Source organism: Nicotiana tomentosiformis, chromosome 3, assembly GCF_000390325.3.
Source record: "Nicotiana tomentosiformis chromosome 3, ASM39032v3, whole genome shotgun sequence".
Lineage (NCBI taxonomy): Eukaryota > Viridiplantae > Streptophyta > Magnoliopsida > Solanales > Solanaceae > Nicotiana > Nicotiana tomentosiformis.
In genome coordinates, this window is record NC_090814.1 from 2,856,218 (window position 1) to 3,000,396 (window position 144,179).

Consider the following 144,179-nt stretch of genomic DNA (forward strand, 5'->3'; position numbering starts at 1 on the left):
GCGTTGCCCGCACCTGTGCACTTCCCACATGCACCAGCGGCCTCGCACCTGCGACTCTTCCTTCCACAGGTGCAGAAATAGCAGAAGCAGTAGCTCCAGCTGCAAATTCCAACTTTGACAAATCCGTTAACCACCCGAAATCACCCCGAGGCTCTCGGGACCTCAACCAAAAATAGCAACAAGTCATATATCAACATACAAACTTGGTCGAACCTTCGAATCACTCAAAACAACATCCAAACACCAAATTACCCTCACATTCAAGCCTAAGTACTTCTAAATTTCCAAATTCTGCAACCGATGCCGAAACCAACCAAACCACGTCCGAATGACCTCAAGTTTTTCACACACGTCACGAATGACACTACGAACCTATTCCAACTTCCAAAATTCCGTTCTGACCCCGATATCTCAATTAACTCTGAAACCACTCCGGTCCCGAACCAAATAACCCGATCCGGTCCCGAACCAACTAACCTGATATAACATAATATAGCTGAATAACACAAAAAGAAGTAGAAATAGAGAAAATGGGGCTATAACTCTCGAAACGACCGGCCGGGTCATTACATAGGTGATGGGCGTGTGGGCGTGCACTATAGAAATTATGACATAATTGTTTCTGTGGAATTTTAAAGTTAAATAATCTTGGCATTTTCCATGCGGTTTTATGTGTTAAAGAAATTGAACTAAAAAGCATATTAAAAATTATGTTGAGGTTATATGCCAATATTATTGGGACCCACAAAGGTCATATTGCTGTGAATTATTGTGTTAAATTGTAAATTCATACTGAGTCATATTCATTTCATTACATATCATATCTCAGTTTCTGTTGTTATTTATTGATACATCATATCATCATTTTTGGGCTATTTTTTATAATATTGTGAACCCAAGAGACTGGAGAGATTGATGAGTGAGTGAGGCCGACGGCCTGATTTGTGAGGATATTATGGGATCGGGCTGCACGCCGCAACATGTTGCGTATTTATGGGATCGGGTTGCATGCCGTAGCATGTTTGATATCGGTCGAGGGCCTGATTGTGAGGATGAGTGTGGATCGGGGCTGCCCGCCTGTAGCATACTTTATTATTATAGCACGTGAGTTATCCTTGCAGCACGCGAGTTGTCCGTGCAGATTATAGCGCTTGGGCTAAAGGAGCCCCTCCGGAGTCTGTACACACCCCCAGTGAGCGCAGGTACCTGCTGAGTGCGACTGCCGAGTGCTGAGTGACTGGGAGGCATGAGTGATTGTGAGGTATGCCCGAGTGGCAAAGAGTGATTGTGAGGTATGCCCGAGTGGCACGAGTGACTGTGAGGTTTGCCTGAGGGGCTGTATATGAGTGATGTTCTGCCCGAGGGGCTGTTTATGATTTTATCACTGAGTTGCATCGCATTGGCATGCACACATGACATACAGGCATAGAGATGTATTTTTTCTCATGTTGTACAACATCACATCATTCATGATTTCTCACACATTTTGACAGATGGGCATAGTGATGCATTTGTTTTACACGGGTTATCCGGAAGGAAAATGAAACATATTATTTATTATTGAAAAGATTTTTAGAGAAATTTATTGTTTTCAAACTATTCATATTATTGGCAACTTCGGCAAACGATTTGGGTTTTCACTGATGTATTTGAAAGAAAGAACTACTATTTTTTTTTTGAAATCATTATTTGGCTGAGTATTTTATCCCTGAGTTACTTCTGGTATTATTTGCTTTATACTGTTATGAATTGTTGTGGACTATTGGTTTTGGACCCGGCCTTGGTGGAAGCTCGTCACTACTTTCAACTTACGGCTAGGTTTGTTACTTACTCAGTACATGGGGTCGGTTGTACTGATACTACACTTCTGCACATTGCGTGCAGATATTGTCTGTTGTTGTTATTGTTGTGCTCGATGGTTGCGAGATTTGAAGATGTACTTGCGTTCCTGTTGTAGCTGCATCTTGTTCAGGGTAGCCTTAGATTTATAAAAGCTCTGTTTATGTATTATTCAAACAAACTATGTATTTATTTCATTTCCGCTTTGTATACTCTATTCTTAGAAGTTCATGATTTGTACTACCAGTTCTTGGGGGATGTATAAGATCAAGATGTTTATTCCCTTAAATTACTTTAATAATTGTTATTGGAATTGGATAATTGAAAGTTGGCTTACCTAGAGGGTTCGGTTAGGTGCCATCACGACTAGTTGGATTTTGGGTCGTGACAAGGTGGTATCAGAGCTCTAGGTTCATAGGTTCGGCAAGTCATGAGCAAGTGTCTAGTAGAGTCTTGCGGATCGGTATGATGACGTCCATACTTATCTTCGAGAGGCTACAGGGCATTTAGGATATATACTTCCCATCTTTCTTTCCTTATCGTGCGAGATTGATTCAGCTTGAGACATAAACTATTTGAATTCCTTTCACGTATTCGTATGCACACATGAGTGCTCAGTATCAGCTGTGCATCGCCGGCTTGTGATTCCATGAAAGATGTTGGAGATGTGCATTCTATGTTTTGGTGATGGGCCAGTCTGGAGGACTTGAGGCCATGGTTAGACCGCAGCTTAAGCTCGGTAGCTTGAGTTGTAACTTGTACAATTAGACTCATATGTCCAGTAGTGTCCCTATGAGTAGAATTTTGTGGCTTGATGAACGGTTGAATAGCTATATGATGAGCATGATGTGACTACAAAATGTGTCCAGATGAGTTTGTTGGGATGTGAAAAGGACTATTGGGTGCTTAATTTCTGTCTAGATGCGACTTATAGTCTCGTGTTATGAGTGTGTTGAAGGATCTTTCACGTTGTTAAATTGTGGGACAAATTAAATTCTCATGTCTTGTTAATAAGTTTGGACTCAGAAAGATTAACTGATTGCATAATAATTGTGGTTGCGAAAGGGTATAACAAGATGCTAATTTGAGGCTGAGCAGGTGGGTTATCTCCTGCAGAGTAATCTACGTAGGTGTGTTCCTTATAATGTTGAGTGGAGAGTTTCTTTTCTACCAGCGGAGGGTATGTGTTGAGATTTGAATTTGAATCTGGTTGAGAAAGTTGAATTGACTGTCAAGAGAAATAAACGCATGCTTAGCGGATGATTGAGGTATTTTATGGTTGGTGTTGCATGAGCTTGAGAAAAAATTTCGTTGAACTCATTGTAGTATCATGGAAGTAATACGGTATGGGTGTTGTGATTTATTGAATGAAATAATTTATGGCTTTGAGCCAAGTGGGGGAGCCTGCTGCAGACGGCTTAATTTCATGGTTATATATTAAATTTTAGCTTTGGTCTGAGGCATACTTGTGGGTTAGCTATGACTTGCAGAAGTTGAGATCGAGGATAACTCGAATAATGAAATTCATGATTAAGGATTATATTGCACGTATGAGTAAATGAAATTTGCAGGATGAGTGAGTTATTATTGGTGAATGATGTAGTGCGCACGGAGTATGAATTTGATATGTGGTGTTAAAGTAGAGTTACTTCTTTGAGTGTTGTGGTGCTAATGGGGCACGTGTCTTTTGGCCCATTTGGGCGGTGCAATTAGATTTGAGCAAAGTGGGTGACTCCCGAGAAAATTTCAGTGGGTTTGAAAAGTATATATAGCAATTGAGAATGTTTCCAGACTTGTGTATGGATAAAATCCGAGATTTGCGTTTGATGGTGCCTGGACTTGCAAAAATTCTATATGACTATGGATTCTACATTTTTGTGTAAGGAAGGTAAGAAGAACAATTTCAAATTCACATAAGGTATTCTCAGATTGAGTGTTATAGTTGTGGTATTTTTGAAGGTGCTTAAGAAGAATACAATTGCTTATGGGCTTTAGGGCATTGTGGTTCTATGCTAAGGTTTGTAGAGTAAGTTGTAGTTAAAGATCATGGTATTTTAGCAAGAAGAAGTATCAATTTGAAGACAAATTCGGAAGGGACTCGGAGAAAATAGGACAACTAGGTAGTAGGTTGAATCAGTATGGTAATGGTTAAGATTGTTTCTTTGGGTGCATATGATGTGGGGGTTTTCTACAGGTGCTTTGTGGCAATACACCTGGACTTGGCGACCTGTGTGGCTTGGTTGAGTTAGAGGAATTTAGTTTTAAGGGCTTGATTATATCCAAATGGATTCCAAAGTATTCTTGATGGTTTCTACCGGTGTGGAGAACATGTTGTGTATTGTGATTTCCTCCTGAAAAGAAGCAAGAGAAAGGTTTCTAACTAAAATGGTATGTAAATTATTGCTGACTCAAAGTTGATAATAAGATTCTTGTGCTTTTCACATGATGGCAAGATAGATGTTATGTGTTGTACGAAAGCTAGATTTTCATGTACAAGGTGGCAGTACAGTTTTGAAGAGAAGGTAACGAATGTTGGACAACATGGACAGTTTCAAATAACTAGATGAATACTATTACTACTTGGTGTTGTATGAGAAAGGGGCGGACTTCAGAAGGCGAATAGTATTTTGACTTATGGATGTATAAATTAGTATTGCGGTACTCACATGGTTGATAGACTGCTGATATTCAAATTTTGTCAAGTGGTACGGAAGAACTTTCAAAGTATTTCTCGTGGGATGATCGTGTATGAGAGAGGTGTTAGGCATTCGGGCGGTGGAGATGGAATCAAATATGGTGATTCGCGTGTTCTATGGATTTGGAGATTGGGAGTCCCCATGAGCAGATTGTTTCATGGTTGTGGATTATGAAGTTGTGGCCAGAGCTAGCCGAATGATGAAATGTATTATGATTCAGTCATTATGGATTTTCGGAGGGATTTTTATCTATTTGTGGGTAACCCGAGTTGATTTGGGGGTCCATAGGCAGGCCCAATTAAGATGTGTATTCTACACCGAGCCGGAATAGTTGGCTCCATACTACTATTATTGAGGGATGTGTCATTCGGTTGATGTTGAACTTATTCGTGTTCTCAAAAGATCTGTGAGTTACTCGTTTATGCTATGAGGAATTGTGATTCATTGGTTATGTACACAGATGGTGCGGGTTTATTTGAACTTTATAGCGGAGTTTGAGTGTGATGAGTACTTGGTGTATTGCATGATCGATAACGTAATGGTTATGTCCTTTCAGGTTTTGTGTGGTATTTTTGTCATTTGCCTCTCTGTCGTTATTAATTCGGAGCAGGGTGGCTCGGAGTATATAACATGAACCTCGTGTTAGAATCGGGTGATGGTTCTACGGTGTATGATGAATTTTTAGCATTTTGTTGTGGAGGTACTTGTTAATCTGGCGGGGCAGTTCTCTCATTTGAGTCATTTTCCATGACTAGGTACATTTGAATTGTTGCGTATTGGTGCACGGATGGCACGGGTTGTGGATCTGAGTTATATTAGTGAGCCATGTCTATGGAACAGTTGTGTTTAGTAATATAAGGTCATTGGACCTAGAATGGGTATTATCAGGTTTGATTTCGGTATATTCGAGAGTATAATATTGAAAGTCAGCTCAGAAAGGGATTATGGTTCTGGTTGAGGCGAGAGGGCTCTGTGACTTGTTGATCTGGTAAGTGGCCATGAAATTTCACGTGTTTCTTTTATTATCAACAGTGTACGAAGGTTTTGGGATGAGGTTTGGTTCGATATGGGTTTAATACTAGTATGCGGTTGGTTTTGAAGTAGTCACTGCGATCAGGAATGGTGCTACGAGCATGCGAGTTATGTAATATGTTGGTTGATTATATCCGTGGTTATAGTTATAGCTCGATGCAACTTGTTCGAACTTATACGGTGTGTAAATGTGAGATTTGTATCTTGAAAGAAATTCTAAAGGTTGGAAATTAAACTCCCAGGGTTTATAGGCTAAGGTTAAATTAATGATTTTCAGTTGTATTGTGTAGTCAAGCCTGTGTGGAATAGGGTGACGTGGGTTCACCCCCGATTACGTGTGTGGTAAGATGGAACAGTGATTTGATGGCTTGGAAACAACTCTTGGCACGTTCGAGGACGAACATATGTTTAAGTGTGGGAGAATGTAACGACCCGGCCGGTCGTTTTGAGTATTACAATCTTGTTTCCCCCTTTACTTCTCAAATTGTACTTTACAGTTGTTGTGTGAATTGCCGGGGTAATTTGTTCGGGTCCAGTGAGGTTTTTGAAGGAATTGGAACACTTAGTTTCAAGGTTTAAAGCTTAAGTTAAAATAGTGACCGGATGCGAACTTATGTATAAACGGCCTAGGATTCGAATTTTGATGATTCCAATAGCTCCGTATGGTAATTTTGGACTTAGGGGCATATCCGAAAAATTATTTGGAGGTCCGTAGTGGAATTTGGCTTGAATTGCCGAATGTTGAATTTTAGGGAAGTTTGACCGGGAGGTTGACTTTTTGATATCGAGGTCGAAATTTGATTCTGGAAATTTGAATAGGTCTGTAATATGAAATGTAACTTGTGTGCAAAATTTGAGGTCAACTGCCCCAGTGATTTCTGCATCTGCGGACAATATTTGCGCATCTGCGCATCCGCTTGTGCGAGAAAAATGTTGCATTTGCAGACTCCACTCGCCTGCCCAGTTTCCGCTTCTGCGCGCATCCGTCCGCATCTGCGCTCGCGCAGGTGCGGAATTTTCCCTTGCACCTGCGACCAATGCCTCACAGCCCTCTGCCCGCATCTGCGCTCCTTCTCGCGCAGGTGCGATTCCGCACCTGCGAATCATCTTCCGCACCTGTGCACCTCGCTTCAGCGCACCCTTGCTCGCACGAGCTCTCACCTGCGACTACTTTTCCGCAGGTGCGATTACACCAGAAGGCTTCAGTTCCAGCAGTCTTTCAAATTCAAAAATTAATCCGTTAACCATCCGAAACTCACCCTCGGCCCTCGGGTCCCCGTCCGAACATACCAACAAGTTCCATAACATAACACGGACCTACTCGAGTCCTCAAATCATACCTAACAACCTCAAAAATATGAACTACACACGGATTCAAGCCTAATAAATTTCTAAATTTTCAAATTCTACAAACGATGCCGAAACCTATCAAATCCCGTACACAGATACTCACTGATGCCTGGGCTGGTAAGAAGTACCTGAATCTGCACAAAAAGATGTGCAGAAACGTAATATGTGTACACCACAGCGGTACCCAGTAAGTGCCAAGTCTAACCTCGGTAGAGTAGTGACGGGGTCAGGTCAGGCCCTACTAGAAAATTTATACTATATTAAAAGTACGAATGCTCTTAGCGAAATGTCGTTCGTCTTTTTTACCCCTTTAAAATAGAGTTCACATTAGACAAAATAGTCATTTAATTATTCTCCTATCTAATATTTAGGTGTTTGAATCAAATCAAATTTATTATTTTTAAATCTTTTCTTATCTGAATTAAGTAAGAAGTCCTTATATTTAGGACTTTAAAATAATTAAAATTTTACCTATATTGTTTCCAAGGCAATACCTTAATTTACTGTAATGCATATTTCCGTCAACTAGATGAAAAGGACTTTTTTTGGCAAAAAACAATGTTTATTAGAGAATTTGACTTTAAGAAATAAGAATTAGCTTTGAAATTCGTCTCATAGCTAATAAGATCCATCACAAACCTATAGCTAAATTCTACTCAGCAATGAATATTTGCCTTTTAGCTACATAATTTATTTGTCATTTTTTTTATTTCTTTAGTTGCCCGGTCTAAAATACATATTACTTAGACAATTATTTTCATCCGAAGTTAAAATGAAATAAGGATAAATAATAAATTACTAAGCTATCAAAATTATGTTTGCTGACTAAATAGGATCAATATTCGTCATTTTCAAAAGCTCATATTTTTTAAATTTTTATTTTATAATTCAAATATATTATTTAATAATATTTATATAATTTATAATGTTTATACCCATTGATATAGGGTACACGCGCAAAGCGCGTATCCTAAGACTAGTAATAATAAATGGCATGGTAAAATGTTTCACAATATAATAAAATAAAATAAAAATAAAAATGAATCAAGTAGTAGGTCACCATTTAATTACACAAATAATGGCAAATAATACCTCGTGGAACAAAACAAAATTTCTTTTCAACTTTAAGAAAAATCACAACAAAATCAAAGGCAACTACGGCCATAAATCAACATCAATAAGGGCACTCCCGAGGTACCGCCTCGTAGTCCCAAATCATAAATAAATTCACAATATCTCATTTCCTTATCTTATCGCGGGAGCCTTCACAATTTATTTTAAAGAAAATATTTTTTTTCCGAAATAGCATCCCGCGCTTTAGCCATCCTTATCACACCGCATGACTTCTAGTAGTTTTCCCTACTAGCCACGCGTATCAAGACACCCTTATCTCACCGCATACGTTTCAATACCCAGACTTTATACCACCGCATGCGTATCAATATCACAATATATCATAATTTGTACCTCAAGTGCTCAAATAATTTAACTTGCCAAAATAATTCAACAACAATATTTTTCCACAATAAAGAGCTCACGGCTAATGCCAAAATAAATCATCAATAATATTTTTCCACAATAAAGAGCTCATAGCTCCATCACAATAAGTACGAAAATCTTACAAAAATATTCAGGAATAAATAATTCAGCAAAATAATATTTCAAAATCTTTAATACGTTGCTTCAATACCAAATTTAAAATGTCAAATACTTCATATTAATAATATTTATTTTAAAGAAAATCAACCTTCAAATAATGCACAGAATAAAAGAAACCAAGTTCCAACTAAACATGTAAAACAATTAGCAAAAAAAAGGCCAAGCAAATTTAAAGTATATAAATCAAATCAATGATGGAGAATATAACAAGATTTAATAATTTAATTAATATGCAACAATGATCTACACAATTTAAAAACATAATCCTTCACAAAAACCCGTGTACACACTCGTCACCTCGTGTACACGACTTTCATCACATTACAATTAATACCAATCCTAGGAGAAATTTCCCCCACACAAGGTTAGATAAGTCACTTACCTCGACTTGCTCCAATTTAACCAAGTAGTATGCTTTTTCCTCGATTTTCCGACTCAGATCGACTCGAATCTAGTCATAATTAATTTGATACAGTCAACAAAAATTATAGGAATCAATTTCATAAGAAAATACTATATTTTTCAATAAAATCCGAAATTAGCTCAAAAATTGCATGTGGGGCCCACGTCTCGGAATCCGGCAAAATTTATAAAATCCGACAACCCATTCAATTACGAGTCCAACAATACCAGTTTCACTCAAATCCGACACCGAATCGATACCGAAATCTCGAAAATTCGTTTATATGAGATTCAAAAATTTCTCAAATTTCAATCTCAAAACACTAATTAAATGATGAAAACAATGATATATTTGTGTATATAGACCAAATACGAGTTAGAATCACTTACCCCAATGTCTTTTCTTGAAAATCTATCAAAAATCGCTTCTGCTCAAGCTCCAGTTTGTTAAAAATTGTGAATGGAACGAATCCCCTCTTTTATAAATCTGTCCAGGCAGCCTTTGGAACTGGGCCTCGATCGTGGCTTCGATCACAGGCTCGAGCCTGGACCTCGGTCATGGCCTCGATTATGGCATCGAGCATGGTCCTTCGATCCTGTCATCAAGCCTGGGCCTTCGATCATGACATCGATCATGGCATCGAGCCTGGGCCTTCAATCACTGGTCTCGGTCATAGCCCTCGAGCCTACCCTCGAGCCTGGGCCTTCAATCACTGGTCTCGGTCATAGCCCTCGAGCCTACCCTCGAGCCTGCCTTCAATCATGGCCCTCGATTTCTAGGCATTTGCAACAGCTGTTTAAGTCCCATTTTTTATCCGTTAACCATCCGAAACTCACCTGAGGCCCTCGGGACCTCAACCAAATACACCAGCAAGTCCTAAAATATCATACGAACTTATTTGAAACCTCAAATCACATCAAACAATGCTAAAATCAAGAATCATGCTCCAATTCAAGCTTAATGAAACTTAGAATTTCCAACTTCTACATTCAAGGTCGAAACCTATCAAATCAAGTCCGGTTGACATCAAATTTTGCACACAAGTCATAAATGACATAACGGAGATATAAAAATTTTCGGAACTGAATTCCGACTCCGATATCAAAAAGTCAACTCTCTGGTCAAACTTCCAAACTTAAATTCTTATTTTAGCCATTTCAAGCTTAATTTCACTACAGACTTCCGAATAAAATTCCGATCACGCTCTTAAGTCCAAAATTACCATACGGAGCTGTTGGATTCATCAAAATTCTATTCTGGGGTCATTTGCACATAATTCGACATCCGGTCACTATTTGAACTTAAGCTTTTAAAACCTTTAATTTTTCATCAAAATTTCATATCTCGAGCTAGGGACCTCGGAATTTGATTCCCGGCATACGCCCAAGTCCCAAATCACGATACGGACCTACAGAAACTGTCAAAATACTGATCCGAGTCCGTTTTCTCAAAATATTGACCAAAATCAACTCAGTTGAATTTTAAAGCTCTAATTCACATTTTAATTAATTTTTCACATAAAAACTTTCCATAAAATTTTACGGACTGGGCACGTAAGTCGAAAAATAATAAATAGTACTTTTCGAGGTCTTAGAATATAGAATTAATTATTAACTCTAAAGATGACATTTTGGGTCATCACAAATTAGCAGTAATTACACAGTTTAGCATGTTTATGTGGCCAAGTAATTACCTGGTCAGCATGGAATTGTGTGTAATTGGAGAGGTATAATTACACTCTCCAATTCTAAAGGGGAGGTAAGAATTGGTGGTAATTATACTGTGTAATTACAAGGTTATTTTTTAATTTATTTCTTTTTTTTTATTTTCCATTATTTTAATTTATTTTTATTTTATTTTTACTCTTAACTTATTTTTTAATTTTAAAATATATTTTCTTTGTATATTATTTATCTTTTATTTCTCTACGTCTACTTCTTGTGATTCCATGTAATTGTTCATATATTTTATTTCTTATTTATTTTATTTTCTTCATTTTGCGTAACTCTGTTATTATTCTAGTTTTTGAAACTACACCTCCTAATATTAGAAATAATGAATCATTAACAAACATGGAATATAATGAGTGATGTATTCTTAAGTTGTTTTGGGACTTATTTTTATTATGGTGGAATTTGACATATGTTAAAATGTATTTTTTTGTGAGATTTTGAAATTATGTTATATTTATGGTTCTAATTCACTTATTTTAGTAGTATTGGCTTGTTATTTCAGACAAGAGTGGGTTACTCTGGTGATGAGCACCCTCCACTTCCAACCAAGAGGTTGTGAGTTCGAGTCACCCCAAGAGCAAGGTGGGGAGTTCTTGGAGACAGAGCCGAGGGTCTATTGGAAATAACCTCTCTACCCCAGGGTAGGGGTAAGGTCTGCGTACACACTATCCTTCCCAAACCCCACTAGTGGGATTATATTTGATTGTTGTTGTTGTTGTTGTTGTTTGGCTTGTTATTTCACATTGCAAGATGTTTATTTTTTAGTTAGAATTGATATATTAGTTTTGTCAAACATTTGCATAATGTCATGACATTATATTTATAAATGTTAATTTATTTTATCAAACATGCATTCCATGATGTTCTTACAAAATATATGTTTTTAGTTTTTATAATTAATTAAACTAGATATTATTAATTTAAAATATATATATCAATTATTTTTATAATATAAGTTATAAATATATGATTACTAATTAGTGTATATTCAAGAAAAAATATGCATCTTAGATACCAAATCCAATATCATTTATACTTATAAAAATATATTTATAGGCATATATTTATTATATTAACTTTTAAGTCTTGATAATTACTTCATTTAAAATTTAATCTAACTGTGTAATTACACTTGTGCAACCAAATAGCACGCTTGTAATTACATTGTAATTATGTTATGACAAACAAATAGGTCGTCTTAATTACTAGGTTGTGTAATTACGAGGCTGTGTAATTACTACTATAGTAATTACAACAATTCCAATTAAGGGGTGACTTTTCAAACATACCCTTAAAGTCACTTTAACCGGTGCATTTACTATGAGCGACTTATAAATCGAGTTTACTAATTTAGTGACTATAAATCGCATTAGTATTTGTGACTTATAGATCGGATTAGTGTTTGCGGCTTATACATACTTACAAATAGAATTTAGTGTTCGTTGGGCTTATTTTAAGTGACTTTTAAGCATAAGCCATAAGTTAGGAATTCTAACTTTTGGCTTTTGGCTTTTTTGGATTATTTTAGCTTAAAAACAAATGCTTAAAAGCACTTTTTACTTTATTCAAATACTACAAAATGACTTAAAAGATATTTTGGCTTAAAAGTATTTAAAATAAGTCAATCCACTTATTCTTTGCGACTTATAGTAGGCATTTGGACATAAGAATTATAAAATTCGAAAAAATGGTAAAAAATATTTTTAATTGAAAATGATATTTGAAATTTAGAGTTGTGTTTGAATATAAATTTCAATTTGGGTTGTTTTTAAAGTTTTGTGAGTGATTTGAGTGAAAATTTTAAAAAATAATTTTTTGCCGTTTTTCAAAATTTTTAAAATGTATATTTAAGTAAAAATTAAAAATTTTATAAATAAACGCTGATTTCGAAAAAAGTGAAATTTTTTCGGAAAAATCTTCCACCAAACGCGCTCATAAATCCCGTTTATTATTTGCTTCTGATAATCGCGGTTGCTATTTTCGATTTATAAATCGTATTTGCTCTCCCATTTGCGGTTTCTGCCTTTTAATAGCCGTTTGGTTTCTGTTATCCTAAAAATCACTGTGTTTTTACAAGACTGTTCGCTGCCTTCCAAGATCTAACTTTGTAGTTGGTAACAATTAAAATTCTCAATTACACCAATTCCTATGTCGAGCAGAGAAACCTCAACTGCAGGTAACTGCGATCGGCTGTACACGGCCTTAACTGGTTGCCACCGGCGGTTCGCGGCGGACAGGGAAAGGGAAATAGCATGCCGCCACATAAACCGGTCATTGGCAGAGTGTATGGTGGCAGTCATATGTCCAACCGAATCGGACGCCGTGCGCAGCCTCTGCTCCAGTGGCGGCACCGCCCTCAAACGCCGACAGTGTCGGGAGGCCCAGCTGTCTCTTTCCGTCTGCCTCGCATCCCATCAGGACCTTTCCTGAATTGACAAGAGAAATCACAAGGCTTTTTTATTTCTCTTTTTTATTTTATTATTTTGTGGGGTTTCCATTGTAATTTTCCATTTTTCGTATATCTTAGACACAAATTGTCTTACATAAATATCTGATGATGTTAAATAATTGAAAAGAAAAAGAGATTAACATCGCTGGAGCAAAAAAAAAATTCCACTTTCTAATAATGCAAAAAATAAAATAAATTTAAGTTCTGTGAGTGATTCAATTTGAGCTATTTTTTTCAGAAAAAATATTTGCACAATATTATATATAAATAATCAAACAAGACATATAATTGTTATAAGAAAAATCAAATTATGGTGGATGTCTACTCTTCCTCCATGATCTTCTCAAATGCTTAATGACATATTCAATGACATATTTTTCTTCACTTTTTATGCCTATATAAAGGCTCTTGTAATAGATAGGAAAATACACACAATTGAAGAAGAAAATCTCTTCCTTCTCTCTATCTCCATTTCTTGTTCATGTTTTACTAAATTGCTTTTATTTCATAACAACATGTCTTGTTCATGTTTTACCAAGTTGCTTTTATTTTATAACACGTTATCAGCACGAATTGCTCATTTCATAATCTTCTATGTCAAGACTATGTAAGTTATAAGCAGGCAATGAGATCAAGTACAATGAAAAATATCTTGGATGATAATACAAAGATAAGTTTTACATCCATCTAAACCCATTCATATTTTCATATCTTTGCATTAACTTTATGTGCAGTGTTTAGTAAAAATATTTTTTTCAATTGTATCCAGTGAAATAAAGAACTGGAAAGGTATGTCTTTATTTGCTACATCTCTTATAGGACAAAGATAATATTCTAACGTATATATATGTTCTGACCTTTTACATACTATGATAGATAATTATTAAGGTAATTTAGTAATAATATTTTTACCATCACATGATGTATTTCATTGACAGCAAAATTATCAAATATGTAGGCGATTTTACAGTACCTTGCAAATTTGGCATTCGAATATACAATCAATATAAACTCATTATAGTTATAATTTATAATAGTCACAGTTATGCATTAAGCCTTAAATATTTTTGCTGGAAACATAAGGCTCATTCCTCCGTATTGGATTTTTTTGGTGAAGTTCTTATAGTCTTTGAAATATAAGTGGTTATAGGTTATCTGCACCTTTCCCCTAATTAATTTATTAAAATGTAAAAGTGATTGTATCATTTGAAAACAAAATGGCATATATCCTATCTAGCATTTTTGTTGCAGAGGAACTGTTTCAAGATTGAAATAGTTATATATGTCTTCTTGAAAGTTAATTTACTTATGCCTATAATTATGAAGTAATAATATTTTAAAGGCTCGAGTGCGAGTCCTAGTGAATTTTGGCCCATTATGCCAAAGTTTGAGGGTAAGACAATGGGTTCAAGTCCCAACGCACTATGTTGATGAAAAGATGTTGGATTCAAGTTCCAACGCATTATGGCCTAGCATGCCTTTATATGGGTAAGGCATTGGGTTTGAGTCCTAATGCACCATATTGATAATAATAATAACTAAAGAAAAAATAATGTAATTTTCATGAAAAAGCATGAAGCTTGTCCCACTTGATTTGCTCCATTCTTGAAGTGAATATGATAGCAGTGCATGATAAGTCTAAATAAAGACAAGTGGTTGACCAATGAATGTGGGCGTGCGAAAGGCCAAAATAATAATAGTTATCACTATGGTAATTATAAAAAGGGAGAAATTCTTTGAAGAGAATGTGACTTGTGATAAACATTGCGATTGCATACTCATTCCTGAAAGTGAATGTGAAAGTATATATATGATAAAGATTATGCATAATAATGTACTTGTGCATAGTTGGATAAATACTACAACTCACCTCTAAGGGAGGTTTGAGACAAAGAAAGATAATGAATATTATTGTGTAGTTACATAAATATATCATTGATCGCATGCATATGATACGCCAAAATATATTTTTTCATGCCTTATGAAAGTTATTAAAAGCAAAATTAAAGCAAAAAAAATTTATTTTGCTTGTGATGATTTTGAACATTACAATTATTATGATATGATTCTCTTTGTGAATGAGACATTCATTATATGGATGGTGTAACAAAAGATCTTGTAGTACAAAAACAGTTAAGAACTCTGAAAGAACTAATTTGTTACTACCCGGATGAATGAAATTATTCATAACATTAATATTGTAGTAAGTCTCAAAAGAAATATTTTGATTTACAAATATATTAGCCAAAGTGGTTGGCATATTAAGACTATAAATGAAAAGAAGATTGAATATCTTTATATTACTATAATCATACCGGGTAAATATGAAAGGTTACATGACTTTTCTTTTATTTGTACTACACAAGTATAAGCATGATGATGCAATCACAAGTCACAAGTAAACTAGAGGTTTACTGAAATAAATATTAGTTGGCATGACCGGTTGACCATCTCGGTTCAATTATGATGCGAAAAAATTAATTGAGAATTACATTGGCATATATTGAAGAAATATAAGATTCTTCAAGAATTCTCTTGTGCTGCTTATTCCCATGATATACCAGTTAAGGTTAGGGATTGAATCCCTTGATTTCTGGAATGAATAAAAGGTGATAAATATATGGGCCCAGTCACCTTCCATGTGGACCGTTTACTATTATATGATTTTCATAGATGCATCTATTTTATGGTCACATGTGCATTTGTTATCAACTTGTAGTTTGGCTTTTGCAAGATTGATTGCTCAAATTATTAGAGCACAGTTCCAGAATATAAATTATGATGATTTATCTTGATAATACTGGTTTAAATCCAAGTTGGTTTAGTAGAAATTGTATGCCTCCAATTATATCTAAACCATTGGTTATGAGAACAAAATTGCCAAAATAAAATTTGGTATTTGATGTATTATTTAATATACAACAGCACTTGTAAGCATCTAGCCAAGTTATGATAAGTTCTCCCTATCACAATCGGTTCAGGGTCAGGAACCAAATAATTTCCATCTACAAATATGAATGTGCTATATGATTTAATTGTTCCACCACAGTGCACAAAGATGGATCCCCAAATAAGGCTAGGGATATGTGTTGGTGATCCCAACAATAGGGGGAGAAAATGTGCAGCTGAAAAAGTAATGCATGTAATGAATTATTATGAGTACATCGAGATCCTCGTACGAGAAAATGTGAACTTGAAGTTCAAGTGATAATTCATTTGCAAAATATTGTCGGGCGTATTTGCTGACCCAAAGCTAAATGTCATATTCAGCTGCTAATGCTCCAAATAAAATAAAGTCCATAATGAATAGAGTCCATGGCATGCATAAAGCATAATAGACTAATCGGTTCCAAAGATAAAACTCCTTGAAGAAGGAGAGGAGCAAATGTTCAAGATGGTCATAATAAGGAGGCAAGTGCTCTAGAAGAGCACCACGACATAACACTTCATAAGACCTCATGGGAGAGGCTCAGGTACCTGAAAATAATAAGATAAAGAGATCTCAATAAGTTATGTCTTTATTGAATAATAGTAGAACCGATATAAAATGATCGTCGACGATATTGTTAATATAATGTAGCGCTCAATATTATTAATATTGACGAGGATCTTGAGCTCAAATCTGTCATGAAATTTGGACAGATAAATAATTGGCCAAATGAAAAATACGCAATGAAAATTGATTTCACATGAAAAATATGAAGTTGGACGGATAGTCCCAACACCTGAAAGTATAAAGCCAGTTGAGGTATAAATGTGTTCTTGTGCGGAAAAAAAGAAGGTCAAGTCGATAGACATAAAGACGACTTGTGTCACAAGAAGATTTGCAAATATCCTGGCATTGATTATATAGAGACATGTTCTCCTGTGGTGGATGTCGCCATTTCAGGTTTTAATCTGGCAATACAAGAAAAACGTGATATGCGTATAATGGAAATCATTGAAGGATTTAAATTGTTCTGAAGCATATTAAGGTTTCCAAGTAATTTATTAAATAAAGCTTCAAAAATTCTTATACGGATTGAAACAATTAGGGCACATGTGGTATAATCGCCTGAGTGAGTACCTGTTGAAAGAAGGGTACAAGAATGATTCAATTTGTCCTTGTGTCTTTATAAAAAGATCTGGATCTAAATTTGTTATAATCACCGTGTATGTTGATGATTTAAATATCATTGGAACTCCTAGGGAGCTTCCTAAAGCAGTAGAGCTTCCTAAAGTAGTAGACTATCTAAAGAAAGAATTTGTAATGAAATCTTGGAAAGACAAAATTTTGTCTTGGTCTACAAATTGAGTATATGAAAGATGAAATTTTTGTCCATCAATCAACATACACTAAAATGATTTTAAAGCGATTTTATATGGATAAAGCACATCCATTCCGACCTCATGAAAATAATGAAGAGCTTCTTGGTCCCGACGTACCATATCTTAGTGCAATTGGTGCACTAATATATCTTTCTAACATTACAAGGTCTGACATAACTTTTTCAGTTAATGTCTTAACAAGATATAGCTCTGCTCCTACAAGGAGACATTGGAATGGAATCAAACACATATTGCGGTATCTAAAAGGGACTATCGGTATGGGATTATTTTATGAAAATGATTACAGTCCCGATCTTGTTGGTTATGCCGATGCTGGGTATTTATATGACCCACAAAAGGTTCGATCTCAAACAGGCTATGTGTTTACATATGGAGGCACTGTCATATCTTGGAGATCGACTAAGCAATCAATCGTGACTACTTCATCTAATCATGATGAGATAATTGCTATTCATGAAGCAAGTCGAGAATGTGTATGGTTGAGGTCTATAATACACCTTATTCGAGACAAATATGGTTTGAAGTGTGACAAACCACCCACAATTTTGTATGAAGACAATGCAGCATGCATATCCCAGTTGAAGGGAGGATTCATAAAATGGGATAGGACAAAGCACATTTCACCAAAGTTATTTTTTACACATGATCTTCAAAAGAATGGTGATATCAATGTGCAACAGATCCGTTCAAGTGATAATATGGCTGATTTGTTCACCAAATCTCTACCGACGTCAACCTTCAAGAAACTAGTGTACAAGATTGGGATGCGAAGGCTCAAGGATGTGAATTGATGCTCTCATCAGGGGGAGTTAATACGCGTTGTACTCTTTTTTCCTTACAAGGTTTTGTCCCACTGAGTTTTCCTTGCAAGGTTTTTAACGAGGCAACCAAAAGGCGTATTTCTAAATATGTGTACTCTTTTTTCCTTACTAGGATTTTTTTTTCCATAGGTTTTTTTTTTCTAATAAGGTTTTAACGAAGTACATTATCTATGGACATCCAAGGGGGAGTGTTATAAGAAAAATCAAATTATGGTGGATGTCTACTCTTCCTCCATGATCTTCTCAAATGCTTAATGACATATTCAATGACATATTTTTCTATGCTTTTTATGCCTATATAAAGGCCTTGTAATAGATAGGAAAATACACACAATTGAAAAAGAAAATCTCTTCCTTCTCTCTATCTCTATTTCTTGTTCATGTTTTACTAAATTGCTTTTATTTCATAACAACATGTCTTGTTCATGTTTTACTAAGTTGCTTTTATTTTATAACAATAATCTATTTTTTCGATTTCAATTTTGGTCTTTATCAGGGAGTTTTTGAGTTTTTTCTCCTCCTTATTATGTCTTTTCTTTGGACTAATGCGATTATTTACTCGTTATGCTCTTTTCCATTGAAAACAAAACTAAATGATGAAAGAAAACAAACAGAATAAGAAAAATGAGTGGGAGCATTAGATAGTTATTGATTAACCTTTTAAAAAGAAAAAGAAATTGAGCATATTATACATTAAATCTTCCTAATTATGGTAAGGGTATTCAACATAATTCAGTTGAACTGCTTCCTTATCTTTAGCTCTGCGTTACCATAGTCATAACTAGGCCATACAAATCGAACCGAAAAATCACACCAAATTAAAAAATTAAACTAAAATGATTAAAAAATCTGATTAGGTTTGATTTGATTTGATTTGGTATTGAGTTAATAAAAACCTAACCAAACCTACATATAAATATATTTTTATATATACTTTTAAAACTTTTTATAGAATTTTCTTTAAAAATGTCTATAAATATTTGCGATTCTTTTATGGAATATATATTTAGTTAAATATAAAGTGCTCCATATTTATTAACTTTAAATAATTGATTGTATAATCACTTTCTTATCAAGTGTCAATGAAATTCGTCAATCTCTTTGTTCTTCCATATTTATATATCAAGATTTATTAATGCTTGTATCTTTTTTGAAGTTTGAAATCTTATTTCGATAATTTAAAATTAAATAGAACATATCATTATATAAGTTCATATTTATTTTTATGTTTAATTATGGAGAGGTGCAAGAAAATGTGGAAACCAAGAAAGCAACGTATCTGAAACTAGTGGAAAGTGTAGACGAGGAGGAAAAGAGAGCGAATAGGGAGCATTATAAGTTGGTTAAGAAAGAGGCAAAGCTAGCAATTACAACGCCCAAAACAGCAACTTTTAGTCGTTTGTACGAGGAACTCGAGGGTCGAGGTGGGGATAAGAGGTTATTCAGGTTAGCCAAGGTGCGAGAAAGGAAGGTGCGTGACTTGAACCAAGTAAAGTGCATCAAGGACGAAGAAGGTAGACTTTTGTTGGATGGGGGCTTATAGATAGCAGACCTAATTCCATAGTCTTTTGAACGAGGAGGAGGACATGAACATTGTATTGGGTGATTTGGAACTCTCATGGGATCGTTGTAACTTTGGGTATTATAGGCGGATTAGAGTTGATTAAGTTGAGGGGGCTATGCGTAAGATGAGCAGGGGCAAAGCGATCGGGCCGGATGAAATCCCGGTGGAGTTTTGGAAGAGTGCGGGCAAGACAGGCTTCGAGTGACTCACTAGGTTATTTAATGTCATTTTTAGAACGAAGAAGATGCCCAAAGAGTGGAGGTGGAGCACGATGGTTCCTATATACAAGAACAAGGGTGATATCCAAAATTGCAATAACTATTGGGGTATCAAGCTGCTTAGCCATACTATGAAAGTGTGGGAGAGAGTGGTAGAACTAAGGGTGAGGAGGAGTGTGTCTATTTTCGAGAACCATTTCAAGTTTATGCTGGGGCGTTCGACTACAAAAGCTATCCACTTTGTTAGGAGATTGATGGAGCACTATAGGGAGAGAAAAAAAAAGACTTGCATATGGTGTTCATCGATTTAGAAAAGGCGTACGATAAAGTTTTGAGGGGGGGTTTGTGGAGATGTTTGGAGGCTAAAAGTGTACCTAGTGCCTACGTTAGGTTGATTAAGGACATATATGATGGAGCAAAGACCAGAGCGAGGATAGTGGGTGGGGACTTTGACAATTTTCCGGTTATGATAGGGTTGCATCAAGGGTCGGCACTCAATCATTTTTTATTTGCTCTGGTGATGGACGTACTGACACGCCACATCTAAGGGGAGGTGCCGTGGTGCATGCTATTTGCAGATGATATTGTATTGATTGACGAGATGCGAGACGGTGTGAATGCGCAATTAGAGGTGTGGAGGCAGACCCTGGAGTCTAAAGGTTTCAAGTTGAGCAGGACCAAGATAGAATACTTGGAGTATAAGTTCAGTAGCGAGACTCAAGGCAGGGAAGGAGAGGTAAGACTGGACTCGCAGGTCATCCCTATGAGAGAAAGTTTTAAGTACTTTGGGTCTATTATTCAAGGGATGAAGAGATTGATGAAGATGTCACACATCGTATTGGGGAGGGATAGATGAAATGAAGACTCGCTTCCGGTGTTTTGTGTGACGAGAAGGTGCCGCCGAAACTTAAAGGTAAGTTCTACATAGTGGTGGTCAGGACAACGATGTTGTATGTGGTTGAGTGTTGGCCAGTCAAGATCGCTCATGTTCAGAAGATGAAGGTAGCAGAGATGAAGATATTGAGATAGATGTGCGGGCACACCAGGTTAGATAGGATCAGAAATTAGGTTATTCGCGACAAAGTGGGTGTGACCCCGAGGACAAGATGCGGGAAATGCGGCTTAGGTGGTTTGGTCATGTGAGGAGGAGGAGCACGGACGCCCCGATGAGGAGATGCGAGAGGTTGACATTGGAGGGCCTATGGAGAGGTAGTGGTAGGGCAAAGAAGAGGTGGGGAGAGGTGATTAGGGAAGACATGGCGCAACTTCAGCTGACCGATGACATGACCCTTGATAGGAAGGTATGAAGGTCGATAATTAGGGTAGTATATTATGTATTCTAGAGTGTTTATAACAATAATATTGGCACGCAGTCTCGCTTTCTGTTGGTAGTAGAGTTTTTATGACTGGCCGTTGTTTTCTTTCATTGTTGATCACCTTACTATCTTGTTGTTTTTATTCTACTTTTATATAGCATTTTGATATTGTTCCTTCTTGTCTATATTTTAATTAATGTGGTGCTTATACTTTCCTGAGTCGAGGGTCTATTGGAAACAACATCTCTATCCTCACAAGGTAGGGGTAAAGTCTGCGTATACACTACCCTCTCAGATCCCATAATGTGGGATAATACTGGGTATATTGTTGTTGTTGGTGGTTAATCTTGAAAGTATACATCAACGTAAAATTATTGTTAGACGACTAAAAAATAACTATCATGTGTTATTAAAAAATTATTCCATAAGAATGTTTTATTAGATCATATATTTGTCATTTTAAAATTTTTTTACTAAACATATATTTACTTATAAAAAATTTAACAAAGTAAGATTGAATATTCACATAACAAAAAAAAACTGAAAAACCGAAAAACCCGACAAAATCGGACTGATCCAAATCAATATAATTAATTTGGTTTGATTTTGATAAAAATCGAATCAAACCGGTTCAACGCACACCCTCGACCATAATTGCAAAAGCTTTTCACTCGAAAACACACACGTCATTCTTATGCGTAACTTTGTTTGCATGATGAGACAGTTAATGCACATGATTTTGCCATAATATGGGAAAGTTTGACGATCATGCATTATAACAAGATTTAAAATTTACGAGTTCAAGGATTTAAAATTTATGAGTTCTTGTAGCGATCTTAAGTAAATATACAATAACTAATTGGATTCACAATAAAATATTTATGGATATTTAGTGAATTTTTTAATACCTATACAAAGTATGTGAAAAAGCTACTGCACTAAAACCACATGTAATAAGCTGGATCCGCCTAATTATAACTTGTGTGACTAATTCAACCGGATAAGTAGGATTAGTATATTAGAAAGTTTTGTCGGTCTATTAAGACTTGCATGCCACAATTCAAAAAATGTACTTTTCTTTGTTAGCTATTCGATTATCATAGTTCAAAAGTGGCATTTGCTAATTTCTTCCACAAAAAAAAAAAAGGTAAGGCATCTTTAGTAAAGGGAAAAATGAAAACAACTTTACTTTTAAATCATTGAAAATATAACTTATACACTTATATTTGTTAGTAAGCTAATTACTCTGCAAGCAATTCCTATGTTATTTATTACATAACAATATATTTGCTACATTTTGTCCAAAATAACACGTTAACCAAACTTATGACCAGGGGCGGCTCAATAAACATGGAAACCTAAAGCAAACGAGAGGCCTTATTTTTTTTACGACCAGAAAGATATTTTTTTGTCAATTTATGATCAACAATTTAATATTACTTTTTTACTATGAAAATATGTACTTTCTCATCTACATCACTAAATATTCTTCTAAAAATAAATTAATATATAACCTACTAGGAAATTTTGGGCCCCCCAAAATTATGAGGCACGAAGCAGCTGATTTAGTAGCTTTACTCCTTTACCCTTGGGCCGGCACTGCTTGCGATGAAAAATATGTGACTCAAATAATTCCGAGAACAGTAGAAATGGAGTACGACATTCCCGGTCACAATTTACAATTTTGAAATATTTTAAAACATTATTTTTGAAACTTTCACAAGTATAAATTTAAACCAATGTTGAAATTCACGTTGATTTAATATTTTAAAACCTTAATGTTGTTTTCTCAAAATATAATATGCTACAAAATAGAAGGAACTTTTATAATAAGTAATGAAAATTGGAAATTCCTGGCGCTATTTTCCAGTTTCCCTCATTCAAAGTGCTCTTATAAATTTCCCCCCTCCGCTTCCTTCTCCATTACACTATTCTCCATTCCCCCAATGGCTTCTTCATCCACAGCTCTCCACACAATCGACGATGACGACGTACGCTCTTTCCCTCCCTCTTTCTCTCTTTCTCTCTATGTGTGTGTGTGTGTTTCCTTTGTTTTCAACTACTAACCCTCATTCTATTTTTCTACAGGAATTTGATTGGGACTTAGCTGTGAAAGAAATCGATGGGGCTTTAGAAGCAACAGCAATTTCCAACAGACCATTTTCTTCTAATTTTGCTTCTACTTCTCATTCAAATCACCAAATTAAGGAAACCCATAAATACCCTTTTGCTCCTTCTTCTTCTAGACAATCCACACTTGATAAATTTTTCCAAAATTCCACCAAACAGGACAATCGAAATAGACTCGGAGAAAAGAACGAAAATGATTTTGAATCTTGTGGGCCCAGTAAATCATCTTATGGGCCTAGTGATGTTAAGATTGATCCAGAGGCGGCAAAAACTTGGATTTTCCCAGGTTCTTTTTTTCACTTTTTTTTTTTGTCATACTTCATCAATATCCTGTTTTAATTTATCTATTTTTACATATTAATGTTATCTAGAAGTCAAAAAATGCGAGAATTTATGATTGTTTTACTTTATGTTTCATGGATTCTTCATTTTGTTAGTGAAGTGCTACTGCCTTTTTTTCCTTCTCCTTTTCAGACCTTTTTGTTAAATTTCAATCATGCTATCTCTGTGCTCTAACATGATATTTAAGCAAATGGCCGATATTGACTAGTTATGCTGCTTGAATGAAACTTTTGCATGGATAGTCATAAGCTCTATGATATAACTGTCACTATCTTTTAGATAAAACATTGTTGTAGTTTCTTGGAATGAAGACTCATATTTGTTTAACTTTACTTTTCCTGCAGTCAATTTCGATCGTCGTGATTATCAATTTTCTATCATCCAGACTGCTCTTTTTAGCAATACCTTAGTGGCATTACCCACAGGTCTGGGGAAGACATTTATTGCTGCTGTTGTAATGTATAATTATTTCAGATGGTTTCCAGAAGGTAATGCAGTGCTACATCTATCGTATTTCTTATTCTTTTAAACTTGTTACATACTATTTCCGGTAACTACTCTCGTCATGTCTCCACATTGAAGAGCTAGTTTTTAAGAAGCACGATTAATCTCAGCTGAATCTGCTGAAATTTTGAGCTATAATAAAATGACAAGCAGGTGCTTTGAACATAGGAATTTACTCCCCCCATCCCAATAAACTCAATCTAAATTAACCTCTACATTTATGTAGAGTAAAATGTGGAATAAACTGGGAAGTTTAAATAATGGTTTAAATCGTGAAATGGTTAGTCAGTAGCGTGTCATTGGTACTTTGCTTTTCTCTTATTCTCATTGGGCGGTTCAGATGGATTTCAACCTTCTTTCCCAACCAAACTCAAAAGGGTTGTATTACATTGAGATGTCGATTCATTTCCGCCCCCAGTGAGATGGGAGGTAGTAAGCCCCTAGTCTGTTGCTGGTAGATCTAATGGGTTCCTGGACATGAAAGATCCCAGCCCGGAGAAATGCATGGTTCCCTGGCGGTTCATGGGATGGATGTTTGCATTTCTCCTCCTCCCGATCTAACACTACCTCGTTCATCCAGATGCCAAAAGAAGTTGAACAAGTGTGATATGAGTAGTTCTATAGCAGATTTAGGTCTCCATGCTTTCTCTTCCTTCTGTCCTCTTTTTCTTGATGACATCTTTTACAGTTTCAACTCTCATGCACCCTGTATAACAAAGAACAAAAAAAATTGTTTTGAAATACGTGTTAAGAACTTAACATGCAAAAGTCCCCACAGATACCAAACATCCACTGCTATATGCAGCAAAAGAGCAAGTTAATAAATTCATGATATATGAACTGATGAACCTCCAGCATTTTGATTCATAGACTTCAATTGTTAAGCTCTTACCGTTACGAATGATCATTTTGATTTAAATGGACCTCTGTCAGCAGCTAATTCTACTTGTTATATTTTGCTTTGACTTTTCATCGTATTGTTCAGAGTTCTTGTATTTTGAGTGCATATCTTATGCTAACAACTGTGAAATATTATGCAGCAACATTATTAGGCTAGATACTTCACTTTATGCATTTTCAAGTTTGTGAACAAAGGAAATTTTGTTTTGAGTTCTTAAGATGCCTGAATCCTGACGAGCCCTTCAGTTACTAATGACGGGCCTGTTTATATAAATATATATATATATATATATATATATTTTAATCCAAACCTTTGGATTAACTGTTCTGGATGGTGTCCCAATGGCAGGGAAAATTGTTTTTGCAGCTCCTTCACGCCCACTTGTTTTGCAGCAGGTGGAAGCATTACATAAGTTTGTAGATATTCCACAAGTAAGCTAGGAGTTGTATTTTGTTTTATATTATTTCTAAGTTGTTTTTCTAATCCTGTGTCCTAAAAGAGCAAATGTACTGTTATTTATATTTGAGACATTTGTTACTAAATTGATTGCAGGAGTGCACAATTGATCTGACAGGTCAAACAAATCCGTCGAGAAGAGCGAGCTTATGGAAAGAGAGACGAGTCTTCTTTGTTACTCCACAAGTGCTGGAGAAGGATATACATTCTGGTGACGATCTTCACTCTAGCACTGATACAATTTTAAAAGTGTTATATAGTTTTCGTGTTTTCAAGAGATTCAAGGTTTACCCCTTCCACATGATTTGTGCTTTCATGAGAGGAAATAGAACTTAACTGCGGTGGCCTATTTGAATTTCTGGATGTGAATGTGCATGCTAGAGGAGAGTGTCACTTATATTTGTATAATTGGATCACTTTTGGGTCGACAACCGTAATCACTCTTAATGGAAGTGTTGAAAACCTAGTCACTCTTAATGGAGGTGTTGCAAAACACGTCTAAAACTGAATCTATATAATTTGTATTTTTTGACATACTTTTGGAGGTATTTTCACGTAATAACTCTACACTTTCTGCAGATAATAGCTATTTAACTAACAAATGAATTTTGTGATTACGCCTTTCTTGTTTTGAAGAATAATCAGATGTAATTATTTACCAGAAGCTTGAGGACACTATTATATTAAGCATTCTAGGTTCGAATAAGAATTAATATAGCTTAATGCTTGGCCCAAATAGAATTATTCCGCTTAGATACTATCCAAGTATGCAAAAAGAAAAGGTAGCGGAGGTATCAGACATTGAAGCTGTCAAGCATTAATAAGTTTTTACGTTTACTTGACAATAACCACTTTGAGCATATCTCGTTTAGGTTAGATAACACACAATTCTCATATTTTTATATACCTAGACCTGTATTATTACCAGTTGTTTCTTTTGCTTCAGTTTTTTTGTTATCTTGCTGTTGTTGGTAATATGCCGTGTTACTATTGCCTTTCCATGGTTTGTGCACTATTGTTTTCATTTCAAAAAGTGATGTGACTATGCTTCACCTGAGCCGAGGGTCTATCGGAAATAACCTCTCTATCTTCACAAGGTAGGGGTAAGACTGCATACACACTATCCTCCCCAGACCCCACTTGTGGGATTGTACTGGATTGTTGTTGTTTGTGAGAATGCACGGGAGAAAAATCTCTTATTAACAATGATACAATGAGCCCTATATATAATACAACTTCTACCCCTACTACATATAAGATTAGGACATATTCTACTCCTACTACACATGGGATTGGGACATATTCTATTCCTACCACATATGGGACTAGGACTATTTACACAACTATCTAACACTCCCACTCAAGCCGATGCATACAAATCATATGTACCGAGCTTGTTACATATGAAAATATATGCAAGCTGATCATACGACATACAAGACCACTAGACTCCTCCTGAGCAATAAAACCAGGTGGTTGTTGATAAACAAAAGTTGGTCGAAAAGTTGCCGGAAAAATTTGAAAATAGTGAGACTAAGCCTAATTCCACACTACAAAATAGGTTCTAAAACACCACAAGAAAACATAAACTTTTTTGGAAATTACTGTCACGTCAGAAATCACTGTTCACGCCGGAAAAGTGCATTGATCATGCCGGAAAAAATAAAAGTTGTCCAAATTTGATGCAATTTATATGAGTAGGCTCGGAATCCCTGTATGAGTAAGTTGTTCTAAAGAAGTTTTGTCAAAAAATGGTCGGAATGGCTCACACGCGCTAAGTTACTGTAACTCGCCGGAAAATTCCAAAATTCTCGGAATCTGTAAGAAATTGTACTGGTGGACTCGGAATCACCCCACGAAACAACTGTTTTAAAGAATTTTTTGAAAATTCTGGCTATGAGACGCGCTTGCCGGAACCCTAGTTCTGGTGGCGCGTGGAGGGACTTTCTGCCGAAGCGATTGACTTGGGTTTCGTCACCTGACTTTTTTGAACAAGTTGATAGTGTTGGTTTTCGCACAACCCTTACCGATAAGGAGATAACGCAAATCAATCTTGAGTCATCAACCGGAAAGACGCACATCGACTGACTTTTCTGTTCCGATGGGACTGAGATTTCTGGGGTTTGGTCGCACAAGGGTTTCGAATCCGATGGTGGTACTGGTATATGCACAATACCACTGTAGCAGTGATGAACCATGGGAACAAGATGAAGTTGCCGGAAAATTGCACGGCGACAAGATCTTTCTTCCCGGACGTCGCTGGAATGACACACATCGATAATTTTCTTATTGAAACTCTGATACCATGTGAGAAAACACGGATTAAAAATCTCTTATTCACAATGATACAGTGAGCCCTATATATAATACGACTTCTACCCCTACTACTATGGGATTAAGACATATTCTACTCTTACTCATATGGGACTAAGACATATTCTACTCCTACCACATATGAGACTAGGACTATTTACACATAACTATCTAACATTGTTGTTGTTAGATAACGCACAAAACTTTGTTATTTGCTTCACGTTTTTTAACAGTTTAATAAGTGCTTGAATGTCCCTAGCAAAAGGGGGATGAATGACCCTAGCAAGAGAGCGATCATAAATGTAGGTCTTAGGGATTTGTTTTGGGGGGGGGGGATATTGTTTGTTTTTGGAGACAAAATGGAAAAGGTGATTGATGGTGTTATGAGGAGTATTTGGGGTGAAGGTGGGTGAAACATGATGCTATCCCATCTAGGGTATTCGCAATGGGTTACCTTTATTATGGGGTGAGAGAAAAAATTGAAGTTCTGGAGACTAAGAAAGGCGAGTTATGTGTATGAGATTTCGAAATTATTGGAATGTGGTGGAGTGGGGTTTCAGGGGAGTGTATGGTCCTAGGGAGGGCTGAAGGCAGTATTTTGCGTAGAGATACTACTATTATGGGAGAGTGGGACATTCCATGGGTGGTAGGAGGGGATCTCAATACTATCTAATAGCGGAGGGAGAGAAAGAGGGTTTACGAGGGCTATGGAGGAGTTTTTTTAGTTTATCGACAACCAATTTCTTATTTATCTTCCTTTGACAACTGCCAGATTCACTCGGTCTAGATCGGAAAACTCCTTTTCTAGATCAAGACTTGACAGATTCTTGGTGTCCACTTTTTGGGATGAGATGAATCCGAATATAATTCAGGTTTCTCTCCCTAGATTGATGTTAGACCATTCACCTATTATGCTAGATGAGGGGTGGGGGAAGGAGGGCAAGAGCTCTTTTTAGATTTGAAAATATATGGTTGAAGGCAACATACATAGGGAAAGAGTGGTAGGGTGATGGAGTAGTTATGTGGTGGTGGGGCACCCGTCTTTCCGACTTGCTAGGAAACTAAAGATGCTTAAGAGAGACATTAGGATGAGGAATAGAGAAGTTTTTGGGAAGGTAGAGGTGAAGATGAAAAAGGTCATTCACGAGGTGGGGGAGTTAGAGATGGTAGAAAGGGAGATGGAGTTGGTGAAAAGGGAAAAGGTGAGAAAGGAGTTGAACAAAGAGCAACTTCTTTGGCTATAGCTCAAAAGATTAGTTGGAGGCAAAAATCGAGAGCGTTATGGTTAGAGGAGGGGGACTTAAATACAAAATGTTTCCACAAGTTTGTTGTGGCTAATAGGAGGAGAAACTCATAGACTCGGTAGAGTTAAATGGGGTGGTGCACGAGGGTCAGGAGGTAGGTGAAGCTATTGTGGGTTTCTATGAACAATTGTTTATGGAGGAGGCAGATTAAAGGGCTATTCTAAGGGGTTTAGAGTTTAAACAAATAGGATAATAGAAAAGTGGATGGTTAGAGAAGACTATTGGGGAAGATTAGGTGAAGAAGACAGATGAAAGTTGTGTAGGGGATAAACCTCCGGGACCAAACGATTTCACTTTGGTATTTTTCTAGCAGTGTTAGCAAGAATCGCGACTTTCCAGAGCACGGGGGAGTTCGAAAAAAGTCTCAATGCCTCTTTCATTGTCATCACTTCGAAAAGAGAGGAAGCATCGGGTATAAAGGATTATAGAGCTATTGGTCTAGTAGGGAGCATCTGTAAGATTGTCTTGGATGAGACAGTATCTACTTCGCAAAATGCTTTTATGGAAGGTAGACAGATTCTAGATGCAATATTGGTGGCTAATGAACTTGTTGATTCGAGAAGAACTGAAGAAAGAAAGGGGAACTGAGGATTTTGTATAAATTGGACCTTGAGAAGGCCTATGATCATGTTAATTGAGAGTTCCTTGACTTTATTATTTTGAGGATGAGATTTGGGGCAAGATGGAAATGAATCAAGTTTTGCATTTCAACTGCCAAGTTTTCTGTCCTCGTGAATGGTAATCCATGCGGCTTCTTTGGTTGCACGAGAGGAATGAGATAGAGCGACCCACTATCGCCTATATTTTTCATTTTAATGATAGATGCATTGAGTAGAAAGGCAGATAAAGCTGTAGTAGGGGTTACTTAAGGGGCTTTTCTGCAGCGACGGGTGGTCAAAGTATTGTGAGGGTGTCTCATCTATTGTTTGCGGATGATACTTTAGTGTTCCATGATGAAGATATAGCCAGTTGTCTTATTTGAGACAAGTGCTGACATGGTTCCAAGTGGTGTCAGGCTTAAAGATCAACCTTAGAGAATGTGAGATTATTCCAGTGGGGGTGCAGAGAATATAGAGGTCCTAGCACATGTGAGGAATTGTAAGATCGGGGTTCTTCAACTACTTATTTGGGCCTACCTCTAGGTACATCTAACAAAGACCTAGCGCTTTGGAACCCAGTAATAGAAAGGGTAGACAAAAGGCTCGTAGGTTGGCAAAAGAGGTACTTATCCAAAAGGGGAAATGAATTGTTAATTAAGAGTACACTATTGGGTATTCTCACTTATTTCATGTCCCTGTTATAGGCTCTGGTTAGCGTTACTAGGAAGTTAGAAAAACTTCAGAGAGATTTTCTATGGCATGGGTCAAGCGGGGAGAGGAACTCACTTGGTTAATTGAGAGATTGTTTCTACGCTGAAGTGTTGGGTTGGACTTGGGATAAGAGTTTTCAACAAGACGTTAATGGCAAAGTGACTATGGAGATTTGGGGTTAATGCAAGATCAAGTAAGCTAGAAATTCAAGAAGTCCAAGAATCCATTCAAGATTAGGATTTTTCCCCCTTAAAAATTAGGATTTTGTATTTCTTGCTTCCTAGTAATTTACTTGTTTTAGTAGGATTAGATTTGTAGTTCTAGTCAAACTAGGATTGTTACTTGGTATCCTATTCCTACTAGAATTTTTATCCTTATTTTAGTTAGGATAGGTTTTTCTTACCCTTATTCTTATTCTAGTTTAATTAGGATTAGTTTTCCTTAACCTCATCAATTTTACTCATTGTACGGCCTATTTAAACGACTCAAAATGCTGAAAAATAATGATGGGTGATTAGTTTTTCTAAACTCTTGCTTCAAAAACGTGATTTACTTTTTATTTCATTGTTCTTCTTTTATTCAACGCTTCTTGCAATCTTGCGGGATTGAAGAACGTGTGGGTATTTTTTTTTTCATCTTACATTCTTTTAACGTGAGTTTGAAGAAAGTTTTTGCTAGTTTTGTGAAAAACTTTAGCGGGGTGTTTTTGTTTTTCTCTCTTCTTTATGCTTGAGAGGTGCAAAACCTTGAAAGTATATCAGGGATAGACAGTGTTGTAAATAGCGAGCGCTACAGTGCTAATAGCGTGTAGCGACGCGAGGCGAGACAGCATCGCTATTTTGGTCTGTTGCGTTGCGAGGAAGAAAAGGCGAGCGCCTCTGCATGTGTAGCGAGAGGCGCTGCGAGGCGTCGCTTTTTGAATAAAACGGAAGAAAAGGCAGCATTAATATTAAAACACAAAATTAGGGCTTGGGTTTCACTTTTCTCCTTCAGCGACGAGCAGCGACCTTCTTCTTCTCCTTCAGCGACCTTCGATCTTCTTCTTCTTCCATCATCAGCCATCATCACCAGGTATGTTACTTTCTTTTCTTTTCTTCTTCTCCTTTTTTCTTCTACTTTCTTCTTCCTCTATTTCAGCAGCGACTTCTTCTTCTTTTTTCTTTTTCTTCTTCTTTCTTCTTTCTTCAATCATTCAATGATCAGCTCTTTCTTCTTTCTTTCTTCATTTTTCTTCTTCTTTCTTTGCTGATTTCCAGAGGCAGTAGCCTTTTTTTTGCTCTGTTTTTCTTCTTCTTTCTTTGCTGTTAGTTTCTTCATTTTTCTTCTTCTTTCTTTGCTGTTTTCCATTGAGTCTTTAATTTTTGAATGATATATTTATTAATATATTATTGTTATTGAGTTTTTAGTTATATGTATATAATATTTTATGTTTTTGTATAAATTGTCGCTTCACATCAAAAAGGCGAGCGCTTCGCTGCGCGCCTCTCGCCTCAGTGAAGCGGGCCCTCGTCGCTATTTGTCGCCGCACGCTATTCAAAACACTGGGGATAGAGGTGGAAACTCTTTAGAGGGAGGTTATTACAGAGAAGTATCGGGTGTTGGAAGGGGGGTAGAGGACTAAAAATGTCACTTCCTTTTGGGTGCGGGTTATGAAGAAATATTATAAAGGGACGGGAAAAGTTTAATGGAAACATATCATTCGGGGTGGGTGATGGGAGGAAAATAAGTTTCTGGGATCACAAGTGGTGCGAGAGCAACACATTGAGAGTCACGTATATGAACATGTACAGTATTTCAAGCCGAAAGAAGATGCAGTCTAACGATTGTGGAGCTTACAATGGGGAGAAATGCAATGCGACTTGAGGTTTAGGAGGAACTTGCAAGATTGGGAGGTAGAGGAATATCAAAACTTGCTCATATTGCTTCACAATCAAAAAATGTCATGGGATAGACATGATGCATGGAGATGGGAGGCAGGGAAAAATAACGTTTTTTCCATTAAGTCCTATTATTAGTAGCTCTTGATGAGGAAGGAGCCAGCCTTTCCACATAATTCGGTATAGATTTCGAGAGTACCGAGAATGGTGGGTTTCTTCACTTGGCTAGCTATGAGAGGGGTGATTTTGACGGTGGAGAATTTGAGGACGAGGAAGATTACTTATGTTAGCTGGTGCTTCATGTGTAAAGAATCAGGACAAACTGTGAATCGCCTCCATTTACATTGTCTGATAACATCTTACTTGTGGTGGAAAATTTTGAGATGGTGTGGTATGGAGTGGGTGATGCCGGCCACCATAAAAGAAACAAGTTTTAGCTGGGTTTTAGAAGACGGAAGAGAAGACACAGGGGATGAGTTGTTGCTCCCCTAGCACTTATATGGATCGTATGGAAAGGGAGGAATAGGAGAAGCCTTTAATGGAGTAGAGAAAGATCTTGTACTTTTGAGGAATAGCCTTTTTTCACTTATTGCTTTTTGGTGCACTTGTGAGGTTCCTTATGTATAGATGGTCGGGTGACATTCATAGAAAACCATATCTTTTTGTGGGGTTTACTATTTTTTCAGGTATACTTCTTGTATAGGGGCACCTTCTTGCCCTTTGTGTTTTAATAAAATTATTACTTTACCAAAAAGAAAAAACTGCTTGACTTACTTGGATCTGATTATGGATTTATAGTCATTGGTTGTTCCTTCCTGATATTTTTAGTTCCATGATTATTGTGCATAGCATGTATTGTCATTGGTGTCCATCATGTAGGTGATTTCATTCTTTAGGGGCTACCAAATGAGTCAACTTCATTCTTTAGGGGTTGGGATATCTATAGTCTAGTTAATGCTTATGGTGCCTTTTCCTAGTTCACAAGTCACTGCATGCTTCATTGGCAAACTCGATTGCTATTCCGCCTTGAGTTTAAATGGAGCTTATCTTGTGTTGTTTCGGAATATAGAATATGGTGTACACAAGGGATTGTTTTTCAATGGTCGGAGTTTAATATATGATTGTAATAGCCCAATAGCTCACGCCCCAGATAGATCGAACATAGCAAATAAAATGCTATTGATGTAGCTTTTGGTTTTAGTTCTTTTAATATGTTCAAAAGTTGCTAGCACATCAACCATATGAGTTTGAATGTATTAATTTGAAGAAGTATTTAATGACTAGAGGTTGCATGCACATTGAATGTATTTCCTTTTGATTAAGAGAATTGCAAACCTCATATCTTTGAAATTCCCGTTCCTAGACCATATTGAACGTTTATGAAATTATAAATGTAAAAACGCAGGAATATGCTTCATGAGACATCTAGTTTGCTTGGTAATCGACGAGGCTCATCGCGCAAGTGGAAATTACTCTTATTGTGTAGTAGCTCGCCAGGTTTGTCATTCAGTTTGTTTTTATGTTCTAGCTTTCTGATATTATTCTTAACATGTCTGTCATACCTATTTCAACGTGACACCATTTTGTAACTTTATAAGTTGCTTTGCCACATGAGTTTAACCTGGTACCTGTTTATAGTTGTTCTCTTCTTTCAGTTGATAATGAATATATAAGCTATATAACTGGGAAATATGTTCAATATTCTCTCTGTGAGGACTATTTACTATTTAGAGTTGTTGCATGAGATACCTATTCTTCGGGAGGTGAGAGAAAGAGAAAGGCGATCACCCGCTCCCCTTTTTGATATTTCACCCTTTCACCGCATGCAAGCCTCTAAAATCTGGACAGTTTATCAACAATTTGGAATTCTGCACCTCCACAATTAATTATTACAATGATGTGGAGCAGCATGAATTCTTTTTTAATAGAAAGAGGAATTCAGAAAATCTGAAGTCCTCTATGTAACTTTTTTGCAAGTACAGTAGTTTTATTCATGAATTACACCACCAAGATGGTACTGTCTGACTAAAAAAGTATCATGGATTTGATTCCTCGAGTGTGGAGGGAATAAAGGAAATGCAGTATGATTCTATGTCGGTTGCGGAAGACATTTTATACCAAGATTTTCGATAGGGTAATCAACCATGTACTCGAAGTATAGAAACTCAAGAAGACACAGCTATAGATATTCAAGAGTATGGGACCAACAAGTTCATCACGCTCCCAAAATGTAAAATAAATTTTTGAATACATCAAACTTGTGAAGTACTGTGACAGTTGCTCTATTTGGTCGAATCTGTCACTGTGATAACTTACAGAAAGGATTTGCGGAAATAATCTAATTGCTTTTTTTGCTTTATGTAGAAGTTGAAACCCATTGTTGGTCTAGTGCCAGCTTTACATACCTAATTCAGCATTCTACCTCAGATTCTTGTTCTGCTTTTTCCCTGCTAAAGTCAAATCCCTGGCCCACTCCTTTGATTGATCACTAAATTTGGTCCATTTCTCACCGGGCAGGCTTCTCTAAGTTCCAAGTTCAAATGCTTATTTTATTTTTTCAAGCTCCATTATGATGTGCATTTTTAATCCGGTGTCCAAATATAAGGGAAACATTTAGAGGTAGTATTAGATTATCATGCCATTTCCTGTTAAACTTTCTACAAAATATGTCGAATTGCCATCTCAATTCCTCAATTTATCTTCATTTGGTTGGTGAAAATTCAACTTTTTTGATTTGTTTGTAGTTGATGGCATGTAATGTCCAAGTCAGGATATTAGCATTAACTGCAACACCTGGGTGTAAGTTACTAATTATCTGCTGGACTTTGTTGGAATTTAAACTGGTTTCATGTCTTACGTCACCCTTCTTATTGGGATCTTTATATGTCAGCTAAACGGCAGGCAGTTCAGAATGTGATCGATAACTTGCAAATATCAACACTTGAATATCGAAATGAAACTGACCCAGATGTGCTCCCGTATGTGCATGCTCGAAAGATTGAACAGATAACGGTCTAAATTTATCTCCCTTGGGCCCTTTGCTGAAGCTTTTTGCCGTAGTTTATGTTCAAAAAATTTCAAATCATGCTTTCAGGTTCCCATGGGCAAAGATGCTGATGAAGTTGGTGAACTCCTCTTGAAAGTCATATGCCCATTAGTTAATCGGCTTAATGCATATGGACTACTACTGAATAGAGACTACCGGACGGTATGGCTATTATTACTTGAAAATTCTTTAGATGTTTTCTTTTGATTATGATGTAGCTGTTTGCTACATTTTTGGAGATGTGCTCTTCTGACTAGTCAGTCAGCGAAGTTCAGGTATAGGATAGTTGTTCAATGAAGTCTGTCATTATCCTCTTTCCACGCTTTCTTCCTATTTTTGTTCTGGTTATGTTTTTCTTTCGCATTTGCATTTCTCAGTGGATTATAGTGATACAATCTATTATTGAAGAGATGCTAATGCCTCCATGTGGCTCCTATGTTGCAAGACTTAAAATTGTTTGATCTAAGGCCCGTATAGTGTATGGTTTTGATTGCATTATTTAATGAAGACTAGCTTGCAAACATGTGCTTTGGCACAGTAGCTGCGAAAGTAAAATGTCTATTTTATTTTGTTAAAGAGTTGAAAATAAAATTGTAAGTTCTAAATTTGATTTAATGTCATTAGTAATGTATAATTGCCAAAAACATTTAATTGTAAATTTCTGTCTTAAAAATCCTGATGTGGGATACACTGGTTTTGTTGTTATTGCTGTTGTTGTTGATGTTGTCGTCCTCATCACTAAATTCAAATGTTAGGGGCGTGTAAAGCTCTAGTACCAGACTGTATTAGTATAATTCTAGAGGTTTCTACTCTATACATATTAGGACCACTTTCAATCTGTGGAATAATCAGATCATTAGTAACATATAAGACAAGGGGTCCTATATACTCTTTAAGCAAAATCACGTTTACACAAAGACATTGAGAATACATTGTAGGAGCAGGGGTTAGTGTTTGGATAGTAAAATTGAACTATTGATTTGCTGGTTTATTACGTTTTCCAATTTTATGAAGATTATACAGTCTTTTATTCTTCTAGGGGCTTGACAAATCATGGTAACCATGTTCATATATACATATGGGATGAGCTCTTCTTCCATTTCAGCTATTTCATGTTACTGTTGCCACTACTAAAATTGGAAAGCACAATCACTAGGTTCTATAAATACACACTTGTTCTTTGATCTTTTATGTAAGTCTATATATATATATTTACTTGTTTCTTAAGGTTTGTTTGTCTTGTCCAATTTACAGTTAAGCCCACACCAAGTACTTGAATCACGGTCAAGATTTCGTGAAGCTCCACCTCAAAATTTACCTCAAGTGAAGTTTCAAGATATTGACGGATTACATGGAGTTCTTGTAACACTTTACCATTTACTGAAACTGCTCTCGAGCCATGGGATAAAATCTACATGTGAGATGCTTGAAGAAAAGCTGCAAACGAATAAGTGGGTTTGTTTTTACAATAGCATCCCCCCTAACAACATACCGCCCCAATGTGTTTCTTGTATAATATGACATTATTCCATCAACCAGCTGCATCCAAGATATTATCATATACGTGTCGTGCAGTTATTTTCACCAGTTTTGTACTTCTTCTACCTCTTCTTTCTGAAAGCTGAGATGGTTTAACAGAATCTCTTGTCCGTTTTCTTAATATGTACGTGTCATTTACAGGTTATTTGGACGACATATGAGCAGAAATGAAATTCTTTTGAAAGCAAAGCATTTAATGCAGCAAGTTGTATCTCATGGTGCTCCTAGTCCTAAGTTATCAAAAATGCTGGAAATACTCATCAATCATTTCAGTATGTTACACATCGCAGTGTTCTGTTTGTTTAAGTATTTGCTCATTTTAATTGTTCAATGAGCTCCCTGTTTGTCTGTACATGGATACAAAATGGCTTTGAAGCTTGTTTTAATGGGCTTTCGGTTCATATTTAGGTATCATTTTTATTAATGATATTTGATTTTCATCAATAGGTTCGAGAGTTTGGGTATGGCATTCGATATTTTTATTTCTGCAAATTGAAATAGGAAGCTTGTTGGAAGTTGTAAATTTTTCCATGTCATAGTAAGTAGTAACCGCAATAGAAAGAGGCAAAGCTAGTGACAGACATAATCAACTATTATCCTTCGAGTTTAATATTGGAGAATTATGAGCTAGTTTCTTTGTTTCTAGTGAAGCTTTTGCTACTTCTTTGGCATATTTTTCTAACTTTTCGTCGTTTAGTCCTAAGGTATTCTAAGTGGGATAGTACATTCTTCCTCCATTTCCCTCTTTCACAAAGCCAAAATTTTAACTTGTTTCTTTGTTACAGTCTTGGCTGTTCGTAAAATTGATGAACCATGTCAACAAAAGATAAACCTCCAACTTGTTTGGGGCTGAGGCGTAGTTGTTGTTTTATGTCAATAAAAGATAAACATTGTCTGCTGATAACTTTGTTCCTTGTGCGGGAGTCTTAAGGTTGCCAACACAACTAGAGAAGAAATTTCTGCCATAGATATATGCTTTTGTAATAATTCTTTAATAAAAACTGAATTTCACCTTAAAAGACGAACCATGAATGTCTTATGCACATGTTTTGGTGGAGTATCAGCTTCCGGGGTATATTTGCCCACTAGAAAATGACAAACCAAAGTCAAGTTGACTAATAGAAGTGAATATGAAGTTGCTATTGTGGATTTGAAGTTCATTTGTAGCTTATGGTGCAAACTAGAGTACAGTCAAAAATTGGCTAGCGATTTATATTTGGAATACAGTGAATAGCTATCTCACTTAACCTTTTCTGAATGGGCATTAAATTAGCAAGAGGAAATGTCATTTCAAGTGCAAATTGTCAATTGACAAAGATTGGCTTTATTCTATGCTATGGAAAGTGTGGGGTCCTTGTAATATCAGATACTAAGTAACTAATAGTTTTATAATATTATTACCAATTCGCGGACCTTATTTTTCATAGTCCTTGATATAGTCAACTGTAGTTCTAGGGCTTCTACCTCCTTAAATTTGATAGAAGATGTCGTTTTTTGTGATGCTGGAATTTATCATAATCAAGCCGGAGGTAGTTAATTATTTAAGATTTTCTTTTTCAGAATTTCTTGTTTGGACTCTGAACTTTCTCATAGTAAATATAGCGCTCCTATTTTCGTATTTTCTTTGATATTTGTCCATCTGTTGCAGATACCAATGATCCTAAAAATTCAAGGGTTATCGTTTTCTCAAATTTTAGACAAAGTGTCAGGTGAAGTCTACATCAATTCCATTCTCACACTTCAATTACCTGATTGCAGCAGTTGGATTCTTTTTACTTTTGTATTCTGAAGGCCTGATTTTGGTTGCAGTGACATATTGCTTGCTTTGAGGAGTTTACCGGAGTTTGTTAAAGCTACTGAGTTCATTGGCCAAAGCTCAGGTATCCTACCCCATACATTTCAGTGGATCAACTTCCTAGTGCGTTGGTACTCCATCTCTTTCTTCGTTAGACACTGGATATTTCCTCTTCGAAAAATGCCGTCGGACTGTTCATGTCAATAATGTTAAGAGGTGTACTGGTAATTTCTCTTTATGTGGTAGTTTGTTATTATTACCATGTTTGCTGGAATTCAAGGTTTTACATGGCAATGGCTGCTATTTTTGATGGTATCAGTTGGTCTTCTATCATAATTGCAATTTTCTAAACATCTGCTCTAAAGTACCACATATATTTATTGCCATTTTCCTGTATGCTACAAGTTACTACATGTTAGAACCACATCTTTTGGTAGGGGTGTGAGCTTTGGTGCAAGGCCCAAAACCAATATGCTTGAGCTACAGAATTTAAGAATGAGTCCTCTAAGCCTGATGATACGGCTATGCAGTTATAACTAATTCTGTTTCCCTCCCCCTCAAAACAGACAAGTAAAAGAATGACGTTATACGCTGCCGAAATGTATAATGTAGCCAAAATAAGCTATGATAAGTGTGAGCAAAACTTTAATTTCTGTGCTTTAATCTTTATGACAAAGTTTGTAGCCTCTGTTGTAAAAGGCTCACTTGAGATGCGTTTAGTGCTGAAGTTAGGTGACGCTCAGATAGGGACCGAGGTACTAAGGCAAATGCCTAATACCATGGATCGTCTTTAAGAGGGTAGCACTAGATGATAAGTATCTGGCGATGTAATTATATTAATTGTTAAAGCGTTATGAACGAACTTTTTAGTGGTTAGGTATATAAGAAATTAGAATTTAGCATCAGAAAACAAGTCGGAAAACTGCATTTTTGCATCTAAATCAAATGGTTGATAGGAGTTTACCTTATATATTTCTCTTAATTATAGTTCTTTCGATTCTTTTATCCAAGTAAATTGTTGTCTTTGTAATGAATTTTTTGTGTGCATAACACACACACATATATTCCTCATTAGGGCCTTGCTCGCAAGCCCACACTTTAAATGCACTTTACGCTTAAAGCTCCATCAAAGCCTTCGCGCTTTTCTTTGTTTTTGCCTTTGATAACTCTTGTTCCCTGTTTCTGGTGTTCATATCTCGTTTACCATGTGAAACACCTATTATCTTCAGTCCTCAGACTGGTTTCGCAATGGTAGTTCCTTCACTAAACTGGAAGAAGAATATCTTCGTATTTTTATGTTATAGTTCTAATTTATTTCTTTCATTTTTAGTTCTAAGGATCTGCAGTTCTTATAGCATTATTCCATGAACTTCGTTTGCAGGCAAAGCATCAAAAGGCCAATCGCAAAAGAATCAACAGGCTGTTTTGGAGGTAATTCTTTTGCTCTCCTCTTATTGTCACTGGACAATCGACCTTGCTTGAGTTGACTTTTTCATGTAGAAATTTCGGACTGGCGAATACAATGTCATTGTTGCAACATCAATTGGTGAAGAAGGTCTGGATATCATGGAAGTGGATCTTGTCATATGCTTTGATGCTAATATATCACCTTTGAGAATGATTCAGCGCATGGGCAGAACAGGAAGGAAACATGAAGGACGAGTTGATATCCTTTTCATCTAGCTAGGCTTTTCCTTTTCTTCTTCTTTTGAAAAATTGTTTTCTTTAAGACCAATTTTTTTCTCTGTACTTGCATATGCAGTTCCTGGCACCCAGTTTTTGTATTCATTTCAATAGATTTCCTTAATGAATTGCTACTAGTTTTAGCTCACGAAGGAAGAGAGTTAAAAGGTTACTTGCAAAAGCAAACAAGCGGCAAGGCGATTATCAAAGACATGAGAAATGGGGGAATTCGTTTTTCATTTTATTCCAGTCCGAGGATGGTACATCATATCAACAGATTTTCTCATCAGCTTCAAGGAAACTATACCTTCTTAAGTCTGTATGTTTGTCTATTGTAGATTCCACATATTTTTAAACCAAAAGTCCAGTTCCTCAAGCTATCAATTCCACAGTTTGTTCCTCGTGGAAAGAACATAAAAGATGTTCACCCTATTCAAGTGTCTGCATTCCTGAACAAATTAAGTGATGAAGAAGCAAACCTGCTTGCGAAATATTTCAAGTTTACTGGTCAGGAGACTCAGGATGCATGGAGACCATCACTTATTGCCTTCCGTCATTCTCAGCTATTTCCTTCCAAAGTGCACAGAGTGGTGCATTCATTTAGAACAGTGATGCTAATAGATGCAATGCAACATTTGCAAGAAATGTCTTTTCCTCGAGATATCAAAGCTTCTACCAATGAGGTTCTTATGCTGATATTTGCTTAACTTTATTATTTGTAGAATAACTGAAAATTGAATCACTTCTCTTCGATGGCTCAGGATGAAACTTTTGAAAATTTGTCTATGAAAGTTGAAGCCACCAAACCATGTGAAGAAATTCTGAAAGGTAACATATATACATACTCGATAGCTTCATCACCAAAATTATTCAGCATTTTGAACATTTTACTGATTGATGTTTGATAATCTCTTACTTCCCTAATGCACTGGCTCTACATTATCACTGAGTCTGACCGAAATTATATGTTTCTTTTCATTAAATGGAATTCATATTCAATGATTCAAATTAGTACAAATAATGCTGTGATATGTTAATTTGCCTTCCATATGGCGTCTTTTCAACAATTTTACACCAGTTTTACATGGTGCAGCAGATTATCTCCAGCCAATTTCAATATAACATCACTTTGTTGTCTTAGTATCCATTATATTTAATGGATAGATGGAGGTCGCTGTTGTTATTTATGCCAATAAAATAAAGAGAGATTTCTTCTACAGAAGAGCCCCCCCCCCCCCCCCCCCCCCGCCCAACCCCCACCCACCCACCCACCACACACACACACAAAAAAAAATCTGATATATGGTGCCAGTATGGAGAAGAATTGTGGTCCAATCTGCACTACTATCTGATCGATCACAATTTACATATTCCATTTAAACCTGGGGTTAATTTCAGTGTACGAAACATTGAAATTATTCAACCTATTGCATGCGTTTTATCTATTTTATCTACGAATTAACATTAACTTCCAAAAGCATTTTAAGTCTGTTTGCATATCTGGTTTTTTCAAAGCTGGTTATGATTATCCTCTTCAATCCATTTTTAAATAAAAGTATCCTCTCCAACCTACTTATAAAAAAGGATATCTTCAATCTTCTCATGGACTAGCTCGGGGAATCTTAGTAGCTTAGTTGGTTGGCTACCTGAACTTTCACCTTGTTGGTGAGAGTTCGATTTCCCACCTTGTAATCCCTCCCTATTTTCCTTTCCCCTACCCTCCATGTAATTAAAAAAAATTCTAGCTCTTCTTTTGTCCTTAATTTTTTAGAATCTGGTTCTGGTGCTATAATGATCTTTAACACATGAAATATTTCTATTAACTGTTCATTGTCCATGCATAGTGCATATCTGTAATATGTTAAGGCGATATCCAAACAGCTGAAGCTGCCATTGGTATGTTTTCATGAACAAGCTCACGTTTCTCTTTGCTGGGTGAATTAGAGGCAAGAGGGCCAAATAACACTGAAAAACTATGCTATTTTGCCCTTGATCTTGCTTCTTATAATTTTAAGAGCATTGTTTATTTTCTGACATCCTCTACATCAAACAAAAGAAAATAGAAGAGAAACAAGAATAGTCCAGAAAAAGAATTTGGATGTATGTTGTACTCATAGCTAATATTATTCAGATTCATACAGGCTGTTCTACTGAAGATGACTGTAAAACAGAACAAAAGAATGAGTCTGTACCCCTGCAAATTCCAAGTAGTAAAAAGACGCTTTTACTGGACATATTTCAAGGGGAAAGCTCTCATGCACATGCTTTCCTATTTGGCTCGGAATTTGTCAGCGTTGATGATCAGGGGAGGGTTATAGTCTCATCTGTTGCCCAACTTTTTTCAAAAGAAACTTTGGTTTCTAAATTTACAAGCACCAGATTATTTGAAAAGTTCAACCTGCCAGAAAAAGATTCCCTTCATGGTAAGGTTTCAGGGAATGAGCTGGAGGAAAAGACTGCTGGAGTAAAAGGCATTTCTGCTACTCAGACAAGTGCAGAAACAATTAATTTGGAAGCATCAAGAATCTGTGAGTCTAATGCACAGCAACAGAAGATATTTGATCTCTGCGAAAAGAATATTCAAAGTCCAGATCACAAGGTAAAACCAGAAGGTAAGAACATCAGTGAGAGTCTGGAAGTTCAAATTTGTGGGACGCCAATAGTAGCCTATGAGCCAGACAAAGAGTTTGGAGATATGGAGCTTAGTCCACGTCTAACCAACTTTAGTGATATCGAGTTTGTCCCGGAATCTCCTATAACTGATGGTCTCTTTCTTTTCCTTTAACAAAGTCTTTTATGGAACTATGCCCTTTTTTTTGACTGTATCTTTTTGTTACCTTAAAAGTTTTATCTTTTCTTTCGCAGGGGTGTCAAAGGATGAAGGTGCACAGTTCATGGTTAAAGACCTTGTTTCAACACCAAAAGAATTGTCAGAACAGAATGAAAAGACTGCGGGTGGCATTAGCACCTTTGGAAAAGATAACACAATGTCAACTCCTATACAAAACATTCAGCATAATGAACCGAGAAGTTGCAAGTACACTTGTCTAATTGCTGAAGATAATCAAACTCCTATGGCAAAATTATCAAGCAAAAGCTGTAGCGAAGACTGGCAACTTGGCTCTACAGACAACTCAGAGAGCGTTGGACAAAAACCGAAGTTTAGAAGATTGCGCAAACACGGTGATCTTCCTAGAAGAAAACCACCAGACAAGCAAAAAACTGGTACTTCCAGAAAACGAACAGCTCTTTGTGGCACTGACAGTCATACTGGTTTCAAGCATGGAAGAGCTATAGGTAACTTGGATGCTTTACTTTTCTAGCAAAAACAAAAGCATGCTTGCTGCTAATCATTCCTGGATTTTGATGGTAGAGGGTTTCAATTAGCTATCCATTTTCCTACAAATTTTTAAAGGATTTTGTATTCTATGTCGATAAAAAATTGGATATTGATATATCTGCTATTGCCATCAGGTGAGAAACGGCAGCCAAACATTGTTACAGACTTCATTGAAGAGGAAGCTGAGTAAGTTCATAATTTTTTTTTGATAAGGTAAATTGTATTAATCAAAAGGGAGAGAACTCCCGTGTACACAAAGTATACCAACGACGTAGAGAATTTACATCAGAACATGATTCTCTACAAAAGACGCCCAATCTTCTATACAAGTAGGGGCTAAGTGAGTGCACCAAAAAGCGATCAAAGATAAAAGACTATTCTTAAGATGTGAAAAAGGAGACTCAATCTCCTCAAAAGCTCTCTTATTTCTCTCCCCCCATACTACCCACATGAGAGCTAACAGAGCGAATTTCCACGTCTTTTGTTTTCTTCTTCTACGAAAACCGCCCCAGCTATATAACATTTCCTTTACAGTGCTTGGCATCACCCATTGAACACCAAAGAGATTCAGGATTGCCCTCCACAAAGCTGAGGACACAGGGCAATGCAACATAAGGTGATCAACTTCTTCTCCTGAGCTTTTACAGATGTAGCACCAACTAACAAGTGTAATTCCCCTCTTTTGGAGATTTTCAGCAGTCAAAATCACTCCCCTTGCCGCTAGCCATGCAAAAAAGCACACCATCGTGGGCGCCCTAAGAATCCAGATCGAGGAGTATGGAAAAGTGGTCTCCTCTCTCACCAACATACTCTGGTAAAAGGACTTTACGGTGAACAAAGCATCGCCACGCAAGCCCCATCTCCAAGAGTCGCAGGATGGCTGGAGCATGTCTTGCCCGTATAGCAGTGCTAACAAAACTTGAAGCTCCGCAATCTCCCAATCTTGCATGTTCCTCCTGAATGAGAGGTCCCATACTACCCCCCTTCATGCTCCTTGCGAATCTGTTGGACCATCAGTTCCTTCTGGTTTGAAACTCTGAAGACGTGGGGGAAGGAGACCCTCAAAGAATCCTCTCCACACCACCTATGATTCCAAAAGCTGATTCTCCTTCTATCTCCCACCCTGTAAGTGATGTTGCCACTGAATGGTTCCCAATTCTTCATGATACTCCTCCACATGCCACACCCGAAAGGTGTTGTGATCGCCTTGGTCCTCCAACCCCCTCCCGTTGAATCATACTTTTCTACTATGACCTCCCTCCATAGAGCATGCTCTTCTACCCCGAATCTCCACAGCCACTTTCCCATTAAAGCTCTGTTAAATACCCTAAAGATCTTTCACTCCAAGTCCACCCCACTTCTTTGGGGAAGTGACTGTTTGCCAATTCACTAGATGAAACTTTCTAGTTCCATCCGCCGCATCCCATAGAAAGTTCCTTTGAAGTTGCTTCAGTTTTTCTGTGATGCTCACCGGTGCTTGCAACAGGGATAAGTAATAGGTTGGCATACTCGATAAAGTGCTTTTGATAAGCACTTCCTTACCTCCTTTTGACAAATACCGTTTCTGCCACCCTGCTAATCTTTTTTCAACCCGCTCAATCACTGGATTCCAAACCGTAGTATCCTTATATGAAGCGCCCAAAGGGAGGCCCAGGTAAGTAGTGGGAAGGGAGCCCACCTTGCATCTGAGAACACCAGACAAGGCATCAAAATTAGTAAACTCACCTACCGGGAAAATCTCACACTTGCCGATGTTGATTTTGAGTCCTGATACTAACTGAAACCACTGCAGGACCTGCTTCAGGTAGGTCAACTGATCCATATCGGCATCACAGAAAACCAGTGTGTCATCCGCAAAAAGCAAATGTGAGACTCTTCGGGCACTGAGCACCCCAATCGGAGCTGAGAATCCTCTCAAGAAGCCTCCGCCCGCCGCGCGATCCATCATTTTGCTCAGAGCATCCATCACTAGAATGAATAACATGGGGGATAGGGGGTCACCTTGCCTGAGACCCCTGGAGCTGCCAAAGAAACCACACGGGCCACCATTAACCAGGACAGAGAATCTGACTGAGGAAATGCATAACTTTATCCATCCCCTCCATCTTTCCCCAAACCCCATCCGCATCATAATGAAGTCCAGGAACTCCTAATTGACATGGTCGAAAGCCTTCTCAAGATCTAACTTGCATAGTAAGCCGGGTTCTCTATTTTTCCTTCTGGAGTCTACAAGTTCATTTGCCACCAAGGCAGCATCCAGGATCTGCCTACCTTCCACAAACGCATTCTGGGAGGACGAGACGGTCATGTCAAGAACCTTCTTAAGTCTGTTGGAAAGCACTTTAGAAATAATCTTGTAAATGCTCCCCACGAGACTAATAGGCCTGTAGTCTCTGATACAAGATGCACCTTCTTTCTTAGGTACAATAGTAATAAAGGAAGCATTGATACTTCTCTCGAAAACACCATTCGCATGGAAGTATTCAATGGCTTCCATCAACTCTCCCTTGATGGTGTCCCAAAAGAGCTGAAAGAAAGCCAAGGAGAAACCATCAGGCCCGGGGGCCTTAGCACCAGCACAAGACGACACAGCCTCGTGCACCTCCTTCTCCTCGAAAACCCTTTCTAGCCACTCGTTGTCTCCCTCCCCTATATGGTTGAACTCTATTCCCCCCAAAGTCGGCCTCCAACTAACTTCTTCTGTATATAAGTTCTCATAAAACCCCACTATCGCCCCTTTTACTTCCTCCTCTCCCTCAATCCTCACCCCATCCACAACTAAGGACTCTATGAAGTTTCTCCTTCGATTTGCGACCGCCACCCTATGAAAAAACTTGGTATTCGAATCCCCATCCTTTAGCCAGAGCGCCCTCGATTTTTGCCGCCAACTAGTCTCCTGAGCTATTGCTAACTCGATTATTTCCCTCTTAACCTCCCCCAATCTCTCTTTCTCAGATTCGTCTAACTCCCCCGCCCCTTCCCCTCTTTCTAAATCCCCCAATTCATGCATAAGCTCCCTCATTTTAACCTCTATCCTCCCAAAAACCTCCTTATTCCACCTAATAATATTTTCCTTGAGCAATTTGAGTTTCTTCGAAAGCCGGTATGAAGGTGTCCCTGATACCCCATAGCTTGTCCACCATTCTTTCACCTTGTCACCGAATCCTGGCACCTTCAACCACATGTTTTCGAATCGGAAGGGAGCACGCAACCCTCTCCCTCTGCATCCATCTAGCAAAATAGGCAAATGATCTGAAGTCAACCTAGGTAAAGGAATTTGCACCGCATTCGGCACCAGCTCATCCCATGATGGAGATGTCAGGAATCTATCAATTCTAGACCTTGAGTTGGAATCCTCCGCCCTGGCCCAAGTAAACCTTTCCCCTGACAGAGGAAGGTCAATGAGAAGGTGATCATTGATGAAGTCAGAAAACTCCTCCATGGCCCTCGAAAACACATTATACCCTAATCTCTCCTCAATCTAATAGTGTTAAAGTCTCCCCCTAGAACCCATGGAATATCCCATTCCCCCATAATATTGGCCAGTTCCTCCCAGAAAGACACCTTGGACCCTTCCTCTACCGGCCCATACACTCCCCCAAATCCCCACTCCACCCCACTCACTCTATCTTTGACGAGAGCTGCCAAAGAGAAAACTCCCTTCCTAATCTCCTTTACCTCCAAGCTTCTATCATCCCACATAAGTAGGATGCCCCCGCACTTCCCGCTGCTGGGACCCAGTCATATTTCACCCAACTACCTCCCCAGACACTTCTCACGATCGCATCCGACAAAACTTCCATTTTGGTCTCCTGAAAACAAACTAGGTTGGCACCCCACTCCCTAACTCCCACTTTGACGATGACCCTTTTGTTTGGGTCATTCATCCCCCTCACATTCCATGAAAGGATCTTTACTTCCATAAGCGACAATAGCCCCCATTTCCCCACCTCCCCTAGCCGAGGTCCCTTTCTCTTTGTCACACACTTGCTCCCTTCTCTGATACACCACTATATCCCCTAAGTTATTTTGCTTAACACCTTTACCCAAGTCCCTCCCTGCACCATCGTAAAGAGATTGTTGCTCAATCTCCCTCAACAGTTCTAACACCCTATCTTCCTTCCCTGCAACAGATACACCTAGAAACTTCCCAAAGTTTAAGAGTTTGTCCTCCATCCAAAAAGATATATCCCCTCCTCCGGTCCTTGACGAAATTGGGCAGGCTTCTTCTGTATGTGCCCTTTCCTTGCTACTACCAGAGGAATACAAGACCATAGTATTTCTAGCACTAGGAGTTTTAACCTTCGAAAGGGTCTCACCATTTCCTTTGGGGTCAACAACCTCTGAAAATGACACTCCGCTGCTATAGGAATGTCCAGAACCATCAGTAGGGTAGCATGGCGGAAGAGAGCATGGTACCCTTGGTGGCATATTAACTGAAGATACTGGTTCGACACTAACATCAATTGGGACATGCTCACCAATCTCCCCAAAAAAGAAGAAACTTTGAGTGTGTCCTCAGCACAACTAAGCCCAGGAGCAGTTGAGTGGTTGATAGAACCGGGCCCAACAGAGGTGGGGGGCCGTGGATTAACAGCACCATCCTTTGCCGGTTCTGCCCCTGTAGCGGCGGCCATCGTAGAGGGGCACATGTCACTAGAGCTCGGTGAAGGAGTGTCACTGTGTGAAGCACCATGGCCAGAGGAAGGAGGAACCACTGTCCCCATATGCTTAGAAGCCTTATCATGCGCAGCTTGAAATAAACTGGGCCCCTTAGGATTAATTCTAATGGAATTGGAAAAAGTTGCTGGGCCCATGTGAGGAGGCCCAGGCCTATACTTGCTGAAAACATGCCCGGCCCTATGATAAGTAGAAGAGGACCGTCCCATTTTGCCTTTCCAGCCCGCATCACTGACCCATTCACGTCTTCTCTTGTTATAATTTTGTCTTCCTCCCCCAATTTCAAACCTCCCGTCTCTTCTCGATCTAACGTCTGATTTTGGCTTAATCCAGTGATCCGGTGAACCCTCCCCTCCCCTCAGAGACTGATTTTCCCTCCCTTCTCTTCTGTTTGACCTTCCCTTTTCTTCCGTCGCTATCACAGGCATAAAGATAGGGCGAAATTCAGGGCTCAACCAAACCCTATAACTCAAGTAGCCATCTTCCACCACAGTGGAGACAGGGATTCTGCCCCCTTTCCTCACCACAATCCTCACTCGCGAGAGATCGTGTAAACTGCAAGTGACATCAATAAAACCCCCACAGATTTCCCCTATCTTCTTGAATAGGTCAAGACACCAAAGATGCACCGGGAGACCCACCATGTTGACCACCAAAGTTTCGCCAGTGAAGCGAGGGTCAAGACACCCATCATGCTCCACCCATCTGTCTAGATTTAAAAAGTTCCCATCGAACCACCTGTTTCCTCTGACAAGAATTTCCGAAGCTTGAGACTTGTCAACAAAACGAAAGAGATATTGAGTGTCCCCCAATTGCGATATTTTTAGCCCATCCTTGACGTTCCATGCCTCTGCTGCCCAGTTTCTAACAGCCTCCGGAGAACCAACCCATTTGGAGAAAGACCCAATGAGACTAGATTCCAAGAAACCCTTGCGTCTGAGAGTGTGCTCCTCGGACAGCGTGAAGTGCGGCTCCTATCCTACGTCGAGCTTTCGATGGCATTTTCCCCCAAGTTCTAGGGATGGCCAAGAGACAGCTTTCATAAACGACATGTTTTCCAGTTTTCTGGATTCTAGAGAGAAAAAAGAGCTTCTCTATGTACAATCATCATATTCTAAATGCGGCTGTCCCGGAAAAGCTGGCCGGAAAAACCTCAATTGTTGGAATAACAGTATTCACAGTGGGTGGAGACAGAAGGGAGGAATGTTTCCTCGTACTGCTGTCTGAAAGAGAAAAAGAACTGGGGTTTAAAGGCCGGAAAAAGAAAAAGTCGTCGGAATTTGGTGAAACTGGCACGGGATGGCTCGGAAATGCCTCGCGAAGAGGCTGTCTGAAGGAAAAAAATTGAAAAGTCGCCTGAAAAGGCCACACGTGTCGGCGCGTGGCTGAGACTCGCCGGAAAGTCAGGCGCGTGGGGGCGCGTGAGGGCTCGGTTGCCGGAGAAATTTACTGGGGTTTGGTCGCGGGGAGCTTGGCTCTTGATGGGTGTGGTGGAAATTTAGGAAGAAGAAGAGATGGAAGAGGCTTGGCCATTTCTGCCAACAGGAAACTGTTAGGTGTTATCTGAAAAGATGACTTTAGAAGTCATAGAGTCCTAGTGGAAACTATGGGACTGTCAACAAAAAGTCTCCGTAAGTTCATAATTAGAGAACTGGAAATCTCATACTCCAATTAATTGGAGCTAGTTAGCTCACTTTGTGAAATAAACACATAGATGGATTGCATAGCCAATATGCTAATCATTGCTGGTGGTAATACTCGACCATGGTATAATCTGGTACTATAAGTTCTATTGTCTTCATTTGATTTCACCGAGGAGCATTGGAACTCAATTGAATTTGTTCTTATTCTTTCTTATTTCACTCTTTATAAGAACTGGGTACTTAGCTGTTTCGTTCTTTTTGAGTCGTGGGGGTGTGAATAACTGAAGTCTCAATTGAAATCTTGAGCTCTTTGCTCCTCTTCTTTGTTTATTGTGTCTCTACAGGGCATTCCTTTCTTTTATGTCTTATTCCTCCCTCAGTCTCATAATACTTTTCCCCGTTTTGTCTTTTTCCCTATCTGACTGTTGTCCATTCTGGAAGAGGGAGATGTAGAAGTTCCTCAAATATCAAAGGGAAAAAGTAAGTTTCTAACAACAGATCTTAAGATAAGTAGCACATAAGAATATTGAGAAGGATATTGCTCCACCTGAAAAATTGCATGAAATTCTTATTCTGTGCAGGAGATATTGTTTAGAATGAAATTGAGATATTCTTCTATCCTCAAGAATGGTACCTACTATTGATTAGCTACTATCCAAGTACTCAATATAAAGGAGTAAAAAGGAAAGTATCGTTAGCAATTTCCTGTGGTATCATCGAGATTCTGCACCTGCACCCAGTGCATGGTTTATGGGTTATGGCTATCATGCCTAGTGTCAACAAGACTGCATAAATTATGAGTTAAGGGGATACATATAGTGTCAACAAGTACTTATCTTCCATTCTTCTGACTTGCTAGAAATACTATTACGGGCAATATGGCCCTCAAATACGTAATAGCATTCTAAGTTGCTGTAAACAAATGGGAAAAGGATTATTGTGGTGAGTTATGATATGACCAGCCTTAGAGTGTAGTTTTCAGGGTGTAAGATATTAAAGCTGTAAAAGACAGAGACAGAAACTTGCAGTATGATGAAGTAAATGTGATGTTGCTCCAGAGGTAACCTCAGAAGATAACTTATGATTGGTGATAGGTTTGCACCATCATCTTTCATGAACAGACAGCCTGAGACCTCTATTTCAAGTTCATTACTGCCACCTGTCAGAAAACCTTTCCTTTTCCTTTGTGATTTATTTTGTTTTTATTTTATCATCCTAGACACATGCATTCTAGAATTAGGGGTAGAGCTTCAAACTTGTTTTTTGAGGGAATAGGGAGTGGAAACGGGGGGTCCTGATAAAGTTTCTTACACCAAATTTATGTTTGCGCAATCCTCTATTCCTCCCCTATACTTTTCCAGAATTTAGTTTCGTGCTCTGAAAGTTTTCTAAATACCAATGTGCCCTTTTACTTTACAGAAAGGAAAAGAAAGAGTAGTGTTAAAACATAAATTTTCTACACGACTAAGATGCACCAGAACATGCAACAGGGCAAGTGTTCCATCTTAGATTATGAAAAAGACTGCATAACTAATGGCGCAATTGACATGTCGAATGGCCATTGAGTTTGTTCTGCAGCCCATTGATGTGTAGAGTATCCATACTACAATTAATGGCCCAAAAACAAAATAACCATCATAGATCGGTTACTAGTCAAATTTTCATACTTATTATGAATTTCATCCGCCTCATGCACTTCTCCTGATATGCTTCTAAAATATTGGTTCGGACACAGGGTGTCTTCAGAAGTTTCAGTATCTGATGATGAGGAGGATAAGCAGGATTGCAGTTCATATGATGATAGTTTCATAGATGATAAGATAAATCCAACAGCGGCAGATAGTCAAGCCGAGGCTGGTGAAGTTGACATGATAGCAATTTACAGGTTTTTATTAAGTTTATCTCTTTATTTTCTGTTTTGTTTTACGCGTTTTCTCCCTTTTCTGGGTGATTTTAGTATTGATTCCTTTGAAAAGTTTTAGAGTGATTAAATATCCGCTCTTCATTTTTGGGAGCGAAACAGTCTTATTTTGAACTAAAATGGTGTTAACTAATCATTTTTTTTTGATGAAGAATGGTGTTAACTAATCATTAGGTTTAAACAAACAAATCAATGTAAGAATATTGCGGTACAAATGCATGATGAGACTAGGCATCTCATATGACTGACTTTCAAAATAGCTTAACTACAAGTAAATGGAAATTGAACAAGCTCAGTTGAAAGGTCAGGTTATTCAATGTATTCAGCTTACCTGCATGGCATTGAAGTGCCTGCGCTCTGTATTGGAACACAATTTCTTTTAGTCAAGTTATAAATAATTTGCAGTTCTTGCTTCAGAACTAAGAAGAGATTATAAGCACTGATGTCTTTGTGCTTAAGAACATATCAGCAACATGGACTTCAATGAAACAAAACACTTCTATATGTGAAGTTTTGAAGTGATGTGGCGACGAACTTCTTGGCTGAAATTTATAGTTTGATAACTGGTGATAAAGTACTCAAACTTCAATTTGACATTCTCTATCATCAACATTTCTAGGGGATTCTTGTAGTTCGCTAGGAATTTAATGATGCTCATAATGGTTTTGGTTCAGAACTATGAAGTGCAACAATAACAACAAACCCAATGTAATCCCACAAGTGGAGTTTCGGGAGGGTAGTGTGTATGCAGACCTTATCCCTATCTGGTGAAGGTAGAGAGGTTGTTTCCAATGGACCCTCGGCTCAAGAAAAGGGGAAAAAAGGAAGCAGTAGTAACAAACAGTAACAACAACGAAAGATAACTGAAGTGAACAAGAATAGGAAAATACAAGAATAGTACTAATACTACTGGTAAGGAAAGGATAAACTCTCGACTACCTACTAACCTTTTATCCTAATTCTCAACTTCCACACCTTCCTTTCAAGGGTCATGTATTCGGTAAGTTGAAGCAGCACTATGTGCTGCTTAATCCACCTCTTCTAAGTACTTCTTTGACGTACCTCTACCTCTCCTCAGACCCGACATGATCAACCTCTTACAACTCCTAACTGGGGCATCTATGCTTCTCCTTTTCACGTGCCCGAATCATCTCAGCCTCGATTCTCACATCTTGTCCTTCACAGGGGCCACTCCCACCTTGTCCCGAATATCTTCACTCATATTCTCATCTATCCTGGTATGCCCACACATCCATCTCAACATCCTCGTTTCTGCTACTTTCATTTTCTGGAAATAGGAGTTCTTGATAGGCCAACATTCAGTCCCATATAACATAGTCGATCTAACCACCACTTAGTAGAACTTGCCCTTGAGTCTTGGTGGCACATTTTTATCACACAGAACACCGGATGCGAGCCTCCATTTCATTCACTCGTTCCAATACGATGTGTAACATCTTCGTCAATCTCCCCGTTTCCTTGGATTACAAACCCAAGATACTTGAAACTATCTCTCTTGGGAATGATTTGTGTATCAAGCTTCACGTCCACGTCCGCTTCATGAGTCCCGTCACTGAATTTCTTCCTCTTTTTCTCCTCGTCTATGCTTTCCACTTGCTTCAAATATGCCGCTTTCTTGGCTTTCACTTTTCCTTGGACCTTCCCATTCCACCATCAGTCCCTTTTGTGTAGGGCTGTTCAAAACCGAACCGAACCGTTAATCGAACCACAAAATTGGTTTATTGGCTTATTGGTATCGGGTTATCGGGGTAATGGTGAATGGATTAAAATTTTATAATTAACTGCTTAACGGTTTGGGGACGGATTACTCAATTTCCTTATCGGATAAACCGTTAACCCGTTAAGAATTTTTATATTTGAACTTTTACCCCTATGTATATAAAGTACTACTTGAAACCCTAAATCCTTAATTTCTCAATTCAACACTGGCAGCAGTCGTCTCCCTCAACAGTCAGCTCTTCAAAGTTCAAACATGGATTTGGTCGGACATGGATTGCATGTCACATGGATTTTTCTATGAGATAAGGAGATTTGTTTGTGCATTAGTTAACTAACTTGTTTTCCTCGTAAAAATTATTTTTTCTTTCAATTGAGTTGTCAATTTTTTTTTATCCATACCACATACTTATTTACTCTCCCCTGTACTGGATATTGCATGTCACATGGATTAGGAAATATGATATAAATAAATTTGGACCTAAATTTTCGCTTATCTTTAGTTCTCTATTACTTTTTTATTGTCTATTTGATTTAGCTGATAAACAGCCAGATAATCGCTAATCCGAGACCAATCCGCCCGATGTCTTATTGATTGGCTAGCAGATTACTACATTTATAAACCGATAACCAATAAGTTGAACCGTTAAGCGCAAATATTCGCCTGATCCGCCCGATAATCACCCCTACTTTTGTGTCCACCAGACTATCCCCTCGTGACCCTAACACCTCTCTAACCGCTTCCTTAATTACTAAATTTAATGAATAAACTGATTATTTCATTTGGTTGTTCTGGATGAGAGCGAATACGCAACACTAAGTAGAGAAAATGATGATTTAAATAGCTATGCTAAAATCTAGGACTAGAAAAATCATTCAGAGTTGCCTAATCATAATCTACCTTAATTTGAAGGTAATGGCACCTGAAACATGTATCATATTAGGAAGCAAAACTATGTTCACACAGATACAGGGGCATGAGCTCGATATCTGACTTTGTTTAGAGAAGATTTTGTGACTCAAGAAAGCTTGGATGCTGATTCTTTATGCTTTAAACTGTTAATTGCACTCCATGATATATTTGTGCATATACTCACAGAATCTTCAGCTATACATATATGATGAAATTGAGAAGAAGAGAAGGCTTCTTTGTATTTCAATGTATATTTTGCATCCTACTGATACATCCCTTTATACTAAAGTCCTACAGCTATTCTAGGAAAGTAAATAAATGAAAATAATGAGAGAATATTCAGTTACAATACAATCTTCCTACAATCAAGCTATCCTACAGTCAAGCTATTAATTAAAGATTTGATTCTCTGATTCTTCTCCCATAATTAAGCTGGTCAACACTTCCTCTCAAGTTGGTGCAAAGATGTCACACATGCCCAAATTGCAAACCAGTATATGGAAAGTCCGTTTGTTGAGACCTTTGGTAAACACATCAGCTAGCTGCCTTTTAGATGACATATGGAACAAACTCAAGACACCGCTTGTAACTTTTTCTTTGATGAAGTGTCGATCAATTTAAACATACTTTGTTCGGTCATGCTGGACTGGATTATGAGCTATACTAATGGCAGCCTTGTTGTCACAATATAAGGAAAGTTTTAGTTTTTCAGACATTCTCAATTCCTCTAGTAGCTTTTGTAACCACAAAAGTTCACATACACCCTGGGCCATAGCTCTATATTCTACCTCTGCACTTGATCTACCAACTACACTTTGCTTCTTGCTTCTCCAAGTAACTAAGTTTCCTCTTACGAGTGTACATTAGCCGGATGTAGATCTTCTGTCATCTAGAGATCCAGGCCAATTCGCATCTGTAAAGGCTTCTATCTGGAGGTGACCATGTTTGGAGAACAACAGACCTTTTCCGGGTGGAGACTTTAAATACCGCAAAATGTGAAAGACAACTTGCATATGAGGATCTCAGGGATCATGCATGAACTGACTCACCAAGCTAATTGAATAGGCTATGTCTGGTCTAGTGTGGGAGAGATAAATGAGTGTTCTAACCAGTCTTTAATATCTTTCCTTATCAACTGACTTTCCAGTTCCGCTTTGTAACTTGTGATTACTTTCAATGGGTGATTCTGTCGGTTTGCAACATGTCATACCAGTTTCTTTCAAGAGATTCAAAATATACTTCATTTGAGAAATAAAGATTCCTTTTTTTGATCTAGCAACCTCAATTTCCAAGAAGTACTGCAACTTCCCTAGATCTATGATTTCAAATTCTTGTGCCAACACCTTCTTCAATCGGGTCATCTCTTCTATGTCATCTCTTGTCATTACTATATCATCAATATAAACTATGAGAAGAGTGAGTTTACCCTTTTGATGTCTTATGAAGAGGGTGTGATCAGCATTGCTTTGTTGGTAGCCGAAAGAGATAATTGCTTTGCAGAATCTGTCAAACCAAGCTCTAGGAGATTGCTTCAGTCCATATCTAGGTTGCTCCGACATGGCAGTTTAGGTGCCGTACCCGTGTCGACACGACACTATTATGGGTGTGGGTATGGGATCCGTACAGGATTTGGTCAAACAATTTTGGGTACTTTGAACACGACGGACAGAAAAGTTCGAGATGAGATACAATTTGATTACCGAAATCAGAACTAAAATTAGGGTAAATTTGAAGAAAATAGCATATCTTATCTAGGAAATCAATCTTTTACTTATCTACAACTTGAGAATAAAAATGAAATCCACACTTTACAAGCTATACGTAAGTATTCCACAAAATTTCTCATAAATTAGAGAGATTTTTATTTTTTAAAATTATTTTTAGCCGGATCCCCGCAATCGTTTCCGTACTAGGATCCGTTTCCCCGAATCTTAAAATTTACATCTTGAAATATCCAACCTCAAGATCCGCACCCGTGTCGGACACCCGCACCCGTGTCCGAGCAACTTAGGTCCATACAAGGCTTTCATCAATCTGCACACTTTTCCTTGACTTTGTTCAATATCAAATCCAGGAGAGATCTCCATATACACCTCTTCTTCTGAGTCTCCAAGAAGAAATGCATTCTTCACATCAAACTATTGTAAGTCCCAATCAAGATTAGCTACACAAGACAAAGTGATTCTGATAGTGTGCATTTTAGTAACATAGGCAAATGTCTCTTGATAATCTACTCCATAAGTATGAGTGAATCCCTTAGTCACTAATCTTGCTTTGAATCTTTCAATTGAGTCATCAGCTTTGTGCTTCACAGTGAAGACCCATTTGCAGCCAACCAACTTTTTGTCTGGTGGTGAAGTGTTTCCAAGTTTTATTTTTTGATAAGGCCTTTATTTCTTCAATCATAGCTTCCTTCCATTTAGGATTTGCAAAAGCTTCCTCCAATTCTGGGGAATAGACACAGAAGAAATAGACAAGGCAAAGACTCTATAGGAGGGAGACAAAGATTTATAGGAGACAAAAGTTAGATAAATGATGTTTGGTGGTGCAAGATGTGACTCCTTTTCTGTGAGCAATAGGTACATCTAACTCATTTGGAAATATAGGTAACTCACTAGTAGAAGAAGGTTCAGCTTCTGCAGATTGCATGATGATTTCTTTTGCTCTATTTCTCCTTGAGTAAGTTTTCAAATCAGTTCTATCCAAATGCCCAATAGTCTCCCCATATATTCTGTCTTCAATTACTTTCCCCTATGGTACTGGCAGTGGTTTCAACAATAGAACTCGGGAGAATCATCTCTTCTCTTTTATAGCTCTCCCTCTGAAGAGGTGATGATGTAATACCGAAATAGGGCTCAGATTCTCGAAAGGAAACATCCATGCTGACAAAGATTCTTCTAGAGGTAGGATGATAGTATTTGTACCCTTTCTGTATTGGAGAATACCCAATAAAGACATACTTAAGGGCTCTAGGATCAAGTTTCCCAGAGTTCCTAGTGTGAACATTAGTAGACACACTCAAATACCTTCGAAGGGACAGTATTATCATTCTTACACTTTAATACTTCCAGAGGAGTCTGGAAATTGAAGGCTTTTAGTGGCATTCTATTGATGAGATAGGTAGCTACTAAAATGGCATCCCCCAATAAGGTTTTGGTAGATTCGTGGTAAACATAAGAGATCTTGCCACTTCTAACAAATGCATATTTTTCCTTTCTACAACGGTACAACCCCATTTTGTGCACTGGTATAAGGACAACTAGTTTGATGGATTATCCCATAAGACTCCAAATAAGCACCAAAATTTTTATCCATGTATTCTGTGCCATTATCAGTATGCAAGATTTTTATCTTAGACTCAAACTGAGCGCAAATCATCTTATGAAATGACTGAAAGCAGGAGAAAACTTCACTTTTGGCCTTTAACAAATACACCCAAGTCATTCTAGTGCAACAATCAATAAAAATAACAAATTATCTACTACCAAATAAAGAAACTGTTTGAGTAGGACCCCACACATCAGAATGAATAGTTGAAAAATGAGTTGTACTTTTATCATCACTCAAAGGATAAGAGTTTCTAGTGTGCTTGGCAAATTCGCAAGCATCACAAAACAAAGATTTAAACTCAGTTTTAGAAAACAAACTAGGATATAACTTCTTTAAAGTAAAAAATGATGGGTGCCCCAACCGTCTATGCCATTGTATTATTTCTTTGTTGACATCCTTATTTCCTCCAAAAAAGGCGTGACCACATCTCGAGTTCCATCAATCCAATATAAGTCATCATGCAATCTACCACTGCCAATCCTCTTCCTTGTTTGAAGATCCTGAAAAACACAATGATCAAGAAAGAACTTGACACTATAGTTTAGTTTTTTGGTGATGGCGCTAACAAATAACAGGTTAATAGGAAATTCAGGCACATGGAGAACAAATGATAATGTAATATCATGTGTACAAACAACAGAACCTGTTCCAGGGACAGGAGTTAGGGAGCCATTGGCTATTCTGACATAATCCCCTTTGGAATTGGGAGAGTAATTTTTAAAGCCTTTAGAGGAGCCTGTCATGTGTCTATTCGCACCAGAATCAATAATCCAAGAATTAAGGTGAGCATTAAAGGCAATACCTGACTGCACGTAATTGGAAGTGGCAACATTAGATTAGTCAAGTTTATTTAGGAGACAACGAAGATGTTGAACTTCATCCGAAGACAAAGCTTCTCCAAAAGCATTTTCCCTGGATGTCTCTACATTTTCTGCAATATTAGCCTGAACCCTTGATGAACCTACACATTTTCCTCCACGACCTCTAGTTGGTCTACCATGTAGTTTCCAGCATGTCTCCTTCATATGCCTCGGCTTTCCACAGTAATCACAGTGCAGGTAATCTTTATCAGAAGTGAACGCCTTTGATTGTTCATGAGACACAACTAACCCGAACTTCTCCATTGGTGCTGAATAAAGCATGACCCCTCGCCGGCTCTCTTATGCATCCTCAAGAGAAGGAAAAGGAACTTTACCGAGAACTTGAACCCTGATCTTATCATGTTCTTGGTTCAAACCGGCCAGAAAATCATAGACCCTTTCCTTTTCAATCAATCGTTGAAATAGAACTGCATCATCAATACACTTTGCTTGGAGTTCCTGATAGTAGTCAATCTCCTGCCGTAACCCGCTTAACTCAGAATAATAATCAGTGATAGTCAACTCACCTTGCTTAGTCGCATGAATTTTATTTCAAATTTCAAAAATCTGGGCATCATTTCCTTGCGAGAATAAGTGCGCTTGGCTGAATTCCAGATTTTTTCAGCAGTGTCAAACAACAAATATTGTTTAGAAATTCGAGGATGCATAGTATTCAAAAGCCAAGTCATAACAAGGAAATTATCAGAATTCCATTGACTATAAGTAGCATCAGTCACATCAGGTTGTTTCTTTTCTCCAGTAATATAACCAATCATTTTCCTGGATTTAATAAACAACAAACAAGCCCTTGACCAAGCAGGATACGAACCAGCACCATCCAATTTTATCATACTAATACCATGTGAATCAGAATTATTGTCTACAGAATTATTGTTATCTACTGTTTTTAAGTCCCCCATATTTTTGAACAATCCGAAGCACAAAAAAAATTTCAGAATATAAGTGCTAAACAGAAGAACCTGGTAACCCAAAACAGCCTTCGGAATCTGAAAAAAGACTACTGGAGCTAACTGATTACGCCGGACTTGTCTTCTGGTGTTCGAAAAAATCTGAAACTAGTTTGGGTAGGTCGTACAGTAGGTATAATCCTTCTAGTGATACCAGTTTTTGTACGGAACTAGCGGAGGGTGAGAAAAAAAGCTTCGGACAGAAACATTAGCAAGAAAACTATAAGAAAGAGGGAGAAAACTCAACCTATGGAACATTAGTGCGCTGCAGAGGGAGAAAACTCACCTCAAAAGGACAGCAATGGCTCTGATACCATGACGAAATTGAGAAGAAGAGAAGGCTTCTTTGTATTTCAATGTATATTTAACATCCTACTGATACATCCCTTTATACTAAAGTCCTACAGCTATTCTAGGAAAGTAAATAAATGAAAGTAATGAGAGAATATTTAGTTACAATACAATCTTCCTACAATCAAGCTATTAATTAAAGATTTGATTCTCTGATTCTTCTCCTATAATTAAGCTGGTCAACAATATATAATTTCTTATCCTTCCCTCTTTCTTGAATGTTGTAAACTGAAGAAAGGGAAAAGATCAATCTATTTCAGATGGGGCAAATGCGTCTGATCATTCATGCGAAGTGCTTTAAATGTTGTAAAGAATTAATGAATATCTTCTTTTAGCACTTTCTTGAATGTTACTGTAAATTGCTTCATTATTGATGAAGTACCGTTTTATGAGGGAGATAGATTCCCTTTTAGTAATATTTTCATGAAGTCATAGATCATCTGATGATCACGGCTGCATTGCCTTGTTTTCTGGACCTAAGCCAATCTTTAATCACAGGCGTTCATTGCTCACTCAGTCACCGATTCTCAACCTTTCAAATGATTATACTCCTGATTCTGAGGTTCCAACTAGCAGAGCAGATGAAAGCAAGAGCTCATCTGGAACAGCAAATCATCACACACCTCAAACTGACCCAAAGTCAATAACGAAATATCCCTCAAACTTTCAGCAAAGTATTAATAGAATCGCACCAGAAGCCATACCATGCTCAACCACTTGCTCTTTGAGAGAAAACGATAGCAAGTTAGAGAGCCGGAAAAGAAAGTTGAGCTATTATCAGGCAACTTCACTGCCAGTTGTCAATTTACACGATGAGTTCTCTCTTCATTCTAAAGCTGTTGGTGTAAACTCACATCTTTTGGAAGAAGCAGCAAACAATGAAGTTGGTGATCCATTTGATGATGACCAGTTCTTTCAAAGTATCGATCTTGATGCAATGGAAGCAGAGGCTGCTAGAATGCTCAGAAATAAATCACAGTCCTTGGTTCAGAATACAGTGAATTCAATACCTATTACACAAAATCCTGATGGCGGAAACTCTCCTTCATTTGATCTAGGAATTTAGTTTTTCTGTCTCGATTGTTAAGTTGGTGTTACAGCTCGTATTTATTATCCGCATCGTTTAATGGTTACAGGAAAGTCAATCGTGACGCAAATGAGGCGTATGTAAATGCAAGGAATATGGAAACATTTTGCTGTATGTAATTTCAAAGATATTGTTTCCCTAGTCCACGTAAAGTGCTTTGGCTGTGTGAAGCATATGTGCATGGTTGAATACTTGCCTGTGATTTCTCAAGCAGATGTTTTGTTTCTCTTTTTTTGTCAAGATGAGCTTAATGTCTAAAGCACTTTGTACATAGTCCTTCTACGCCCCCCCCCCCCCCTCCCCACCCCCTTCCCCCACAAAAGAAAAAATAAATAAAAGTGGCATCAATTTATTTAGAGTGTGCTTGGAAGCAAACCTTATAATTGGATTTGGATGTCATTAAACAATTTTGGATCATTTGTCAAGCTAAGTAATTATTTGGTCAACACGTAATTGGGTGTAATTGAGGGGTAACAATTAGCTCTTCAATTGTCGAGCAATGGCTGAGAATTGATAGTACATTTGTATAATTGCAACGTGAGTTCTAAAATTTTCTTTTATTCTTATTTGTCAAATATATTATTCGTTTCATTCTCTCTTCTATTTCAAATATGTGAGAAACACTTGTTAATTTTGTGCTTTATTAAAATGTTGTTCTATTTATTAGTACAAATATTTATTTTCAAAAAATACTTTCTAAACTCATGTATATTCTTTTGTTATTTAAAACATGGAACAAATCATGAATTTCATTATGTTCATGTGAGTAGTAAGATTCCTACTAGTTATGATATTAGCTCGCAATTTATAATTACAAAATATATATTTTTAAAATATGTATTTTAAATACCTAATACGGTAATAAATAAAATCTAATATTCCTTATATGCATATATATATATATATATATATATATATATATATATATATATATATTTGTCACACATTAAAGTATATTCACTTATCCTTCTAAAAAATTTATTTCGTATCATTAACTTTAATTTAAAATATAAAATATCTAACTATTTAATTATACTTGTGTAACCTAACATGACACATGACATTACATTGTAATTACGTTATGACAAACAAATTTATTTTTGTAACTTCTTTATTGTATAATTACTAGGTCAATTGCAAGGTGTCCTTCCAAATAGACTCTTGCGATAATTTTGTGGTTGTTATTTTGTTTGTCGGTTTTTTAAGTTTGTTCCTTTTCCTTTGTGTATATGTAAACTACATGCATTTAACGAAAACATCAAGAAACTAAATGCAAGTTAGCTAACAGTGGCATAATTTCCTTTAATTTTGTTAAGATTGTATATACACAGAAATTACTAATAGAATTCGTTGCAATTCATTCACCATTCGAACAATCTTTCACCACTATCTACATCCCCCAATGATATATCAAAATGAGTAAATATTGATTTACAAAGCAAAGTAATGACCTGACATCCAAGATTGGAAAGCAAAATACAAAAGAAAATTACGAAAAATACATAAAATTATTACAAAAATCTATAAACCAATACACACACACATAGTAGTCTCGGTTTCCCCTCATTTTTGTGTAACCAAATTAAATCAAATATGTCGATTTTTTTTCTTAAATGTAATACCAAATTACAGAAAATCAAAAATCAAATCGATGTATAGTTTACACATGGAATGTAAATATAAACGTTTAAAATATCACTAAAATTTCAAAAATATTAAATGTTGAACTCGTAATTTTAATTGCGTAATGGGTGCAAGAGTAATTTTAAACCCTTCAAATTTAGATGCTACATACATCTCCATTCCAACCTATGCTTTTATTGTACTCAGTTGATGCACTTTCCGCTTTTGTGCAAAGAAATCTAGTTATTCCAATTGACTAGAAAGGTAATAAAGGGTGAACTTGCTTTATCTCACAAAATATCTTAAAGAGTGTTTAGTGGTTGGTTTTTCTCTGTTCCTCGTTTAGTTACCTCTTCAGATTATTCTACAGCAAAATAACAAAACAAAAAAAAGTAAAAGTGACTGAGATACAAGGGAAAAACTTTTACTTAACACTAGTATTAGCACCCGCGCGGATGTGCGGAAACTAACCATATTAAATATTTGAGTTATTTGAATTATATGTAAATAATCTTAAAATTTAAACCTTTTCGATAAATATAGATAATCATTGGATATTAATTAAGAAACACTATATGAAAATGATTAAATATTTCTCAAATCTTCTAGTTATAATTCTATTTTTCTTTTTTGGTACCATTCTCGCCGGTGTCATTGGATCCAAAAAATAATCAGGAATCAAAATAATAACTCATATTTATGGCAAAACAATCAAAGGTTGAGACTATGAAGGACTCTTTGGATACGACTTGACTCTTTTACTACTGCTTGAACTCTTATTTGGTGTGTTGATATTTTTTAAAAATATTTCTATTTTAAAATTTCAGTTTCTAAAACTTTATTTTTCAATAATAATTATTTTTATAATAATGTAAGTGAAAATATTATCCTTAATTCAAAACTCATTTTAGTCGGCTATCTAAAATTTAAAAATTCTTTAGCCAGTGAAGTTTTTTCTAGTATGACTCCATTTTGATATTTGACATTAACCATGTTAAATATCTGAGTTATTTGAATTATATGTAAATAACCTTAAAATTTAAACCTTCTAGATAATCATTAGATATTAATTAAGAAACACTACATGAAAAAAGGCTAACATTTTCTCAAATTTCGTAGTGATAATTTTATTTTTGCACCATTCTTATTGGTATCATTGGAACCTAAAAATAGTCACAAAGCAAAATAATAACTCGTATTTATGAGCTATGGCAAAGCACAAAGGTTGGCACAATATGAACGATTCTTTGGTTACGGCGTGACTCTTTTTGTAACGACCCGGCTGGTCGTTTTGAGAGTAATAGCCACGATCCCCTATTTATTGCTTTCCCCGTATCATTTTATGCTTATGTAACTTGTCGGGAGGATTTATTTATGGTTTTGGAGTGAAATGGGACACTTAGTCCCTAAAACGGAAGCTTAAGTTCAAGAATGTTGGAACTATGTGAAGACAAATCAGGAATAGAGTTTCGTCGGTTCCGTTATCTCCGTTAGATGATTTTAGACTTAGAAGCGTGTCCGGATTGTGAATTGGAGGTCTGTAGCTGAATTAGGCTTGAAATAGCGAAAGTTGAATTTTTAGGAAGTTTGATCGGGAGTGGACTTTTTGATATCGGGGTCGGATTTCAATTCCGGAAATTAGAGTATGTCCGTAATGTCGAATTTGACTTGTGTGCAAAATTTAAGGTCAATCGGACGTGATTTGATAGGTTTCAGTATCAGTTGTAGAAGTTTGAAGTTTCCAGTTCATTAAATTTGAATTGGAGTGTGATTCATATTTTTGTTGTTGTTTGATGTGATTTGAGGGCTCGACTAAGTTCATATGATATTTTAGGACTTGTTGGTATGTTTGGTTGAGGTCCCGGGGGCCTCGGGTTGATTTCGGGTGATTAATGGATCATTTAAAAATGTGTTGGATTGACTGAAGTTGTTGCACCTGGTGTAATCGCACCTGCGCACTTTGGGCCGCAGAAGCGGCCATCGAGCCACATAAGCGATTATGGGCCTGCCCAGCTGGGACCGCAGAAGAGGTCAGAGTCTCGCAGAAGCGGACTCACAGGAGCGGTGAAAGGAACGCAGAAGCGGCCCTTGATCGCAGAAGCGATTTTAGAGGACTTAAGTTAAGTCCGCACCTGCGATTGTTTTTCCGCAGGTGCGGAACTGCAGAAGCGGTGAACCCCTCGCAGAAGCGAGATTGCTGGGCAGAAAAAGGCTAAGTTCGAGGGTTTTATCCAATTTTTATTTTGGGACTTTGAGAGCTCAGATTTAGGCGATAATTTGAGGGATTTTCAGAGGAAGTTGTTGGGTAATGATTCTTAACTCATTTATGGTTATATTCCACTAATCTATTGTTAACTTCATCTTTTAATTAAGTATTTGGGTTGAGAAAATTGGAAAAAAGTTGGAAGGTTCTTCAACCGAAATTTTGGGTTTTGATTGAGGTTTTGGTATCGAATTTGAGTAATTTTGGTATGGGTGGACTCGTGGTTGAATGGGCGTTCATATTTTGTGACTTTTCCCGAATTTCGAGATGTGAGTCCGGGTCGACTTTTTGGAGCGATTTTCGAAATTCATGTTAAAGTCTTGATTTCATTAATTAGATTAGTTTATTATAGTTGTATTTATAGTATGCGATTGTTTTTGGCTAGGTCTGGGCCATTCAGAGTCGGAAAGTCGAGGAAAAGGCATTCTTGTTGATTGATTGAGCTTGGCTCGAGGTAAGTGGCTTGTCTAACCTTGTGTGGGGGAAATCCCCATAGGATTTGGTACTGTTGTGATACTTCTGTGATATGTACGCAAGGTGACGAGTGCGTACACGGGCTAATTGCTGAAAAATCTAATTTTTACTGAGCAGTAACCTGTTACGTCTTAATTGAGTAATACCAGCATGTGTAGTTATCCTGTTAGCCTAATATCGCATGTCTACGTATCTTAATTGCTTATTTGAAACCTGTACAACATGCTTAGTTGATTTTCTATTTTTTCTTGACTTGTATTTAGCCATAAGCTGTAGGATTTCTTGCTGTAATTGTTGTTTTCATCGATTTCGAGCTGTGTGTTTACTTTTGGGACTACGAGGCGGTACCTCGGGAGATCTCCCTGCATATTTACTTTTGGGACTACGAGGCGTTACCTCAGGAGATCCCCCTGCATATTTACTTTTGGGACTACGAGGCGGTACCTCGGGAGATCCCCTGTTGAGCGTTTACTTTTGGGACTGTGAGACGGTATCTCGGGAGTGCCCCCGTTGTTTATCCTTACGTGCTGTGCTATTATCTTTCTGTAGTTTCTCCTCATTAAATTTTCAGTCTCTTATTACATTGCTATATTTTTCTGCCTTAAATTATTATATACCAGTAGGGCTCTGACCTGACCTCGTCACTACTCTATCGAGGTTAGGCTTGGCACTTACTGGATACCGTTGTGGTGTACTCATGCTTCTCTTCTGCACATGTTTTGTGTGCAGATCCAGGTACCTCTTACCAGCCCCGCTATTAGTTGCGTACTTGCTGCTGCTCCGGAGACTTCAAGGTATATCTGCCAGCGTCCGCAGACCTCAGAGTCTCCCTCTATCCCTTTCATGTTGTTCTTTTTTCTTTTAGTTACTGATGTATAGAAATAGTTAGACAAATTCTTAGAGCTTGTGACTTGTGATTACCGGTTTTGGGAATATTGTTATACTCGAGCTGTTGGTTACTTGTACATGCCGAGCGGTATTTTTTCGTTATATAGTTATCTGGTGAAAAGTTAGTTGTTGATTATGTCTTTATTTTCGATTTTTCCGCAATTGTTAGGCTTACCTAGTCGTAGAGACTAGGTGCCGTCACGACATCTTATGGGGGGAGAATTGGGTCGTGACACTTTTATTACGACTTGAATTCTTATTTGGTATGCTATTATGTTTAAAAAAATATTTCTATTTTGAAATTTCAATTTCTAAAAATTAGATATATTTCAATAATGATTATCATTATAATGATGCAAGTGAAGATATTATCCTTAATTTAAAATCCACTTTAATCGGCTATCTAAAAATTTAAATGATTCTTTGGTCGGTGAAACTTTATTTCAGTATGACTCAATTTTGATTTATCGATATCTCTAGCAACAGATTTTGAATTTTGAATACCCTACATTAAGGCTGGCATGTGGGCCGGTCCGAGCCCTAAACGGGCCAGTCCAAATGGTCCCGGTCCCGAGCCAAATGGTCTTTTTGTAGGAACCGGCCCGAGACCGGGCCTACGAACTCATGGTCCCGGCCTGTGGGCTAAGTGGGCTAAGCTGGCCCAACAGATTTTGTTTTTTTAAAATTAAATAGAAATTAGAGACAAAAAGATGTTAAAAAAATATCTAAGGCAATGCCTTGTAAATTTTATTATAGAATTGTGACCTAAATTTTTTAATTCAAATTAAAAGTCTAAAGACAAAATTATTGTAAAGAGATATTCAAAGCAATGCCTTATAATTTTATTATAGCATTAAAAAAATATGGCAATATCTTTCTTAGTCTTCCTTCCCTCTATGGAATGAGCACAACAAGGTGCTAATACCACCATTGAGAAAAAAAAGAAACTAATCAAGATGTGCCAAAAATACAAGTTACATAATACATACTAATTTTTGTTCATACAAGTTACATGGTATCTCTTACAAACGTCATAAATCCATTAAGGTCCGGAGGAATTTCTGTTGGTGGTGGCAGAAAAGTAGCTTGGTTATCGCCGCTTCCCGGTGAAGCAGCATCCTCCACAAGTTCAGCTAGCATTTCTTCGTAAGCTTCGTCTTCCTCTGGTTGTGATTCAGCAAGTCCAAAATATTTTCTTTCCGAACGGATCCAATCTCTGAAAAGTACTTATTTTTCCAAGCTCTTCCTCATAGACGCTCTATAATCACCGAGTTGAAGTCCTGCTTGACTGAAAGCGCTCTCCGATACCACTGTTGAAGCTTGAATAGTTAAAATGTCTCTGGCCATCCTTGAAAGAACCGCAAAGTATTTTTCTTTGTCCTTCCACCATTCCAAAAGAAGGAGTTGGAACATTTGGTCTAGCATGATTTAATGCAACTTGATAAGCATTAAAAATAGTTTGAGCATTTATTCTAATTGAGGCTATTGTTTCTAGAAGTTGAGACAACTCCTCATCTTCAAGTGCTAAACCATTATAAACAGTTTCATACCAAAATTGAGGACCTCCTAATTTCATACAAGGATTTAACAAAGCAGCAACACCATAAATAGGGGGAATATGAAAAAACAATTTAAACTTTTTTCTCAAAGAATCTGTTACGACCCAAAATCCAACTAGTCATGATGGTACCTAACCCAACCCGCTAGGTAAGCCAGTTAACCACTAACCAATTCCAATAACAATTAATAAAGCAATTAAGTAAAGAAATTATCTGAATCTGATACATTCCCCAAGAACTGGTAGTACAAATCATGAGCTTCTAAGAATAGAGTTTACAAAGCGGAAATAAAATAAATATATCGTCTGTTTGAAAAGTACATAAACATAGTTTTATAGATCTAAGGCTACTACGAACAAGAGGAAGCTACAACCGGGACGCAGTTACATCTTCAAATCCAGCTCCCATCGAACACAGCAACATCAGCAGCCAACATCTGCACGCAAGGTGCAGCAGTGTAGTATGAGTACAACCGACCCCATATACTCAATAAGTAACAAACCTAACCTTATGTTGAAAGTAGTGACGAGCTTATACCAAGGTCGGTTCCACCAACAATTACCAACAACAGTTCATAATAACGTAAGGCAAATAATACAAGGAGTAACTCAGAGATAAGATGCTCAGCAAAATCATGATTTTCGAAAATAGTTTTGCCTTTCAAGTACATTAGTGAAAACCCAAATCGTTTACCGAAGTTGCCAAAAATATGAATAAGTTTGAAAACAATAATTTTCCCAAAAATCCTTTCAATAATAATAAATAAGATGTTTCATTTTCTTTTCAGATAACCAGTGTAAAACAAATGCATCACTATGCCCATCTGTCAACATGTGTGAGAAATCATGAATGATGTAATAACGTACAGCATGAGGAAAATACATCCTGATGCCTGTATGTCATATGTGCATGTCAATGCAATGTATCTCAGAGATGAACTCATGTACTCACACACATGCTCAATCACTCGGTACTGTATATGGCCAATCCGGCCCAAGGAAGATCCATCCTAGAATATACACATCAACTGATCATTAGTCACTCAGTACCGAGTAGGGCCAATCCAACCCGTGGAGAAGATCCATCTCCAGTTATATAATGCTTCGGACAAGATCCATATCCAGGGAAGATCTATCCCTCAATAATAACAACCGCGCTCACTGGGGGTGTGCAGACTCAGGAGGGGCTCCTTCAGCCCAAGCGCTATAAACCGCATGGACAACTCATGTGCTGTAATATCAACATCTAGAATCGCACGGACAACTCACGTGTTGCACGGACAACTCATGTGCTATAGTGACAACATCCTCACACACAGGCCCCCGACCTCACTCACGAGCTCACAATGTCATGAAATTAGCCCGACAACAATGATATGATGTATTAATAAATAACTGAGACTGAGATATGATAGGAATGCATGAATATGACTGAGTACGAAATATCAATAAAATCAGTGAGATGGCAGTAAGAAACGACCACTATGGATCCAAACAATATCGGCATAATGCCTAAACATGATATCTAGCATGATTGACAGCTTAACTACTTTATCACATGGTGAAAACACGGATATCAACAAAGTAGGACCACTATACAGTGCCATGGAAATAACAGAAGCCCAATTTACATAGTGCACGCCCACACGCCCGTCACCTAGCATGTGCGTCACCTCAATACCAATCACATAACATGTATTTCGGGGTTTCGTACCCTCAACACTAAGATTAGAAAAGTGACTTACCTCAAACAAGCCAATTCCAACACCGATCAAGCCAAACGATGCTCCAAAATTCCATCCCGTGCGTTCCGACCTCCGAACGGCTCGAAACTAACCAAAAACAACTCAAATACATCAAACAATGCTAAAGGAACCAATCCCGATCGAAAAAGATCAAATCTTGAATCAAAAGCCCAAAATCGGCCAAAAGCCCAACCCGGGACCGTACCTCGGAACCCGACAAAATTTATGACATTCAACAACCCATTCAATTATGAGTCCAACCATACTAGTTTCACTCAAATCCGACTCCAATTCGATATTCAAAACTCAAACATTCATATTATGAAACTTTAGGCCAAAACCCCCAATTTCCACTTTAAAATTCACAATCCAATTACCAAAAACGAAGGTAGATTCATGAAATATAACTAAAATCGAGTAGAGAACACTTACCCCAATCCTTGTGATGAAAATTGCTCCAACAATTGCCTCAATCTGAGTCCCACATCTCAAAATATGAAGAAAGAACCAAAACCTCGATTTATAGTTTCTGCTAGCATTTTCGCACCTGCGGCACATTAGCCGCTTCTGCGGCATAACCTCCGCTTCTGCGGAATCAGCTGAGGACTCGACCCTCGCACCTGCGGGCAACATATCCGCTTCTGTGACATTGCAGGTGCGAGCCACCATCCGCACCTGCGAAATACCTCGCTCTTGCGCTCCATCACCTTGCACCTGTGCCTCCGCATATGCGCCCAAATCTCCACTTCTACGGTCTTCCTCACCCAGCACTATTTCCGCCCCTACGACCCCTTTGTCACTTCTACGACCATCACATCTGCGCAAATCAACTGCAGGTGCGGTCACACCAGAACAAGCAATAGCAACATGAAGTAAAATGATCTGAACCTCGTCCAAAACTCATCCGAGCCACTCGGGACCCCGTCCAAATATGCCAACAAGTCCAATAACATAACACGGACCTACTCGAGGCCTCAAATCACGCATAACAATATCGAAACGGGAATCGCACCTCAAATCAAAATTTATAAACTTTGAACTTTCAAATTCAATAACTCGTGCCGAAACATAGCAAATTAATCCGGAATGACTTCAAATTTTGCGCACAACTCTCAAATAACATAACGAAGCTATTCCAATTCCCAAAATCACAATCCGAATCTGATATCAAAAAATTCACTCCCGGTCAAACTTTTCAAAATTTTAACTTTCGCCATTTCAAGCCAAATTCAACTAGGGACCTCCGAATCACAATCCGGACACGCTTCTAAGTCCGAAATCACCCAACGGAGCTAATGGAACAATCAAAACTACGTTTCGGGTTCAAATTCACAAAAAGTCAAACTTTGTCGACTCTTTTAAATTTAAAGCTTCTAGCTGAGAATCATTCTTTCAAATCAATTTCGAATAACCTGAAAACCAATACCGACGATTCACATAAGCCATATTACATCATACGGAGCTATCCATGCCCTCAAACAACCGAGCGAAGTATAAATGCTCAAATCGACCGGTCGGGTCGTTACAGAATCAATAGCAAGTTTATAAATTTCCCCACCCTCTGAAAAATGAGCAAACAAAGTTGCAAGTTCTGCAATATAAACTAAACAGTTAGAAATAATAGGATAATATTGCCCAGAAAATTTATTTGTAGCAATATAAAATTTTTCTAAAAACTCTACAAGCATTTTAACATTATCCCAATCCCCATTCGTAAGGTGCTCATCATCATCATTTACATGTGAAATAAACATTGAGTTTATGAGGTTTTTATATTCATATGCAACAACCAAACTTTCATACATATAATTTCATCTAGTTGGACATGGTTTAGGAACCTTTCTTTCTATTAGGCCAAATTCATCGCATCTTTTAAAACATTCTCTAAGTCTACTTCTACGGTTTGAATAAAAAAGCCAGTTAAGAGCCATTTTAACCTTTTAAATTTTAATATTTAAAATTCCCATACCATCACCCACAATTAAATGGTAAATATGATAAATACATCTAACATGAAAAATGTTACTAAATGCAGGATTTAGCATAGTGGTAAGCAAGGCTATAGCATTTGTGTTACTAGTAGCATTATCCATTGAAACTGACATTATTTTATCACTAATGCAAAAATATCTACAAATATCTGTAACTGTGCTAGCAATAAACTGCCCTGTGTGGCGTGAATTAATTATTCTATAAGCAATAATGCGCTTTTGCATTATCGAATCCTCATCAATCCAATAACTGGTAACAGTAAGGTAATCACAGTCGTTACCACTTCTACCAATATCAGTTGTAATAGCAACACGAAAATTTATATGAGTAAATAAATAGGGTAAATATTATTCATATTCATGTTTATATTTATAAATATCGCTCTTTACGGTTGTGCGAGAAAAACCTTTATAAATACGATTAAAAAATTTTCTAATATAATGCACAAAGTTAGGGTCATAAGAAAAACTATAGGGTAAGCACATAACCGTTACCATTTTTGTCAATTCTTCCCAATCTTTTTTGGATCATAATATAAAATACCACCGGTAACAGTGTTAATTCCCGGTTGAAATTGATTTGAACCGATACTAGGGTCAGCCTGACTAGGAGTAGGTACACTTTTTCCCTCGGCCAAAGATTTCAGACGAAGATATCTGACTCTATCTTGAGGGTGTTTCAATATGTGTCTAGCCAAAGTTCTTCCCCCCCCCCTCTCCCCTGCGCGATCCAAAATATTTAAAAGCTAACTCCGTGCCACAAGTTTTACACTTAGCTTTATTTTCTGGAATTAGTTGAGTAAAAAATGGCCAAACAGGAGATGTTTCCGTCCGTTTGATAGGTTGTCTAAAAAAAGTAGGGGCAGTAACAGGAGTATCAGATGGGGCATCATTTGGATTAGCAGGGTTATTACTAGTTGGGTTAACATCGGGAGCATGATTATTGGGTGTATCATCATCCGGTTGAGTTTCATCAAAATCTATTTTCTCATCATCATTTTCATCAATAGTTGGATTAGAATAAAGAGCATTCATTAATTCATGGTCTAATTGTTCACCAGCTCCAATATTATGGCAAAATTGACTCTCAGTAAATTGTAATAAACTATTATCATTATCAAGAATAGCAGGTGTAGGACGGATATGGGGTTTGGTTCGGGGAGCCCGAGGCAGTGGAGGAGGAAAAAATTGACCACTAGATTCGCTACTCTTGAATTTTTTCTTATTTTTACCAAATTATTTTTAAGGAAGCCATCTTAATTAATCAAGTAATAGAAAATAGATAAAACAAACAAAACTATAATATTAAAACTTAAGAGTTGGAATGAGTTTACCAAATTGACGAACAACTTGTTGAAAATTAATTATCGTGAAAGACTTGAAAACTTCAATTCACCAACTTCACAATTTTTTCACAAATTGTAACAATAAAGTAAGCAATAATAGCAATTATAGAAGAAAATTAGAGAGAGATTGTGATAAATTGATGATTTTGTAAGAAAAATAAAAGAATGAGGGGGTATTTATAGTTGAAAATAGGGAAAAAAGTGTAATTATAAAAAGTTTTGGGTTAAAACAAAGTTGGGGGGGTTAAATGGCTATTTTAAATGGCTATTTTGTAAATAGCCAACGACTATTTTGTGACAGCCAATGGCCAGATTTTAAATTCCCCAACGGACATTTTTTTTTTTGAAATTTGACCGTTGGGACCGTTTGGTCGGTCCGGTCCCAGTACGGTCCCGGTCCCAAACGGTCCCGGTCCTAGCGTTCCCAATTATAGAACCGGCCCAGAAGCCCAGACCAGGCCCACGAATAACGGTCCTAACAGTATTGGCCCGTTTGGCCCGCGGTCCCGGGTCGGTCTCGGTCCTGAACCGGTCCACTTGCCACCCTTACCCTACATATACAGATTTTTTGTTCTTTGAATCATTAAATGTTAGATTAATTGATTGTTATTATATAACATTGCAGATATTGTCTTAAAATTGCCAAGTAATTTTTTCTCGACACCATACTTGGCTTAACCTCAATGCAAACTACTTAAATTATATTTAAATTCAAATTCAAATATCATATCAGTTTGTTAGTAATAGTGATTTTTTTTTAAAACGACACACAATGTAAATAAAAAAAATATTCTAAGATATCCTTATCTTATAATTAATGTATTTGAGTTGAAAAAAATATTTGAAATCGATGAGATCGGCTTCAAAAATATTTACAGTCAACAAAGATGAGACAGAATGTGATGACCCAAAATGTCATCTTTAAATTTAATAATTAAATATGTGTTCTAAGACCTCAAAAAGTACTATTTATCATTCCTCGACTTGCGTGCGCAATCCGTAAAATTTCATGGAAAGCCTTTATGTGAAAAATGGATTTAAAATGTGGATTAGAGCTTTAAAACTCAATTGAGTTGACTTTGGTCAACATTTTGAGCAAATGGACTCGGATCAGTATTTTGACAGTTCCAGTAGGTCTGTATCGTGATTTGGGACTTGGGCGTATGCCCGAAATCAAATTCCGAGGTCACTAGCCCGAGATATGGAATTTTGAAGAAAAATTAAAATGTTTAAGTTCGAATAGAGACCGGATTTTTAATTATGTGAAAATGACCCCGGAATAGAATTTTGATGATTCCAACAGCTCCGTATGATGATTTTGGACTTAGGAGCGTGTTCAAAATTTTATTTGGAAGTCCGTAGTTAAATTAGGCATGAAATGGCTAAAAATAAGAATTTAAGTTTGGAAGTTTGACCGATTAGTTGACTTTTTGATACCGGAGTCGAAATCCAGTTCCGGAAATTTTCATAGCTCCGCTGTGTCATTTATGACTTGTGTGTAAAACTTGAGGTCAATCGGCGTTGATTTGATAGGTTCCGACATTGAATGTAGAAGTTGAAAACTCTTAGTTTCATTAAGCTTGAATTGGGGTATGATTCATGGTTTTAGCATTGTTTGATGTGATTTAGAGGTTCGACTAAGTTCGTATGATATTTTAGGACTTGTTGGTATATTTGGTTGAGGTCCCGAGGGCCTCGGGTGAGTTTCGGATGGTTAACGGATCAAAAGTTGGACTTAAAAGCTGATGCAGTGTTGTTTCCTCTTCTGTTGGATATTCTGTGTTGATATCTTGCCCAGGTATCGAGCCCAGGGTTGACGAGGCTCAGGCTCGAGCTTGAGATCGAAGCCACGATCGAAGGTCCAGCTCGAGGCCATGATCGAAGGTAAGGCTCGAGGGCTAGGATCGAGACCCATGCTCGATGCTCTGATCGAAGGCCCATGCTCGATGCCTTGATCGAAGGCATGCTCGATGCCCTGATCGAAGGCCCAACCTCGATGTCCTGATCGAAGGCCCAACCTCGATGTCCTGATCGAAGGCCCAACCTCGATGCCCTGATCGAGGCCATGACCGAGGTCCAGGCTCGAGCCTGTGATCGGAGCCACGATCGAGGCCCAGTTCGAGGACCAGTTCCGAAGGCTGCTGGGCAGTTTTATAAAAAGAGGGCATTCGTCCCATTCGCCATTTTTAACAAATTGGAGCTTGAGCAGAGGCGATTTTTGATAAATTTTCAAGGAAAAGACATTGGGGTAAGTGATTCTAACTTGGATTTGGTCTATAAACATAAATATATCATTGTTTTCACAATTTAATTAGTATTTTGAGATTGAAATTTGGAAGAGTTTAGAAATCTCATAGAAACGAAATTTTGAGATTTCGGTATCGATTCGGAGTCGGATTTGAGTGAAACTGGTATGGTTGGACTCATAATTGAATGGGTTGTCAGATTTCATAACTTTTATCGGATTCCGAGATTTGGGCCCCGCGAGCGAATTTTTAATTAATTTCGGGATCTTTTCTTAAAAATGTGGTATTTTCTTATAGAATTGATTCCTATAATATTTGGTGATTGTATCGAATTATTTTGGCTAGATTCGAGCCAGACGGAGTTGGATAATCGTGGAAAAGGCCTTATAGTGGATTAAATTGGAGCAAGACGAGGTAAGTCTCTTATCTAATCTTGTGAGGGAAAAATTACCTCATAGGTGATTAAAAATTAAATAATTGTTGCTAATTGCGGGGGCTACGTACGCACGAGGTGACGAGAGTCCGTGCGTAGCTACTATTAATGCTAAAGTTCGGGTAGTTTAAGACTCAAAGCATGAATTACTTGTGTGAATTGTATTCTTTATTAATTAAAATAATTGATGTATATATTGTGAATTGTCATGAAAAGTAGAAAAATATGAAATTTTCATATGCTTAATTTTTGTTTAAATCAATTAATTGTTAAAAAAAATTGTTCTTCTCCCAAATTTTATCTTATAATAAATATACTCTCCTTCCGGAGGCACATAAGAAAATGTCCTCCTTTCTTGTGGAGCGGGCCGAACGCCTCGGCAGGATAGATGCATCTATGGATCGTGCTGTACGTCCCTCGGCAGTGTACACGACACTCTTGATCGGGCCGTACGTCCTCGACAGAAATCGTACTTAATAATAATAATTACACGATACTTTAATAATTTATTTCAGCTTGTGAAGCTAATTAATAAATTGAAAAATCTTTAGAATTTAATGAATTATTATTCTTGCTTGTTAAGGAATTAATTGTTACTCCTGTAAATGAGATTTAATTGATAAATTAGAAATTATTTGAATTGAAGGAATTTAATTAATATATTGAGAATTGTTACATTTGAAGGAATTTGATTATTTTCGCTGATTAAATAAATTATTATAAATTTTGTAATTTATACTGATTTAAATATCCTAGTTTTATTTCAGTTATTATTGACCCATAGTGAGTGTCAAAGTTGGCCATCTCGTCTCTACCACTTCGAGATTAGGCTTGATACTTACTGGGTACATGTTGTTTACGTACTCATACTACACTTGCTGCACTGTTTTGTGCAGGACCCGAGACAAGTACTAGTGGAAGACCTATCATCACATACCCACGTCATCCCGAGGCATAGTAGTAAGCTGCCGTTCTGCAGCTACCAGTGTCTCTTCTTATATTTATATTCTGTCTATTTCATTTCAGACAGTATTTGGAGTTTTGTATAATCTACTAGATGCTCATGCACTTGTGACACCGGGTCTTGGCACACACATTGGTAGAAGTTGGTATTTTATTATTTTCTTGGAATAAAAGTTTAATCAATGTACGATTGACTTATTAGTTGGCTTGCCTAACTGTAGTGTTGGGCGCCATCACGACCTATAGGTGAAATTGGGTCGTGACACAGAAGAAGAAATTCGTGGTCGTCTCTTATTTATGGTTTTTAGATTTTTCATGCATTTGTTTCTATATTTATTTTCTTTTATCTTATTTTTTTATGTCTTTCTTTCTTTTGTTACAAAAAATTAATTTATTTCGTAATAAAAGGATGAGTTTTAATAGAAATTGTCTACATAAAAACTTTATTTATATTTTAGTCTTTGGTTAAAATTCTGTCATATTTTTCTTTTGACTTTATCTTATCAACCTAAACATGTGCTCACTCAACCACTTAAATTAAAAAATTGAGGATGTGTAATTTATATATAATTCATATATAACAGGTGTATAATCGTGTGTTGTCGGTATATCATTTATGTATATTAACTATAAAAAGTAAACAATAAATCTGGTCGGATATGTATGTAATAATCCATAAGATTTCGATTTCTTTATTTTATCCATGATATGACTTCTATTATAATTATTTTAAAAACTCTCTACCTAAAAATATCTTATCTTTTATTTTAAAAATTATATTATAAGTTAAAAAATAATCCCATTTCGAAATAATTTGTTTACATTTTAAAAATAACTATTTCACGTCATACCAATTTTTTTTTAAATATACTTTTTTTACACTTGAAAATCGCTATAGAAACTATCAATTAGAAACCAATATCTCTCTTGTTGAATTAGAGGGGAAAAAAAATCTTTCATGTAATCTAATGAGTCAAAACTAATATTCTTCAACGAAAAAAATACTATACCCTTGCAATGTTGATTTGACTGCAGCTAAATGAAGAGGTTTCGGCTTATACCTTTCAATTCCTAGAAGGTGTTAATAGAAATTAATGATAGCAATTGTATATCCAAAGTTTTGTTATTTATTTGATGTCCATTTATACAAATTGACTCTTCAAACAAATATTTTTCAAAAAGAAAAAAAATAACTTGTAATTTCAAAAATATTAAATGTTGTACTCGTAATTTTATTTGCGTAATGGGTGCAAGAGTAATTTTAAACCCATCAAATTTAGATCCCTACATACATCTCCATTCCAACCTATGCTTTTATTGTACTCAGTTGATGCACTTTCCGCTTTTGTGCAATAAAGAGCCCGTTTGGACATAAGAATTATTTTTCAAAATTTTTTTACTTTTTTTCGAAATCAGTGTTCGGCCATAAAATTTTCAATTTTCATTTGAAGATGAATTTTGAAAAATTCCAAAAAAACTATTTTTCAAAATTTTCACTTAGATCACTCACAAAACTTCAGAAACAACCTAAAATTATATTCATCTCCAAACACAACTCTAATTTTCAGATATCATTTTCACTTGAAAGAAAATTTCACTTTTTTTTTGGAATTTTACAATTCTTATGTCCAAACGCCCACGAAATCTAGTTATTCCAATTGACTAGAAAGGTAATAGGGATTTTTACCTTCCTATACACTATTTGAAACTTTATTACCCTCCCTACTCAAATTTTAATTTAATTACATGGTCATATATAATTTACCAATTATATACAAATAAGTTTTAAATGAGTATCCCTTTATATTAGGAATTGAATAAGTAATATTAGTTATTTTCTTATCCCTTTATAATTGCCCACTCTCTCTCTCCGTCTTTCTCTCTCTCTCTCTCTCTCTCTCTCTCTCTCTCTCTCTCTCTCTCTCTCGTCTCTCTCTTTGTCTCCGTCTCTCCCTATCTTGAAAAGCCTGAAGATTCACTTCGCTTTAGTTAGTCATATGTCTCTCTCTCTCTCTCTTGCAAAGCCTGAAGACTCATAAGAAAAATCAGTTTATGATTTGAAAAGACGAATGCTCAAGGAAGTTAAAATTGCAAAGCCTGAAAATTCACTTCGCTTTAGTTGGGTTATAACATATGCGGAGACTTTAATCTCTCCTAATTCTTTGTAGGATTATAAATTTTGAAGGTGTTTGGCTCTCCACCATTGACAGCCATTAAAAAGCTTTGAAACTTTGAAGCTTTGAAATCGAATTTGGGTTTTCAAAAACCATTATTTGTTTGGATTGAGTGTTGTTGCAAATAATTAAAAATATTATTTGGAGTTAATATCTCAATTTTGAGGGTGTTTTGGTGAAGATTAGACTTGATTTTGGCTGAATTTCAGATTGAAACTCGAAGAAAAAGAAGAAGAAGAACACATGACATACAATATACTTACGAAATTGTAGTAAAGTTATATTATAATTGTATGTAAATTGTATTCTGTTATATTTATATATATATATATATATATATATTTTATTTGAATGTTGTATGAAAGTTGAAAAATAGTTGTATAATGTATGAATCGTTGTATAAAATTTGTATTTAAGTTATCAATACTATCTTTTTACATAAAGTTGTTGATATATATCAAAATTGTATTAAGAGAATAAGTTTTGATTGGAATTTTAGAGAGGAAGAAGCACACACCACAGACAAAATATATACAAATCAGATACAAAATATATACAAAAGACATATTGTATAAAATTTATATAAAAAGTGTATTTAAGTTGTATGATATTGTAGTTGTATTTAACTGGGTAGAAATAATGTATGAAAGTTGTAGATAAGTTGTAAATAAATTGTATAATATATAATTAATTGTATGAAATTTATTTTTACTATGTATAAATCAGATTAAACCAACCTACCTATTTTGTTTATGAATGATCCAACTGTAATACTAATGTATGAATGTATTATTACTTGCTAGCAGCTGCTATAGAAAACAAAACTCCGCAGATAGAAGACTAGTCCTCAGCAGCATGTTCAGGAATCCATAGACCCTTAATTTACTTATTTAGTCACTTTGCTCTCTTTCTCTATTATGATATCATACTTAGTACGAAGGACCTCGCTTTTGGCTAATTCTTCTGGCTTTTTCCGAGCACTGCTGCTGTTTCCTGTTTTTGGAGAAATATCCAATACTTGCTTCATTACTAGTGTCCTTTGAATTATGATGGTATCCCCAATTTTTAATTTGTGGCGAGCTGCATACTTCTTCCATCCCTTTTTAAGATATCTTTCCCTCTTATTTTCTACAAGTTCCATCACCCATACTTCTCCAAACTGATTATTTAGAGTTAGTATTGCAGGTAATGCAGTAAAAGGTTTGAGTCTCACAAAGGATTCTTCCAATACACGTAAGCCATCCCCACCGTAAAGATTAGATTTTTTTAAAATCTTTTGATACATATCAACTCAGTCAATTTTGATACATATCAACAACTTTATGTAAAAAGATAATATTGATAACTTAAATACAAATTTTATACAACGATTCATATATTATACAACTATTTTTCAACTTTTATACAACATTCAAATAAAAAAAAATATATATATATCATACAACATTCAAATAATAAAAAATATATAACTACAACAGAATACAATTTACATACAATTATACTACAACTTTACTATAATTTCGTAAGTATATTATATGTCATGTGTTCTTTTTCTTCGAGTTTCAATCTGAAATTCAGCCAAAATTAAGTCTAATCTTCACCAAACACCCTCAAAATTGAGATATAAACTCCAAACAATATTCCCAATTGTTTGCATCAACACCCGATCCAAACAAATAATGATTTTTGAAAACCCAAATTCGAATTCAAAGTTTCAAAACTTTTTAATGGTTGTCAATGGTGGAGAGTCAAACACCTTCAAAATTTATTGAGTCGACATCTATACCAGTCCTTGTTGTCCCACTATGACACAGTGCAAAAGGTTTCAATTTTCATAAAATGTATGACAATGCAACTTATCTAGAACCTCTTATATTGAAGTTGGGGCAGTCTGGGTAAGAATTCAAAAACGATTAAAGTGACGTAATGGAGCCTTAAATACATTTGCTCGTTTTTTTGTTGGTACGCTTTAATTTTTTGAAATTCTATGAATTTCGGAACGTTAGTAATTAGCATATCCCCAGCTACGTGTAATGTGGAAATAGGATAGGGAAAGAGGAGAGAAAAAAGGAGAAAAGGTGCAACCTAATCCTTCAAATTAAGGCACTAATAATGGGTTGTATATAAATTGTAAGGAAAACTTGTTTAGGGCGGGTAATATACAAAACTGGGACAATTTTAGTAAATAAGTTTCAAATATTATATAGGAACGAAAAAATCCGAAGGTAATAAAGGGTTAACTCGCTTTATCTCACAAAATATCTTCAAGAGTGTTTAGTGGTTGGTTTTTCGCTGTTCCTCGTTTAGTTACCTCTTCGGATTATTCTACAGCAAAATAACAAAAAAAAAAAGGTAAGTGACTGAGATACAAGGGAAAAACTTTTACTTAACATTTCCTAAGAAACCCTCTAATTGGTCGTTTAATGGGTTCAGCACTTTTTCAAAATTTACTTTAGTCCACCAAAAATCAATAGAAGGGCAGTTTTATCCCTTTTCCGTTAAAATATTAAGAGATAATAGAGAAAATGCTGGACAAAGTTGAGAAATTGTCTTTTTAAATAGAATCCTCCGAGTTGTGTATAGTTTCAAAATGCTACAAATACTTGGGAGACCTGACTTAATGGCATTACTTAAATTTCAAATCCACAATTCCATAGATGCAAGCGGAACCATGTTAGCCTGGATATGCACTCAATTCTCAAACCTGCAAAGCAAAAGAAGGAACCCCACTGCCTTCACACAAAACAAAGAACAAAGCTTTAAACAGCATCCTAGCAACATCCACATACAACCTACTCCAACACTACTGCGGGTTAGATACTTGAGTAGTCAAACACATTTTTACAAGGAGAAAATAAACACATTCCGTTCAGCAACATCTGGATTTTGCAAGTACGAGCTGTGTGCGCTAGTGAGACATGAATGACATGTTTCGTCTGAAATCCAAGGATTTTAGTGCCGACTCTGAGAACTTGCCATCAGGTACCCACAAACCTCCATTTTGAGGCAGCAAAAACGGTGCTTGATTACCCTTTGGTAGTTCTTCTCCAGCTTCTGGCGTATCTTCTTTCTTTTTCTTTACAAATTCGAAGAAATCAGCAACTTGGCGAGCATACCTTCAAATAGGATGACAGTTAAATAAAACATAAAGACCATGTAGCTCAAATACCAGGCAAAAGAAATACACGATACTACAGAAACACAGCACAGGACATTCCTAAACACAAAAACTTACAGAAGTACTCCAAAAAAGATGTATTAAAGTCAGCTAATAGAAGAACTTACGAGCTTAAAAAAGTGATCCTACAATTTACTATTATTTAATGGTTCGGTGCAGTACTGCTTCAACAAATTTTTAGGTGTCTATAATACACTCTTGACACATCAAGGACTAAAGACATCAGAAAGCAACGATTATCTGTACGAATTTGTTAGATGTAGAATATCAGATTCCAGAATACTATGAAGGAGAACTCCTCAGAGGACAGAAATCCTATTTCTGGGGATAAGTTTTGGAGGATCGAAGATACTCTCTTTCATCCTCCTTTTAGTGATCGAATGTTAAAGGATGCAAGAACCTATTGAGTGTTAAAAAGGTAATAACACCACCCACCCCAGGGATTCCTTTAGCCCTACTTCTCAGGGAAAGAGAAACCAGCCCTCTTGCACTGTCAGATCTGCATTCCTCACTACTGTCGTGCCTATTTTTAATCCACGTCAAGTCCCCTGTTGTGCAATAACCCTACAAGTTGCTGGTGTTGTCAATCATTGATATACCCATCATCCACCCTACAGAAACATCTTTAGAGTACTTGACATGTATGGCTTGTTAAAAGATTAAACAGTGAACTGTTTCTGACATTTGCTGGATCCAACGACCAACATTCAATCCACAGACTGGATAAACATTGATCTAGGTAACACTTGAAGACATTAAGTTAATGAACAGCAACTAAGGTATGAATAAAGATAAAATGATCAGCACTAACAGGAGTTATATAAGCAGCAGTTCGCAGCTGCTAAAAAAGAATCTTAGTTTGCCTCAATAGGCTAAATTAAACTGCAAGAAAAGATGGTATCCTTGTTTCTATAGATTCATAACAAAAAAAAAAGATATCCTCTAGTGAGTAAACTGTTAAGTGAAAGAGTAATTATATAAGCATTTACAGAAAATAAAGGAAAGTTGACATACTCCCTCTTTGCTTCAACATCTCTGTTAAAGTCAATGTTAGGCTCGCAGTCAAGAACCAAAGCAGGAACCTGCATCATAATAGACAGTTAAACACAATGTTGTATGTCACAAAAATATACAGGAACTGCTTTAGCAGAAAGAAAAAGAAATGGATGTCCATGAACTGAAGTTACATTCACAGGAAAGTACCTTCTGAATACTTGGGTGCATGTGATTGCCCTCCAGATAAAAAACACGGTCCCTTATTTCTGGGGGTACGGATTTATCGAAGTTTAGGGGTAGCTGACTAACAGACAATACCCCATGATTTCCACTTTCAAATGGGAAAAGCCAGCTTTCATGCTTTTCATGCAAGTCTCGCAGATATTCCAAGGAAACTCCACCTTCCTCTTCTCTCTTACGCAACATCATTCTCTTGTGACATGTATCAGGGCTTGCTCTAAGGTAAATAAAGCCATCAGGAATCAGTCCAGGCAACGTTGAAACAACTGGGTCAAACCATGAGTCATAAATGCTGATCTCCATCTCATTCATCCAGTTTGCTTCATGAACAGCTCTTACAAAGACCTTTATGAAAAGGTTATGCATCATACAGTAGACCTTGTAATAATCAGGTATAGTACATTGCATACAACAACAAAAAAACAACAACTAGTTCGGATTGGCTGGTATAGTAGGTTGTATATGTTGCGAAAATCAACTCCCAGAGGATTGTTCTCAAGCATAGCACGTAAACCAGATATTTGTCAAATACTCTCTCCCCCCGATAATTTATATGTCAACATTACTGTCTGGGGTAAAAATATTCTCACTTCAATTATTTCAAATGTCTTTTTAACATTTTAATTACAATTACAATATAGTGATTGATGGTACCTTTATTTTTTTTCCAATAAGGATGATTTATAGTACCTTGATGTAGTTTCTAAATATGCAAATTTCCTTTCACAAGCAAAAAGAACAAAAAGAACCTAAGGGATCGAGTTCAAATCCACATCCGAATATTAGATGGTTTGATCATCGTGCTCCGAATGCCAATCAGTCCTTTTACATAGATGGAATATTTGAGGGTACTGTAGACTGTCTTTAAAGGTTAATCAGAATACGTATATTACAATGGCAAGTCTATAGTTCCGTGTCAGTTTTGATGAGGTGCGTACCCATTAAAAGATGTGGAACTTTGTATAACCGTAATGACCTAAAACATACATTGTCTTAGGGGTTAAGGTATAGCTCGACAATCAAAGATCAAGCAAGAAGATGCAATCAATGAGCATCTTTACAAGCTTAGTAAGGTAAGAAAATTTACCATCCTGTCACTGAAAACACTTCTCTCCATCAACCTGAGGGGCCTGATACCACCAGATGATTCTCTCTCCTGCATAACTCTAGTAACGAAAACATAGTTCTGAAATGTGTAAGCATATCTTTGTGGCTCCGCATAGAATGCATCTAATATGTTAAAGTGATCTGGTCCAATATCCTGCCACTTGTCAATAGGCTCGGGAACTATTTCAACAAGATCTTGCAATTCAAGTGTCTCATTAGCTATTCTCTGCAGAAAGGTTGTTTTTCCAACACTAATGTTTCCCTCAACACAGAAAGTAAGTCGTTTCTTTTGTGCTGACTTCACATCAGAATCTGAGTTCTTCTCTTTCAACTCTTCATCCACGCTCTTTTTGATAAATGTGGTGATACTCTCAGCATGGTTTCTGTGAATGATTCCAACTGAGCTTTGCAAGAACTCAACCATCTTCTCCTTGGATTTTCCAAAGAACTGCAGAGAAGCCAAAATAAGCCCTTTATTATAACAAAGCACGTCAAATTTACAATCAAACAAGTTGTCCTTGACATCAGCCAAACATTAAATATCAGTACAAACTTTCTTTTAAGCTAAGTACTTCGGCCTGTAATTCTAACACAACCCAATAATAACCATAAAACAGAGACCATATAGGCTATCCAAATTGGTCAAGTGAAACAACATAGTAATTGAATTGGATATACAAAAAGCAAGCAGTCCTAGCAAATCCAAACAGCTCAAAACAGACCTGTCTATGCCATGCAGAAAAACTGATATAGTCATAGCCAAAAAGCCATAACCCAAGTTCACACTTATCCTCTAACACTTGCACCACAACACTGCAAACAGAGGTATCTATGTGCATTTTGCTTTGCATCCTTATTAAGAAAAGTACTGTCTATGCATCAAACAGGGTTGTTTTGTCATTAAGCAGAGCTGTCTTTGCCATGCTGAAAAGCTGGTAGGTTCAAAATCCAGAACCCAATTTCACACTCATCCTCTTAGAACTTCTTTCACAATACTGCAATATAGGTAACCTACATTCTTACTTCACTATACCCTCATTATCATTCAACAAAACGGGCTTGGTTATATTAATCCTTTGTAATCAATCCACCTTATTCAGGCCCAAATCATTCTAGTACAACTTATATTTGATGATATTTTCGAGTATCAAAGATTGATAATCGACTCTTGAGTGTTGGTTGAAGGTATTGCTATAAAGTAAGAGTTGCGCCATTTGCAAAGGAAAACGATCTCCGCCCACAAGTGAGGGAAGCCACTTTTCCCCTTTTGATAGAAAATATAATTCCAATAACCAAACACCAAAAATGACTTCATGATAGACAATATTTTCCAGGTAAAATACAAAAAACACCTAGATAACAAATCCCGCATTTATTCCTAAACCAGCATACAAGGCTATACAACAAACTAAAAGAACCTTCATTTTACCCTCATTAATGAAGTTAAACATCTTTTTTTTTAACATTTCAAAGGAGAACACTAGATATTTGGCTTCTCAGTAGTTTAACTGTACTACCTTATCTCTGTAGAGCTGCTTGAGCTGATCAACACCCATAAAACCCTTCTGCACCAACTTTCTCAAATTCCTTGGCCCAACACCCGGTATTGTTAGCAAATCTGGACTAGCAAGAACCTCTTCTCCTCCTCCTCCTTCCCCAACACCACCCCTCTGCCGCCTATGCAACCTACCCACCCCCGTCTTCTCCTCCTCCTCTGAAGAACCATTAACAGCATTCTCCTCAAAAACCCCATTTTCTAAATCCTTCTCCTCTTCACCAGAAGTCACCGGAACACCCTTGTCCGAAGCCGAAGCAGCCAGGGTGCCGAACCAGGCGGCACTAGTCCTACTCTGCTTCAAAACAACCCAAGCCCTCACCGGCGCAGTAGTATCAAGAGAACACCTACACATGCGGCAACTATTAACCCTAGGAAGAAACGACTTAGAATCAGTAGAAATATTCCGAAAACCTCCGGAAAAGGGATTAGTGAAATGGTGGAGGGCGGCTGAAGAAGAAGAAGAAGCCATTGTTTTAGGGCTGAGTTTGGGGTTAGCAGAAAGTGGGTTTTTGTAAAACCCTATGGCTATGGGGTAAGAAAGAGCGTTAAGGGATAGGATTGGAGGAGGTAATTGTAAAGATGGGTTTCTGCTTAACAATTTCTGCATCCTTTTGGCGCATTTCACAGTCACCACTTCTACTACTGTTGTTAGTATTCACACAACAGAGTGATAAAGATAAACCCCTACCACAGTAAAACAATAAACCCTAATAAACCTTTGCTTCTACTGTTTATCTATCTACTTATTTATCTGTGTGTAACTGTGTGTGCATAGATAGTAGTGAAGATAGAGACAGGTATACAGAGAGAGACAAAGCGGGAACAAAAGAGAAGGGTTTTTTCTTTTTGTGTTTGGGTTTTGTGGGAAGTAAGAGGAAACGGCAAAACACCAAAACAAGCGTATTATATTAAGGGTGTGTTTGGTACGAAGGAAAATGTTTCCATGAAAAATGAGTAGTTTTATCATTTATTTTTCCTTGTTTGATTGATGAATGTAAAAATAATTTCGGAATTTTTTTTTCATAAAATATTTTTTTGTGTTTGGTTAGAGAGTAGAAAATATTTTTTAGGAAATATTTTTTTATGTTATTCTCCTCACCCCTTCCCCCAAGTCCCCATATTTCCTTATTCTCCCCCTCCAAATACCCAACGTATTCAGGACAATATTTTCTTTAATAATTTAATTATTCTTTTAAAAATTCATACAAACTCAAAGGAACTAATGTTTTGCTTTACTTTTTTACGCAACACAACGTTGAAATTTATGCTACATAACTATAAAGAAAATACTCTTTTTGGTTGAAAAAGAAAGTACTCTTTCTACAACATGAAAATAAAGTAATTATTTTTATTGAAATAAAAGAAAATAATTTTTCTACGTCATGAAAAGAAAATACTCATTTTGTGAAATGAAAAAAATATTTTTTTTACGTCATGAAAAGAAAATACTTTTTTTTGTTGAAACGAAGGAAAATACTTTTTCTACATCATGAAAAGAAAATACTCATTTGTTAAAATAAAAAATAACATAAAAAGAAAGTATTATTAATAATTTTTTTATTTAGGGTGGGGGTGGTGGGGATGGGAATAGGGTGGGAAGGTTGAAAAGGAGTTTTGGAAAATATTTTTCTTTTTCTTGATAAGGAAAATATTTTCCTTCAATTGGAGAAAAATGAGTTGATGAGGGAAATGTTTTCCAAAATATTTAAGCCAACCAAACATGAAAAATTGAAAAATATTTTTCGAAAAATGTTTTCCTTCATACCAAACACACCCGAAAATATTTTCTAGGAAAATATTTTTCTTCCTACTAAACACACCCTAAGATTAGGAAATTTGCACTTTCGGTCACTCAACTATCCATAGATTCTAGTCCAGGGGGAAGAGAAAACGGCGAAACACCAAAACAATCGGATTATATTAATAGCATATTTGGTTAAGCTTTCAAAATCCGCTTATTTTGAAAAGTACTATTCTCAAATTGGTAAGAAGTAGTTTAAATTTAATTAATTAATTTATTTTAGGTAAATTTCCACGAAAAACCGCAGGGGTAATTTGCTCATTGTGTAATTGTTACAACCCAAAATCCACTATAGGCTGTGATGACGCCTAATGTCGCCGTCAGGAAAGCCAATGGTGATTGATCAACTTATTTTTATTACTTTTGAAATCATAATTTTCATTAATTAAATAGTATAAAATAGAATTTACAGGGTAAAATGATAATATTTACGTGAACTACAATAATGAACAACTAGTAGGAACCCCCAAGATCCGGTGTCACAAGTGCATGAGTATCTACTAAGGAGTACAATAAAAATACAACATCCGTCTGGAATACAAGTTAGATAGGAGAATATAAATAACTATGATGGAGACTCTGTATGTTGCGGATCGTAACATGGAATGCAGCTCACCGTAAAGTCCCCGCAATAGCTGCGCCTCTGCACCCAGAGGACCACCGAAAACATATATATACCTACACAATAAGTGCAGCCAGTGTAGCATGAGTACGTAAATCAATGTGTACCCAGTAAGTATCTAGCCTAACCCCGGAGAAGTAGTGATGATGGGTCGACATCGACACTTACTAGAGGCCCAACAAAGCAATATAATAAAACAATAAGCAGATGTGAAGCACACCGTCATAATGGTATAAATCTGTGAGTTACCTAATCTTCCAAATATTTCTTTTAAAGTATGAATTTCGCGGTCTTGTATTCTACCTCATCAGCTCAGATGTATCAAGTACCAGTAACAAACGGATAAGAAGTTCCATATAAAATGCCGAGCATCAATAGAAAGATAATCTCGTGAATATTCGGACTACCAGCGATATAACGCACGATTATATCGAGGTTGTTCGGCCCGATCCAGAGTAATGTGTACACTGTCGAGGGTCGAGCGGCACGAATCATAGATGTATCTATTATACTGCCGAGGCGTTCGGTCCGCTCCACGAGAAAGGAAGAAAACTATCGAATTACGAGACACGTACTTACAAATACAATACATGAGCACAAAGTGAATATAATCTTTACCGTTTCTCAAATAACTAGCCAACAACTCAAGGTGATAAGGCTCGGCCTAGTATACATAAACATTTAGTTCTAAATCAATTTCAATTATGAGTTCAAATAATTAAGTCAGTAGAATGAGTTCAAATAATTCAATTATTACATGATAATGTCCTAAGTCTATCTGGACATAAACATGCTTTTGCTACGTACGGACTCTCATCACCTCGTGCGTACGTAGCACCCACAACTAGTATCACATAGCAATTACATCACCTAGGGGTAGTTTCCCTCTCACAAGGTTAGACAAGAGACTTACCTCGCTCCGAAGTTCCATAACCGGCTCCAACGCCTCTCTAACTCTTCAATTCAAAGTCAAACGATCTGAAACTAGTCAAACAATATGCAAACCAATAAAAATATACTCCAATACTCGTAATAAATCAATTTATAACAAGTCCCAACTCTGCTTGAAAAGTCAATAAAGTCAAATCCCTGGGCCCGCGTGCCCGGATTCCGAAAATTCTTGAAGATTAACATTACCCATAACACCACGAACATATTTATATAATTTATTTCTAATTTCATGTCCAATTTCGTGGTCAAAATCCAAAAATACCACATTCTAGATTTTCTACCAAAATTGCTCAATTTCTATTAATTTCCATGTTAAAATCCATATGTAATCCAAGTATTTAACTTGTAATAGGTGGGAATCTGTCATGACCCAAAATCCAATATAGGTCGTGATGACGCCCAATGCCGCCGTCATGCAAGCCAACATTGATTTATCAATTTATTTACTCATTCTAATTTATTTACTCATTCTATTACTTTCGAAATCATAATCTCCATTACTTAAATGGTATAAAGAGAATTTACAGGAAAAAATGATAATAACTACGTGAACTACAATAACGAATAACCAGTAGAAACTCCCAAAACCCAGTGTGACAAGTGCATGAGCATTTTCTAAGGAGTACAATAATAATACAATATATGTCCCGAATGTAATAAGACATAATAAAATAATTAGTACAATAGAGACTCGGTAGACTGCGATGCATAGTCGGGAATGCACCTCACATGAAGTTTCCTCAACAGGTGCACCTACGCGCCAAGGTGTCATCAAATGAACATGTCAAATCCTGCACATTTAGTGCAGAAGTGCAGCATGAGTACGTAAATTAACGCGTACCCAGTAAGTATCTAGTCTAAACCCGGAGAAGTAGTGATGAGGGGTCGACATCGACACTTACTAAAGGTTCAATAAGCAATATAATAAAACATAAGCAGATATGAAGCATACAACAATGATGAGGTAAATCTGCAAATAACATAATCTTCCAATTACTTCTTTTAAAGCATGAATTCCTAGATCTTGTATTCTACCTTAACAACTCAGAAAATGTCAAGTGTCAATCTCAAATAAATAAGGAATACCATATAAAATGCCGGGTATCAATGGAAGGTTTATCTCGTGAATATTCGGACTAATAGCGTTATAACGCACGATTCCGCCGAGGTCGTTCGGCCCGATCCAGAATAATATGTACACTGCCGAGGGTCGTGCGACACGAACCATAAATGCATCTATATATTGCTGAGGCGTTCGGCCCGCTCCACAAGAAAGGAAAGGAATTACCGAATTGCGAGACACGTGTTTACAATACAATACATGAGCACATAACGAATATAATCTTTACGGTTGTCAAATAACACGCCCATAACTCAATGTGTTAAGTCTCGGCCTATTATACATATATTTATTTCCAAATCAAATTCAATTATAACTTTAATTAATTAAGCCAGTAGAACGAGTTCAAATTCAATTATTACATGATAAAGTCCTAAGTCTACCACGACATAAATATGCTTTAGCTACGTACAGACTCTTGTCACCTTGTGCGTACGTAGCACCCACTACTAGTTATACATAACAATAAATATCACCTAGGGGTAGTTTCCCCCTCACAAGGTTAGATAGGAGACTTACCTCGCTCCAAAGTTCCATAACCGGCTCCAACGCCACTCAAACACCTCAACCTGATGCCCGTCTCTTCAAAACTAGTCAAACAAAGTGCAAACCAATCAAAATATACTCCAAATGCTCATAATTAATCAATTCCTAATAATCCCCAACTCCGCTCTAAAAGCCAACAATGACAACCCTAAGGCTCGCGTGCCCGAATTTTGAAATATTTTGAAGATAAACTTTACCCATAACACCACGAACTAAAATATATAACTTATTTCAAATCCCATGTCCAATTTCGTCAAAATCCAAAAATACCAATTTTTAGGTTTTCTACCAAAAATCCCAAGTTCCTTCTAATTTTCATGGTTAAATCTATATACAAACCATGTATTTAACTTGTAATAGGTGGGAGTCACTTACCTTGTGTTACTTGATAAAAATCTCCCCTTGAACCTCTCCAAAATCGCCCAACCAAGTGAAAATAAAAGAAAATGGGCCAAATCCCATTTTTTTTATAAAAACCTCACTGCCCAACAAAATTTCCGCTTCTGCGGCTCCAAGTCTCGCACCAGCAAGAACCCAAATCCAGGTCGTCGGCCGCTTCTGCGGCCCTTATGCGCATCTTAGCCCCCGTTTCTGCCCGCTTTTGCGTTGCCCACTCCACATGTGTGGTCCCACTTCTGCGTCGAGATGAACGCATCTGCTGTCCCAGCGCTGCCCAACAAAATCCGCTCTTGTGCTTGCTTGGCCGCTTTTGCGGCGTCGCACCTGCGGCCCTTTTTCTGCATGTGCGGTTGCACCAGCAGTTGGCCAAAAGCAGCATTCCTAAGTTTCAAATTTCGATCTGATTTAAATCCAAAACATACCAACACATCCCACAACACGATACAGACTTAGTTGAAACCTTGAATTACGTCAAACAACATCAAAATTACGGATTGACGATCAAAACCCTCCTTTAATCTTCGAAACCTTTAAACTTCGACGAACGCGTCCGATTCATATCAAAAAATTCCGGAATGACGCCAAACTTTGCGCACACGTCACAAATCACGATACGAACCTATTCCAAGGCTCAGAATCCCAAACGGACATCAATAACACCAAAGCCCACTCCAAACCAAACTTAGGAATTTCTCAAACTTTCAAAATGTTAACTTTCCATAATAAATGCCGAAATGCTCTCGGGTGATCCGATACTCAATCCGAACATACGCCCAAGTCCGTAATCATCATACGAACCTACTAGAACCTTCAAATCCCGATTCCGATGTCATTTACTCAAAAGTCAAACCTTAGTCAATTCTTCCAACTTAAAGCTTCCGAAATTAGAATTTTCTTTCCAAATCAACTCCGAACTTCCTGAAATTCAATTCCGACCACACGTACAAGTCATAATACCTGAAGTGAAGCGACTCTATGCCTCAAACTGCTGAACGACACACTAGAGATCAAAACGACCGGTCGGGTCATTACAGAATCACTTACCTTGACATAGATGTTGAAAATCATCCTTCTAAGAACTCCAAAAATCGCCCAACCAAATGAAAATGTGAGAGAAATGGCCTAAGTCTCGGATTAAAAACACCCCCACTGCCCAGCGAATTTTGCACATGTGGACAAATTTATCGCACATACGAGCTCGCTTTTGCGACCACAAATGCGCATCTGCGAAGCAGCACTGGTGACAACCCTTTCGTACCTGCGGACAAAGGCTCCGCTTCTGCGCACATGCATGTACGAGCCATAACCGCTTCTATGATGCTATCCGCTCATGCACTCAACATTTCTGCTCCTGCGGATGCGCAAGTATGCCTAGAGCCCCGCTTCTGCGATGAGCAACCAGCCTCTGCCCAGCTTCCTTTCCATCCGCTTCTGCGGCGATTATCTCACTTCTGCGAGGTCGCTTCTGCGACCAAGACTTCGCAGAAGCGATTGCACCAGTAGTCAAAATTTCCAGCATTGCCTCAATTTTAAATTTTGATTCGATTTCAATTCGTTTCAAGCCCGAGGCCCCCGGGACCCCATCCAAATATACCAACGCATCCCAAAACATAACACGAACCTGCTCGAGGCCTCAAATCACACCAAACAATATCAAAATTATGAATCGATGATTGAAACATTTCCTTAAACTTTTAAACATTCAAACTACGATGAACGAGTTCGAATCATATTAAAACATTCCGGAATGACGCCAAACTTTGCGTGCAAGTCACCAATCACGATACGAACCTATTTCAAGGCTCGAAATCACAAACGGACATTGATAACATCAAAATCTAGTTCAAACCAAACTTTTGAAATTCTAAAACTTTCAAAATGTTAACTTTCCATAATAAGCGCTGAAATTGTTCCGGACCACCCAATACTCAACCCGAACACATGCCCAAGTCCGAAATAATCACACGAACCTATTGGAACCTTCAAATCTCGATTCCGATGTCGTTTACTCAAAAGCCAAATCTTAATGAACTCTTCCAACTTAAAGCTTCCGAAATTAGAATTTTCCATCCGAATCAACTCTGAACTACCCAAAATTCAATTCCGACCATACGTGATAATTGGGGATTTTGACTACTTATTAGCGCCTTTTAGCTTTCGTTTTAGTCCAAAAGCGTTTAATTGTGTTCCCGAAAACTAATGACATATGCTTAAATACATGAATATTGAAAAATGAGCCTCCAAGATGAAATCCAACTCAAGAAGGAGTGATCTGAATTCAAGGACAAAAACAAACAAAAATCTTAAAATACGGACCGCAGAACATCATCTGCGACTGCAGATTGTGCAGAAGAACTTATCAGAGATCTGTGAGAAGTGCGGCCGCAGAATCTAGGTAAGAGCAAAAGTTCAGAGAACCTACATATCAAGTTCAACGGAAGCACGGACCGCATAATTATTGTACGGCCGCAGAAGATCAGCTACGCGGCCGCAGTTGCATTTGTGTGGTCCGCAAAATAGCCATGTGTGACCGCACTCAGAAATGTACGGACCGCAAAAAGAGAGAGATGCGGCCACGGTTCAGAATTGTGCGGCTGCAAGATTCTAATCCTGTCAGGTTGAAGCAAAGTGCGGACCGCACATGGAATTGTGCGGCCGCAGAACCTCCGAATGGGCATTTTTATTCGAAAATGCCATCTCTGTATAAATAGAAGAGTATCACTTTTTTAGGTTAAGTTTTTAACATCAGCTACAATAGCCGTTTTTCTTTACTCCCTTTAGTAGTTTTTGCCATTTTGAGCTTTTTAAACATAGATTTCTTTATTTTAATTATCAATATGGGTTTAATTATCATTTATTCTTCTATTTCTTCTGTCTTAAGCATGAGTAGCTAGATTTTCACTAGAGTTGTGACCCAACCCTAGAGTGTAAATTTAATGGGTGTTTGATTTATTGCTTGTTTATGGTTGGGTGTTTATTATTTAGCCTTGTTCGTGCTTTTAGTTGTAGAATTAATGATTGCAAATATTAGTTCAAGCCTATTTGACTTGGTCTCTATTTGAGAAAGAGAGACTTAGTCTAGGAACATTTGGCTAACAAGAAATTGGGGTGAATCAAGCGATTGATAGTCCCAATTAAAGGGTTGAATCTAGAGATAGTAAAATCCGACTTGAGCTTTGTATCAACCGTTTTGTTCAATTCCCATTTGGACTTGAGAAAGCCAAATTGGGCAAAGTCACTCTCTGACCGAGAGGTATTGAGTGGGTACTCAAGTATTGATAGCTATAATACACTCCGACCAATAAAACAAGATTTAAAGTTTACAACCCGTTATGCAAACACTTAAGTGAAGGTCATAGCCCTAGGCCTTTTACAGTATTTGAAAAACAACAACAAAAATAATTTCTTAGTTTCATTACTTAATCTTGCAATCTTAACTTGGAATAGACATAGAACAAGCATCAATTTGTGGAAGTGTAATTTGAGATAGTTCATACTCATACACTGCAATTTATACTCCTAAATCCTACGTATAACTCCCTGTGGAATTCGACCCCGACTCCTTGTTGGGTATTACTATTGCAATCGACCGTTTCATAACCTTGAATTGAGGTGTGAACTTGGATGAGATCAATTTTTGGCGCCGTTGCCGAGGAGCTAAAAATGGATTTAGCTATATATTTGGTTTTGTGTGTGAATTGTCTTCTTTTCCTTCCTTGTTACTGATTTGTGTGGATCAATTGTAGGTACCATAATGGAAAACAACAATGATCAACTCGGAAACATACCTTTGGGGGATGTGGACGTTGAAGATGACCAAGTTGAAGAGGTTCCTCTTGAACCTCAAGCAAATAGAAGAGGTCGGGCACCTCAAGACAACGTCCCAGTTCCACCTCCACCTCCACCAAGAGTGGCTCCACACCGGGTGTTGCCGAATGAAGGGTATGCAAGTGCCATTATCCTGCCCCGCATTAGGGCGGGTAACTTTCAAATCACGAATGTAATGCTCACATTGTTAGAGCAACGAGGATTCTTCACCGTGGCTCCAAGTCAAAATGCATACAAACACTTGAAGGGGTTTGTGGACACTTGTTGGGGAGTAAACAGACAAACGTCTCTGAGGATGCTTTAAGGTTGAGGCTATTTCCTTTCTCTCTACGGGTGAAAGCCTTGGATTGGCTAGAAAGATTGCCAAATCACTCCATCCATACATGGGATGAATTGGCGGAGAAATTTATTTCCAAGTTCTTTTCTCCCAGACATATGGCTACTCTTAGAGACGAGATTCTAGCATTCAAATAAGAGCCCAATGAGCCGTTGCATGAAATATGGGAGAGGTACCGAACTATGGTCAAAGAGTGCCCAAATAATGACATGACGGAGGCTATGATTCAACAAACTTTCTATCGTGGGATCAATACTACCAATCAGTGTGTGGTTAATCAACTTGCCTTTGGAAATTTCATGACAACATTGTATGTGGAAGCTTGTGAGATTTTAGATGAAATGGCGGATACTTCTTCGGCATGGCAAAGTAGAGCAAATGTTCCTCAAGGTGATCCGAACGTGATTAACCTACATAAATAATTGCATGACCATGGGCAAGCTATTGCCGAGTTGACCACCACAATGAATCAATTAGCCAAAGTTCAACTTCAATAAGTGCAAAATCCTAAGAAAGTCAATGCCATGGAGGGAGTTAGTATGATGGTGAACAAAAGAAGACCCAAAGGTCCACAAGTGCAAAATCGAGTGGAGAATTATGTGCAAGAAGATAGTGGGTTTGATCAAGATGAATCTTACAATGAACAAGAGGAGGAAGTGCAATATGTGAACAACTTTCAAGGGCAAAGAACAACTCTCAAGGCTCGAATCAACAACAATGGCGACCTCAAGGTAATCAGGGGAATTGGAATTCTAACGACCAAGGTAATTGGAATGGTGGCAACACTCAAGGGAATTGGAATAGTAACAATAATCAAGGAAATTGGAGTGGTGGTAATAACCAAGGCAATTGTAGTGGCAATAATCAAGGATATTGGAGAGGCAACAACCAAGGGGGATGGAACAATAATCAAGGCAATCGGGGATCAGGTTTTCAAAGGCCCCCGATGTATTAACAACCAAGCAACCCGCCTCATTATCCTTCCCATGGTCCAAATTCTTCCAAAAATGAGATGGGATAAATTGAAAATATGTTTAAGCAAATGATGGAGAAAAATGCCGACTCTGATGCCCAACTTGCCTCTCACAATACATCTATCTGAAACTTGGAAGTCCAAATAGGGCAAATCTCTCAATCCCTAAACACTCATCCTAAGGGGGCACTACCAAGTGACACAGTGGTGAACCTAAAGGGTGGAAACAACACGGGACATGCCATGGCCGTTACTACAAGGCGTGAAAAAGGTGGGGATACACCCACCTCGAATCAACGGAAGCTTGTGGATGATGAGCACGTGGTTCAAGAAGATGAGATCCCAGACAATGTGGTGAAAGCAAATGAGGAAGGGCAGATTGATATTGATAACAATGTGGAGGAAGCTCAAGAGGAAGTGAACCCATCTAGGGATCACTTTGTTGACATACCAGAACAGGTAGTGCAAAAGGCTAAGGCACCAATGCCTAGGCCTCCTCCTCCATATCCTCAAAGGCTCGCTAACCAAAATGGCGAGAATCAATTCAAAAAGTTTATTGACATGATGAAGAGTCTATCTATCAATGTGCCATTGGTTGAAGACTTGGAGCAAATGCCAGATATGCAAAGTTTATGAAGGATTTAGTGACAAAGAAGCGATTGATAAATTTTGAAACTATAAAAATGACTCATCAAGTGAGTGCAATTGTGCATTCAATGGCTCCCAATTTGGAGGATCCCGTCGCTTTCACGATTCCTTGTACCATTGGGAGTGCCGAGTTTACAAAAGCTCTTTGTGATCTTGGGGCAAGTATCAATTTGATGCCCTATTCGATTTTCAAGACTTTGGGAATTGGGCAACCAAGACCCACATCTATAATATTACAAATGACCGATCGTTCCATGAAGAGACCATTGGGAGTGATTGAAGATGTATTGGTTCGTGTTGATAAATTCATTCTTCCGGTGGATTTTGTCATTCTTGATTGTGAGGTTGATTATGAGGTGCTGATTATTCTTGGTAGACATTTCCTTGCTACGGGGAAGGCTCTAGTTGATGTTGAAGCTGGAGAACTTACCTTCCGGGTTGGTGATGAAAAAGTGGTTTTCCATGTGTGTAAGTCCGTGCGGCAACCCAATAGCAAAGAGGCGTGTTCTTTCGTAGACTTGGTGACCGATGTGATTATAGATAAAACAAGTGTTGTGATGAATGTTGATGATACACTGGAGGCCGTCTTGCTCAACTTTGATGATGACGAAATGGATGGCTTCATGGAATGTGTGAACTCGTTGCAAGGAATGGGGTCGTACACTTATGAGCCCCGCAAATTGTCCTTGGATCTTGAAAATAGGACAACTCCTCCAACAAAGCCCTTGATCGAGGAGCCTCCTATCTTAGAGTTGAAGTCATTGCCCCAACATCTTCGGTATGAATTTCTTGGCCCTTCTTCTACTTTACCAGTTATTCTTTCCTCTTGTTTGATTAACGTGTAGGTAGACTCTAAATTGGCGGTGCTACAAAAGAGGAAGAAGGCTATTGGATGGACATTGGCGGATATTCGGGGATAAGCTCCGCATTTTGCATGCACAAGATTAACTTGGAGGAAGGCGCCAAACCATCGATTGAACATCAAAGGAGACTCAACGAAGCCATGCAAGAAATTGTCAAAAAGGAGATCATCAATGGTTGGATGCCGGGGTTATCTATCCCATTTCCGATAGTTCGTGGACTTCTCCGGTTCAATGTATCCCAAAGAAGGATGTCATGACGGTGGTCACCAATGATAAGAATGAGTTGATTCCTACAAGAACGGTGACCGGGTGGAGAGTGTGTATGGACTATCGTAAGCTCAACAAAGTCACAAGGAGGGACCATTTTCCACTTCCCTTCCTAGATCAAATGCTTGATAGATTGGTCGGTCGTGCTTTCTATTATTTTCTTGATGGGTATTCCGGCTACAACCAAATTCTTATTGCTCCGTAGGATCAAGAGAAGACTACCTTTACATGTCCTTATGGTACTTTTGCCTTCAAGCAGATGCCATTTGGGTTGTGCAGTGCACCGATGACTTTTCAAAGGTGTATGATGGCGATCTTCACGGACATGGTGGAGGATTACCTTGTAGTCTTCATGGATGACTTCTCGGTGGTCGGGAATTCTTTTGATGATTGTCTCGCAAACTTGGATAAAGTGTTGGCAAGATGTGAAGAAACAAACTTGGTGCTCAATTGGGAGAAATGTCATTTCATGGTCGAGGAAGGCATTGTCCTTGGACACAAGATATCAAAGAATGACATTGAAGTCGACAAGGTAAAGATTGAGGTGATTTCTAAACTTCCACCTCCAACTTCAGTGAAAGGCGTGCGGAGTTTCTTAGGTCACGCGGGATTTTACCGGCGTTTTATCAAGGATTTCTCTAGAGTCGTGAACCCATTGTGCAAGCTTTTGGAGAAAGATGCTAAGTTCCACTTCAATGATGATTGTATGAAAGCCTTTGAATTGTTAAAGTTCAAGTTGACTACTACTCCCATTATTACCGCTCCAAATTGGAGTGTTCCTTTTGAGCTCATGTGCGACGCAAGTGATGTAGCGGTAGGGGCTGTTTTGGGAAAACACATCAACAAGATTTTTCATCCGGTCCACTATGCTAGTAAGACCATGAATAGTGCCCAAGTCAACTACACCGTCACGGAGAAAGCGCTCCTTTCCATTGTCTTTGCTATGGAAAAGTTTCGCCCGTACTTGATAGGTGCAAAAGTCATTGTCCACACGGATCATGCGGCACTTCGCTATCTTATGATCAAGAAAGATTCCAAAGCCCAGTTGATGAGATGGGTGCTTTTATTGCAAGAGTTTGATATTGACATCCAAGATTGCAAAGGAAGTGAAAACCAAGTGGCAGACCACTTGTCTCGTTTGGAGAAGTAGGGGAGGCCGCATGATGGCCTTGAAATCAATGACTCCTTCTCCGATGAGCAACTCTTGGCTATTTCAATGAAAGAGGTGTCATGGTTCGCGGATCTAGCAAATTTCCTTGTAAGTGGTATCATCCCGAATGAGTTCTCTTCAAACCAAAGGAAGAAGCTCAAACGGGATTGTCAAGACTATTATTGGGATGAACCGTACCTTTTACGGATTTGTACGAATGGAGTTATTAGAAGATGTGTACCGGAGGGGGAACAAGTTGAAATTCTTGGGGCCTGTCATTTTTTGCCATATGGTGGTCATCATGGTGGAGCAAGAACGGCGGCCAAAGTGCTAAATTGTGGTTTCTATTGGCCCACCCTTTACAAGGATGCAAGTAATCTAGTCAAGCGTTGTGATGAATGTCAAAGGGCCGGTGGAATCTCAAAGAAAAATAAAAATGCCTCTCACTACCATTTTGGAGATTGATATTTTCTATGTGTGGGGTATTGACTTCATGGGTCCTTTTGTGAGTTCTTATGGAAATACCTACATCTTGGTCGCGGTTGATCATGTGTCCAAATGGGTTGAGGCCGTTGTTCTACCCAACAATGAAGCGAGAAGTGTGGTGGCGTTTTTGAAGAAAAATATTTTCACAATATTTGGTACTCCAAGGGCTATCATAAGTGATGGGGGATCTCATTTTTGCAACAAAGCTTTGGATACCTTACTTGGTGTCACTCATAAAGTCACAACTTCCTATCATCCACAAGCAAGCGGTCAAGTGGCAGTCTCCAACTGGGAGATAAAGAGTATTTTGTCCAAAATAGTGAATGCTAACTGGACGGATTGGTCCAAGAAACTTGATGATGTTGTATGGGCTTATAGGACGGCTTACAAAATACCTATCGGAATGTCTCCATACTGGTTGGTATTCGAAAAAGCTTGTCATCTTCCAGTGGAACTTGAGCACAAAGCCATGTGGGCTTTAAAGAAGTTGAATCTTAAGTGGGATGTCGCCGCCAACTTAAGGGTGGCACATTTGAACGAGTTGGATGAGTTCCGATATCATGCATACACAAGTTCGTCCTTATACAAAGAGAAGATGAAATATCTTTATGACAAGTGCATTTGGAACAAAGAGTTTAACGAGGGTGATCTTGTGTGTTGTTCAATTCGCAGTTACAGATGTTTCCCAAAAAGTTAAAGTCTAAATGGAGTGGCCCGTTTGAGGTTGTGGGTGTGCCACCCTTTGGTGCTTTGGACTTAAAGAATAAAAATGATGAGGTGTTTAGAGTCAATGGTCACCGGGTGAAGCATTATCTAAGAAAGGTTGGTGATGGCAACGTCGTGGCGGTAATTCATTTCAAATGATGGTAATCTGCGTCGTGCCGCGATGTTAAATCAGGCGCTTCTTGGGAGGCAAACCATGCTTCTTTTTCTTTAGATAGGTCTTATTTTGTGCTAACTAGTTTTGAAGTGTGTTGCAGGAACTGTGCTAAGACAAACTGGCTAGGTATGGAAAAAGTGCGGACCGCACAATTTTGAATGCTATAGCAGAAGTCAACTGCGGCTGCACAATTCTTGTGCGGACCAAACAATTTGAGATTTGAAAATGCAAACTCTCTGAAATTTGTTTGTCATAGAAATGGCCAAAGTGCGGACGCATAAGGAAATCTGCGGACCGCATCAACATATGCGGTCGCACAACTAATTATGCGGACCGTAGATCAACGAAGGGAACTTGAACATCAGGTAACAGAGTACGGACCGCAGAAGGAATTTTGCGGCCGCAATCGTCTTTTGAACCCTTAGCCAAAACCGGTAAGTATAAATAGTAGACCTAATGCTACTGTTGAAACTTTCCAATCTATGAGAAATTAAAACAAAGGCTAAAATCTTGCACACAACTGATTCAATCATCTGCCACTTAATTGAGCATTTGTGATCACTCCTTAACACCACTTCATCACTGGTATGTTCAAAGCATTTCTAGGATTCTTCAATTTTCATAGTTTAGTTTACAATTTGTTAGTTATTTTAGATCATTTGTCAATTTCATATCTGTGTGTGGTGTGAATTGTGTTGGGTAAACTCCTAGTTGCTATTTGGGGAATGGGTATTTGGTTTTTCATGTTTAAGTAGTACTACAATGTCCAATTTGTGCATAAAATCAAAACCCTAAGAACTCTTCCCGATTAAGTTTTGAAATGTGCGGCTGCACAAGGAATTGTGCGGTCCGCAGAAGTATAGATTAAGGCTTTGGTGAAGCAAGATTATGCGAATCGCACTTGGAAATTGTGCGGTCCGTAGAAATTCAATCGTGGTCGCAGAAAAGTATGTGCGATCTCAGATCAGGGCATTCTCTGTCTTCAGAGAGTTTCCATTTTCAGGTGCTCATTGTGCGGCCGCACTCATAAAAGTATGGACCACACTTCAACTCTATGCCGCACTTTAAAGTTATGCGGTCCGCACAACCAGACCTGCGGCCGCACTTGCAATTGTGCAAATCGCACTTCCATACCCTGCAACCTGTTTTGTTTTGTGAACTTCTGATTATCTACACTTGAATTAGAACTGACTCCTGTTACTGCTTATTGCAGAAAATGGTTAGATCCTGTGATCGTGGTGATACATCAAAGGGGAGGAGTGAACCTTCCAGAGGTAGAGGCAAAAGCACTTTACCCCTCGCCCTCCAAAGTGTAATCAGTAAGAAAGTCGGCCGAAGTAGACAGCCGGAACCCTCTAAATCAAGTTCATATGCCCCATCTAGGGAAGCATTGGAGGGCGACTAAGTGCAAGAGCAACCTGCTGTGCAATTACAGCCACATCTGCCTCAGGACAGATACTAACTTAGAAACGAGCCTACCTTTTCTGAGAGCACTTCTAAGTGTTCGAAAGGTAACAGTCAGGCTTCAGAACCTTCATCCACACATGCCCCCAATGAACCTGCTACCACAGTAGATGTTGATGATCTCCCGGACGATGGCCGAGGGGGTGATACTAGAGTAGACCTTGAGAGGTCGAAGAAGAAAGATATTTGGGAAGATAGGTTCGTCAGTCTTGCAGCCTTTTCTAGTTTCAGAGAGTGGTGGCCGTCGAGATCGCTCACTCTTGAGCGTCAGTTCTTGTTGAAAGACCTTGATAAATATAACCCGGTAGTGTCGAGGCAGTTCCGGGAGAGGAAGAGGTGGACATGGTTCACTAAGAGTATGATAGATGCCAAAAAGTACTTGGTTCGGGAATTTTACGCCAATGTGGCGTACAAAAAGAAGGGGACCAAAGTGACAAAAGTGAGGAACCTGAAAGTGAGGTTTGATCAGAACACCTTGAACACCTACTTGGGGTTTGAGGATGTTGAGCCAGTGCAATATTTGGAAAAGCTGGCTATGGGTGATGCAGCTCGCCCATGGCTAGCTGAGATTCTAGCAGCTCTGGGACCACCACCACCATGGATCACAACAAGGGTTTTTATTCACAGGAACACCCTAAACTTCGAGGCAAAGGGATGGCAGACGTTCGTATGCAGCAGACTAGACCCGTGCCAGAATGAAACAAATCTTCCAATTCCTCGGGCAGTGCTAGTTGCCTCTATCATGGTCGGGTACCCAATCAATGTGGGTGGCGTGATGTCGGCCAACATGTCTTTGGTCGCTAGGCAAGGTGACACCTCCTACCCATATCCCAACACTATCACTGAGTACCTTACGGATAAGGGGGTAGAGCCGAAGGATTTTGATACCAAGGTGCGGGCGAAGAAGCCCTTCTCATGGTATTCTTTAATGGGTGGTGGAAACACAAAGAAAAAGGGTCAGCCAACTACTACCATAGGCCAGTCTGATGAGCCATCGATGGTAGCTGCAGAGTCATCAAACATGCCATCTACTTCAGCTGTGCCTTATACCAGTGCAGCTGCCATGCTTCCACCTCCTTCTTTAAAGCCTTCAACATCAGTTCCCTCCACCTCGACTTTAAGGCTGGTGCCTATGCCCACTCATCCACTATATGCGCTGGAAGTCTCCCAGACACTAGAGAGCCCCAACAACTGGATGCAGACAGCTACTGCAAAGCTGTCTGACTTATCCAGTGCTGTTGTAGCACAGGCATCCACCCCAACACCCCAGATTCCTCCAACAATGGAGGATACATTGAAGAAGATTTTGGAGAATCAACAGACCATCATGAACACTTTAGTGGCACATAGAGCAATGATTGAGGAGCTTGGGAATCAGGTAAAGAAGATGAAGAAATCCTAGGCATCCAAGAAATCATTAGACAGCCTGAGGAGAGAGGTCACCAAGATAGCAGCCGCCAGGGACCTTCCATTTGATATGCTGATGGAGACAAATCCAGCATCACCAGTAGATCCAACAGCACCATCAGCACCAGTGACACTAGCTGGCCAGTCTGAGGAGCCATACCTGGCTCCCGACATTGCTGAGGCGGTGCGCCAGATGTTCACCCACTCAGTTACTCCCAGATCTGAGGATGATGAGATCCAGTTAGAGGAGACTGAGGGCGGTGACGCTGCTATGGACACAACCACATAGGGAATCCTTTTCACTCTTACCCTTCTTTATTCTTATTTTATTAAGCATTGGGGACACTGCTTACTTTTATTTGGGGGGTGGAGTTTATTTGATATTTGGATGATTTGACATTTGGTTTGTAATAACGTATAACATTTTCCTTTTTCTTTTTATCATGTATAGACTCTCCTATTTCTCTCTCTATTGATGTATATATTTTCTCTTTTCCTCCCTCATTATGTATATTCATTATGCTTGCAGTAGCTTGCTTTGTAGCTTCTTTATTTTATTTTCTTATTAGTCAATATTTAATTCAGTAGCTTCTTGTTTAACTAATAGCTTCTTTTTAATCTAGTAGCTTCTTTTTATGTTTTAGAGGACAATAAGCCTTTGGTTTGTTTAATGCCACGGTTCTTTCCAAAGGTAGTTTTTGTGTGAATCGGGTGACTCTTCCCAACGATGGATGGCGTGACAACCTTCTTAAGGGATTGAGTCCGTTTTTGGTGTTTAGGTAAGAATAGTAGTTATAAGGAATAAAAAGACCTAATTGAGTCAGGCTCGAAGAATCAAACATGCTTCACTTGGTACCAACAAACTTAACTACGTGCTTATGATTAAAAACACATTTTTGGAAAGAAATAGATCTAGTTAGTGGCCTTCTGACTCTTGTGTTGACTTAAGCAACCATCGAGTGGTTTAGTCGAATCATAGTGATTTTCAATCTTCAATATGGTCGTTGTGGGCCCTCGACTCTATCCTCTTTAACAATCCAGCTGTGTGAGAGGTGAGATATTTTTGTTGCAAGTCCAAGTACCCGTGCGAATGGTCTAGAACTTGCCTCGAATATGTTTCGAGGCAAAATATTAAGTTTTGCTTGGTTTGAGAAGTGATTGTAGGCTCTCCTTGACCCGCTTGAAATTTTTCATGGCCCACCAATGTTGTTATCCTTAGTTAACCCATTTGAGCCTAAAACCTTTCTCATTTGATCACCGTGTTACAAGCCTTTACCCATTCTGTTGTGACCCTATCATGGCACCCGAGCTTTCCTTAACACTCTTGTGAAATAATTGGCTAAAAAACGTAAGTTTGGGGGAGAGACGAGGATTTTGAAAAAGGTACCAAGGCACAAAAAGAGAAAATAAATGAAGAGAAGGAAAGGCAAGAAAAAGAAAGAAGAACAAAAAGAAAAATGCAAAAAGAAAGTGAATAAGTTGGAGAGTTGAAGGGATTTCAAAGAATAGTAATGATACAAAGCAGTGAGAAAACAAAGAAGAAGAAAATGAATATCATGACCAAGAAGAGTGATGTTAAGTCTCTCTAGTTCCCCTAAGGAAAAGAAAATGCCTCGAAGAGTTGTCAAAACATGAGCCAATAAGAGGAAGTGGAGTGCTTAAGGAAAGATAAACCCGTTCTATTACAACATATCCAACCTTAGTCCAAAAGCCTTCATTGCATTCCGAAAAAATCCTACGTGATTTCAAGGTGAGTGAACTTACATTAGTGGTGATCTACATGAGGGGCAACCATATGGTACTTAGAGACGTACTTGTGACATTCTTTTGAGAGAGTTGAGCGAACCTTTCACAAATCTGTGAATTGAGTGCTACATTCTTTAGTGAGATATGCTAAAAGAGAGTAGATGAGGAGGAGTTTGGGATCCACAATGACCTGCATGAAAGAGCAAGCTTCCTTGATGAATAAAGTCAAATCTTGATGCTCAAGTGTCACATTAGAACTATTTGCGCTTAAAATCTCAACTTATCGCCTTGTTGATAATTCATAAGTGTTGTGGGTAATTGTTGGTCCCAATTGATGTGTGATTGATGCATCTTTGATTAGCTGGAATAGCTCTTAACTTGTGGAGGTTGGAATTACTTTATTTGCTTGAGGACAAGCAAAAGCTTAAGTTTGGGGGAGTTGATAAGTGGGGATTTTAACTACTTATTAGCGCATTTTAGCTTTCGTTTTAGTTCAAAAGCATTTAATTGTGTTCTCGAAAACTGATGACATATGCTTAATTGCAGGAATATTGAAAAATAAGCCTCCAAGATGAAATCCAGCTCAAGAAGGAGTGATCTAAACTCAAGGACAAAAACATACACAGAAGCTTAAAGTGCGGACCGCAGAACATCATCTGCGGCCGCAGATTGTGCAGAAGAACTTATCAGAGATTTGTGAGAAGTACGGTCCGCACATGAAATATGCGGCCGCAGAAGATAGGCAAGAGCAAAAGTTCAGAGAACCTACATATCAAGTTCAACGGAAGCGCGGACCGCATAATTATTGTACGGCCGCAGAAGATCAGCTACGCGGCTGCAGTTGCATTTATGCGGTCCGCAAAATAGCCATGTGCGGCCGCACTCAGAAATGTACGGACCGCAGAAAGAGAGAGATGCGGCCGCAAGATTCCAATCCTGTCAGGTTGAAGCAAAGTGCGGACCGCACATGGAATTGTGCGGCCGCAGAACCTCTGAATGGGTATTTTTATTCGAAAATGCCAGCTTTGTATAAATAGAAGAGTTTCACTTTTTTAGGTTAAGTTTTTGACATCAGCTACAGTAGCCGTTTTTCTTTACTCCCTTTAGTAGTTTTTGCCATTTTGAGCTTTTTAAACATAGATTTCTTTATTTTAATTATCAATATGGGTTTAATTATCATTTCTTCTTCTATTTCTTCCGTCTTAAGCATGAGTAGCTAGATTTTCACTAGAGTTGTGACCCAACCCTAGAGTGTAAACTTAATGGGTGTTTGATTTATTGCTTGTTTATGGTTGGGTGTTTATTATTTAGCATTGTCGTACTTTTATTGTAGAATTAATAGTTGGAAATATTAGTTCATGCCTATTTGACTTGGTCTCTACTTGAGAAAGAGAGACTTAGTCTAGGAAAATTTGGCTAACAAGTAATTGGGGTGAATCAAGAGATTGATAGTCCCAATTAAAGGGTTGAATCTAGAGATAGTAAAATCCGACTTGAGCTTTGTATCAACCGTGTTGTTCAACACCCATTTGGACCTGAGAAAGCCAAATTAGGCAAAGTCACTCTCTGAACGAGAGGTATTGAGTGGGTACTCAAGTGTTGATAGCTATAATACACTCCGACCAATAAAATAATATTTAAAGTTTACAACCCATTAGGCAAACACCTAGGTGAAGGTCATAGCCCTAGGCCTTTTACAGTATTTGAAAAACAACAACAAAAACAATTTCTTAGTTTCATTACTTAATCTTGCAATCTTAACTTGGAATAGACATAGAACAAGCATCAATTTGTGGAAGTGTAATTTGAGATATTTCATACTCATACACTGCAATTTATACTCCTAAATCCCACGTATAGCTCCCTGTGGAATTCGACCCTGACTCCTTGTTGGGTATTACTATTGCAATCGACTATTTCATAACCTTGAATTGAGGTGTGAACTTGGACGAGATCAATACGCACAAGTAATAATACCTGAAGTGAAGTTACTAAGGCCTTAAACCGCTGAAACCCGCGCTAGAGCTCAAAACGACTGGTCGGGAAGTTACATTCTCCCACACTTAAACATACGTTTATCCTCGAACGTGCCAATAACTGTTCCAGAGTTGTCCAAAATCACTATTTAACACCTCTTGCCACTACAACCCATGTGAGTACATTAGGTCGAGCTAGACTAAAGATTCTCCCTTTTTATTTAGTCAATAAGCCTTAGAACCAAATTCCAACCTCTGAATTCCTCTACCATACCTGATTCTAACATTCAAACACTATTTCAATCTCTACACACTGAACCCACATATGGTCATGCCCCCATGCTGATATCACACAATGCACTGCATTACTTATTTGCCCAAGGCAACCTCTCCCAAGCACAACAACTGCAAATTCACTCACCCGACGCCCGTAGTATACCTCATAACACATATAAGCCCAGTTTTAAATCCTCACAATACTGCTATGATGGAAGCGATGTGTAGAAACTTATAACCACCTGCCGAATCCACAAATCAAGGAGTCTCTTCTCCTGACAGGAACCATTACCTCATTTTGAACTAAATAACGATATTTGATCTTTAATATACCTTATATAAATATGATTGCACTAATTTCAGGTCCAAAACTCTCATCTCACCCAGTACACGCTGCTCGGGTAATAAGCCACCTCAACACCGTCAAAAATCTCATATGACGGCATCAATGCACCAACAAGCTACAAACTCGAATTTGATACATAAGGAAAAACTAACTCTGGAAAAGAACTACCCAGCCCGCGTAACGAATAAAAAGGTCGAACAGATGCTATGAACCCTTCTCATAAAATGAGAAATAAAATACACAAGAATAGAAATAGGGAACTGTACTCAACATGTCACTATTGCGGTGTGCAACCCGATCCACACATGGTACCGTTGTGGCATGCAACCCAATCCAATCATGATATCGTTGCGGGGTACAAGCCGATCCAAACAATATACATGTGGCGGCATTCCACCCGATCCACAAGCTACACGGGATCACAACATATGTGCGAATAATTAAGCATCTCACAACCCAAATGGCACAATAGAGTTTTTACATGGAACAACTGATGTCGAGAAATAACATCCAATGCCCAAAGGCTCCTCCGTAATCAAGGCTATGCCGAATAAACACATCCGAATGTAGAGCACACATTCACATTAGACCCACCAACGGACATCAAGCCGATTTTGATCATACCATACTGGGCTAATAACCTTTCAAGGGTCCACATTAACCCTATCCATGACACACAAGAACAACTATCAAATCCGGAACAAACTCACACCATCCACAACCCAAGGGATAGAACGCCTCTCAGGCATAAACTCTCACATTAGCGCTAGTACCAGAATCTCCATACTTGGTTCCAATTATAACCATCATGTGGCTAACATGCCACGCTTATACAATTTACCCGTGAGGTACGCTCCCACGACCTTCCATACCGGGTAACGCCGCTCTTAAGTGACACTAAAGAAAATGTCAGCTTACTCTGAACATCTGAATTCTCCCCTAATTATTTGAGCTCGTGACGTTCCCGTCAACACCGAACTGCAACCTTGATCCTCCACTTTCAATTCCCATGCTGCTCACTGTACCTATCATGCCGCTACGTGAGAGTACAAGAATTCATCATAACCCCTGAACTACTAGTAGAATAAGCACTTCATTAGCCAGGAACCTTTCACTTAACTCATTTCAGAAGAACCATTGCAACACGCAACTGTATTCCCCAACCGCAGAAAATACAAACCTCAAGTCGTGGTCTAAATTGTCATAACTCTTCCGGGATCCATTTATACATAACAAGCCATTATAATCAAATACCTTCAAATCAATCAAATTACGGTGGATGTCAAGCCCGCACAGCCACGAATCACCCGCATAGTTCACATACCGAAGGAACTGATCATTGCCACAATCACGGTGATTCAAACCATTACTGACCGACCCAAATTCTTCCAATTTTACTCTTGACTTGCCTTAGAAATAATAATAGCTCTATTTGAGAACATAATGAAACTCAACAACACTCCTCTCGAGTGATCCAATTCACGAGACCACATCGTCTAAATACCCATGAGCCATCTCATACCCTCCTCATGCGCACAATAACATCTCAAACTGGTACACCCATTATGAAAGACCTTCCACCCGAAACTGTTTCTCCCATTTTCTTTTCCAATACTGCCCCACAGACCCGATGATAACATAGAAAATTCCCCAAGTATTCTTCGCACTCTGCTGCAAAATCTCGTTCTTCAGCCATATAACGAACCCATTAGAACCACTGTTGAGAGTCACCAACTCTGACTTGTTCCTGAATATAAGCTAAACTCTAGTGCGCTGCTAGCACAGGAACACCCTCTCAAAGAAGCAACCGGCTGAATTCTCTTCCTTGTACATCACTTCTACAAGAAGCATAAACTCTGAGTCTTCCCAAAACTGCACATGAATCGATAAGGCGAAATATAGCACACATTCATCAAGTCCGTTGCTCGAATTACCCCTAATATTCTCTTTTCTTAGTCATAATTGATCCACCAATGCACCGATTATAAAAAACCGCACAAGTAGACAACCACGCGATCCAATCGTAGACGGTGGGCTCCCCCATTTAGCTTTAAGCTACCATCACATAATGTAGAACCCACAATGATTCCTCCTTCTCAATAACCATGATCTCACACTATCAACCCGCCGAATTTCTTGTAGTCTCTTGTTAAACACTGCTACATGTTACTAGAAAACTTGCCTATAGGAACAAATGTCAATGAACTTTCTTTCAATTCATTTTAGCATATTCATTAGAAATCATGCCTATAGGATTTTGATCACCTTATTTGCTATTATCTCGTACTGTTCACTAGAAACCATGCCTATAGGATTTTGATCATCTCATTCGTTACTGCATCGCACTGTTCACCTAGAAAACATGTCTATAGGGTTGAGTGTAATGATAAAATCAGCTCCAAGTTCTAAACATTAGATCTCTATTGATTTACACTTTCCCTAAAAAATTAGGGTTTACCCGATTTCTCTCCTAAATTGATTTTGAACTGATTTTGTATGCTTTATTTCCTTATTTGTTGTTCGATTTACTCCATTTCCTTGTGTGGTCGTTCAATTTTTACTGCTATATAAATCCCTCCCCATTCCCCTTTGAGAGAGATTTTGGAATCGACATAGTCTTCACTAAAAATTGGGGCCTTGTTGCTATTCTCTATATTCTGTCTTGGCCGACTGAAAGCCAAGGCCACTAAGACCTTGTTACTCAACCTCCTCTTGGTGCGGGCATTGCCCAGAGTTCTTTCGAAGCTCTTGGGAACTTTAACGCATTGAGATTCTGGATTCTTGTGAAATTTTGATTCTTTACTGTTATTCGTTTAACTGGTGAGTTACTGTCTTTTTGCAATTTCAATTCTTATATATGTGAAATTTGCATATGTTTTCACTTCTGAGGTTCATAACTTAATGTGTTGTCTGGGATATTCTTGTTTGTTTTACTTCAGTTTTAGGTCTCTTTAACCCTTTAACTTTATAATGTTGCTAGTCAAAACGTGCCTAAGCTTGATTCAAGCAATTTAGTTTCTTCTAAGTCAATATGTTTTGAACCACTACTGTGTGTGACCTTTGCCCTAGTTAGCATCTTTTTAGTGTTTAGTTTTGCTAAAAAACCAATTCTGTTATTCGAACATGTTTCATCTGCATAATTTGTACTCTCTTTAGTTTAACTAGTCGATTGTGTTCAAAACCTGAGTGTTTGCATTTTCTATATGGCACGAGTTTCTCTTCCTATTTCTATTCTAAATTTCTGTAATGGTATCTTGCCTATGTAGCATGTTTTAATCTTGTATCAAGATCTTTTTTTATCAACCATGACTAGTTCTCTGTTAATATACCCTTTAGCATATTTTTTGGCTCCCTTGATTCACCAGTAATTGTCATAACCTGCTTCCCTATCATGTTTAAATTAACACAACTATTTTGTAACACTAGGATATACTTAGCATAATTTGGACCTTTTAGGTTTTCACTTATTTGGTATTATGAATCTGTGCCAATCTTGCAAACTTGTTCTTTCCTTAACTCTGCTAGTGTGTGACTGCCTATGCCCTAAGTGTTGAACTTGTTTCTAAATCTTTACTAAGTTTGTTCTTAAATCCTGTGACCTGTTCTATTATCTGCTCTATATGATCAACTTGACTATGTCTGAGTCCCTCAATTCTTGTCTCTCAACCTTGGTTCACTATCCTTTACTTGTCACCTATGCTCTCTTAACTTCTTATTCTTAGCCAGCTGAAAGCCAAGGCTACCAAGGCTTTTACTGCTGACCTCCCTAGTGTGAGCACTGCTCGGGGTCCTTTTGAGGCCCTTGTGAACTCTGACACACTAGGATTTGGGTCCCTAATCGTTTCTCCTAATACTGGAACCTGAATTATCCCAGTTCCTTCTTCTTTTTTGTCCCATGAACATGTAAGCTGGTTGGTTTAAGTAATTCAATGCTTGGCAATATGATTGTGTGATTTGGCCTCAAGCCCTTCTATGGATTCTGGGTTGTGTTGATGAACATGGCTCTTTGTTGAAAGTCTGGGTATGCTGCTGAAGGTCCAGACAGTGCTGGGTATTTCATTTGGGCCTGCTATGGGCCTATTGTCATTATTTGTATAACATTTTATATCTTACTCATTATTGGTCCTGTAATAACTTTTGTATAAACTATTGGGGTGTTAGTAAAAATGGGGAAGGGGTAGATTCTTAATGTTTTGTGTAAAAGGGGTAGACAATATGCCTATAGGACTCATTGATTCACTTGCTATATGTGCCGTTCAATTTATATGTGCACTGTAGAAAACATGTCATTAGGTTTAACACACACACACACACACACACAGAGTCTGTTGGCAAACATGAATTCAAAATGCTGTAATTATTCTTAGTGCTACATGTTACTAGAAAACCTGCCTATAGGAACAAATGTCAATGAACTTTCTTTCAATTCATTTCAGCATATTCATTAGAAATCATGCCTATAGGATTTTGATCACCTCATTTGCTATTATCTCGTACTGTTCACTAGAAACCATGCCTATAGGATTTTGATCATCTCATTCGTTACTGCATCGCACTGTTCACCTAGAAAACATGTCTATAGGGTTGAGTGTAATGATAAAATCAGCTCCAAGTGCTAAACATTAGAGATCTTGTCTATAGGACAACACTGTTTTGTTTTAATAAGAGTCAATGTTGCACCTCTCAATATGGTTTATTATGCACTTCTGGGATCTTCCTAATGGTCCTTTCATTATTCCTTACTGCACGAGTCACCTAGACACAACATGCTTAATAACCGAAAATCTGCAATTTCATTAATCAGCATGCAAATCGTATAATCCTATCTATGAGCAACGCTTGGTCTCTGAAACTATTTGCAAGCCCTGATGCCTTGTCATGTATAAATAATGTCTATAGGGATTTTAAGTTTCTTAATTCTAAATTGCTTAACATGAAGTTTGTCTTGCGTGCATTTGTTGCTTAAATGTGGAGGCAAACTTGAACCTTAACTGCCTATATGTAAAGTCCAATGAGTTTTTGTATGTCTCCTAGTTTTGACATTTTTGAGCAGCCTAAGTGAGGTCTAGAACCACTTAAATAGAGGTCCAATACCTCCTGGACCATAGGTATGGTACGGGTAGTGCACGCATAGAGTATGACTTAGAATTGAATTAGAACGCTTTTAGGTAACCACTTTAACATAGTAATTGGGTAGCAGGAAATGATAGTCTGTGCCCGCTGAATAATATGAGCAACTCCTATCTAAAAGGAGTTGTGAAGTATTATTTATATTGCACGGGGTGATCCTTTAGGCTAAAAAACTTAGGACCCCCTTTTCTCTTTATACACTTAGTCATCTAATATAGACCGTTATAGTTGTATCCTTATAGTCCTTAAGATTTGTACCAATTCTCATTGTGTTATAATGAAACTCTTTGACCTTTTATTCTCTTTGTTTATTTAATCATCTTGCCTAATTATAATCCACATAGTCTTAAGTTCAGCCGGGACCCACAGTTTTGGACCTCGAAGAGTGCCTAACACCTTCAAAGCCCGCTTTTGCAAAGGAGAAAATGGGGCGCGACAAAACTTTTTATGAACATTCTGAATTATCAATCACAATCGCATATTCGGCCTTCTATCGGGTAGTAAGTAGAACTCTTTGTAGAAACTTCATCAACATCACACAACTGCTAACCTGCTCACAGGAGATAACCCATATGTGGAATTCCATGCCGACATCTTCCAACGATGTTGCACTGGGTACAACTACTATGCATTCAGTAAACCTTCCTGAGCCCATGCTCGTCCACCAACTGTACAAGTCTGTTCCTTCTCCATTGACATCAACTGACAGTCCGACAATACGTTCCGAACTTGAAGTCACGTTGTGTAATGACCCGACCGGTCGTTTTGATCTCCAGTGCGTCGTTAGATGGTTTGAGACCCTGAGTAGCTTCACTTAAGGTATTATGACTTGTACGCGTGGTCAGAATTTAATTTCGGGAAGTTCGAAGTTGATTTGGAAAGAAAATTCTCATTTCGAAAGCCTTAAGTTGAAAGAATTGACTAAGATTGGATTTTAGAGTAAACAGCCTCAGAATCGGGATTTGAAGGTTCCATCAGGTTTGTATGATGATTTAGGACTTGGGCGTATGTTCGGATCGGGTTTTGGATACCCCGGGAGCGTTTCAGCACCTATTGTGGAAGTTAGCATTTTGGAAGAATTCCATAAATATGGGTTGAACTGCATTTCGATGTTATCAATGTCCGTTTGGAATTCTGAGTCTGGGAATAGCTACGTATGGTGATTCCGGTATTGGGAGCACGTCCGGAAGTGGATTTGGAGGCCCGTAGGTCATTTTGGAGTCATTTGGCTAAAGTTAGAAATTTGAAGGTTTTTGAGAAGTTTGACCGGGAGTGGACTTTTTTGATATCAGGGTCGGATTCCAATTTCGGAAGTTGGAGTAGGTCCGTAATGTCAATTATGACTTGTGTAAAAAATTTGAGGTCAATCGGACGCGGTTTGATAGGTTTCGGCATCGAATGTAGAAGTTTGAAATTCTAAAGTTCATTAGGCTTAGAATGGGGTGCGATTCATGAATTCGACGTTGTTTGATGTTATTTGAAGGCTCGACTAAGTTTGTAATGTGTTTTGGGATGTGTTGGTATAATTGGTTAAGGTCTCGAGGGCCCTTGATGGATTCCAGGTGGTTAAGGATCGAAATTGGAATTTGAAAAAGAGTTGAGGTAGTTGATATCTTGTGTGGTCGCATCTGCGCAAAAAGGGCCGCGAGTGTGAAGCCGCAGATGCGAAAAATCCATCGCAAGTGCAAAGCCACAGGTGCGAAAAATCCATCGCAAGCGCGGACACCGCAGGCGCGAAGGATTTTGCCGCGGGCGCGATGATCGCTAGGCAGTGAGTGTTCAAAGCGGGAATTTGAGAATTTTTGCTCATTTCTTCATTGTTGGACGATTTTTGGAGCTTCTTGAGAGGAGCATCCACCTAGAAACTTGGAGGTAAGTTAATTCCCACCTATTGCAAGTTAAATACATAGTTTATATATGGATTTAGACATGGAAATTAGTAGAAATTGTGAAATTTTGGTAGAAAACCTAGAATTTGGTATTTTTGGTTTTTTACCACGAAATTGGGCATGGAATTGAGAATAAACTATATATTTGAGTTCGTGAGGTTATGGGTAAAGTTATCTCCAAAATTTTTTGGAATCCGGGCACGTGAGCCCGAGGGTGATTTTTATCGACTTTTCGATTGGGGTTAGAAATTGATATAACTTGGATTATATTGAGTATTTGAGTATATATTAATGGATTTGCATAATTATTGGCTAGTTTTGGGGCGTTGTGCATCGATTCGAGTTATTTGAAGGGCTCGGAAGTCGGTTATAGAACTACGGAGCGAGGTAAGTCTCCTTTCTAACCTTGTAAGGGGGAATTAACCCCATAGGTGAACTAAATTATTGTGTGCTTCTATTTGTGGGGGCCACGTACGCACAAGGTGACGAGAGTCCGTACGTAGTTACTAGCTATGCCTACGTCCGGGTAGGTTTAGGCTCACATCATGCCTTGTTGATATTGTTATTGATTAATGTTTATTGTTTGCCTTGAGAGGGAGCGAGATTTAGTCTGCTTATTAAATGTTTTGAAAGGAGTTGAAATTAAAGAACTTAAGATTTAAAAGGTTTTGTTTGAACTTCGTAATTTTGAAAAGGATTGAGTAATGCTATAATAGCTTAAGAAATCTATGTGTAACCGCGTCGCATGTATGATTCGCGAGTGGGGTAAATACCTTAAAAAGCTACAAGCTAAATTTCCCTTATTTTGAAAAGAATCAAGAAAGAGATATGATTTTAATGTTAAATTTATATTTGACCGCACCGCAAGTATGATCCGTGAGTGGGGAGATTCCTTAAATCTATATTTGACTGCGCCGCATATATGATTCGTGAGCGGGGTATTTCCTTCTACAACTCTTATGGGATCAGGTCGTTCGCCTCGACAGGATTTATGTACCACACTCTCATGGGAGGGGGCCGTTCGCCTCGACAGTTTAATAGATGCATCTATGGTTCACGCCGTTCAACCCTCGGCAGTGCACAATTTACTTTTATGTTGGATCGGGCCGTACGCCTCGGTATTTCCTATATATATATATATATATATATATTATCCTCATGGAATCGTGTGTAACGTTTGGCAGAAGCTAGTGTATCTGAGGCTTTTTCCCTGATTTGGATTATGATAACCTCTTTGATGAAATCCATTATATCTATATATATGCTGCGGTTATGGAGGGAACTTGCTAGTTGAGAGCTTGAGTAAATTGTAAAGAGGAAAATTGTACTACGTATTTTATACTTGTTTGTTTCATATATTTACTCTGGCTCAAAATCATTCACTTCTTTACTGTACCTGATACTATTAGACCACTAGTAAGTGTTGAAGTCGACCCCTCGTCACTACTTCTTCGGAGTTAGGCGGGATACTTACTGGGTACACGTTGATTTACGTACTCATACTACACTTGCTGCACATTTTTGTGCAGGTGCATATATGACTAGCAGCGTCCCGGGCGCAGAGGTGTGGTTAAATGCGGAGACTTAGGTGAGCTGCATTTCCATTTACGATCCGCAGCCAGCAGAGTACCCTTCAAAGTTTCTTATGTATTTTCTTGTCTAATTTATATTCTGGACAGGTGTTGTATTTTATTTTTCTTCCTAGTTGATGCTCATGCACTTGTGATACCGGAGTTTGGGTGATTATGGGTTGTCTTGTATTGAAATTGTTGAAAATATTATTATTTACTTTGTAAACTATATCTTTTGTTATTGAATTGAAGGAAAATATGGTTTCAAAAGTAACAAAATAAGAACCTAATTAAGTATTTATTGTTGGCTTGCCTGACAGTGGAGTCCGGCGCCATCACGACCTTTATGGATTTTGGGTCGTGACAACATGGTATCAGAGCACTAGGTTCGCTTAGGTCTCACGAGTCATGAGCGCGTCTAGTAGAGTCTTGTGGATCGGTACAGAGACGTCTGTACTTATCTTTGAGAGGCTACAGGGCTGTTAGGAGCACTTCCCTTTCTTGATTCCTCATCGTGCGATTTGATTCCTTTGAGGATTATGTCTTCATTTCCTTCTTATTCGATCTTATGCGATGTGAAGCGCTGGTTATAAATCGAGAATGGAGGAATTGTAATGGTACTACAGATATGGTGGGGGATGTTTCTCCATGCGTAATTGATTGGGCTATTGTCGTTGCCTTGTGGAAGGATATTCTGTAAATTCAGCTCAATAGCTATACTTCTGAGAGCTTTGAGGCTATGCACAGGTTGCTATGATGCTCTTGAGTTGTCATCGCACAGTATTGAGGTGATGGTAGGATGCTTGCCTATGTCTTGGGGCAGAGTATTATAAATGGTGCCAAGAAAGCAGCTGTCAAGGTCGCAGTATGCAGTGGCTCAGGATTGGATTGACATTCCTGGTATTGATAGCTCGAGAAAGATGATTTCCGGAAGGGTTTAAAGTTGGTAGCGATCTATCGATTCAAGTTCTACAGAGGTAGATTTTGATTTAAGGCAACAACTGGGCACCGAAGGATGAGGAAGGACATGTGGGAGGTGTCTTGTGGTGGTTAAGTTCCTAGAAGGCCATGTGTGAGAAATAGAAGTCGAGTAGTTGCTTAAAGGAGAGGGTTTGACCAAAGTGGGAGAGTAAAAAAGTAGCATATGGGTTACAGGGTAGGATAGCTACACGTCTTGAGAATTGTTTGGAGTGATTTGGGATTCATGGTGGACAATGACTAGGTCTACAGACTTAATTTGGAATGTTGGCTGTTATACTGGGGGAAGATTGGATGCGACAAAAATGAGTTTGCCGATATGAAAAGGGATACAACATGACTTTGGATTGGAATGTATTGTGGCACCTTTAGTTGATGTCCATGAGGAGTGAATGGACTTGTACAGCTGGTGAACGAGCACGGGCTAAGGATGGTTTATTGGCTTCGTGGTTATTGTACTCGGTGCAGCATTGTTGGAGGATGTCAGCATGGAATTTCCACAGATGGGTTATCTCATGTGAGTGGGTTAGCGGTTGCGTGGTTTTGACGAAGCTCCTACAGAGAATTTCTACTGACTATCCAGGAAGAGGTTGAATATGTGCATGTGGCTAGTGATTCAAAGTATTCATGAAGTGTTTAACAGAAAGGATTTCGTGGAATTTGGTGGGTTGATTGTGCTAGATCATGTCGATGAAGGAAGAATCTTGGTAAGTTCCAGGTTTATGCAATAGTAGCTTCAAGATAAGTGGGAGAGTCCCACCGCCTATAGTTGGATTGCATGGTCGTCTATTTGTAAGATTTTTGGGGTATCGGCATATTGATGGGTTGTTACGACTAAGGAAGGAGAACACCAGTGGTAATTTGAGCAAGCAATTTGAGGAATGTGTGCTATAATTGGCCTTATCGATTCATGCTCAGGCTTTGGGAAGACTCAGGATTTATGCTTCGTGTAGAGGCGAGTTACAAGGAAGATGATTCGGCCAGGTGCTTCTTTGAGAGGGGGTCCATGTGTTAGTAGAGCCTTGGAGTTGATTATATTCGGTACCAAGTCAGAGTGGGTGGCTCTCAATAACGACCCTAGTAGATTCAAAAGTTAAGGTGTGGTGTCTAAGGATTTCGAGTCCATAGTATGGTTGAATATCGAGCTTTTGCAGCGATTTTGATAAAGGATCCCGGAGTGTTCCGTGTTATCCTTGGTCTATGGGGTATCATGAGAGGAAGGGATGCATGTAACTTTGGATTTATAGAAGAGTCATCAAAATGGATATATCAGTTGAAGACGTGATTATGCGTACAAGGAGGGTATGAAATGGTTCGTGGGTTTTGGGGACAATATAGTCTCGTGAAATGGGGTCACTCGGGATGAGTGCGGATTGAGTTCGTTATATTGATAAAGGAGCTGTTGTTATTTCTAAGGAAGATCCAGAGTAAATTAGGAGAAGTCGGGTTTGGTTAGCAATGGTTGAATTGGCATGATGATGGCAATGATCAGCTCCTTCAGCGTGTTGAATTGTGCATGTGATTTGTGGCGGTACGTGTGAGGTTTGACGGCCGTCGTAATTGATTTTATTTGGGGGCATTCGAGCATTATGTCATATTATGTGTAGACGGATCCCGGAAGGATTATGGTGGTTTAAACCACTACTCGAGGTTTGTATTTTCTGTGGTCATGGGAATTTGGCTGCGTGTTGCAATGGTTCTCTTGAAATGAGCTAAGTAAAATGTTTCTATATGATGAAGTGTTTACCCTATTAGTGGTTCCAGAGTTATGATGAAATTTTTGGTGCTCTTGCGCATTGGCACGATTAAGTGCGGTGATTAGCATTGGATTTAGAAGTGGAGGATCAAGGTTACGATTCGGTGTTGACAAGAATGTCACGAGCTCAGATGAGCGAGAAAGGACTTAGATGGTTAGAGTCAGCTGACATTGTTTTTGGTGTCACCTGAGATCGGTGCCTGGTGTGAAGAGGCTTTGCATACTGAATGCGCATACTTGAATTGCTTTACAGCGTTGGTGTAGCCGGTAGTATGAATATACAGACTTGTTACCTGGTGCGGAAGGTCATGGGAGCATATCCCACGGGAAGATTGTATAAGTGTGACGTGTAGTCACTTGATTGATTGAAGAATGGAAACCAAGTATGAAGATTGTGGTAATATCGCTAATTGGGAATTCGTGCCTGGAGGACGCTCGGTTCGTCTGGTGGTGGATTGTGGAAGCTTGTTCCGGTTATGATGGTTGTTCTTATGTGTTATGGGAAAAATGGGTTATTATGGACCCTTGAAAGGTTATTAGCCTGGTACGGTGCGATCAAAATCGGCTTGAGGTCCATGAAAGGATTTAAATATGAATATGGGCTCTGTATCAGGCTGGATGTGTTCAATTCAGCATAGTGCTCCTTATGGAGGAGTATTCGGACGTTGGATGTCGTTTCGTCATCGGCTTTTTCATGTAATGCTATATTGTGCCATATGAGTTGTGAAACGGCTTGTTAGTTTCATGTGTGTTGAGGTTCCGCGCAGTGATGGTGTTATATGAGTAGGATGGCTCTCGAGATGCAGATCATATATCGCACCTTAGTTGTGTGCTATCTGTCTCCCCAGGGATGGTATTATGCACTTAGTGTGCTTGTGGCCGATATTCGAGTATTTTGTAATAATGAGCATTCTAGCTCGGTAAGTATCTCCTTATATAGATTTTATGTATAGATCGGGTGGTATGCCACCACAGGCATGTTGTTATGATCGGGTTGCGCGCCGCAATAGTGTGATGTTGAGTGCAGTCCCCTATGTCTATTTTTGTGTGTTTTGTTTTCCATTTTCTGAGGAAGGTTCGTAACACCTTTTCGGTTGTCCAATTAGTTACGCGGGTTGAGTAATACTTTCTATAGTTCATTTTCCTTAGGTATCACGTTCGGGTTTGTAGCTTATTGGCACATTGTGGCATCATATGCGACTTTTGGCAGTGCTTGAGGTGGCTTATTGCCTGGGTAGCTTATACTGGGTGAGACGAGATTTTTTGATCTGGGATCAGTGCGATCGAATTATATGAAGCATATTAAAGAACAAACACCATTATTCGGTTCATAATGGGGGTGATGATTCTAGTCAAGAGGAGAGATTCAATGATTTGTTGACTCGACAGTTGGTTATGAATTTCTACACGTCTCTTCCGTCGTGGCGGTATTGCAAGAGTTGGAACCAGACTTATATATGTCATGAGGTGCATGGTGAACATCAAATTCGGGGAATTTCGGCTATTGTTATCAGAGGATGTTATTATGGTCATGTGAATTATGCGGTGCATGGTGTGAATTCAGGAAAGGTATGCAGTCATGTTTTAGTACATCGTGTGGTGATTGATACGGTGATCGTATGTTGGAAACAAGACTAGTAGAAGATTCAGTATGTTGTAATTTGGCTCAAAGGCTAGTTTGACTAAACAAAAGGGGAATCTTCAGATTTACTTGAGCTAGTGTGCTCAACTGAGTTGTGGTAGCACGGGTAGGTGCACGAGGTGCTAATCAGTGATTTCGGACAACTCCAGTGCAGTTCTTAGCACGTTCGAGGACGAACGTATGTTTAAGTGGGAGAGAATGTAATGAACCGACCGATCGTTTTAAGCTCCAATGCGTCGTTTGGCTGTTTGAGGCCCTGAGTAGCTTCACTTCAGGTATTATGACTTGTACACATGGTCGGAATTTAATTTTGGGAAGTTCGGAGTTGATTTGAAAAGAAAATTCTCATTTCGAAAGCCTTAAGTTGAAAGAATTGACTAAGATTGGATTTTAGAGTAAACAGCCTCAAAATTGGGATTTGAAGGCTCCGGCAGGTTCGTATGATGATTTTGGACTTGGGTGTATGTTCGGATCGGGTTTTGGATGCCCCGGGAGTGTTTCGGCACCTATTGTGGAAGTTAGCATTTTGGAAGAATTCCATAAATTTGGGTTGAAGTGCATTTCGATGTTATCAATATCCGTTTTGAGTTCCGAGTCTGAGAATAGCTCCGTATGGTGATTCCGGTATTGGGAGCGCATCTGGAAGTGGATTTGGAGGTCCGTAGGTCATTTTGGAGTCATTTGGCTAAAGTTAGAAATTTGAAGGTTTTTGAGAAGTTTGACCAGGAGTGGACTTTTTTGATATCGGGGTCGGATTCCAATTCCGAAAATTGGAGTAGGCCTGTAATGTCAATTATGACTTGTGTGCAAAATTTGAGGTCAATCGGATGTGGTTTGATAGGTTTCGGCATCGAATGTAGAAGTTTGAAATTCTAAAGTTCATTAGGCTTGGAATGGGGTGCGATTCATGAATTCGTCATTGTTTGATGTGATTTGAAGGCTCGACTAAGTTCGTAATGTGTTTTGGGACGTGTTGGTATAATTGGTTAAGGTCCTGAGGCCCCCGGATGGATTCCGGGCAGTTAACAGATCAAATTTGGAATTTGAAGAAGAGTTGAGGCAGCTGATATCTCGTGTCATCGTTCCTGTGCAAAAAGGGTCGCGGGTGCAAAAAATCCATCGCAGGCGCAAAGAATTTTGTCGCGGGTGCGAAGCCGCAGGTGCGAGAAATCCATCGCAGGCGCGGACACCGCAGGCGTGAAGGATTTTGCCGCGGGTGCGAAGCCGCAGGCGCTAAGGATTTTGCCGCGGGCGCGATGATCGTTGGTCAATGAGTGTTTAAAGAGGGGATTTGAGCATTTTTGCTCATTTCTTCATTCTTGGACGATCGTTGGAGCTTCTTGAGAGGAGCATCCACCTAGCAACTTAGAGGTAAGTTAATTCCCACCTATTGCAAGTTAAATACATAGTTTATAGATGGATTTAGACATGGAAATTAGTAAAAATTATGGGGTTTTGGTAGAAAACCTAGAATTTGGTATTTTTTGATTTTTACCACGAAATTGGGCATGGAATTGAGAATAAACTATATATTTGAGTTCGTGAGGTTATGGGTAAAGTTATCTTCAAATATTTTTGGAATTTAGGCACGTGGGCCCGAGGGTGATTTTTATCGACTTTTCGATTGGGGTTAGAAATTGTTATAACTTGGATTATATTGAGCATATATTAATGGGTTTGCATAATTATTGGCTAGTTTTGGGGCGTTGTGCATCGATTCGAGTTGTTTGACGGGCTCGAAAGCCGGTTATGGAACTACGGAGCGAGGTAAGTCTCCTTTCTAACCTTGTAAGGGGGAATTAACCCCATAGGTGAACTAAATTATTGTGTGCTTCTATTTGTGGGGGCCACGTACGCACAAGGTGATGAGAGTTCGTACGTAGCTACTAGCTATGCTTACGTCCCGGTAGTTTTAGGCTCACATTATGCCTTGTTGATATTGTTATTGATTTATGTTTATTGTTTGCCTTGAGAGGGAGCGAGATTTAGTCTGCTTATTAAATGTTTTGAAAGGAGTTGAAATTGAATAACTTAAGATTTAAAAGGTTTCATTTGAACTTCGTAATTTGGAAAAGGATTGAGTAATGCTATAATAGCTTAAGAAATCTATATGTAACCGCGTCACATGTATGATTCGCGAGCGGGGTAAATACCTTAAAAAGCTACAAGCTGAATTTCCCTTATTTTGAAAAGAATCAAGAAAGAGATATGATTTTAATGTTAAATATATATTTGACCGCGTCACAAGTATGATCCGCGAGCGGGGAGATTCCTTAAATCTATATTTGACCACGTCGCACGTATGATTCGCGAGCGAGGTATTTCCTTCTACCACTCTTATGGGATCGGGCTGTTCGCCTTGGTAGGATTTATGTACCACACTCTCATGGGAGCGGGCCATTCGCCTCGACAAATTAATAGATGCATCTATGGTTCGCGCCGTTCGACCCTCGGCAGTGCATAATTTACTTTTATGTTGGATCGAGCCGTACACCTCGGCATTTCCATATATATATATATATATATATATATATATATATATATATATATATATATATATATATATATATATATATATATCCTCATGGAATCGTGCGTAACGTTTGGCAAGAAGTCAGTGTATCTGAGGGTTTTTCGGGATACTTACTGGGTACATGTTGATTTACGTACTCATACTACACTTGCTGCACATTTTTGTGCAGGTACATATATTACTAGCCGTGTCCCGGGCGCAGAGGTGTGGTTAAATGCAGAGACTTAGGTGAGCTGCATTTCCATTTACGATCCGCAGCTAGCAGAGTCCCCTTCAAAGTTTCTTATGTATTTTCTTGTCTAATTTGTATTTTGGACAGGTGTTGTATTTTATTTTTCTTCCTAGTTGATACTCATGCACTTGTGACACCGGGATTTGGGGTGATTATGGGTTGTCTTGTATTGAAATTGTTGAAAATATTATTATTTACTTTGTAAACTCCATCTCTTGCTATTTAATTGAAGGAAAATATGATTTCAAAAGTAACAAAATGAGAACCTAATTAAGTATTTATTGTTGGCTTGCCTGACAGTGCAGTCCGGCGCCATCACGACCTTTATGGATTTTGGGTCGTGACACGTTGCATCCAAAAACGGTAATCAAGTTTTCACATCCCTCTTCATTTCGAGCAAACTCCTCTTTGCCATACTCAATCTTCCTCAATGCAGTAGCTTCCATCTCAAATAAAATCCGTAGACCTAGTTGCTTCCCACCACGATTCCCAAATAGCTCTAAACGTTTCTCAAGGCATGTGACTATCCTACCACAGAATCTATATGCTACTCTGCCACTCTCACTTCGGTTAAACCATCTTCTTTAAGCAACTTCTCGACCTATACTCTTCATACTTGACATGCTAGTAATTCTACCATCGCGAGACATCTCCCGCCAGGTCCCTCCTCATCCTTCGCTGCCCAAATGCTGCCTCAAATCAAATCCATACCTGTAGCACCTGAACTAATAAATTGCTACCAATTCTAAACCTCCCAGAAGATCATCTTTCTCGAGCCATTAATAGTAGAAACACCAATTCGATTTCGAAATCGCTACACACCGCTATCTCTGACAAACGCTTCTCAAGCACCATTTCACAACACCCTGCCCCGAAGGCAAATCAAAGAAGACCGTAACACCGGCAAACCTTAATGCGTTCAAACAAGGACGACGACACCACATCACAAATGAGAATTCCACCACACTTGAAAATATCAAGTCTCGCTACTCCATCAACTAAAGCCTAAACATATATAGATCGATTATCTTTCCTCCGTTGGATTTAAATGCCGAACCTCTAAACCATGCACTGAGAAATCCTCCTTTCAAGTTATTCACTGGCTTGACACATAAACAAGCACCCTACCATTGCACTAACACTTTGAGATAACAATGCATGAACTTCATAGCAATCCGTGCATAGCCTCAAAACCATAAGAAGTACAGATACTGAGCTAAAATGGCAGAACATCCTTCCGCAAGGCGACGATAAAAGTCTACCCCAATATGCAGGGAAAAAAAGGAATCAAATAAAGGCATAAGTCCCGATAAGCAGAAATGAATCAAAATACGAATGGCTCCCCTCTATAACAAATCAAAAGTATACCTGGATGACATCATCTGGCGTAGCGGCCTCCAACCTACTATATGATACACATCAACGGGATGGGCCTTCCCCTCTTGGGCACCCTCTACTCACCTGAATATCCCACTGTGACACATCTGTCCAGAGTCTAGGATAATCTCTCACCCTGTGGCTGGTATCTCCACACTCGAAGCAACCTCTCTGCCGATGTGGCTGTGGGAACTGTGCGGTACGGGTACTCTGAGACCCATGAGCACCTAAAACACTGTGCAAAGCCTGAAGTGCAAACTGAACTGGCTGACCCACAAAACCTCTACCATGTCGTACCCTGCCTCCAAAATAAGGACCATTAGATCTCTCCGGTCTACGAGGCTTCCTCGCCTCCCTGTCCTCTCTCTCCTGATCTTGCCTATACTCTCTCTCATGTCCCCGCCTGTCCTCTCTCTCCTGATCCCACATTCCCTCTACATGGCGAGCGATCCTTACCACCTGCTAAAACGAAACATCTGACTCTACTCCCGAGCCATGCTAAACCGAATATCATGCGTGAGTCCCTCAATGAATCTACAGACATGCTCTCTAATTGTGGCGACCAAAGCAGGTGCATGCCTGGCCTAATCACTAAATATCATGGCATACTCTGACACTGACATAGTGCCCTAGCGCAGCTGATCAAACTCCGCGCGCCATGCATTTCGAAGGGACTGAGGTATAAACTCTCTCAGGAACATCTCTAAAAACTGAACCCATATAAGTGAAGCTAACTCGGCTGGGCTACCCAAATCATATGCCCGCCACCACTTATAAGCCGCTCCCCTGAGTTGGAACGTAGTAAAAGCAACCCCACTCATCTCAACAATACCCATAGTGCGGAGAATGCGACGACACTCCTCCAGAAAACCCTGTGCACTCTCTGAAGCCAAACCACTAAATGTAGGAGGGTCATATTTCTTGAACCTTGCAAGTCTAAGCTGCTCTTCCTCAGATGCTGCTGCCCTGACCACGGGCTGAACGGGAACCACAAGTTGTGTCGCCATGACACATGGAACTTGACCAACATGAAAACGCTGCTCTGGGTGTGGGCGGGGGGGAGTCTGGGCTCCTCCCCAGGTCTGTGAAATAGCTGGTGCAACCGAAATCAACCTCGCATGAGCCAATGTGCCAAACATACTCAGTAACTATGCTAAGGTCTCCTGAAGTCTGTGGGTAACATCAGGCGCCTCCGGTACCTTCCCCCCAACTGGAACTACTGGCGGCTCCTCAATTGCTACTCTGGTAGGTGCTCTGGCTATGGCACGTACTCCTCATTGGCCTCTGCCTCTAGCGACATCTGCTCCAAGGGCAACGTCATCAGTAACTGCAGCTCGTGTCCTCACCATCTGTGAGAGAATGGAATGATAAAAGTTCAAACTTCAAGATCAATGAACTCGCACGATAGGAATGAAGAAAGTGAAACTATCCTAATATAAGTACAGACGTCTCTATACCGATCCGCAATACTCTACTATACTCGCTTATGACTCATAACACCTATGAACCTAGAGCTCTGATACAAACTTGTCACGACCCAATTTTTCCTCCGTTCGGGTATCGTGATGGCACCTAGTCTTAGGGACTAGGTAAGCCTAACATTAACTGAACAATCAACATTATTCAAATAACATCTAACAATTTAAATAGAAATCTCTTAAAATTTATAATTCCCAAAATCGATAGTATAAGTCATAAGCTCTATAAAGTGTTTGCCAGAAAACTTCTAAATACTACTGTCCAGAAATTAGAATAATAGTGCAAAACGAAAACTTGAAGGTGACTCCGAAGCCTGCGAACGCATCAGCAGGTTTACCTTGAGTCTCCACAGCAACAACCCGCACAACTGCTAACGAACAAATACCTGGATCTACACAAAAATGTGCAGAAGTGTAGAATGAGCACACCACAACGGTGCCCAGTAAGTATCAAGACTAACCTCGGTGGAGTAGTGACGAGGAACAATCAAGACACACACTGGTCTAATAAACTGAACAAGTAAAAGTATATGAACAAAAGAAATATGATATCTACATAAAGACTATGTAATATGGCTCACAATACAGTAATGGAAATAAGAAAGGAAACAACAAGTATCAGCGGAATACCATAAAAATGACATAGAAAAGGGAATGGAACACAACCTAAATCAGGAATCACAAATATAGCAAGGACAAGTAATAACTCAGCAACTACAACTGCCTTTACATCAGGTTTTAAACAACAACTCCACGAGGTACCGATCCTTGGACAAATCACAACTCACAGGTCTCAATACAGGAACCCTAACACTTGGCATCCTGTACCCTCATAACATCTCATAACCGCACTGACGATTCATGTGCCAATAGAGCCATTCTCACATAGAAGGAAAGTAAACAAGATCGAGTAGGAAGGAAATAAAGGCATAAGCCTCAAAGGAATCAAATCGCACGAAGAGGAATCAAGAAGGTAAGTGCTCCTAACAACCCTGTAGCCTCTCGAAGATAAGTACAGACATCTCCGTACCGATCCGCAAGACTCCACTAGACTTGCTCATGACTCATGAGACCTAAGTGAACCTAACGCTCTGATACCAAGCTGTCACGATCCAAAATCCTCTATAGGTCGTGATGGCACCTAACTCCGCCGTTAGGCAAGCCAACAATGATTGATCAACTTAATTACTTATTTTTATTACTTTTGAAATCATAATTTCTATTAATTAAATAGTATAAAATAAAATTTAAAGGGTAAAATGATAATATTTACGTGAACTATAATAATGAACAACCAGTAAGAACCCCTCAAGACCCGGTGTCACAAGTTCATGAGCACCTACTAAGGAGTACAATAAAAATACAACATCCATCTGGAATACAAGTTAGACAGGAGAATATAACTAACTATGATGGAGACTTTGTATACTGCGGATTGTAACATGGAATGCAGCTCACCGTAAAGTCCCACAATAGCCGTGCCTCTGCACCCAGAGGACCATCAGAAACATATATATACCTGCAAATTAAGTGCAACCAGTGTAGCATGAGTACGTAAATCAACGTGTACCTAGCAAGTATCTAGCCTAACCCCGGAGAAGTAGTGATGAGGTTTCGATATCGATACTTACTAGAGGTGCAACAAAGCAATATAATAAAACAATAAGCAGATGTAAAGCACACATCCATAATGGGATAAATCTGTGAGTTACCTAATCTTCCAAATATTTTTTTAAAGTATGAATTTCTCGGTCTTATATTCTACCTCATTAGCTCAGATGTGTCAACGACCAGTGACAAACGGATAAGAAGTTCCATGTAAAATGCAGGCATCAGTGGAAAGATAATCTCATGAATATTCGGACTACCAGCGATATAACGCACGATTATACCGAGGTTGTTCGGCCCGATCCAGAGTAATGTGTACACTACTGAGGGTCGAGCGGCACGAATCATAGATACATCTATTATACTGCCGAGGCGTTCGGCCCGCTCCACAAGAAAGGAAGGAAGCTATCGAATTATGAGACACGTACTTACAAATACAGTACATGAGCACAAAGTGAATATAATCTTTACCATTTCTCAAATAACTAGCCAACAACTCAAGGTGATAAGGCTCGGCCTAGTATACATATACATTTGTTTCTAAATCAATTTCAATTTTGAGTTCAAATAATTAAGCCAGTAGAATGAGTTCAAATAATTTAATTATTACATGATAAGGTCATAAGTCTACCCCGACATAAACGTGCTTTAGCTACGTACGGACTCTCGTCACCTCGTGCGTACGTATCACCCACAACTAGTATCATATAGAAATTACATCACCTGGGGGTAGTTTCCCCTTCACAAGGTTAGACAAGAGACTTACCTCGCTCCGAAATTCCATAACCGGCTCCAACGCCTCTCTAACTCTTCAATTCAAAGCCAAACGATCCGAAACTAGTCAAATAATGTGCAAACCAATGAAAATATACTCCAATACTCGTAATAAATTAATTTATAACAAGTCCCAACTCCGCTCGCAAAGTCAATAAAGTCAAACCCTCAGGCCCACGTGCCCGGATTCCTAAAATTCTTGAAGATTAACATTACCCATAACACCATGAACTCCTTTATATAATTTATTCCTAATTTCATGTCCAATTTCGTGGTCAACATCCAAAAATATCAAATTTTAGGTTTTCTACCAAAATCCCACAATTTCTATTAATTTCCATAAATTTTCATGTTAAAATCCATATGTAATACAAGTATTTAACTCGTAATAGGTGGAAATCACTTACCTTGACATAGATGATAAAAATCTTCCCTCCAAGAACTCCGAAAATCGCCCAACCAAATGAAAGTGTGAGAGAAATGGGCTAAGTCTCAGATTAAAAATACCCCCACTGCCCAGCGACTTTCTCACTTGCAGACGAATTTATCACACCTGCAAGCTCGCTTTTGCGACCACAAATGCGCATCTGCGAAGCAGCACTGGTGACAGCCCTTTCGCACCTGCGGATAAGGGCTCCGCTTCTGCGCACACGCATGTGCGAGCCACTACCGCTTTTGCGATGCAATCCGCTCCTGCGCTCAATATTTTCGCTCCTGCGGATGCGCAGGTGCGCCCAGAGCCCCGCTTTTATGATGAACAACCAGCCTCTGCCCAACTTCATTTCCAGCCGCTTCTGCGGCGATTATCTCACTTCTGCGACCAAGACTTTGCAAAAGTGATTGCACAATCAGTCAAAATTTCCATCATTGCCTCAATTTTAAATTTCGATCTGATTTCAATCCGTTTCAAGCCTGAGGCCCCCGGGACCCCATCCAAATATACCAACGCATCCCAAAACATAACACAAACCTGCTCGAGGCCTCAAATCACACTAAACAATATCAAAATTATGAATCGATGATTGAAACCTTTCTTTGAACTTTCAAACATTCAAACTAAGACGAACGCGTTTGAATTATATCAAAACATTCCGGAATGATGCCAAACTTTGTGTGCAAGTTACAAATTAATTCCAAGGCTCGGAACCCCAAACAGACATCGATAACATCAAAATTCACTTCAAACCAAACTTTTAAAATTCTAAAACTTTCAAAAATGCTAACTTTCCCTAATAAGCGCCGAAATGCTCTCGGACCACCCGATACTCAATCCGAACACACGCCCAAGTCCGAAATCATTATACGAACCTATTGAAATCTTTAAATCCCGATTCCGAGGTCGTTTACTCAAAAGTCAAACCTTAGCCGACTCTTCCAACTTAAAGTTTCCGAAATTAGTATTTTCCATCCGAATCAACTCTGAACTTCCCGAAATTTAATTCTGACCACATGTACAAGTCATAATACCTGAAGTGAAGCTACTCAAGGCCTCAAATTGCCGAACGACGCGCTAGAGCTCGAAACGACCGGTCAGATCGTTATAGCAATAACTCGCAAATCACACAAGAGATATAAATCGCAGTAGGCAAGCATGATTAGGGCTGTTCAAAATCGAACTATAACTGGTAAACGAACCGCAAAATTGACTTATTGGCTTATCGGGGTAATGGTTGGTGAACTGATTAAAATTTTATGATTAATGGTTTAATGGTTTGGGGGCGGATTACTCAATTTTCTTATCGGATAAACCGTTAACCCGTTAAGAATTTTTATCTTTATAGTCCTATGTATATAAAGTACTAATTGACACCCTAAATCCGTAATTTCTCAATTCAACACTGACAGCAATCGTCTCCCTCAGCAGTCAGCTCTTCAAAGTTCAAACATGGATTTGGTCAGACATGAATTGCATGTCACATAGATTTTTCTATGAGATAAGAAGGAGATTTGTTTGTGCACTAATTAACTAACTTGTTTTCCTCATAAAAAATATTTTTTTTTCTTTCAATTGAGTTGACAATTTCTTTTTATCCATATCACATACTTATTTACTCCTCTTGTATTGGATATTGCATGTCACATGGATTAGGAAATATTATATAAATAAATCTAGACCTAAATTTTTCTTTATCTCTAGTTCTCTACTTCTTTTTTGTTGTCTATTTGATTTAGCCGATAAATCGCCTGATAATCGCTAATATGTTACCGATTCACCTGATGTCTTATTGGTTGGTTAGCGATTTACTATATTTATTAACCGATAATCGATAACTGATAAGGCGAACCGTTAAGCGTAAATATCTATCTGATATGCCCAATAAGCACCCCTAATCCCGATGCAACGAGCTCTGACTAAGGAAGCTACTAGTGAGAGGAATCGATCCCAAGTCTGCCATGTGAAAAATCAATAACCCAACCAACTCAATCGAAAAGTGCTATTGAGCAGTAATTAATGCCTAAGGAAACATTATCCTTTAATTTTCTTAAGTTAAGTCAGTTTAAAAACATGAGAAATCTCTGACTTTCCACCACCTTCTACGTGGCCTTGATTACTTTTCTTAACTATGCTAGTATGTTTTTTTAGCATATGTGGACATTAATGATGTTGGAGAATGTATGGTTCACAGAGATATAGCGCGTGCGTCAAAAAATAATAATGCTAAAACTAAGGAACATACCAATCTGCTACTCACACCTGACAATAACTTGTGATGTTACAGACTACATTGCATCTAGCAAACAATAGAGTAATCGTTGTTTTCCTTACAAATTGCAGGTATATTGCAGAGATATCCAATCCTGAAAACTTGACACATTTTCTCATATTTTTTCTTCACTGTATGAGAATTTTACATGGGTAAAAAGGAAAACTCATCCAACACAAAGATAATACTTTTATGTGCCAACCCGCACTCGCTGATGAGATACAGTAGAATGAGCACATCCACCCGGGGAAGAACAAATATGTACATATTTTTTTTGAAGATTATCTAATTTGAACATTCATTTTCATAAGGAAAATAATATAATTTTAACATTCTCAGGCACTTTGAAATGAAAAATCTTAGCAGTGATTTTTCTTTTGAGAATAAGCAGTGATGTGAATTCCCTTTGCTTTGCAAAATTCCCTTAGTTCCTTTTGCTTCTACATTGGGTTCATCTCCACCTTTCCAAAAAATAAGAAAACAAAGGTATCTATGAAACAATTTTGCAGTATCATATTTCTGACAATTGAAAAAAACCCTGATGCATAAGACCAAAAGATCAGAAGACAATAATAATACATAATAATTAAATGATAAATATATTTAATAACATAGCAACTTAAATTATGAAAAATTTCTTTGTACACTATATTTCTAGCTTCATTTGTTATTTGTCCATCATCATCATAAACTAAAATCTTTAACACTTTTCAACCTGTCACCCGTGAAAGAGCAATATATAACTATCCATGTGTAAACACCTATTTCTTCAAAAATAACCCCACATGAGACAATGACTAACCTTGACTTTTATTAATTGTCATGAAAAAAGACACCACAATTAGAAATTGTCGTCGCTAGAACTTAAAAGGTATTCTCGCATTAGATGGAGCCAACGCCATTCTTGGAATTAATATTTTTTCTCCCATCATATTACGTGATAAAACCTTGGCTTCAATAACCCGATTTCAAGTCTTGTGATGATCAACCTTGTACCATTGCATAATCCTGATGATTGATCTATATATTTTAGTAACATCACATGAACACCAACCTTTAGAATAATAGAGTGATTTGAAACTTCAGAACATTTAATACTGTTTAGGAATTCCAGTGTATGTACGTGGTCCAAAGCTGTAAAAGCATGATCATACATATAAATTTGTGTCAATTAAATAAATTTAAAAATTAAAATCATTACAAAAAGCCAAAATTAATTTCGGATTAATTAGGCACATAACTTAAATAAAATACATCACACCTCGAAAGACCGAAAAAAATAATAGCAGGTAAAAGGGTATGCACCTTTTCATCTTGAATAATTAATTTAGTTGAGTTCGGATTTTTTGGTTTCTCGCGGTCTGGAACGTGCCATAATCTAACAACACGAACCTTCAACTTCCAACTCATTTTGGTAGTTGATATTTTATTGATATAGTTAAAGTTTGGAGCCATACTTTGTAGTAGGTCAAACTGAATAAATCACATTTTGTTTGTGCGGAAGCTAAACCCTAAGCAATGGAGAAAAGCCAAACCTAAGCAAAAGTTGCTGAAAGAAAGATTTCTAAGGAAAGACTATAAAAGGAGTCGGAACCTTAGTTTTCTGAAAACCTAATTTTTATAAAAGGTATTTGTAAGTGTCAAAACATGTATTTTGATTATTTCATTGTCAAAAAAGATACCTATATTTATCTATATTGTATGCAAATAAGGTTAGATACAACAAAGCTTGTACTACTCTTTATTATTTATTTTTCAAATAAAAAATTATTATTTCAACTTAAAAAGAATGTATAAGATGCAAAATGAAAATTTAATTGATTCTTTCTAAAAAAAGATACCTACTATAGCTGAATTATATACAAAAGTTTAATTAAAGATATCTACAGTAATGTATATTTTACATAAATAAGGTTAGATACAAAGCTTGTACTAAATATAGAATTATTATTTCAACTTAAAAAGAATGTGTAAAATACAAAAAGTACATTTCAATTGATTCTTTGTCCAAAAAAAACACACTACCATAACTGAATTATATAAAAATAAATGTAACGACCCGACCGTTTGTTTTGAGCTCCAGTGCATTGTTCGGCAGTTTGAGGCCATGAGCAGCTTCACTTCAGGTATTATGACTTGTGCGTATGGTCGAAATTGAATTTCGGGAAGTTTAGAATTGAATTGGAAAGAAAATTCTCATTTCGAAAGTCTTAAGTTGAAAAAATTGACTAAGATTGGATTTTAGAGTAAACGGCCTCGGAATCGGAATTTGAAGCTTTCAGCAGGTTCGTATGATGATTTCGGACTTGGGCATATGTTCGGATCGGGTTTTGAATGCCCCAGGAGCGTTTCGGCACCTATTGTGGAAGTTAGAATTTTGGAAGAATTTCATAAATTTGGGTTGAAGTGCATTTCAATATTATCAATGTCCGTTTGGGATTCCGAATCTGAAAATAGCTCCGTATGGTGATTCTGGTATTGGGAGCGCGTCCGGAAGTGGATTCGGAGGTCCGTAGGTCATTTTAGAGTCATTTGGCTAAAGTTAGAAATTTGAAGGTTTTTGAAAGTTTGACCGGAAGTGAACTTTTTGATATCGGAGTTGGAATTCGATTCCGGAAGTTGGAGTAGGTCCGTAATGTCAAATGTGACTTGTGTGCAAAATTTGAGGCCAATCGGACGTGATTTGATAAGTTTCGGTATCGAATGTAGGAGTTTAAAATTCTAAAGTTCATTATGCTTGGAATGGGGTACAATTCATGAATTCGACGTTGTTTGATGTGATTTGAAGGCTCAACTAAGTTCGTAATGTGTTTTGGGACGTGTTGGTATAATTGGTTAAGGTCGCGAGGGCCCTGAGTGGATTCCGAGTGGTTAACGGATCGAATTTGGAATTTGAAGAAGAGCTGAAGCTTCCAGCTTCTGGTATGATCGCACCCGCGCATGGGCAGCTGCAGGGGCGAGCCACCAGTCGCAGGTGCGAAGGTGAGGAGCTGGCCAGCAACCGCAGATGCGAGGTATTTTGGCACACCTGCGAACACGCAGGTGCGAGGATTGGGCACAAAAGCGGATGGATGCGCAGGAGCGAAGGGGCAGGCGCACCTGCGGTTGCGCAGAAACGAGCCATTGTCCGAAGGTGCGGTGCCAAGACAAAAGCCTGTGAGGAATTTGTCCACAGGTGCGGAACCGCAGGTGCGAGTGTGACTCTGCAGGTGCAAAAATCGCAGAAGGCAGAACCTTCATTTAAGTCCGTAGTTGCGTATGTTTAGGCCATTTTCTTCATGTTTTGGGCGATTGTGGAGCATTTTGAGAGGGGATTTCAACTAGCAACTTGAAGGTAAGTTAATTCTACACACTTTGAGTTAACTATATAGATTTTTGGGTAGATTATAACTTATAAATCTTGAAAATCAAAGATTTAGATGAAAAACCTAGATTTTTATAAAAATGAGATTTTAACCACGAAAATGGTTATGAAATTGGATGGAAATTATATATATGAGTTCGTGAGTCTATGGGCAAACTTTATCTTCGAAAAATTTCGGAATCCGGGTACGTGGGTCCAAGGGCGATTTTATCGACTTTCAAGCAGAGTTGGGAATTGTTGTAAATAGGATTATAATGAGTATTTGAGTATATATATATTAATGGGTTTCCATCATTATTGGCTAGTTTTGGAGCGTTGTGCATCGATTCAAGTTGTTTGAAGGGCTCGGAAGCCGGTTATGAAACTTCTGAGCGAGGTAAGTCTCCTTTTCTAACATTGTAAGAGGGAATTTACCCCATAGGTGAAATAAATCAATGTGTGCTCCTATTTGTGGGGGCTACGTACGCACGAGGTGACAGGAGTCCGTGCGTAGCTACTATTATGCTTAAGTTCGGGTAGTCTAGGACCCAAAAGCATGCTTTACTTGTAATATTTGAAATCTTGTTGTCAATTTAAAATGTTTAAATCATATCGAACCTTGTTAATAAATTTCTAAAAGGCTAGACATCGTTTTCCTGGCTTTTAAAAGAAAAATTTGCCTTTTCCTTGGCTAATTGCCCCTTGATAAATTCTCGATTGATTATTTGAATGTGTTATCATTTGTGGAACGGGCCAAACGCCTCGGTAGATTAAATAGATGCATCTATGGTTCGCGCCATTCGACCCTCTGGCAGTGCACAGTTTAAATAATTATTGGATCGGGTCGTACGACCTCGGCATGACTTGCGCATGCTCTTATTGCTTGCCTTGAAGTTTATAAATAACGATATTGCCTCCCTGGTATGAGATAAATCGATAATTTGATATGGCCTTATTGGCCGGAGATATAATCGTTAAATAATGGGAGATAAAATTTGGAGATTCCTTAATTATGAAAGAACTGTTTACTTACTTCAGAATAATGGGCTTGCAACCGTATTAATTAACCCATGTCTAATTTAATGATATTATTCAATTTATTTATAGCCCATAGTAAGTGTCAAAGTTGACTCCTCATCACTACTTCTTCGGGGTTAGACGGGATACTTACTGGGTACGCGTTGATTTACGTACTCATACTACACTTGCTGCATATTTTTGTGCAGGTACGTATATGTTTAGCGGCCTTGTGGGTGCAGAGGCGCGATTATGGCATGGACTTAGGTGAGCTGCAATTCTATACGACGATCCGCAGCCAACATAGTCTCCCTCAGAGTACTTACATTTTTCCTGTCCAATTTGTATTCCGGACAACTGTTGTATTTTATTTTACATTCCTAGTTAATGCTCATGCACTTGCATCACTGGGTTTTGGGAGGATTATGGGTTGTGCTGTATTGAAAATTTTAAAGATATTATTATTTATCTTGTAAACTTCATCTTTTATGATTTAAATTGAAGGAAAAATATATTTTCAAAAGTAACAAAAATGAGAACCCAATTAAGTACTTATTGTTGGCTTGCCTGATAGTGGTGTCCGGCGCCATCATGACCTTTATGAATTTTGGGTCGTGACAAAAAAGTTAACTAAATTATACTATTTTATGTTATTTATTTTCCAAACAAAAGGAGTATTTATTAATATAATATAGATTCTGATTAGTCAACTGACGTCCCTGCCAAAACTGAATTATACAACAAAGGTTAACTAAATTATACTACTCTATCTTATTTATTTTCCAAATTAAAATCTATATTTAATAATATAATTATATAGGGTAAAATATGTTCATATTAAATGCTCGCATGATAAAGCGACACGTGGAGCCGAAGACAGAAGACAATCAAGTCTGAAGGCTATGATCTCATTTGTTATCGGAGAGAAGGGTATTCATAAAGGCAAAATAAATAACTGCCACCCGGTAGCATTTAATAGAGAATATTCTACAGCATTAAGTTCATGGTCCGTTACATAGATGTCACGACTCAAAATCTCACCCGTCTTGATGGCGCCTATCTCAATACTAGGCAAGCCAACATAATCAATAACCCATAATATCTTTTAAATACGGAAAACATCATAATTAAGTTTAATAGAAAATCCCACAAATACTAGGTAAAACATATTCCCAAAATCCGGTGTCACTAAGTACGTAAGCATCTATATATTACAAGTCTGGAAAATACGGTTTATAATAGTCTAAGACCAAATACAGTAAACAAGGAGATAGGAAAGGAGATACAAGATCTGCGAAACATGACAACTACCTTTGAATCTCCGAAAAATCAACTGTGTGAAAGAATCAACACCCACTCTGTCCGGGATCACTTGGATCTGCACATGAAGTGCACGGTGTAGTATGAGTACAACCGTGTAGTAGTATGAGTATGAAATCATACTACTAGTAGCATTTAAATAATGGGAGATAAAATTTGGAGATTCCTTAATTATGAAAGAACTGTTTATTTACTTCAGAATAATGGGCTTGCAACCGTATTTATTAATCCATGTCTAATTTAATGATATTATTCTATTTATTTATAGCCCATAGTAAGTGTCGAAGTCGACCCTCGTCACTACTTCTTCGGTGTTAGGCGGGATACTTACTGGGTATGCTTTGATTTACGTACTCATACTACACTTGCTGCACATTTTTGTACAGGTACGCATATGTTTAGCGGCCTTGTGGGTGTAGAGGCGCGATTATGGCAGGGACTTAGGTGAGCTGCATTCTATACGACAATCCGCAGCTAATAGAGTCTCCCTTAGAGTACTTACATTTTTCCTGTCCAATTTGTATTCCGGACAACTATTGTGTTTTATTTTACATTTCTAGTTAATGCTCATGCACTTGTGACACCGGGTTTTGGGAGGATTATGGGTTGTGCTATATTACAAATTTTAAAGATATTATTTTTTATCTTGTAAACTTCATCTCTTATGATTTAAATTGAAGGAAAAATATGTTTTCAAAAGTAACAAAAATGAGAACCCAATTAAGTACTTATTGTTGGCTTGCCTGACAGTGGTGTCCGGCGCCATCACAACCGTTATGAATTTTGGGTCATGACAACATAGTATCAGAGTACTAGGTTCACTTAGGTCTCATGAGTCATGAGCGAGTCTAGTAGAGTCTTGCGGATCGGTACGGAGACGTCTGTACTTACCTTCAAGAGGCTACATGGCAGTTAGGAGCACTTCCCTTCTTGATTCCTCATCATGCGATTTGATTCCTTTAAGGCTTATGCCTTCATTTCCTTCCTATTCAATCTTACGCGACACGAATCACTTATTATAAATTTGAATTGAGGAATTGTAATGGTACTAATGATGTAGAGCAGGATGTTTCTCCCTGCGTATTCGACTGGGGCTACTGTCATCGCCTTGCCGAAGGATGTTCTGTCATCTCAACTTAGTAGCTGAACTTCTGATGGTTTTGGGGCTATGCGCCAATTGGTATGATTATTCGTGCGTTGCTATCGCACCGTGTTTGTGTAATGGAAGGATGCTTGTCTATGCGTCGAAGCAGTGAATGACTTGGAAGGAGGTTTACTCAGTGCATGATTCAGAGATCCAGTATTTTATTTTCGGCGAAGGAAAGGCAATCAGACTAGGAATGTTTAGATTTGGGTTGATGGAATAACGAGATTTGGTATTTTCGAGCATTGTAGAATTTTCATCAATAATGTGGTGTCGTCGCCCTTGATTGAATGTGTTAAGTTCGCCGGTTTTATAGTCTTTATCAATTTGCCTTTAGGGCAGTGCATTGTGAAATAGTGCCAGGGAAGCGGCTATCAGAGATCGCAGTGTGCGGTGGTTCCGAATTGAATCGGTGTTTCGGGTGTTTAGGGCTCAAGGAAGATGATATTCGGGGAGGTTTAATGTTGGTGGCGATCTATTGGTTCCACTGCTACAGAGATAGATATTGATTTAAGGCAACAACTGGGCATCGAAGGATGAGGAAGGACATGTGGGGGGTGTCTCGCGATGGTTAAACTTCTAGAATGGCCAAGTGTGAGAATCAGAAGTCGAGTAGTTATTTAAAGGAGAGGGTTTGACCAAAGTGGGAGAGTGGCAGAGTAGCATGTAGGTTCTATGATAGGATAGCTACGCGCCTTGAGGAAAGTTTAGAGTGATTTGGGAATTATGGTGGATGGTGATTGGGTCTAGGACTTAATTTGAAATATTGGCTATTATACGGCAGGAGATTGGATACAATAGAAAGGAGTTTCTTGATATGAAGAAGGTTACAACATGACTTTGGGTGGGAATGTACTGTCGCACCTTTTAGTTGATGTCCATGAGGAGTGAATGGACTTATACAGCTGGTGAATGAGCACGGGCTCAGGATGGGTTATTGATTGTGTAGTAAGTGTACCCAGTGCAGCGACGTTGGAGGACGTCGGCATGTAATTCCCACATGTGGGTTACCTCCTGTGAGCAGCTTAGCGGTCGCGTGGTGTTGACGAAGCTTCTGCTAAGAATTCTACTGGCTACCCGGTAAGAGATTTAATATGTAAATGTGGCTAGTGGTTCGGAGTGTTTATTAAAGATTAATGGAAGGATTTTGAGGAATTTGGAGAGTTGATCGTGCTAGATCACGTCGATGAAGGAAGAATCTTTGTGGGTTTCAGGTTTACGCAATAGTAGCTTCAAACTAAGTGGGAGAGTTACACCACCTACAGTTGGATGGCATGGTCATCTATTTGTAAGATTTCTGGTAATCGGCATATTGGTGGGTTATTACCACTAAGGAAAGAGAACATCAGCGGTAATTTGAGTAACGGATTGAGGAATGTGTGCTATCGGTTGCCTTATCGACTCATGTTTAGGTTTTGGGAAAATTCAGGATTTATGCTTCGTGTAAAAGTGATTTACAAGGAAAGTGATTCAGCCGGGTGCTTCTTGAGAGGGCGTTCATGTGCTAGCAGAGCATTGGAGTTGATTATATTCAGGACCAAGTCAGAGTGGGTGGCTCTCTATAACGGTCCTAGTGGATTCAAACTCTCAATAACGGTCCTAGTGGATTCAAAAGTTAAGGGTGGTGCCTGAGGATTTTGAGTCCATAGTATGGTTGAATATCGAGCTTCTGCAGCGGATTATGATAAAGGAGCTTGGAATGTTCCGTGTTATCTTTAGTCTACGGGGTATCCTGAGAGGAATAAGAGCATGTAACCTTGGATTTATAGAAGAATTATTAGAATAGGTGTATCAGTTGAAGACACGATTATGCGCACAAGGAGGGTTTGAAATGGTTCATGGGTTTTGAGATAGCATGGTCTCGTGATTCAAGGCCACTCAGGATGAGTGCGGATTGAGTTCGTTATATTGATAAAGGAGCTGTTGTTATTTCTAAGGAAGATCCAGAGTAAATTAGGAGAAGTCGGGTTTGGTTAGCAACGGTTGAATTGGCATAATGATGGCAATGATCATCTCCTTTAGTGTGTTGGGTTATTCATGTGATTTGTGACGGTACGTGCGAGGTTTGACAGTCGCCGTAACTGATCTTATTCGGAGGCTTTTAAGTATTATGGCCTGTTATGTGTAGATGGATCCCGGAAGGGTTATGGTGGTTTAGACCACTACTTGAGGTTGGTATTTTCTGCGGATATGAGGATTCAGTCGCGTGTTGCGATGGTTCTCTTGGAATGAGTGAAGTAAAAGTTTTCTATGTGATGAAGTGTTTACCTTATTAATAGTTCGGAAGTTAAGATGAAATTCTTGCACTCTTGCACATTGGCGTGATTAAGTGCAGTGATCGGCATGGGATTCGGAAGTTGAGGATCAAGGTTGCAGTTTGGTGTCGACAAGAATGTCAAGAGCTCGGATGAGCGAGAAAGGATTCAGATGGTTAGAGTAAGCTCGTATTGTTTTTAGCGTCACCTGAGATCAGTGTCCTGTGCAAGAGGCTTTGAGTAGTGACTTCGGATTTTTGATTTGCTTTACAGCGTTTGTACGACCGGTGGTATGGGTGTGCAGACTTGTTACCTGCTGCGGAAGGTCGTAGGAGTACGTTCCACAGGAAGATTGTATAAGTGTGACATGTAGTCACTTGATTGATCGACAATTGGAACCAAGTATGGGGATTGCGGTACTATTGTTCATTTGAGAATTTATGCATGGGGGCGCTCGGTTCATTTGGTTGTGGACTGTAGAGGTTTGTTCTGGGTATGATGGTTGTTCTTGTGTGTTATGGGAAAAGGGGTAATTATGGATCCTTGAAAGGCTATTAGCCTAGTACGGTGCGATCCGAATCGGCTTGAGGTCCGTGGATGGATCTAGATATGAATATGGGCTCTATATCGGGCCGAAAGTGTTCATTTTAGCTTAGTGCTCCTTGTGGAGGAGTATTCGGACGTTGGATGTTATTTCATCTTCAGCTATTTCATGTAATACTATATTGTGCCGTGTGAGTTATGAAACGGCTTGTTAATTTCATGTGTGTTGAGGTTCCACGTAATAATGGTGTTATATGAGCAGGATAGCTCTCGAGATTCAGATCATATATCGCACCTTAGTTGTGCTTGAGTTTTGTAGCGTATGGCGATGTCGGTCCTCCCAGCGATGGTATTATGCACTTAGCGTGCTTGTGTCCGATATTTGGATATTTTATAGTAATGAACATTCTAGATCAGTAAGTATTTCCTTATAGATTTTATGTGTGGATCGGGTGGCACGCCTCCACGGGTATGTTGTTTGGATCGGGTTGCGTGCCACAACAGTGTGATGTTGAGTACAGTCCCCTATATTCTATTTTTTGTGTTTTGTGTCCCATTTTCTGAGGAAGGTTCGTAACACCTTTTCGGTTGTCTAATTAGTTACGAGGGTTGAGTAATCCTTTCCAGAGATTCATTTTCCTTATGTATCACGTTTGAGTTTGTAGCTTAGTGGCACATTGCGGCATCATATGAGACTTTTGGTCATGTCTGGGGTGGCTTGTTGCCTGAGCGGCTTATACTGGGTGAGACGAGATCTTGGATCTGGGATCAGTGCGATCGGATTATATGAAGTATATTAAAGAGCAATTACCATTATTTTGTTCCCAATGAGGTGATGATTCTAGTCAAGAGGGAGATTCAATGGTTTGATAAATTGGTAGTTGGTTACGAATTTCTACACATCTCTTCCGTTGTGGCGGTATTGCAAGAGTTGGAGCAAGACTTATATATGCTATGAGGTGCATTGTGAGCATGGAACTCGTGAAATTTCGGCTATTATGATCAGAGAATGTTATTATGGTCATGTGAATGTTGCGTTGCATCGTGTGGATTCAGCAAAGGTATACAATCATGTTCTGGTACATCATGTGGAGATTGATACGGTGTTTGTATGTTGGAAGCAGGCCTAGCAGAGAATTCTGGATGTTGGAATTGGACTCTAAGGCTTATTTGCCTAAATAAAAGAGAATATCTTCAGATTTGATCGAGCTAATGTGCTCAACTGAGTTGTGGTAGCACGGGTAGATGCACGAGGTGTTAAACAGTGATTTTGGACAACTCCAGCGCAGTTCTTAGCACGTTCGAGGACGAACGTATGTTTAACTGGGAGAGAATGTAACGACCCGACCAGTCGTTTTGAGCTCTAGCGCGTCGTTCGGTAGTTTGAGGACATGAGCAGCTTCACTTCAAGTATTATGACTTGTGCATATGGTCGGAATTGAATTTCGGGAAGTTCGAAGTTGAATTGGAAAGAAAATTCTCATTTCGAAAGCCTTAAGTTGAAAGAATTGACTAAGATTGGATTTTAGAGTAAACGGCCTCTGAATCGGGATTTGAAGGTTCCAGCAGGTTCGTATGATGATTTCGGACATGGACGTATGTTCGGATCGGGTTTTGGATGCCCCGGGAGCGTTTCAGCACCTATTGTGGAAGTTAGCATTTTGGAAGAATTTCATAAATTTGGGTTGAAGTGCATTTCAATGTAATCAATGTCCGTTTGGGATTCCGAGTCAAGGAATAGCTCCATATGGTGATTCTGGTATTGGGAGCATGTCTGGAAGTGGATTCAGAGGTCCGTAGGTCATTTTGGAGTCATTTGGCTAAAGTTAGAAATTTGAAGGTTTTTGAGAAGTTTGACAGGAAGTGAACTTTTTGTTATTGGGGTCGGAATCCGATTTCGAAAGTTGGAGTAGGTCCGTAATGTCAAATGTGACTTGTGTGCAAAATTTGAGGCCAATCGGACGTGATTTGATAGGTTTCGGCATCAAATGTAGGGGTTTGAAATTATAAAGTTCATTAAGCTTGGAATGGGGTGCAATTCATGAATTCGACGTTGTTTGATGTGATTTGAAGACTCGACTAAGTTCGTAATGTGTTTTGGGACATGTTGGTATAATTGGTTAAGGTCCCGAGGGCGCCATGTGGATTTTGGGTGATTAACGGATCGAATTTGGAATTTGAAGAAGAGCTGAAGCTTCCAGCTTCTGGTATGATCGCACCTGCACATGGGCAACTGCAGGTGCGAGCTCGCAGGTGCGATCCACGAGTCATAGGTGCGAAGGTGAGGATCTGGCCAGCAACCGCAGATGCGAGGTAATTTGGTGCACCTGCGAACACGCAAGTGCGAGGATTGGGCGCAGAAGCGGATGGATGCGCAGGAGCGAAGGGGCAGGCGCACCTGCGATTGCGCAGAAGCGAGCCATTGTCTGCAGGTGCGGTGCCAGGACAAAAGGAGAAATGCACACCTGCAAGGAATTTGTCCGCAGGTGCAGAACCGCAGGTGCGAGTGTGACTCCGCAGGTGCAAAAATCACAGAAGGCAGAACCTTTATTTAAGTCGGGAGTTGCGTATGTTTA

The 144,179-nt window shown here is 38.4% G+C and overlaps 2 protein-coding genes across 2 annotated transcripts; one reads left to right on the forward strand and one right to left on the reverse strand.

The window, feature by feature from the left end:
* The first annotated feature begins 23,236 nt into the window (after positions 1 to 23,236).
* LOC104111741 (DEAD-box ATP-dependent RNA helicase FANCM) lies at positions 23,237 to 61,580 on the forward strand. The gene is made up of 23 exons (XM_070196665.1): positions 23,237 to 23,400; positions 23,498 to 23,825; positions 24,226 to 24,369; positions 25,635 to 25,717; positions 25,839 to 25,953; positions 33,952 to 34,043; positions 35,291 to 35,345; positions 35,437 to 35,558; positions 35,641 to 35,754; positions 36,847 to 37,043; positions 37,273 to 37,403; positions 38,780 to 38,840; positions 38,941 to 39,011; positions 40,308 to 40,357; positions 40,427 to 40,592; positions 40,745 to 40,869; positions 40,948 to 41,292; positions 41,371 to 41,437; positions 42,751 to 43,374; positions 43,475 to 43,906; positions 44,084 to 44,135; positions 52,008 to 52,157; positions 60,851 to 61,580. The coding sequence occupies exons 1-23, from the start codon at positions 23,356 to 23,358 to the stop codon at positions 61,416 to 61,418; spliced, it is 4,137 nt and encodes a 1,378-aa protein (XP_070052766.1). The 5' UTR covers positions 23,237 to 23,355; the 3' UTR covers positions 61,419 to 61,580.
* Positions 61,581 to 81,859: 20,279 nt separating this feature from the next.
* On the reverse strand, positions 81,860 to 86,963 carry LOC104116360 (uncharacterized). Its single transcript, XM_009627198.4, has 5 exons — positions 86,182 to 86,963; positions 84,645 to 85,112; positions 83,525 to 83,902; positions 83,336 to 83,403; positions 81,860 to 82,259 (listed from the first exon to the last, which is right to left on the reverse strand). The coding sequence occupies exons 1-5, from the start codon at positions 86,827 to 86,829 to the stop codon at positions 82,052 to 82,054; spliced, it is 1,770 nt and encodes a 589-aa protein (XP_009625493.1). The 5' UTR covers positions 86,830 to 86,963; the 3' UTR covers positions 81,860 to 82,051.
* Between the last annotated feature and the right edge of the window lie 57,216 nt (positions 86,964 to 144,179).

Bases quoted from the DNA above. Each gene is read 5' to 3' on its own strand.
- LOC104111741 (XM_070196665.1), top strand. From the start codon at position 23,356: ATGGCTTCTTCATCCACAGCTCTCCACACAATCGACGATGACGAC. The intron at 35,559-35,640 runs GTCTAAATTTAT...TCATGCTTTCAG, and splicing joins GAAAGATTGAACAGATAACG to GTTCCCATGGGCAAAGATGC. The intron at 40,358-40,426 runs GTAATTCTTTTG...TTTTTCATGTAG, and splicing joins ATCAACAGGCTGTTTTGGAG to AAATTTCGGACTGGCGAATA.
- LOC104116360 (XM_009627198.4), bottom strand. From the start codon at position 86,829: ATGCAGAAATTGTTAAGCAGAAACCCATCTTTACAATTACCTCCTCCA. The intron at 83,404-83,524 runs GTACTTTCCTGT...ATTATGATGCAG, and splicing joins TGCACCCAAGTATTCAGAAG to GTTCCTGCTTTGGTTCTTGA. The intron at 82,260-83,335 runs GTATGTCAACTT...TCCTATTTGAAG, and splicing joins GATGTTGAAGCAAAGAGGGA to GTATGCTCGCCAAGTTGCTG.